We start from the raw sequence: 129,108 nt of genomic DNA on the forward strand, positions 1-129,108 counted from the left end.
AGTTGGTTATTTTCTAAGTCACTCTTCTTTTCAAACTTAAATACTTAAAGTACCAATCTGATACATATGTTGAAATACAATTCCATGGTTGTCTTTTTTACATTTCATACTAACAGTTAAGGATCTTTTCTCCTTTCAGCCAAGATTGTAATTGAAATTGTTGAATATTCTTGCTCAGTTTGGAAGTTTCCTTTGTCAAGGTTTTAGTGCACTAATCAATTTAACTCCAGGTGTATTTACTATGGTCTTAACTTCTAGAAAGGTTTGTTCAAAAAGTATTCCAACTTTTTTGTTTTGAATATTTAACCCTTAATTATTCTCTTTAGGGATTTTGGGTATAAAATTTAGCCTGTTTAATTAGTTCCAGGTCCCCAAATTTAAGACCTGGAACTAGAGAATTTCCCACATATGCACTCATTGCTTGCATGAAAAGAAAAAAAAATCAGTCATAACTAATATCCAGCATCTTTCCCAATACATGCACAGAGCCAAATAAACTAATTTATATTATTTTTGGGGAAAACCTCTACTAAGCCAATCAGTAAGACATCTATCTAATGCTCTATTTAGGCTACAGCAAGCCAGTCCTAATACCTTTTATACTGACCCTGTAAGTGCATTCACACCAAATATTCACCATTTTCCATAAAAAGAGTCTAAAGCCTTTTGTTTAAGTACAGCCTTATTATCATGCCATAGTTGTCAATGCTATTTTTTTATTAATTGTACAGATCCAAAATTTGCAGTTTCAGTATTTTCTTAGTTTTGTTTATAATTCCTTAATAATGCAATTTTTTCTTGTAAATAAAACAATAGTTTCAGAAATTGTCCTTTTTTAGAAATGGCTTACATTCTTAATTTTATATATCCAATTGCTAATTAGTTTCTAGTTTTTTTTGGAAAATAACCCCATAGTCCCTATCAAAGTCCCTGTGAGAAATAATTACCTTTTAAAAAGTTAGCACCTTAATATATTATATTTCATTTCTTGAATTCAAGAGTTAGGTCAGCCTGGAATTAGTTCAAATCTTTCCATAGTTCCTAATTTCATAATTGAACCAGAAAGCCAAATAATAATGTAACATGATGTCACAAAAAATCAAAAATATTATCCCTACTGTTGTAATATTTGTGTGATAAATATTATTGCAGCTAAAAGTTGGTTTAGTAGCTACTAAAATATTATTAATTCTAAGGTCCTAATGAGTTATTTTGGCATGGTTTAATATACACTGAGCTTGGTCACTTTAAGGTTGTAATTTTGCGAATTGGTCCTATATTTAATTCATTGCTAGGTGGTGAAGTTTTAAAAATATCAAGAAAAAGAATATTAAATCAAATGTAAATTATTCTTTAGAATTATTTTAGTACATGTAATTGAGTCAGAATCATCTGTCTATGATTAAAACCAGATCATACTCTTTAATTCTTATTTTTTATTAAAGTACAATTAATGCTGGCATTTGAAATAGTCATGACACAGCTGTGCCTAATAATTGATCTTGTAAAAAGCTAGCAAGCAGCTAGCAATAGCTGTTCAGCATAACTTTTTGTGACACTTAAATTTGGTAATAATAACTTGTTTCCTTATAGTTTTCTTTTAAACCCAAAGGAATTGTCACATATTATACACTGATACTTTTCTTTTGTTTAAAAGAAGCACCATAAAATTGGTTTTCTGACCAAATACCTTGAAAAAAAATTCTTTTCTAAGTGATAAATTCGTTTTTAAATCATTTTATTGACAGAAAAGTTAAAGTAGGGGTTTTATTTTCTTTCTTAAATTTCCTGTGTAAAATATATTTGTTGTTTAAAGTTTTAGCAATCTAAAGGACCACTAAAGGAAAAGTGATGCCAGAAAACGTGAAAGGTCTTTTTTAGATAAATTGTATCAAAATCATAAGTAAAAGTAACTTTTAGTGTACGGTATGTTTTAGTTGGAAATCAGGGATTGCCCAACTAATAGTAGTTTCACACAATGAAATAGAAGTAGTAAATAAATTAAGTATTGAACATAAATTATTTTAGGTGAATGAATTTATCACTCAATTGACCATTTTACCTGATTAGTAATTTGTCTATGAATGAATTTATAATTTTATTAATCAATAAAATATGTCATTCTCTTAGTCCCTTTCTTTTAATTTGTAATTTTGGTATTTTAACTTCTATTGTTGGACTTTGTGCTTTTGTTAAAAAAAGCCACACAGAGATAATTTCATTTAATTATCTATTCCTTTGGAAAAGAATTTACTTTCATTATACGTTTGTCTTTTCTCATATTCCATTCTTTTGAAAAAGGAAATATTCTTATTCCTTCTCAAAATTATTTTATAATTTTAATTTTCTTGGCATTTGTACATGCCAAGTAAACATTAGCCATCAGTTAAGTAAATTGTGCAATGGTCACAATTTTAATTGCTTGGCATTAAAAGTTTTAAATCATCATGAATGATGAAATAATTTTAATAGAACATGGAAATAATTCTTAAACATGATTTAAAACATCAGAGAATGCAGCAACAAGTATCTGTATTTAAGATTTATTTCAAATAGAACTTCAATGGATGATTTAATTGTAAAAACTCAAGGCAACAATTTCCTGGCCCATATCTTCTGAAAAACGTATTATAGAAGCTAAATAGTATTCTGCTTACCTTTTTATATTGAGTACAAATATTTTCAACAGACTTTCTAATAAAAAAAACTGAATACATTATTTGGGTCAGCATCAGATGATGACAGATGCTTTGTCCCTGGCCTTTTAGGTTAATTGAAGATTGCACTATGAATACTATCTGTAAGTACACAAGTAAGCACATGCCCTAGTACAATTTTACTTTAAGAGTAGTTTATGTACATAAATGTTTTAAATGTCATCTGGAGATAAAAAACTTGTTCATTGCAGGTATATAATTTTGCATTAATAAGATTCCTTTTCTTCAAATCTTTCAGATAATCACAAGAAACAAGATGGTGCAGGGAAGGATGCAGAAGGCATTTTATTGCATGCATGTCAAATTTGCTACAAGGAATTTGCACAAAGGGACCTTCTCAATGATCATGTCTTGGAGGTGCATGTTAGGAAGGCAACACAATTCAATTGTGACTCTTGCTCAAAGGCATTTGACAATAAAAATGACCTTGCAAGTCACATCAACTTGGTGCATGCTGTGAAAAAGAATTACCAATGTGAATTCTGCAACGACAACTTCCTTTTTTAAGTAAATTGAAAATTCACATGTCATCACATACTGCAGAAAGACCATTTAAATGTGCATTATGTTTGAAAGGTTTTGTTCGAAAGAAGTATATAAAGAGGGACATTTTGACACATACTGAAGAAAGACTATATAGATGTGAAATATGCTCAAGAGCATTTACTCAGAATGGTCATCTAAAAAGGCACTTGTTGACCCATACTGCTGAAAAGAGCCACAAGTGTGAGATATGCCCAAGATCATTTTCACTGAATGTTAATCTAAAGAGGCACTTGTTGACACACACTGGTACACCATACCAGTGCAGGATCTGTTCTAAAGGATTCACTCAGAATTGTGATCTAACAAGGCACACGTTGACACATACTGATGAGAAGCCGTATCAGTGCAGAATCTGTTCGAAAGGATTTACTCAGAACATCGATCTGAAAAGACACCTGTTGACACACACTGGTGAAAAGGGACACAAGTGCAAGATATGCTCAAGAGCATTTGCTCGGTACAGTCATCTAAAGATGCACTTGTTGACACATACCGGTGAGAAGCCGTACCATTGCAGGATCTGTTCAAATGAATTTCCTTGCAAAAATAATCTAAAAATTCACTTGTCAACACATACTGGTGAAAAGCGCCATAGGTGTCATATGTGCTAAAGAGCATTTGCCCGGAAAGGTAATAAAAAAGGGCATATGATGACACACACTGGAGAAAAAACAAAAACCACACGTCTGTTCTAAAGTATTCATTCAGAACAATAATCTCAAGTCACACATCAAGGCACACATTGCAAAATAATGAAGCAGTGTAACTTATATCCAAAATCATTCACTCATGCTCATAACTGGAGCCTTATTCTCAGCCACATACTTTAGAAAGCCCACATAAATGAGTTAAATGTTTGTCAGAATCTTAACAGCAAAGCATCATCATTGAATAAAGGAAGGCTTGGAAACAAGTAAAAAACTAAAGTGGTTGAATGAAACTAATCCCTCTCCCAAGAATTAGATGCAATGTATGAATGACATGCATAATTTAGTTATATGAGCATTATTTGCTGCTCATAAACTTCCAAATATTTACCACTACCAAGGATCATTAAAATACATTAATTTCAAGCTTGCCAAAATGTGACATCATTCTCCTGTTTTGTGTAATTTCGTTGAATAAAAATTAGCAGTTATGAAAAATTTCATCTACTGTCATTCATTTGCATGTTATCAAGTATAGTAATAATAAAAGGTTTGTTTCAATTTTCCACATTCAAAACTTTTTTTCAACCATGGTTTTGTAACACTATCATCTGATGATGAAAAGTACAAGATAAGGAATATATATAAATATCAAGCTCCAAGAAGGAAAGGCATGGGAGGAAAGAGCCAGGGAAGGGGAGGTTTGTCATGAAGAGAAAGGCAGGAAAACTCAATGGAATGCCCAAAGTGCAGGCAGCTCACTCTTTGTGGGGAGAAGGGGGGAAGGTGTTGACATAAAGGGCACTAAGGGGAATTAATGGACAAAAGTTTAAAAATTATAAAAACAAAGCATCATTGAAAACAGGAAGGCTTAGAAACAAGTAAAAAACTAAACATGTATAATTTGGATAATGACGATTATTTTATGATAATAAAGATCATTAAAATACAATAATTTCAATTTTGTGAAAATGTGACACCATTCTCCTGTGTTGTGTAATTTCTTTGAATAAAAATTACTAGCTATGAAATATTTCATTTGACCAAAATTCGTTTGAATATAATTAAGTATGGCAACAATGACTTAATGTTCCAATCATTTGATGACCTATGCATGAATCAACTGTGGTTAAATATTTATATATGTTTTTTATATGAAAGATAAATAGTGTAGGACATAATGAGAATATATTTTTTACTTTGGCTTATAAGTGAGGGTGGCTTTTTCATTCAGCGCGCTTTCAAGTGTTGCAGTTCATCAAGAACCCTGATTTGATGCAAGACAAAGTGTTGCATGACGTCATTGAAATTAAGAAGATACTATAGAGATCCATCTTCAATTGCACAGAATTAAATCAGTATTAAGTAGACATATCTCTATATCTGCCTTTATATGTCAATGCTGAAATGTTGCAAGGGTATTCCCAAGCTCTTGGTGAACATTATGAGGATTGTATTGCTGACATTGTCTAGTGGGGAGAGTAAATTAGGATTTAAGGAGTTAGGAGTATCTCTTTCTATACAAAAATAGAGATAAGAAGTTTACTACTTTCTGTGAAATGATCCTTCTGGATAAGGAGGTTTTGAGGTATATCAGTCCAAAGTACCTTAGTTTATGTATTTAGGTCAATTATGGGGTCAATAGTGAAAACGTTTCTCATCCAATCATTTCCAACTTGATTATTCGAAGTACTCCCGCTGCTGTTGAATAAATCTGATTCAATTAGGAATATAAATGAAGTTGTTTATTGTTTGGGTTTTAAATGTATTTTTTAGTTGTATTTCCACTTTGCCTAATCATATGTTGTCTTTTGGGCAAGTGGGTCAGGATGTTAGGATTTGTGAATAGATGTTTCTATATGAAAATAGATTAGAATGCAGGTACTTTCTGTGGAATTTGCCTTCTTGATAAGGAGGCTTTGATACATTTCAGTCCAAAGCATATGGTTTAAGGAGGAGGAGCAAAATAGGAGTCAATGAAGAAAGTTTCTATCGTTGAAACATTTAAAACTTGATTAACCCAAATACCCTGCTATTAAACCATAAGTGTTCACCATTGGTTTCTTTGGCACTAAAGCACCTGATAATGTATCGGTAACGTCTAGAATCTTTCAAAACATTGCTTGAGAAATTGCTTTAGAAGGGCTCTTAACAAATGCAGCACTCACCTTGCCCAGAGCTTACTCATCTATATTTCTTAGTGCAAGTTATTTTGCAACTTTTCTTTTGCTATCCTCATGGTCTTAGATATATCTTGCTCTTTCAATCGTCTAATGTTGTACATGTTATTTTATATCTATTTTGATATTTTTCATAAATATTAACATAATTTAACAATTCATTATATTAACATAAAAAGTAATAAAATTCAATTAATATCAGAGTAGAAAATTTCATCGGCCATTCTTTGAGAGTGCAACTTTGGACCAAACATTTTTACTTGCATATATTCAAGTTCCAAATTGTGTATATCCTCTTTGTGAGACTTCTATTTCATGGAAACTCTAAAAAAAGGTATTTAAAAAATTAGAATGAGTATCCTAATATCTTACGACTAGCATTGTAATTCCCTCAATTGCTCTGATTATGAAGGAAAATTTTTTTAAAGCTGTTTAGACCCGTGAATGTGTAAAAGTCATTTTTCTATGAAGGTAAGAATGTGGTATCATTATGAAATGCTCAAGGGTTTGTTACAGCCACATTTTTAAAAAATGAGGTTTTTTGAGACTCTAGTAGTCATGTCACAAAGTTATTTAAAACATAGTGTCTAAAAATTAAACTTTATTAACTGGTAAAAGTTTCTAATAAACTGAACTACTTATGAGTTTATTCTGTGTAGCTTTTCTTTTTTAAATCTCTTTAGGTGCCTTTTTAATTAGATACATGAGAATAGGTTATAAACTAATGCAAAAATGACCTTCAGGACCATTCCTTGGGCCATATCTGGAGGTAACCGTTTTTCTCATTATGCATGCAAAATGTTTTAGTCATTACATTCATACAGTATATTTTCAGGAGTATCTTTTACCAAAACATTCAATTACTATGGCAAAAAAATCTGAAACCTTGGGCTGCCATGAAACATCAGCGAATTAAAGATTTCATTTACTGGGGATGAAGTTTTTTCAATGATGGTGACTAGCAGTCTATATATACATGAACTACCAAACTTGAGGGCAGTCTGTATGAAAAAGCCACCTTTGCTTATAAGCCGAAGTAAAAAATATATTCTTATGATGCCCCACACTTCCACTTCCATATAAAAAAACATATTTGAATTTTTACACACCGTTATAAAACCCAAAAGTTTGATTCATGTATACGTCATCAAATTATTGGAACATAATAAGCCATTGTTGCTATACTTAAAAATATTCAAATGAATTATATAAGTAAGTAATTGGAATAGTTAGCTCCTTAATGACATTCAGTCACTCTCTTTGTCCATTAACTTCCCTTAGTGGCCTTTATGTCAATACCTTTCCCCCTTTTCCTTCCCACCATGAGAGAGCTGCCTGCACTATGGGCATTATATTGGTTTTTTCTGCCTTTCATGCTCCATGATGATTTTAATCCACTGCCTACTCTTCTTGGAGCTTGATATATATATATATATATATATATATATATATATATATAAACCATAAACACAGTAATCAACCTGAAGGCCTGTTTAGTAGGTGATGGTAGAGATCACCCAGTACTAAGCCCTATACAGCATGTGAAATTCAAACATCAGGGTAGGGGGGCCAGTTCCTTTTCCTGTGCCGGTTATGGTTCCCCAGGAAGACCTGGTACCCAAAAAATCACAAAGCTTGGGTGGAGCTGCAGGTGCCCAGAGTGCCTTGCCCGGGAATCGAACCCGGGACCCTCCGGTCAGCAGTCCAACGCTCTACCCACTGGACTACCGCGACCCTATATATATATATATATATATATATATATATATATATATATATATATATATATATATATTCCTTCCCCTTGTACTTTTCCTCACCTGATGATAGTGTATCAAAACCATGGTGGAAGAAGTTTTAAATTTGAAAAATTGCTATACTTAATAATATTCTAATGATAGATAGTCAAATGAAATTTTTCACAACTGGTAATTTTTATTCAAAGAAATTACACAAAACAGGAGGATGTGTCACATTTTTACATGCTTGAAATTAATGTATTCTAATGATCTTTGGTAGTCATGAATATTTGGAAGAGTTAGTGCACTTTAGTTTTTTACTTGTTTCTAAGCCTGCCTTTATTAAATGATGATGCTTTTGATGAACTCATTTATGTGGTCTTTCAAATGTATGTGGCGGTCAATCAGGATCCGGTTATGAGCATGAGTTAATTACTTTGAACGTAATTTACACTGCTCCCTGATCATTTTGTAGTGTGTGACTTCATGTGTGACTTGAGATATTTCTTTTGAATGAATGCTTTAGAACAAACATTGCACCTGTGTGGTTTGTTTCCAGTGTGTGTCATGATGTGATTCTTAAGACCATCTTTCCGAGCGAATGCCCTTAAGCATATGTTGCACTTTTGGCTCTTATCACCAGTGTGGGTCAACAAGTGCCTCTTTAGATTGCTATTCTGTGCAAATGCTTTTGAGCATATCTTGCACATGTGCTTCTTTTCACCGGTGTGTGTCAATAAGTGAATTTTTAGAATACTGTTTTGAGCAAATCCTTTAGAACAGATCGCACACTGGTATGGCTTCTCACCAGTATGTGTCAACAAGTGCACCTTTAGAAAACTATTCTGAGCAAATGCTTTTGAGCATATCTCACACTTGTGGCTCTTTTCATCTGTGTGTGTCAACAAGTGCCTTTTTAGATCACTATTCTGAGTAAATGCTCTTGAGCATATTTTACATTTGTGTTGCCTTTCTTTAGTATGCGTCAAAATGTGCCTCATTACATACTTCTTTTGAACAAAACCTTTCAAACATATTGCACATTTAAATGGTCTTTCTGCAGTATGTGATGATTTGTGGATTTTCTTTTTACTCAAAAATAGGAAGTTTTTGGTGTAGAATTCATGTTGGTACTTCCCTTTCATCACATGCACAGAGTTGATGTGCCTTCCAAGGCCATTTTTCCTCTCAAATGCCTCAGAGCAAAACTCACAGTTGAATTGTGTTTCCTTCCTAACATGCACATGCAAGACATGATCTTTGAGAAGGTCCCTTTGTGCAAATTCCTTGTAGCAAATTTGACATGCATGCAATAAAATGCCTCCTGTATCCTTCCCCGCACCATCTTCTTTCTTGTAATTATCTGAAATATTTGAAGAAAAGGAATCTTATCAATGAAAAATTATAACTGCAATGAACAAGTTTGTTATCTCCAGATGACATTTAAACATTTATGTATATAAATTACTCTCACAGTATAATTGTACTATGGGATGAGTGCTAACTAGAGATGGTATTCTTTGTGCAATCTTCAAGTAAGCTAAAATGCCAGGGGAAAAGCATCTGTCATCATCTGATGCAGACCCAAATAATGTAATTAGTTTCTTTCTAAGAGTCTGCTAAAAATATTTGAACTCAATACAAAAATTGAATACTATTTAGCTTCTATAATACCTTTTTCAGAAGAATTTGGCCAGGAAATTGTTGCCTTGAGTTTTTACAATCAAATCATCACTTGAAGTTCTATTTAAAATAAACAAATCTAAAATACAGATACTTGTAGCTCCATTCCCTAATTTTATAAAATCATGTTTAAGAATTATTTTCATGTTCCATTGAAATCATTTCATCTAATTGATGACTTAAAACTTTTAACACCAAGCAATTCAAATTATGACACTTGCACAAGAGTTCACCAATTTACTAAACTGATGGCTTGTTTCAACCAGCATGCACATTTCATGAGCACCTAAATGTTGACTTTAAAAAGTAAATTTTAACAGTATGAAACATTTGTATTGAATTCTGTCAAAAAAGCGGACTAAAAATTAATATACTATGTTACTTTTTAGTTAACTAAAATTTGGCTTTTCAGTGTTATTCATAAGCAAAGATTATGACACAAAGAGAATATACAAGGATTAAGAGGAGTACAAAGAGAAATGCAGTAAAATGAATATAGTTTTCTGGTGGTAAATTGACTTATACACATAAAAAGTTATCAAGAGGAAGGGTTCAATGCCATCATGCTTAACATTTCCACAAATGTTTACTTGGCATGTACAATTGCCTAAAAAATTAAACTTGCAAAAGGATTTTGAGAAGGAATAGGAATATTTCCTGTTTTAAAATAATGGAATAAGAGAAAAGACAAATGTATAAAGAAAGGAAATTCTTTTCCAAGGCAATAGATAACTAAATGAAATAAACTCCGTGTGGCTATTTTTTACAAAAAGCACAAAGTCCAAATGTAAAAGTTAAAATAACAAAATTACAAAATGTAAGATGGGGACTAGGAGAATGACAATATTCATTGATTAATAAAATCATCAATTCATTCATGGACAAATTACTAATCAGGTCAAATGGTCAATCTAGTGAGTGATAAAGTCATTCACCTCAAATAATTTATTTTTCCAACTAAATTTATTTATTACTTTTATTTAATTATGTGAAACTACTATTAGCATGTCAATCCCTGTTTTCCAACTGAGACATACCCTTAAAATTACTTTTAATAATAATTTTGATAAAATTTATCTAAAAAAGATTTCTAACATCTTCTGGCATAACTTATCCTATAGTGATCCTTTAGACAGTTAGAACTTTTAACAACAAATATATTTTACACAGGAAATTTAAGAAAGAAAATATAACCACTACTTTAACTTTTCTGTCAATAAAATGATTTAAAAACTTTTATCACTTAAAAAACACTTTTTTTCCAGGTATATGGTCAGAAAACAAACTTTATGGTGCTTCTTTTAAACAAAAGAAATGTATCAGTGTATAATATGTGACAATTCTTTTTGGTTTAAGAGAAAACTATAATGAAACAAGTTATTATTACCAAATTTAAGTGTCTCTAAAAGTTATGCTGAACAGCTATTACCAGCTGCTTGCTGGCTTTTGGCAAGATCAATTGTGAGGCACTTCTGTGTCATGACTATTTCAAATGCAAGCATTAATTGTGCTTTAATAAAAAATAAGAATTAAAGAATATGATCTTGTTTTAATCATGCGTGGATAAGTCTGACTCAATTACATTGGCTGCTAAAATAATTCTAAAGAAAAAATTACATTTACTGAAATATTCTTTTTCTTGATACTTTTTAAATTACATCACCTAGCAATAAAATAAATAAATGACCAATTGGCCAAATTACAGCATCAAAGTGACCAAGCTAAGTATATATTAAACAATGCCAAATTTACCCATTAGGATCTAAGAATTAATAATATGTTAGTAGCTACTAAACTTATTTTTAGCTGCAATAATATCTATCATGCAAACATTACCAGTAAGAATAATATTTTTGATTTTTTATGACTTCAAGTTATATTATTTTTTGGCTTTCTGGTTCAATTATGAAATTGGGAATTATAGAAACATTTGGACTAATTCCCCACAAAAATATCTCTCAAATATAGGAAATGAAATATAATATATTAAGGTGATAACTTTTCAAACGGTAATTATATCTCACAAGGACTAGGAATTTAATTTCTTAAAAAAGCTAGAAACTAAGTAAGCAAAGAGGATATATAAAATTAAGAATGTAAGCCATTTCTATAAAAGAATAATATCTGAAAATATTGTTTTATACATGAGAAAAAATTGCATTTTTAAGGAATTATAAAAATAAATAAGAAAATACTGTAACTGCAAATTTGGGATCTGTGCAATTAATAAATAAATGGAATTGACAACTAGGGCCTGATAATACAGCTCTTCTTAAACAAAAGGCTTCAGACTTTTTTTTTATGGAAAATGGTGGTTTTTGTGTGAAGGTAGTTATAGGGTCAGTATAATAGGTATCAGGACTGGCCTGCTGTAGCCTAAATAGAGCATTGGATAGGTAACTGACTGACTGACATGATAATAAGGCTCTTCTTAAACAAAAGGATTCAGCCGGTTTTTTATGGAAAATGGTGAATTTTTCTTGTGAATGCTTTTGCATGGTCAGTATATTAGGTATCAGGACTGGCTTTCTGTAGCCCAAATAGACCAGTGGATAGGTGTCTGACTTGTAGGCTTAGCAGAGAATATCCCCGAAAATAATAAATATTAGTTTAGTTGGCTCTGGGCATGTATTGAGAAAGATGGTGGATATTAGTTATGACTGGTTTTTTTTGTTCTCATGCAAGCAATGAGTGTGTATAAGAGCAATGCTCTGATGTTCAATTTAGCATTTAACTCAAGAAATTCATATTTGGAGACCTAGAACAAATTAAAAAGGCTTATGCAGATGATGTCTTAAGCCTGAGAAGTTTTTAAGTGTCAAAAAATGTTTTAGAAAGTGTGATAACTTGTTAGAGATAAGGGCCATTCTGGGGCATCAAAAATATAACTGTTTTTTACTCTGCTATGCATTTAATAACCGCCCTTATTAGGAAAGAATCCAGCCTTTTGGGTGGAATCAGCATTAACAAATTAATGAGGATCTTGTGTCAAGGGAGGTATGTGCAAAGTTGGTGGCAAAAGTGTTGAGTAAGGAATAAAAAAAGAAAGAAGCTTCTGGCATAATTTGCCATTTCAATGCTATTATAAGCCCTGACCTTGCTCTAGTGCCCCTTTCCTTGTATTTGAAATGAAAAAACAGATCAAAAGAGATCAATTAGACTCCAATCTAACAGTTCATGTTCTGATGACAAATGCTGAAATAATATTCTAGAAAATGATTTTCAGTGGATTTTTGACAAGTGTCAAATAAACCAATGAGGTATATTGATGCAGGATGAACATATTTTCAATTTATTTAGGTAGCTGTGAGGATAACATCATTGGCTTTTGATTTTTAGAGCCAACAATGATACGTATTGTATGGATCCTGATTAATTTGATACCCAAAATTGCTAAAGAGAATAGTTAAGGACCAAATATTTAAAACAAAAAAGTTGGTATACCTTTTGAACAAATTTTTCTACAAATTAAGACCATAGTAAATAAACATGGCGTTAAATTGATCAATGTACTAAAACCTTGACAAGTGAAACTTCTGAACTGAGCAAGAATATTTAACAATTTAAATTATAATCTTGGGCAAAAGGGGTAAAGATCCATAACTGTAAGCATGAAATGTAAAAAAGGATACCATGGAATATTTAAGGTTCAACATATGTATCAGATTGGTACTCAAATTATTAAAGTTTGAAAACAAGAGGGACTTAGAAAATAACAACCTAAGGCAGTAAAATGAAATCTATTATATGCAGTTTATTTTATTTATTTTTAGGATTTTTGCCCTGTCAATTCATAAAAGAGAGCATTTTATTTTGCAACATCTTCTGTTGCAGTTGTTCTTGGGATCAAAAACAGAAGCATAGAGAGTAAGGCAATCAATTCCTTCGAGGATGATCAGTTTGGGTATAGGAAGGGGGAAGGTACATGTGATGCCATTGCAGTAATGAGATTATAAATCAAAATATATATATATATATATAAATCAGAATATAGAACATACCCAGGAGTTATTTGCCTGTTTCTTAGATTTTGAAAGAGCGTTGGATAGAGTGAATTGGGAAAAAATAATGAGCATAATGCAGAAAATAGGATTAGATTGGAGGGAAACGGGGCTAATCTGAAACCTGTTCATGTCTCAGACTGCACAGGGGCAAGTAGGAAATGAGGAGTCCAGATGGACAGTGTTAGGAAGAGGTATAAGGCAGGGTTGCCCATTATCACCATTGCTGTACAATATGTATGCAGAGGAAATGAATAAAGAGGAAGGGGAAGAACTGGAGGTAGGAATGAAAGTAGAGAGGGAATTCATAAAATCAGTTAGGTTTACTGATGACCAAGCTTTAGTTAGTCAGTCAGCCAATGGGTTTCAAGCATTGCTTAGTGAATTGGCAATCCAGTACAACAGGTATGGGATAAGAATCAATATTGATAAAACAAAGGATATGCAATTTTCTAGAATGAAAAAGGCTAACCTTAACATTAAAATAGGATGGCAAAAACTAGAGCTAGAAAAACAGTTTAAGTATCTCAGTATTGCTTGGACCAACACAGCAAAAGTAATAGGGACATAAGCATAAGAATTGCGTTAGGCAAAGGGATGTTGAGGAAGGACATTATGAAAAGACTCTTTAGGAAACTTTGATATGGAGGACAGCTATATACAGTGCAGAAACGTGGTCATTGAAGGAGGATAGACATTGACAGAAGGATTTCTAAATGTGGGTTTGGATAAGAATGGAGGAGGTAAAATGGACAGAAAAGAAAACAAATGAGGAAGTACTTGGTATAATGGGCAAAGAAAGGTTTGCTGGGAGATATCTTATGGAGGGAGGAATGGTTTCTGAAGGGGGTATTGACTTGCAGCCGGATGTTGAAGACTAATAGAGGGTGGAATATTAGGCAAATGAGGAAAGTGAAGGAACAGAATAGGGATGATCGAATGGATGATAGGAGGAAGAAAGTACTCAGAGCTGAAGAGGGACCTGATATATTGTAGGATGTGTTTTTCTAGGGGTCACAAATTATTTAATTAGTATATATGTCTATTCATAAACCTATCTTGACTGGTAGATTACCTGATAATAATAATTCTGTTACAAGTTTATTCTGTTTTAAATATTAACCCATCAATTTTTGTAATTAGTCATAACATTGTATTTGACATTTTAGGTATTTCTAAAATATTCAAAACGCAAAAGTAAGACAACGGAGTCTCCAGCTCCCCTCACCTTGTGCCTTCAACCGTTGCAATGCATCCTCAACTCGTGTTGTCAACTGTTCCGATGTAACTCCACCCAACTCCTTCAAAGTATCGTCGTCACATTCTTTCTTATTTTCTTCTTCTTCATCAGAGGATAAATGCAATTCTAAATCTTCCAAATCATCCTGAAAAATACCAACATAACCAATGTAGGTTGCATCCATGTAAAACATTAATAAAATGCCCAAAAAACTTTCAAACCTAATCTATAAAATTACACAAGGTTTAAAATTATACATTTCGATTTAAATTAATAATTTTACCATGCATTTATACAGAACATTTGTCTTAATTTCTTCAAAAGCATTAACATCATTCATTGAACCTTCTAACATCAAATGATATTTCCAGTGTTTAAATTCGAGTTTAGAGAAGGTAAATTATAGGAGAGTTTACTGTTAAAATATAAGTAAACCTTTGATATCCATGGATTAAAAATATAAAATGAAAACATTTAAATACTGTTAACAAGAAAATGCCTCAACATTGTGAATAATAGTTTTGGCCCACCAATTTAATTAAATAACATATGAAATGCAGAGAATAGGTCTGGTGGCTTATTTTTCTCATAACAATAAGCTTCTTTAACAAACTATAAGAAGTCATCACATTGTCTAATTGGAATCATGATCTTCTTCAAGAATACAACCTGGTAATTTTGAACATTGACAGCCCCAATTTATCACCAAAGAACACTATCTAAAGCTCTCCTCATCTATCACGATACTAATGCCAAGGATATCCATTCTTATCTATTATGACAGATGGTCAAAATTTCAAAATAATTTAATCAAGAACATACATCTTGGGAGCTAATTTCTTCAAATTACTCTGGTACTTGAATAATTTTGTAGTCCTTCGTTTTCTTAAACACAGAACATTTGACAATGTTAATAGTTAAATTGCATGAAAGTGTTATTCAATACAGTTATTAAAGATTTTTTTATACCAGTCCTCATTTAAAGAAGGATTTAGCGATGCAAAACCACATGGAAGGCAATTTCATCTCATTACATTACCTAAGTTTAAAAAGCAATGCACTCAGAATATAACATAATGCATATTGTTATGAAAGAGCATTGGTAATGAAAGCAATGCATAAAAGCTTTCTTTCCTTACCTGAATCTCAACTTCGTCACAGTTATCATCATCCATCAAATTCACATTAGTGTTGGCTGAACAAATGTCCTCTTCCTCAATTGATGACTTTTGTACTGAATGGTTAATAGCTTTCATTGAACTTCTCAACACCATCAAATTTCTTCTTTTACCATTCACCAAATCAACATCATGATTCTCTGAATCCTTCTGAAGGCTTGGAAGCACACACAGCTCCTTAATAAACATAAATAATCATTATCAACACCAAGATGTTTGATAAGTAAATATAAAGTTCACCTAAAAATAAGCCCTATATAGGCATTACTTAAAATTATAATATTCATAGGCATATCATAGAGAGAAAAGATAATATACTTTCCCTAGGTTACATATTATTTCTGAATGAGAAATGTTATGCATCATTAATGTTTTCAGAGAAATAGCAAATTTTGAATGGTTCTTAGAAATTGTATGGCCATTTGTCAAATTATCTTAAAGGTTTTATATTAATCTATAACATTAATTAGAAGGGAATATAAGCTAAAATTGGATATTCAAAATGATTATACACATATACGAATTTTTTCCAACATGATTTATCAATAATATAACTTTCAGGTTGAGATATTCACATCTAGGGTAAGGTCACTGTTTTCCTTTCATCCTAATTTGTCAAGGCATAGAACTCATTTCCATGAGCATTCCTGCTGAATTCTGAACCAACAAAAACTGGTCAATTTGACCGTGGTTTATGTTAGTTGGCTAATATGACAGTGCACACATTTATTTAAAAAATTTACTCACATCAAAGACTGTAATAGTTTTATCTGGAATATTTTAAAGGTTAACATAAACAGAGTAAGGTCTGCAGCTATGGCCTTCTGCAACATTTAAAAGAAGATAACAGTTAAGAATGGCATTGAAAAACATTAAAATTAAGTAAAATAATTGAATATTCTTACAAATTTAAAAGGTCTCCATCAGGCAATTTAAGAGTGAAAGAAGTATCTGTAATTTTATTGTATGCTTACAATGTGGTAAATTAAAACTTTGTACCTGAGGAAGGAACTGCGTTTTATATTTTTTTACCTAAAAGTCCTAAACGGGCTAAGAAAAAGTGTCAACAAGTTTATTACGACCAACATAAAACGCATGAAATTATATTTAAAAAAAGATTTATGACACTTTATGACACCTCCAATTAGCCTTACCATGTCACCTATTACTGTTCCTTCAACATGAAAACTCTTAAACAGACATTTTAATAATTTTCTTTAATGCAAAACAAAAATCTGTTCTTTTTTGGGGTATTCACAAGTTGAAAAATGAAGCATTTACAATAACAGCACATATATCACTAAAATAATTTGGTTATTTTGGTGCCATTATGGTAAGAATGTTTCTTAAATACCTCAGAATTCACTTCTGGATTCTCCACATTGTTGTCCATATCCCTATGCCAAGCTGGAACAGTTTCCTGCTGTTCAATTGCTATTTTATCCATGTCTACAATTGTCTGCAAAGTTAGTTAAATGGTGAGAAAACAGTAAAAATATATGATTTTAGGTATAATTATAAGGTATATGAGTTTTCTTAGCATAAATGGAATTCAAATTTGATTAAAAGTGCTTTTTTCTAAAATATTATGCATTTGGTATTAAATTTTCAATATTTAACTAAAGCAATCATTTTTAGTATATAACATCACTAGATATCAGAGTAAAACCAATAAATGATGTAAACATATTTAAAATAAAAATATACTTCTTGTTATCTAATTGCAACATCTAAACTGAGAATTAAAGATGAGATTAGGTATTCATATCAGGCCTTTAGTTGACATGCATGAAAGATTCAGATAAATAATGGATACCATACAATCACTGAATAAGAGTTATTTTATATTATGGATTTCATCAGAATTATCATCAAAATTCCATCAGATGATTCCTGAAGATCAATGTATTTATTTTAGAATTTAAATGAGTAATTATATTACCTATACTATGAATGCCTTTTTCTTGCAATTTGCTTGCATTTCTTATAATGACTTGAAGATTAGAAATATCCTAATCACTATCATTTAAGCAAATTTCAACTCTCTTTACCTTAAACTTCCACCAATATAGTCTGATAACTTTTATACAAAACCTTCTTAATGCCATACCATAGCAATTGTCTCATTTATTATTTTACTTCTATATTTATTCCTAGATATACCTTCTTGCATTGCAATATACGTCCAAATCACATACAATTCAAACACATCCTCTGTATAATAAGCAATAATATAACATTATTGTCTTTTCGATTAGCAAGTAATTACACAGCTGGGTGGTCATGATAATCATTCAAGCCAAAAATAATTAGTGGTTTTCATAAATACCTATCTGTGCATGAAAGATTTAGTATAAAGTATTGTATTTAATAAGATGATATATGCAAATGTTTTCTACTGTAGGCATCCATGAGTAGAAAAAGGAAACATGAGCCATAACGGCACTAATATCACAGATTCAGTTTATTAATTATTTTCTGAGAAGTTCTTACCAGATTCTTAACATTTTGGTCCCCATCTCCCTGGCTAGCTAGAATTTCATTGGTCTCCTGCTCTTCTGCATCCATTTCCTCTGTCTTCACTATGATCTCCTAAGTTAATTGAATAATGACAAAACAGTGAAAATGTGGAACTTCAGATATTGTTTTAAAATTATATGTAGTTAAAGCTCTTAAATCAAGTAAAAATCAGTGACTTACGTATTTTAAAATAAAGATGAATATTTTTTATCTAAATTACCAAAGCTTTAGAAGAGCAAGGTTTTTTTGTTGATATCTGAAACTTATAGCTCAAAATATTGAAATGCCAACCTGTTACAATTTCTTCCCTACCTGAAGAGAATCTTCTTCATGATTATCCATAATATGGTACACATTTTTGTGCCTAGCTGTCATTTCAACAGTTTCCTGATCTTCATAATCTGAAGTTTCTCTTTTAACTGTGATCTGAACCTAATTGTTTAAAATATAAATATTGATCAATAAGTTAAAATTGATGATTAACATCTAAATGGAATTTTTAATTCTTGATAAACATTTTCCATTTCATTTCTATGCATGAATTCAATTCAAAAATTAATTAAAATTTATATTTTATTGATATGATGTGAAAGTATCAATGTTAACTTATGTGGGATAATTTATATCTGAAGCACAGCAGGATATAACAGCAAAAGCAATTATTAAAGGATATAATTTGAAAATGTAAAAGCACATCACCTGATAGCTGATTTCAGCATTAAAACTGAGAATTTTAAGAGATTAGATAAATAATATCAAACCATTATTGACCTGTTTGAAGGAATTAGATAAGTCTCAGTTTCTCTTTATTCACTGAATAAGAATTATTCAATTTAATGGATTTATTAGGAATTGTTATCAAACTTCATTTACTAAGAGGCCAGAGAATAAAGGTATCAATTTTAAAATTTCAGTGAGTACTTACATTATTTATACTGGGAATAAATCTTTCTCCTAATAAACTTGATGCTCTATTGACAACCCGCATATTGGGAATTCCCACATCACTATCATTGGAGGCATCATTTGACTCCCTCTCTACCTTTATATTACCTACCTAAAAACAATCAACAATTAAATTTATTAAAATTAATGTGACACGACTATTTGGAAATATATTTTCTCCAGTGGATATACCAGTAGTAACATCCTGGAAAAAATGATAAGCGAAATGCTGTAAAATGAAATTGAGCAGCCTACAATTATACAGCCTTTAGTAGACATTAATAACTATTTAAATAGGGCTATTGCAACTAAAGCTAATAAAAGCCTTAGTTTTTGAGCTTTAAAAATATTAAAGAACTGTTAACAAAAAATTGGCAGAAAAAAATTTCTTAATTACATAGGTTATCTATGAAAGTTGAAGATACCAATTGAAAAATTTATGTAAATGAATTAATAAAATATATCAAAAGGATCAATCTATTTCCCACATTCAACTCAACACTAGTTGGCCAAGTGCATCATATTAAAGTATTTTAATCTTTTTAAAACTATGATGACTAGATGATTAGGCTTCACAAAATAATTCCTACTAATTCTTGCAACATCAGTAAATAATCGGTATCAAAGTGTATACTGTGCTTATTATTAAATAGAGTTACAAATAATGGAGGCAATTTCATTAAAATTGAATAACTTAATAAAATTACGTATCAATAGAATATTCAAGGGAGTACTCCATGATCATATTTTTATACAAGCTGTCATTGTTTACATGGACATTCGCATATTATCATCTTTTTCGGTTTACTCACAATTTATGAAAAGTGATTGCATAAATGCATTCAATATTTTCACACTTTTAGTAAAATTCACTCTCAGCTCACTGTAACTTGAGATTTCTAATTAAATATAGAATAAAATTGCTTTAACTGTGACTAGGAGTGTAGTTAATCATAAATTTTTATATAAACGCCAGTTTTAGTCATTTGGTAATAAGACCTTAAGACTTACGTTCAAATGGGTGGACACTTATTAAAAATAAATATGTTCATTATTCAATTAAAGTTACTTCCGTTTACGCATAACGTTAACACAAACATTGCTCATAACATTACAAAATACCAACCATAGTTGGCCTCGACTCACCGTTGTGCGGCGGTTTTTTCTCTCCGAGTGTCTCTTTGTCCTTTGACTGTTCAATAGATGGTGGTTTTCATGGCACTGCTGCTTAAACATGTAGAAATCCGTCAGTAATTTAAAACATTTATAGCACAGCAACCACGGGTTGCTCCTTTCCCTGACTACCTATAAAAACATGATTATCAAAGTATTAAACCCTAAACTTTCGCTCTCAATGTGACTCGAATAATAATCCGAATAACGTATAGGCTATTTTAAGCTAAAATAGGGCACTATCGCACATTTCGTGGTAAATTTACTATAAAAGCATCATTATCAATAATACGTAAACATACAACGAATATCTTACTTTTAATTCCAATAACTCTTCTATTGCTTCCCGCACCAATTTCTCAGCATCGTTGTTTTCATAAAAAATATTTGTGTACCGTCCACCACGGCTAAGACATAATCTACACTTTAAACTTTCGTGTCGAGGCATCTTTGGAGCACTTCACACTTTCAACATTTACTACACCAAAACAGTAACTTTCAAAATGGCCGACAACATTTCAATGGGTCGTTGGTTCTGAATCGATTACTATGTGCGAGTTCGAGAATCGATTTCGTTTTATTTCGATGCTAAGTGATCGCCATATTTAAATATTTTTCTATATTTTAAAATTATTTAAACCTTCACTTTAATAGATTGTTGTTATTCATGTGAATTTATAACACTTCAAAAAAATTACTTCTTAATTGAAATCAGAGACATTAATTTCAACATTACCATATCTGTGTATATTTTATTACGTACCTAAATTAAAAATTGTAATCCTGTTAAATTGATTTTATGTTTACATAAATATGTTCTCGGGATAAATATTTCTAAGAAGAATAATGGCTGGAAGTTAAAATTGTCTAAGTACTTTTTTCTGCGTAAAATTTTAAAAATGAACCCTATGTGTTGATATACTAAATGCTTTGAGTATTATGAGAGGAACTCCGAAAATTGGACCTTCCACATTTTGATACGGGCATTAAAAGATTATTAATTCCAAATTACAGATTTTCTTTCAAACTATGACAATATAACTGGGACGCAGGGGGTGAATTTAAATATGCATGTTTTTCATAATGGTGGTCAAATTCACAAATGAATAATAAAATGATCAATGTTAACTTCAAACCATTCAATGATATATATATATATATATATATATATATATATATATATATATATATATATATATATATATATATATATATATATATATATATATATATATATATAATCACATTTCAAGGGTGAAGGATTAATTTTGACGTTTATTTAAAAAGGATGTCAATAGAAGCACATCATACTATAATTATAATATATTCTGACTACCCTATACCTACGAAAGGTAATCCATCCCAATATTTATGGTTTTTTTAATATTGACATCGTAAATAATACAGCAATGAATCTTTTGACCTGAATCTTCGAAACGAATGAACAGCACATTAACGATATCATATTTAGCTTTTTCTGGTGATCTTTCAACATGAAACGATTATTCTGGACAATGATAAAGGTGCAAGTTTTTTATGTGTCTTCTCAATAGCATTTTTTATCAATTTATTGGTCTATATTAACTATGGCTCCGTTGACAACTTCAATTAATATTTCGGCATACCTGAGTGTGCAATGATATTGTATGTAAAACATTCAGAGTTTTTCTTTCTGTATTATATAGTGCCAGGGCTTATCTAGGACTTAGCCTTCTAGAAAAGGTTTTTCAAATTAATGAATAGAAATTTAATGAAACATTATTAATGTGGATTTTATTTACTTTATGTATGTGGTGTAAAGGAATAATAATTAATGAATGAGGATCAAGGTCTCAAGTAGTAGAAATTGGGATTGCATACAGAGAAACCTGGTAATTGATTTTTTTCACACACATCTCTGGTCCCCCTTTACTAGTGACCTGAGCTGCCTGATCCTTAACAGGATACCAGATGTTGTTTTGGGGAACCAAAGGTGGGCACAGAAAAAGATCCAGAAAAAAGAACCGTGCTTACATCACATAATGCTGTGTGTGGCTGGTCATTTATTTTTGGCAGTTGCCCCCAACCCAGTTATTAGTACACTGATAGAGAAGATAGAAAACCTCTCTAAACAAGTGGCAGCGCACGCCAAAGACCATGGTATGCACTCACAGTCCCATTCCCTCAGCCAAGGCCGAACCTCCTACCTGGCTGTGCAACCATGTTTTTGTCAGTGGCACCTCGTCTGGTGTCAATTCTTAATGGATATTGGTGCTGATATCTGAATGGTCCTGGTCCTGACTGTTATAGTTCACCGAATGTTAACCCCCACATGTCATTATGTGAAATTCAGCCATTACAAGTATATTAATAATTAGGAGTAGATAAATTCATTCCCTGAGCCACCAATGGTTTTTCAGGATTACATCAGGTAACAAAATAAGATTGAAAATGCTGAAGTCCATGGTATAGAGTGACCATAGCGGTGTGTATACAAATCCGTTGGTTGGCAATTCAATATCTATCACCTGCCTACCACATCTCAATCTAACACTTATATTTCTCCTAAATCCCATTCTAAAAGAGAAGAAACATTCGGCCTTGATAACATTTAATAAAACCCTTTTCAATTCATTGGAAAAACATTTGGTAGGAGGGTATGTCTGTGATGGACAGTGGCACTACCAAATACAAAATCTAAATATCAATGTGGCAATAATGTTAAATGAAAAAGTCAACATAAACCTAATAAACATAGTCCTAGCAACAAATAGATTACCATTGGTAGAAGTACACAGAACTGACAGACTTGATAATTGATCAGGTCTTAATGCCTCTGAGCAATCATGAGGAATAAATTGACATAATATAGCATCAAATAGAAGACATAATAGGGTGTGTTTTACTGCAATGAAACCCTTGATAGTGACTGCAAAGAGATATGCAATACAGTGCAATGGAAGAGATGGTGATGAGGAGGAAAAGAAGAAAGACGGAAAAGATGGAAAAGAAGAGTGAGACTATGGTTTATGCGCAACTAATGCATGTAGGGAGAAAGAAATTGAGTTCTGCTGGAGAGAGACAGGGGATAGTCAACAACAAAACTTGGCGATGACTAACCAAAACCAAAAAAGGCATTCGAATACAAGGAAAAGTTATTCCAGGTGACTCAGAAGATTATCAGTAAGATTACTTATTATATTCAAGAAAACATTTCCAAATCCATTCCAGAGAATATGCAATAAAAGATTCCCTCTAGCTCAAAGCTGTATTCGTTTTTGATATTGTTCAATTTAATGCATTAATATTATAGAATACATGTCCGTTTTTTTAACTTTTTAAAACGAGGAAAGTTATCTCTTGTTACAAATTTTCCTAGAATATAAAATTTAGAAACTTTCATTTTACCCCTTTTTAGGATTGGGTATCTTCGCAACACTTAACAATAACTGGCATTGATCATGACCTTGGTGATGACAAAATTCTTTTCCCGCAGATTCGTTTTCGCAGAGGAATATAGTATTCGTTGTTGATACAGTTCAATTTAATAAATACAACTGACCTCCTCTCGATTGGTTATCCCCTCCTTCGTCTTAAAATTGCACCCCTTTTTCATGCGATCATAGAAAACAGACAAACACTCCCCACATAGACGCTTAAATAGCCGGTATTCAGTCAGTAACTCCATGCAGAAAGAACACACCAACCAGGGATGAATTTCATCCTGCACAACCTGATTAAATATTTCATAAACGGATATTCACCAAATAACGCACAAAATCTTCTGGTCTTAATGTCACCATTATTTTACGAAAGAGTGTACGCGACATACAAACGAACTTCTATCTCGTATAAGATTTTTTAAACACATAACATTCTAAGCACTGAACACAGACAACTAAATTACTTTGAAATCTATTAAATCTTCTATAGTCTTTCGCAGCATGATTTGTAATTTACTATTCTCGCCGAAAACATTGATCAACAGTCCACGACTGTTTCAACACAATCTGCACACTTCAAATTCGGCTTTATCGCACATTATGAAAGTTTTAGACTACTCCGAATGATTTACTTTACAATCTAACCCTAAATAATTCTGCAATATGTCACAGTTTACTTGAAATAGAACTAAAGTTTATTAAAACAGCCGAAAACTCAAAGTAAACAACTTAACAGCTGGACAATTGCATTCCGTACTTCATCTGTCACACTCTTCAATGGAATTGAGTGATATGGAAAAAAGAATCTTAATCCGATCAGATATATGTCTGGGTATTTCAATGTAATCTAGTAATTAAGGGGAGGAAAAATAATTCCGTTTTATATAATTTTATTAGTTAGTGAAGAATGACCGGCATTCTTTGGTATTATATACAAATCGAAAAAACTAAAAAGGTCTAATATGTTCCGATTATTCATTTGAAAGACCTGGATCAAAAGATTCAGATACGTTTTGCTTACGGTGGCTAAATGTAAGAATAACCCAGTATTTATACAAGCGAAACTTATTTTGCGTTGTAGAAATATAGTGTATTAAAAATATTACAAGGTCAATGTTACCGACTTTTCTTTCTAATCCTATCTGAATAAACATCAAAATAATTCTTCGACCCGTAGGAACGGGACTTTGACGAACTGAATATCTTTCTGGCTATGTGAATCGATGTCAAGTTAACATTAAACGTAGTTTGTTATGGTTAATCAGATAATTAAGATCTCAAAATAAGCTTAAGGTAATTTTAACTGTCAATGTTACGTGACACGTAAAATAATTCCCAAATATGTTCATATGTGCTGACCCAGATTAAGGTCGACTCTTCTCGTATCAATCCCTTGATTTACAAGAAATACCTTAAATAAAATGAACAGATGAAGATCGAAACGCAAGTGCCCAGCTGGGAAGATGTTTTATTTACTAAGATTGTTTTATCGATTTTGAACCCTAAGTCAAGTAAATTGTGAAAGAAAAACATCTATTCCGCCTTTTATTCACTCTCTTACTGGATTAGACGTGATTCACCGGTTGGGATTCGTCTACTTGTGTAATGTGCGGAATTGTGATCCTCTTCCTGCAAAGAGTCGGTCATTTTTATCGACCCTTTGGCTCTTGCACATGAACTGCTGTGTTGGAGAAAAAATAAGAAGAATGAAATGCCAATCGCAAGTTGTCGTAGCACTTGTGATGTTGTATTGTGTCAATAATTGAACTATTTCACGTAATTTTTGACAGATGTTTATATATTTAACGTTATATTGTCCGGTCAATCATCCGACGTAATCTTAAACGTTCATAATGTGTGATAAAATTGATTTTGTGGTATGCAGATTGTGTTTAAACAGTGGTGGGGTTCTGATAAACATTTTCGACAAGAATAATAAACCGGAATTTATGTTGGAAAACACTATAGAGGATTTGATAAATGTAAAAGTAAGTGAATTGTATGCATGATGCCTTTTCTAAAATATTTATTGAAGATCTTCGTTGTACTTAAAACCAATTAGTTCATGGAATACGTAAGGTATTGGGGAAAACTATAGTGATTAGTAGACAAGAGTAGATTTCAGCATTATAATGTCAAAATATTGTTTTGACGTATTTTATCAGGTTGTGGAGGATGCAAACTATCCCTGGTTGGTTTGTTCGACCTGCATGAAGAAGCTTACAGAATTCCGGCTATTTAAGAACCGATGTGCAGAGTGTCTGTTTGTTTACTACAATCGTATCCAAAAGGGGTTCAATCCTGGGACGGAAGGCTGGTTAACTAATCGACAAGAGGTCAGTTGCATCCATTAATTTGAAGGATGCAACAAAATGATATCTTGCGCCAAAAGAATATATTTCGTTGCATCTGTGTTGATTTATATACTGTACAATTCATTCACGTATCTCATAATGCCTGTGATTGATAACTTTGTTATCAATCACAGGCATTATCATTTGAGGTAAAAATGTGCACTATTTGAGTGTGTAAGCTTGGAAAAGCAATTTTGTTTAAATTACTGGTCATTTCAACACTCCTAAACCGACATATGCAAAAGCATCCTATCTTTTATTTCAATCATCTTTCATCTTCAATGACCATGTTTCCGCGCCGTACATAACTGCGTTCCCTGTCAAAGTAAATGGGATCATTTTTTGGACATTCTTTCTTTACGCCCTGTCATATCTATGTATAAAATAATTCAAATCATTCAAGAACCATTCTTATTTGACATTTTCACACTACCGAACAGTGGGGTTGGGTTCGATTCCCTTATACTTCGTAATGGAGTCCATGGTAAGTGGTGAATTTAACATACTGTCATGAAGGTCTTAGTATTGGGTGAATGCTACCATCACCTACCAAACCAACTAAGTTTGATTACTGTTTTTATTATTTTTAAGGAGATGAGTGATGTCCTGACCCAAGACAATAAGAATCCTGGAGAGCATATGGTTGATGGTACATCAGACAAAGTTTGGGCTTTAAGTAGTACCGTGGAATCTGCTGTACATACCGTGGGAACAGCATCAGCTGAGATGAAGAATCCATATTCACCAGTCCATGGAATGAATTTTATGGCCGTTAACAATTGCAATGAAGTGAATATTCAGGTGAGTTAATTGAGCTGTTATCCATTACAATCATAAACAATTCTATTTTACAATTAATATTGTAGTGTCTTGAAAGTTTAAGTTTTTTTTCTTAAGCATGAGGAAGAAGTGCATTAGGTTTCAAAGGATCTGGCCTTTCAAAAACCTACACTGAAATGGTGAACTATCATTTGATAATGTTTACTCCATTGAATGAATTGTATATGCATGCAATTTAAGCACCTGAAGTCATAATCATTAATCTTTTTCTAAAATAATGGATTCCAAAATTGTTTTCAAGCGATAATTACATGACCAAGTTTGGCAAAAAAAATCTTTTGCCCTGAATCACTTATTTTGAAATGTTCATCATATACAATTATTAAATCATATTGTTTATACGCTTTGAATTAGCTCCCTGGTGAGATCAAGAAAGAGATTGAAGACGAGACACTCGCCAGTGATGCTGTTGACGGCAGTGAGGTGGATGTGCAAGATGACATGATCATTGTCAAAGAAGAAATTGACACTACCAGTGGATGCCCTGTTCCTCTCAAAATTAGCACTGACTCATCAATACAGGAAGGTGACAGTCATTGGTCGGACAATGAAGATTCTAGTCATTTGGTGAGTGCATCTATTAATTTCAGGAGCATAATTATCAATCTACACTTTTGATCAAATTTTCTCTTCTGGCTCAAGGAAGTGTTATCATCGACAGATGTAATGAACATTTCAATTTTCTCAGACTGATTGAGCAAAGATCACTTAATATAAACCTTGTCTCCAAGATCTTGTATATGGGGTCAAATTTATAACCATTATACCCTCGGTCAATAAGACGCAGGATGGGTCTACTTTAAATGTTCTCCCATATATATACAGGGTGTATTCCAAAAGTGATGCCATCACATTTCCCATGCCACTCCTATTGAATGTAGTGAAATTGAGTCACTGTTGGTAAGTAGGAGGGACTCTAAGCTATGCTTGAAAACCAATTTCAGTGCTCTCTAAGTTTTGGAAACAGCAGGACATCAGTTATTGTGCGCCAACCAGCAATCTGTATTTACTGTAAATTTGCTGTAAATATCATGCTATTTACTAAATGGTATTAGTGTATATAAACAAGACCACTGCTTTTTGTTGTATAAGATGATTGCAATGGTCTGCATATGCAATTCCATTCAAATGAAAATTGCAAAAGCATTGAATTACTGCTCATGATAAAGGTGGTGTATTCAAATAGGTAAATGTAGTGATTTGTCAGTTTTTTAAGAAGAGATAAGATATGCCCAGGATTCTATTGCAAATTAAAGTGTAATTAAAGGATAGATAATGGCTATTATGTAGAATTACATGTATTAGGTTAGTGTGAAAGTTATGGCAGGATTTAATTTTCAGAACAGGAAATAGGCAGCTTGTGCAAAGTAATGACTGTTCAGGTAAGTCAGAATTGTGGTGATGCTGGGTGTTTGCTGGGATGACTTAGTTGTTCCCTTCTTTATTCTCTTTAGTACCTCTACGTAGAAATCATATTATTTGTTCTTTCCCTGAAACATGAATTTATTATTTGTAGCCAGGTATTTGATGCATTGGTTAGGCTGAAAGGCCTTTAATGACAGGAGCACTCATATATGTGCGATCTCTCAGATCTATCTGCCTTTTTTTTGACATTTTTTTTAAGGTTTTTAATCACCTTAACAGAGAAGTGGTCATCAAAAATTGGTAGTGGGAAGCAGGTTGATTAAGGATGGGATAAATAAGGATCATGATGGTTTTGGTAAAATTGTATTATTTATGTAGAAGAGGGAAAGGGTGATGTTTAATTGACTGACATACTGAGCAGGGCAGAAGTTACAGTAAAGGCTAAGTTCACAGATCGTTTAATTTTATGGTATTTGGACAAAGAAGTGATGATACAGTGAGGGCTTTTCAGGCAGTTTGGTTCAAAGAGAGAAGTGTATTGGGTTGAAGGTTTGAGAATTTTAGTATTCACCAGTTTTTCAGGGTAACCATTTTTTCTAAGACAATAAAGTAGCTGGTCTGTGTATTTTTATTTGGGCAGAAGTGTTCTTGTGGAAACAGAAGCCACAGACAGAGTCAGAAGGAGATGAAGGACTTTGCATGTGAACAGAGGCCACAGTTGAGATAAAGTTATTGTCGATAGTTGGTAAGTTTCGTTCAGACTGAGTTAAAATTATTTTTCAATGTGTGAATGTTGATTGGAAATTTATATTAGAGTCAGATATAGATGAATTGAAAGATACTGGAGAAGAAGAAGAAAAAGACATGACAGTACAGTTTGAGTGTTTCTTTGATGAGAAAACTTATGTTAAAGTTTACCCATAAATAGTTTGGCATATGCATTCACTGCATTTTATAATGACCCTTCAAAAATTGAGGTCTTGCAATATTTTTCTATGCTTAATGGTAATGGTGTTACTCTGCATGAGCTTCCCAGCACTCCTCCTACCCTTTCACAAAGGTCAAGTCACAGTACATATCATCAGAAGAGATTCCACTGTAAACTTTTGGGTGATTGAGTAAGTTTTGCAAGGGTTAAGGCATCTTTGCATACCTGAGCAAGTGAGTGATTGTTGGGCCACTGGCACAGAGGGAAACCTCTCGTAAGCCTTAATAGAGTATGATGGCTTGAGACTAGCAAGGATCGATGGTGCTTAATATACCCAAGCCAAATAATTTGTAATTATTTTGTTTTTATTATTATATTACTTGTGACTTATGGGCCACTGGTGCAGAGAGAATCTCTCATAAGCCCTGATCTAATGTGAGTGCTTGAGACAAGGAAGGATCACTGCAATATAGTACATCCAAGCTAGAGGGGGGGTAATTATTTTTCATTTTTTATAATTTTTAATTTCATTTCATTATATGTCATTAGTGAGTACATGCGACAAGCAACGATTGATGCTGATTAATACATTCATGCTATAGAGTTTGTAATTATTTTGCCTTAATAATTATATTATGTATGACTGATTAGCCACTGATGCAGAGGGAACCTCTTTTAAGCCCTGATTGAATGTAAGTGCTTAAGACTAGCAAGGATAAATGTGATATAGTACATCCAAGTTACAGAGTGGATGATTATTTTTCATTTATTATGTTTTTTAATTTTATTTCAAGATGAGTGATTAGTATGCCCGGATGCATAGGAAAACCTCTTGTAAGCCCTGATAGTATAAGTATATGTGGCAAGCAAGGATCAATGCTGCTAAGTACATCCAAGCTAGACAGTTTGTATTTTTTTTGTTTTTATTATTTGATAATAAATGACTTATAGGTCACTGGTAAAGAGGGAACTTCTTGTAAGCCCTGATTGAATGTGATTGCTTGGGAGTAGTAAGGATCAATGCTAAATAGCCTAAGCTAGATAGTACATGATTAATTTGCAGTCTGCTAATTAATTTTACTAACCATTTATGGTAATGATTTTTCTCAATTATTTTTAGTTTTTTATTTTTTTCTTATTGGTAATATTCAGTTATTTGTATATTTTAAAAGATTTACTGCTTATATCTTCTCTAATTTCTCTCATCCATCCTTTGCCCATTTATAAGAGTAAGGCTGGTGTTGACTCTTCACATTATTTTCAGAGATTATTGGTTTTCTGAATTTTTGTTAGCTTATAAAATAAGGGTTCTCAGGATTGTGCAAGTATATGGTAAGTTTACAGAAGATGGGAAACATTTAAGTACTATTCAGCAGGTTAAATCATTATCAGAAAGTAAGAAGGAAAGATCTATTCAAACAATCAGAGATAAATTCAGCATGATTATGGCTGACATAGAAAAGATCCAAGAGAATTGAAAGGAATTATGTGAAAAACCATTTGTTTCAGAACTTAGGCAAACATGGTAACACATTAAGAAAACTTGGCTTAGATAAAGAAATTTGGAAAGAATATGAAAAGAACTGAATGGTTAAGTCCTAAGGTAACCAAGTTTATACATGAAAAAGTAAGTATACAGTAAGGAAGATAGCTTAGGTCCAGGCATATCCAATGATGGCATAGAAGGGGCTTTAAAACCGATTAAGTTGAATAAGGTGGTAGGGGTAGACAATGTTTGCAGAATTACCAAAAGGTTTTGGAAAATATGTGAAAAAGTGTATATGGACAGATTAATAAATGTAAGGATGGAATCTGGCCAGAAAACGTTTTTTGATAAGTTTTAGCTCCTTTCCAAATAAGGTAAAGTTCACATTCACATATGAATACTACAGAACAATAAGTGTGAAATACTGTACATCAACAGTGGTCTTCTTTGGATTATAAACAAAAGGATAGAATCGAGCTAATAATTACTTAGGGGATTTTTTTCATGAACTATCAGCTAAAATATGTATTATGTTGCAAACATGTTAACAATTTTTTTCTTCATTTCAAAAAAAGCCATGTTTAGCAAAAATATTTTTCATGATATCCTGAAAATCTGTGATATTTTTTCTTTGATCTTGCAGGATCCTTTGGAAAATGCAGAAATAAATATATACCCTGAAGAAGAAGTTGATATTAAGGATGATGGTGATGCTGACATTCCTCAGATGGAAGTAAGACTGGGAGGGGAGGTTTTGCAGGAACAAGGTAAGGAGAGCTAAGGACTGTGCTGACACTTCACTTTTTCTACTGTCTGGTGTAGTATAACCATTGGAGATTAACTCTTGTAGTACTACTAAGGTTTTTTGGAAAAACTGGGTTAGTTTTTTAAAATTGTTTTTAAAATAACAGAAAGGCCATTTAAAATAGTTTGATAATTTGCAAAAAATATGTTAATATTATCATTGCTTTTAGAATTATTTATAAATGTATATTATATTATTTATTTAGCGACTCAGACTAGATCTTTTATTAATCTTGCTGTATTTTAAGCCTTTTCTTTTGTTTTGATTGAATATTTTTATTTTAGATTTTATCAGTTAGGAATGATAACTTAAATAACCCAAAACAACCATTTCCCCATTTCAATATCTGGTTTTCACCTTTCACCAAAGCATTTGTGAGAAATATTAAGCTTTTTAAAAAATTAACATGCATAATTTCATTATATATTTGTAAAGTCTACACAATGGATTTAATGAAACATTAAGATTGGATTAAGACTCTCCATCTCGGGATGTCCTCCTACAGGTTTTTTTTTTCTGACAACAGTTTTGCCTGTGTTTCAATGAGCATCTTCATGGCAAAGTTACCTGATCTGGTTTACTTAAACCTGAAGTTGCTCATTGAAACACAGGCTAAACTGTTGTCAGAGAAATATCCTGCATGGTGATATCCTGAGAATTAGAAGTCTTTCATCTGAATGCCACAAAAATCTATGATCCCAAGATGAGAGTTAGTTTAGTGCCTTTTAATTTTACCCTAAGGTCCTCATGGGATATTTTGGTATGGCAAAATAGACAATTGGCTTGGTTAGCTTGATTAAATTTTGCCAAAAGTTGATATTTTTTAATTAAGTCTGTAAAAGTGTACATAAGTCATTCAATGAAACCAAATCAAAAGAAGGGAAAATTAATTTTTTGAAATAACTGAATTTAAGAAGGTCATTACATAGCACTGCCTCACCATTGATCTTGTCAATAAGTTATCAAGATAAGCTAAGACATATACAGGATACATTTAGTGCTGCAAAAATTTAGTGTGAAAATTTGATTTATTAGTTTTTTCATGAATCTAAAAATAATTTGAATTAAATATCTTCTGAAAAATGCATATCGAGTTAATTATAATTTATCATAATAAGTTGCAAAAATAATTTGCCACTAAGTAATTCATTATATTTTAACCAAGAGAGATACAATTTATGTTCCTAACTCAATCATTAAATAGTTCAAATCATCTGGAAACCCTAAGATTTGTACGATAATTAAAACTAATTAATTGCACAACTTAATGTTAACTTACTTAATCTTTTTTCATAATTATGTCATATCCATTGTTATTGATTTATTTTCTTTATTATATTAAATGCAACAATATGAAATTTCCCTGATTTTAAAAATTCTTTTTAAAGAAAAAAATATATCACTCTTTAAATGATATATTTCCTTTCCTGTGTGCTATTAAATACTTCAGAAATGTTCTTTTTGATCTTTCTTGAAGTCCTTGCATAAAAAATAATGGTTTCGGTATCAGGGCAACACTAAGTACACCCATGTGGAACAGTGATGTGAGACAATCATGACCCCTTTAATTAGCTATTCTCTTTATTGGTTGTTTATTTGCAATAAAAAAAACTGAGTTCATTTTACTTAAAGACTATGCTATATTCCTTTTTTTGCTTAGCAATATCAGTTTAAATCTAATCAATAAAATATTACCAAGCAAAATAACCTAGTTTATATCTCATTTATTGGGCAGATATTGAAGATATTGTTAGTGACTTTTAGTACATACTTTATATACTTACAAAGGATAAGGTGCTTATTGATTAAGCATGATGGATGAAATAAGCAATTGACATAACATCAGAGAAGGTTATTTTTTGCAGATACACAAACGAGGACCCAAAGGTATCAGAAAATTGGATGCAGTTGTCAAAAAGAGCTGTTTCAGTGGAACAATTTTTTTTCATTTTGGCAGAAAACATGTTGGACTATTCAGAGTAAAATACTGCAGTATAATTTTATTTCCTGTTGGATGAATTACCAGTGCAACCATTAGTAATGCTCAAGACTTGTTATGCCAATCTCTTCTAAGGAAACCCAGAGTCTATGAATGATTTATACTTTTGAGAACCAATTCAATTCAAAAGACCAATCACAGTCAGGCTACCCTTCAACATCAGCAACTGATGAAAATATTGACAAAATCAATGCACTCATTGGTGAAGATCATCACAGAACCATTGATCAACTCTGTAAGATGTCTGGAATTTCCTTGAGTTTCTTTCTGGTGGATTTTTCCTGAAGATTTGCATATGAAAAGAAAGATTTTCATACCTTATTGCGGCCAAATTGGGCTCATACCCTTCTCTTTGTGATGCAGTTTTTGAAAAATAATAGCATGACATCATTTCTCCACTCCCCCTGCCCTGAGAAAAGCATATTGACTCTGAGGAAGGTAAAACAAAATGTGCTAGATGGCATAATTCCGAATGATCTGAGGCTTTCCTGGCGAATACTGTGGATGAAGGCTTCTCGGGTTTTGCACCAGGTCAGGTAGGGTAGCACCAATGTTTTGACAGCTAACTTCGCTATCGTCTTCAGGGTGAATTGGCATTGCCAGGAATGTGCCCGGGATTTATGTTTGCTCTTAAGTCTGCCGACTCGTGATTGCTTAAGATTCTTGTTCTCTCGATTCCGTGATCTTTTTGAGTACAGGTTTCCATGCATTACTAGTCTGGAATCCGTTGTCTCAATTTACCAGGTTCTTGTTCAATCTTATGTGGACTTCTTCTTTGACAATCCGTTCCCAGTATCCATTGGCCGGACAAAGGACCTTTGTCTTGGAGAATTCTATTCTATGTTTCTTTTCGATGCAATGTTCTTCAACTGCCAATTTCTTGGGGTAGCAGAGTTGGATACATCTCTTGTGTTCAATGAGTTGCTTTTCTACTCTTCTCCCGGTTTCCCCAATGTATGATTTCCCACACTCGCAGGGGATTTCGTAAACTCCAGCTCTTTTTAGATTCCAGTCGTCCTTCACGATGAGTAAGAAGGATTTCAACTTGCTCTGAGGTTTATGTATTGTCTCCACCTTATGTTTCTTAAGAATCCTGTCAATCTTTTTCAATATGATGCACACAAACGGGATGCAGGCTCTGGCAATCACAAGATAGCGGACTCCACGCTAAACATATAAATACTGGGCACAATCCCGGCAATGTCACCTCACCCTGAAGACGATGGCAGAATTAGCTGTCGAAACATTGGTGCTACCAAAACATGACCTGGTGCGAAACCAGAGAAGCCCTTATCCACAGGCATAATTCAGGTCAGCTTTAGTTAATGACAGATCAATGCAACAATTTCAGAGCGTAAAAATCATTCACCCTGACTGGGACTTGAAACCCGAGATCCCTCAATATCCGGTCGAGTGCTTTAGCCACTTAAGCTACCAATGCGTCCTCTTAAACTCTGAAATTTTGGGGCTTTGGGGCTGGGAACTAGATGTTATGACGAAATACCGTACATACAATGTCACAGTCTAGGCGAATGATTTTTATGCTCTGAAATTGTTGCATTGAAATGCACATTAGCGGATGACTCCGTTAAAAGTTACTTTTGCAACATCTCCCGCAGTTTCTTTGGAATTTCATGACAGATGCTTTGTTCCTGGGATTTCAGCCCAGCTGAAGTTGCTAACATACATACATAGACAAATGACTTTTTACAGGAAAAGATGTGTACATGCATACCTATAATAATTTATTTACACAAATACGTTTATCCAAACTGGTTTAAACAATTTTTTTCATTGCAGGCATATATAATTAAATGAACCTTACCTTATCCTTCAAATGTTTCAGATGATTACCAAAAACAAGATAATGCAGGAGAAAATGCTTCAGCTACTCAACTGAATGTGTATAAAATTTGCAACAAGGTATTTGAACAAAGGGACCTTCTCAAAGATCATGTAATGCATGTGCACCTTAACAAGGTGATGCAATTCAAATGTGATGTTTGTTTTGAGGTATTTAAGAGAAAAAAACACCTTGAAAGTCATATGAAATTGGTGCCTGCTCTTAAGAAGAAGCACCAATGTGAATTCTGCGCAAAGAACTTTCGAAATTTAAGTAGACTCAAAAGGCACATATTAACTCATAATGCGGAAAGGCCATTTCAATGTGCATTATGTTTAAAAGGTTTTGCTAAAAATATAAATTTACAGATGCACATGTTAACACACACTGGAGAAAGGCCACACCGGTGTGAAATATGTAGCAAAGGATTTGCTCTTAATAGTAGCTTAAAAAGGCACATGTTGACACATACTGATGGAAAGAGGTACAAATGTGATGTGTGTTTAAAAGCATTTGCTTATAAATGTTTTCTTAAGGATCACATATTGACACATACTGGTCAAAGGCCACACAAGTGCAACATCTGTTCAAAAGCATTCACTCAAAGAAGTCATCTGAAGTCACACATGATTACACACACTGGTGAAACACCACACAAGTGTCATATTTGTTCTAAACCATTTGCAACAAAAGGTTCTCTAAGGGGCCACATACTGACACACACTGGTGAAAAGCCACACAAGTGTGACATTTGTTCAAAAGATTTTACCCGGAGCAATAAACTAAAGTCACACATGCTGGCACACTCTGGTGAAAAGCCACACAAGTGTCTCATTTGTTTTAAAGCTTTCGCTATGGGTAATCTTCTAAAGAGACACATGAAGACACACACCGGTGAAAGGCCTCACAAGTGCAATGTCTGTTCAAAAGCATTCATACAGCGTTGTCGTCTAATCTCACACATGAAGACACACTCTGCAAAATGAACATAAAAATGTAAGATCCTAGGGCTTATTACACTCTATAGAACTGATTGTAAAACTTTAATTACAATTTTGTAACAAAGTGACATTATTATCCTGTTTTATGTAATTTCTTCAAATAAAAAAGGATTGATAAAATGCCAAATCTCAGCATAATTATGTATATCATGATAACAATAACTAACCCTCTTAGTGCGGCAGGGATTTCAGGGGTACTAGTGACAAATGCGAAGGGTAATTTAAGAAAATGTATCACCTTAGAAAAAAAATATGAAGTTATTTGTTCAGATATCCATATGCAGTTTTTTTATTTTCAAATATAATATTGTAGTTAATAATGATGTAATATATTTACATCATCTGAAAAACTAATGTAATTACTACATTATCATAAATTTGAAGAATATTTTTTTATTGATTATATTTCGATTTTTAGACACAAAACTTATGTTTTTTTTAAACATTTTTAAATTAAACTACGATATTTAAACATAATAAAGAATCAAAAAGATAATATTATAAATAAATAAAGAAAAACTAGTGAATTGCAAATTTTCTTGTCAGCCTCTGCATAGTTCGATTTTGTTGAAAAGGCTGATCGCACTGAGTCAAATTGGGACTTTTCCCCTTTTCTTGAGGCTGCGGCAATGTACTTACAATCAAAAGGCAGAAAAAACCACGTTCTAACTCACAGAGAACTGCTGACAATGTTGTCCATTACACAGGGCGCAATTGATTAGATAGGATGGACGGCAAGAGAAACAAAAATGATTACAAAGCAGTGTTCTCATTTTCATCATCTTAACAAAGTCTGTACAACTCTGGGGATTGTATTGCTGACTTCATCTTAAAGAAAGTGGGTTGGGATGTTTGGAGTTTGAAGTATCAGGCTCTGCACAAAAATAGGTTTGGATTGCTGTTACCTCTTGTGGAAGCAGCCTTCAGGATAAATAAGCATTGAAGTAATTTATTCATGAGGACCATCTCTTGATGGAAGAAAGGGAAAAAGGGGAGACTACCTAGAAGGTTCACTTATCTAGACATTTAGAACTTTAGGTTCCGGATGGGTTTGCATATTAAGGCACTTTGCCAAATTAGATGGTTCTACTTGAGTATCTTTGGCACTAAGATTCTGGCTTTCAAGGAAGGCTTTAATGGATATTTTGTTTCTTGCTGGTAGTGTTAGGAGCCATGTCTCATTAATTCTGATAATTCATAGCAAAAAATGGATCAGTTTCCTCTTGAATTGTTTGAAACATTGCTAAAAATTTGTTGAAAGATTTGTTGGTAAATGGCTTTCAGCAAATGCAGGATTCACCTTGCCCAGATATTTCCTATCCCTAATTCCTTGTAGAAGTATTTTGCCCCCCTTTGTTATAATTAATTCATGGCCATTTGTTATTTAATATGTTGCTTCAATTTATGGCCATTCTTCAGGTGGATCATTTCCAAGGGATATAAGATAATGTTTTAATTAAGCTTCCTAGTTTTTAATGGTTGATATTGAAGAACTAGAGTCCCTGTACATTTAGTTAACTTTGGATTAATTTCCTCAGAGAATAATGCATCCATAATGAAGAATTCTGAGGCTGCAAGAAATTCAAGTTAATTTATTTCAACAGAAGCAATATAAGGAGCCACCTGCCACTCCTTGCCTTCAAGAGAATCAATGGTAAATGAAAGTGATAAACAGGAATTAGTGATAAGTATATAAAACACAGTGGGAGATAGTGGACTTGATATGGACCCATACCAAGAGATAAGTGTAAAGCAATTGCCATTGCAACTCCGTATGCATGGAATGCATGACAATGACGAAGGCTTTGTTTCTCAGAGCCAGACGAGGAACGGGAGCCAAAGGAACAGCCACTGTCACCAGGACCAGAAGAAGAGGGAGGCTCTTCTTCCTTACCACAGGCATATACCCATATAGATTTGCATCCCAGTTAGACCATTGGTTGGGGTGCCAATGTACTTAGACCAGAAAGGAGAATCCTTTACCTTCCTGCCCACGTGGTCGACACCGGTGATCAATGCATATATGACAATGCTGGTCAACAGTGGGATCCTGACAATGGAAAACATGACGTGCACCTTTCCTTTTGTAGCAATCTGGAAAGCGGGAGGTGGCAAGAGGATCATTCAAGACCTGTCGCCATCTATCAAGTATATCTGAACTCCAAAGTTCACCCTCCACTCAGTCACACATGTGCTGGAGGTAATTCCCATCAATACCCAATTGATTAAATTGGATATAAAAGATGCCTTTTAACTTAGGAAAAATACTATCTTTGCTTTCTACAAAATAAACTTTATTGGTCGACTAGTTTCGTTACACTGTAACATCCTCAGGACTAGTGGTACAATATAGATTTATCTGAGTTACAAACTCGGTTGAGTAGAGGTAACAGATGGAAGATGGGGGAGTGTAATTAAGGAAAGGAGAGGTGTAAGAGGGAGGGGGAGAAGGGTTGGGAAGGGAGCGTGGGTTTGCGTCATGGGGATTTTTTGGGATGTAGAATAGGAATGTCCAGGAGGAGTGAGTGGAAAGGGAAGAGGTGGTCATTAGTTATCTTTTCCTTCTTCTTAACCATTTTTAGAATTTCTAACTGCTCACAGATATCCAGCTGCGTCCCTTTCTTCACTCTATGCAGTAATTCGGGGATGAAATCCACTCGTTGGCCTTCCTTTGAGAGATGAGTTGCAAATTGAGACATCCCAGTATTCTTTATGAAATCCCTCCGGTGTTTTTCCACTCAAACCATTGAGCTCCTCCCTGTCTGTTCAATATATATAGCACCACAGTCCGCACATTGCAATTGGTGAACCCCGCTCTGGAGAGTTCGTTTCATGGGGTCTTTGACTGCTGGTAGCAAACTCCTTAGGTTTTTATTATTGTAGAAGGCAGGTTTTATGTTCATATCACTGAGTACACGGCCTAATTTAAAGGAGGGTTTTCCTACATATTTAATGTGTTGCCACAAAGCTAGGTCTCTGGGTGGGGGTCAGTAAATTTCTCTGAATAAATTTTTTTTCCTTTTGTTATCGAACAAGTCATCAATCAATTTTTCTGTGTGCCCATTGGCCAAAGCCATTTTTTAAAAATTGGTTATTTCCTATGTGAAGGCTTAGGGATCTAAAGGGATAGCTAATGCCCTGTGTATCATGCTTTGAAAGGCTGCAAGTTTTTGGTGAAATGCATGTTTTGATGATGCATGGATGACCTGGTCTGTACAAGTGAGCTTGTGAAAAATAGAAAATTTGTGTTTTTCCTCTTTAATGGAAATAGCTAGATCCAGGACATTCAAATTATAACTCTCTTGGACCTTCTTGGTGAATTAAATCCTTGAGGTTAAAGAATTGATGAGCTTTAAAAAATTTCCCAATTTTCTCTGTGTATCTGTCCACAAACATAATACATCATTTATGTAACGGAACCAGTAGTGCATATTTTTGAGGAGAGGATTTTCACTTTTGAAAAGTTCCATTTCTAGGTTATTCAGAAATATTTCAGCCAGTAGAGGTGATAGGGGGGAGCCCATAGCTAGACCTTCCAATGGTTGATATAGGTTTCCATTAAACAAGAAATAATTCTAGGGTTGTGAAGTGCAAATTTGTAGAACATTCCTAATTTCATGGAAAATATAGCATTAAGAGCTCCATAGAACTGACAAACTCCTTAACACATATAACTCCACCAACGAATTCCATATTAGGGTCATTTGATGTTGTAAACTTATTCAAAAGTGTCCCAAGAGAAGAAGCAGTGCTCCTAGCAAAGGAAGTGCTACTCAATGCTAAAACACCAGAAATTATTTGAAATGAAGTCATATCTTTATTGAAATTTTACATAAATTGCATGTTGTCTGCAAATTTTATGCTGAAGAGAGTAAGGCTGTGAATGTCCGGAATGATGTGATCCCTGTCAATGAGGAGGTTGACACTTGTAGTGGTTGCTTTGTTGCTCCTGTAAAGAATGTAGAATTGCCAATGCTCAAATCAATGCAAGGTGACTAGTCCAGCAATGATGAAGCAGCAAATTTGGTGAGTGTTCATATTCAAGTTGTTTGCATAGTTAGCAATCTTTGCTTTGAAATCAGTTTTGTTCACAGTTTTACTTTGCTATGTGAATTTTCCCCTCCCCGGACTACAACCTTGACGTGGTGGAAGGGCTTGTGCGTTCCGATGACCCCTAGAGCTGTACTGGCGGGAGTAATAAAAATTGCTCCTGGTAGGGTCACCCATGCCAGATAGGTCGAAGGTTAGGAGCCAGACGAAAGGTAGTCCACGCAGCGTCTGTTCCTCAGTGAGGCGGCTGCAATGGCATCTGACCCCAAGGGGGCGGCCAGTAAGTGATGGTGTCACGTTAAAAACACTATTGAGGAAGGCAACAAAAAACCACCTCAATTATCATTCCCAAGAAAAATATGATGGACTATACAGATATTTTGAGTCCTGGCAACCACGGGGCTCGGCCCAGTCGGCCGTGTGTCGTGCCCGGCAGCGGGGGAGGCAAGGCTTCCGCGGTCGTCATCCCACAAAACCCTTACAAGGGAAAACCAGCAGCAGCAGCACAGAAGATGCAGGAGAAGAAGACCAAATTAGTTAGAATAGGAACGTGGAATGTTCGGACAATGATGAGGACGGGGAAATTGGAGAATGTTAAGCGAGAGATGGAAAGGGGAAATATAGATATTTTAGGTCTATGCAAGGTGAGATGGAAAGATAGCGGGGATTACTGGAGTGATAAGTATAGAATAATATACAGCAGTGGGGACGAGAGCCAACGAGGGGTTGCCATATTATTAAATGAAGAGGTAGGAAGAAGCGTAGTCAACATAGAGCAGGTAACGGATAGAATACTACTAGTGGAGATAAAATCAGAACCGACGAACTTAGTTATTATCCAGGTATACATGCCACCGAGCAACCATAAGGAAGAAGAGGTCGATAGGATAAACGATCAGTTAGAGGACATGATTGCATGTGTTCCTGCAGGGAAACATTTGATAGTGATGGGGGATTGGGATGCGACAGTAGGCGAAGGAAGAGATGGTAATGAGGTGGGGGACTACGGTTTAGGCACAAGGAATGACCGCGGAGAGAAAGCAGTTGAGTTCTGCAGGAGACAGGGCTTAGTTATCACCAACACTTGGTTCAGACACCACAAAAGATGCAGGTATACATGGAAAATGCCAGGTGACTCGGGAAGATATCAGCTAGATTATATCCTGGTTAGACAGGTTTAGGAACAGTGTGATAAATTCCATCAGCTTCCCGGGAGCGGATGCGGACTCAGACCACAATTTAGTTGTTATGAAATGTAGCGAACGTTTTAAAAGGATAAGGCAGGGGCGGCGAGTTAGAAAATGGAATGTAGAAGCATTAAATGGGTTGAAAAGAAAGGAATACAAACAGGCAGTAGAGAAAATCATGGAGGACGGTAAAGAGCTAAGTACTATTTAAGAAAAATGGGAATGGATCAAGAAAGGGTTGTCTAAAGCGGCAAAAGACACTATTGGAACTGTCAACGCTAAAAGGACTAGGAAACCATGGATCACGGATGAGATGATTGCAAAAATGGATGAGCGGCAAAAATGGAAGAATATAAATACAGAATTAGGCAAAATGAAGTACAAAGAATTGAAAAATAAATTGATGCGGGCAACAAATAAAGCAAAGGAAGCATGGTGGAAGACGCAGTGCAAGAATATGGAAAGTCTGCAGAGGAAGTGGGAAATCGGTGCACTTTAGAGCATAGTTAAATCTTTATCGGGAAGTAAGAAAGGGAGATCAACGATAGCAGTTAGAGATAAGGCCGGTAAGTTAATAGTTGACGTAGGAAAGATCCAAGAGAGAAGGAAGGAATATGTAGAAGAACTGTATTGTAAAAAGCTTAGACCAAAAAAGTTAGACATTGAAAAGGAACATGACGTAGAGAAAGATAGCTTAGGTCCAGGCATACTAGACAATGAGATAGAAAGGGCATTAAGGGAGATGAAACTAAATAAGTCCGTGGGGGTAGATAACATTCCCGTGGAACTTTTGAAATGCTTGGGAAAATGTGGGAGGAAGAGGCTATATGGGCTGATCCGTAGTATTTATGAGGAGGGAATCTGGCCGGAAGACTTTGTGATATCAGTTTTAGTTCCTATTCCGAAAAAGGTAAAGGCCACGTCATGTGAGGACTATAGGACAATTAGTTTGATATCCGACGCAGCTAAGGTTGTTCTCAGGATCATAAACAAAAGGATAGAGAGTAGGGCAAATGATTACTTAGGGGATGATCAGTTTGGGTTTAGGAAGGGGAGAGGTGCGCGTGATGCCATTGCAGTAATGAGATTATTAATCAAGAGGAATATAGAGCACAACCAGCAGGTATTTGCCTGTTTCGTAGATTTCAAAAAAGCGTTTGATAGAGTAAATTGGGAAAAACTAATGAGTATATTGCAGAAAATAGGAATAGATTGGAGGGAAAGGAGGCTAATCCGCAGCCTGTACATGTCTCAGACTGCTCAGGTGAGGGTGGGAAACGGGGAGTCAGGATGGGCAGTGTTAGGAAGGGGTGTAAGGCAGGGTTGCCCATTATAACCATTGCTGTTCAACCTGTACGCAGAAGAAATGATCAAAGAGGCCTGGGATGAACTTCAGGTAGGAATGAAAGTGAGCGGGGAATTCGTAAAATCAGTTAGGTTTGCTGATGACCAAGCTTTAGTTTGTCAGTCAGCCAAGGGGCTGCAAGCATTGCTGAGTGAATTGGAAATTCAGTGCGACAGGTATGGGATGAGAATCAATATTAATAAAACAAAGGTTATGCGATTTTCTAGAAAGAAAAAGGCCAAGCTTAACATTAAAATAGGAGGGCAAAAGCTAGAGCAGGTAGAACAGTTTACGTATCTCGGTAGTGTTTTGGACCAACATGGTCAAAGTAGTAGGGACGTAAGGAGAAGAATTGCGCTAGGCAAAGAAGCTTTCACAAGGAGGAGGGAGTTGATGACAGGGATTTTGAGTAAGGATGTTAAGAAAAGACTCGTAAAAACTTTGATATGGAGTGTAGCTATGTACGGCGGGGAAACATGGTCATTGAAGCAGGAGGATAGACGTAGACTGGAGGCTTTTGAAATGTGGGTGTGGAGAAGAATTGAGAAGGTGAAATGGACAGAGAAGAAAACAAATGAAGAAGTACTTGGTATGGTTGGCGAAGAGAGGGGTTTGTTGGGAGCAATCCTATGGAGGCAGGAAAAGTGGATGAAGGGGGTGTTGACCGGCAGTGGGATGTTGAAGACTATGATAGAGGGTAGAATGTTGGGCAAAAGAGGAAAGGGAAGGAACAGGATAGGGTTGTTGGACGGGATGAAGGGAGGAAGAAAGTACTCAGAGATGAAGAGGGACCTGATATAGAGTAGGATGATTGATTTTGTGTTTTGTTAGGAGTAAAAAAATATTTGTTTGGTATTTGTGTCTGTCCAAAAACCTACCTTAACCGGTAGATTACTCAAAAAAAAAATGTAAATTTTAATTATCTTCCCTCTTTACATGAATTTGCACTTTCCATTTTGTTATCATATCGCCTCACTTAAGTTATTGTGACCATCAATGACTGCAGTTTATGTTCCTCTGTTTGCAGTAGTGGTTAGGAGTATGTAAACAATTCTATGAGTCATTAAAACTATGGAAGTATGAAAACATCTTTGCATCTCTAATGCTTTTCTTTGATCTTGCAAGATCCTTCAAATAATGAATGATTCTGCTTGTCTTTAAATTAAGAATTGGAAATTAAGGATAAGTTTGTAATTAAGATTCCTAGGATGCCCTAGGATGGATAAAAGATTCAGTTGCTGGAACAAGATAAGAAGGTCTCGCCACTGTTATGGGTATACTTTTTCATCAGGAAAAATCTTTTCACTTCCTTCAAGGTCTCCTTTTTAGTTATTATGAACCATCAGTTGAGATGCATTTAGTATATGCAAAATCAAATTGCAAATAACTTGTTTCAGTTGGCAATTTATGATTGCCATTTCAATATCTTTGGCTAACATTTTATTCACTTTTTTTAGTGTTAATTTTGGTATTTAGGCTTTGTTAGGGTTTAGTCTGCAAACCATGCCATTTTGTAGGTGCTCTGGACTGAAAGCATTGGATTGACAAGAACTCTGATTTCATCATTTCTCCCTCCTTAAGATGTTTTTCAGCAGTTCCCTCTCAATCTACCAATAGCATTACTCATTTGTTTTCGGATCATCGGATTGACCAAAAGTTGGACTTCATCATTTCTCCCTCCTTAACCCTCTTAGTGCGGCGGGGATATCAGGGGTACTAGTGAGAAGTCTAATTTAACAAAATGTATCACCTTAGGAAAAATAACCTTATGAAGTTATTTGTTTAGATATCCATATGCAGTTTTTTTATTTTAAAATATAATATCTAATAAATAATATAAGTTTTAAAAAATAATTCACCAGTATCAATTACTCATTTGTTTTCCTTTTTGTCCACTTTACCTTCTCAAAACCCACATTTCAAAAGTATTTCAATGATCATGTATCTGAGCAACATGAAATCAAAGCTAAATGATCCAGTCACTAAAATTATCAAAGGCTTGTTATATGATGGGGTTCACTGTCTGAAGTGCCAACAATCCCCTGCCATCTATTTTGTACAATATACCACAACCCTTCATATTATATACAATAACTACTTCAAGACTCATTCTGGAATTCTTCCAATTGGATAATTCTAATCCTAAAAAAAAGCCCCAGACTACTATAGTTACTTTGATAAATACTATAATATCTCCATTTTAGTATCCTTCTCATTCTAAGACCCTCAATTTAAACATAAAATAATAGAGCTGACTTATTGATTCTTTAAATACCCAGGTGTTAATGCTAGTTACTTCAATCTTAACTTACTATATGTTCACCTTCTATCTGCAGAATGAATTAATGCAACTTTGGTAGGCATATGTAATTGTAAATAGATATTAAGTGAATATCAATTCATGAGTATATGGCAACCATTGAACATTCACTTCCATCTGGGACAAACAGTGCCTTGGCAGAATATTTATGGAAGACAATAGAATGCAGATGATTGACTGATACCTGGGCTCATGTCTGTTTGAACAACTTTACCTTTTTTACTGATGTAATCATTAAATTGATGTTAAAAACGTATTCATTTATTTATATTTACATGTCATTTTTAATGAAAAATTCTCTGTAATTTTGTGAAATAATGTCTTAACCGTGTAATTATTTTACACAAAAGCAAACTAATATGTGGATATTCATTGAATAAACATTTCATAGAGAATAGGTCTATTTTTATTAATATATCATAGGACAAGTGCTGTTACATTGAATTGTGAGGATAAGTATATTAAACTTTACTGTTTGCTTCCATAGCAAGTGTTTTCAACTTGCTTCCAAAGTTTTAGTTGATGGCTCATTTGCTTGTTTTGAGAGATTAAATGTTGGAACCTAAATGATCAGTAAGAAAAATGTGTCATTTGAGTTTGATTTCATTACGGATTATTTTAAATATTCTTATTTCAATTTCTTTTTTTTTCTTCGATAAATGTATTCCTTTGAAAAAGGGAAATGTCCTTCCTTTTCCTTTTTCCTGTTTTTAGATGGCATCCTCCATCATTTATTAAAAATGGAGGGTGAAACTGCATAACCACTGGAAGAAAATGAAAAAATATTGACAGAAATTGGAGGCTTTGAACAGTGCCTTTGCACGCAATGCAGCTTTGCAAGCCCGAGTGTAGGACCTGGAGGCTCAACTCCAGAGGAAGGTCGACACAAAAAGAAAACTACAAGAGAGAGTGAAGTATTTGTCTGAGAATTTAGAAAGGGAATGCCATCAGAATGAGTAGCTTGCCCTGGAGAACAAAGTGTTGAAGTGGAAAATTAATGAGAAAAGTAAGCTAATGGCATCCTACTCTGGGCAGTTGGACAAGTCGTCATCTATGACTTGCTCTATGATGGCATCCTCCAGTCCCAGCAGCGGACGTCGTGGTATTCCCACCAAGGCAATTGTGCTTGGAAGCCCTGATTAACCATCTAACTTCATGTCTCTAAGGTTTTCACCATGACTATCACCAAAATCCTCATTTTCTGACATAAGCTGGACAATTGAGCTAGAGAAAGAAGAGAAAGATAAGGAGGACGATGAAGAGGAGGAGGAAGAGACAAAGGTGAGGAGAGGTAGGGAAGACAAAGATGATGAAGATGACAGCAAACTGAGCATCAAACTGACACCAATCACTCCAAAGGTCCGTAACCTGGTGGAGAAGAATGTGTCTATTTCATGGCTAGTGGAGGTGGATGAGGTCATCCCCACCACTTATCGCAAATGCAGGCTGGGGCCATCTGCCGTCTCCCGCACTCCACCTCCCTCAATCTCCTCCCAGAGCTGACTTCCCTAGCCAACTCTACCTCTCCTACCTTGCCCACATCCTCCAACCCCAGCAGCAGCATGTTCCACAAAAGGGATCCTGCCTTTATCCCTGTAAGAAGCCACCACCCGATGGGCCTCCAGCCAGAAGACTTGACCCAAGAGGGGTAAGCTGGCTGGTCATGGGATAGTCTACACCTTGACCCCTACACCGGACGCTGTCACCTGGTGGCCTCATCAAGGGGGTTGCATCTACACTTCCATAAGCACCAGCTGAGGTACATGACTTGCCCATCTGACTTACACATCTGCTCTGCCAGGTACATGCTCCATGTCCACAGACTGAGTCACTTGATGCAGAAGAGACAGCTGGTGCCTGTCTTGCCAAGCTTAAGAAAGACCTTGAGGGGTACCAGGGTGCTGGTTCCCCTCAAGGTGCATGCCCAGGAGGGAGTGCCCCAGCCAAGGAAGGTGGCCGACAGGGGTCAAGTGGGAGAGATGGAGGAAGGTCAGGATAGGGACACAGGCTGCTCTCACCTCTCTGAGGAAGATCCACCAGCCCTGCTATCCAAGCCACCCATGCCCTTGAAGAACAAGAGCGGTTTGCCCTTCTGTGAGTTAAGTGATGACTTTTCCGACTAATTGCCTTCTACGGCAAGTTCCAGATGAACAGCATGAGTCTCAACTGCTCTAGCATGGAGATCTTGCTGGAGGTACTGAAAAAGACCCCAGGGTCACCGCCCTCAATCAGCCAGGGCTTATCCAAGGGTGGGCCAGGGGATGGAATGGCCAGCACAGCTGAGATGCATCACTACAAGCTGAGGTATGTGCTCTCCTCCCTGTATACCCACCTGCACCTCTCCATCAAGGAGTCAGCCAAAAAGGCAATGATCTCCGAGGAGATCTCTGATGACACACAGGGCAAGTCAGAGGAAGAGGAGGAGGAAAAGAGGGGAAATGGGAAATTGCTAGAGGTCAGTGAGGCTAGTTTGGAGGTGATGGGAATGGTTTCATCAACTCCATACCAGTAGTGCTGGCAGGATCCCCAGCAGTGAAACAGCTTCATCTGCTGAGGCAGCAGTCAGGTAGGAGGTTATTCATGTTGAGGAGCCAAGGTGCAATGGGAATAATGAGATGGCACCCCAGGAAGAACTGATCCCTGGCACCAACTTGCTCAAGTTGGGTCAGGAGCAGCTCCTGTCTTCTTCTACACTGGACTCTAGCCACTTGGTCCACACGGACTCCTCCGTAATGGAACTCAGCTGGTCTGAGGAGCATGAACTCATGTCTTTAGAGTCAGAGGTGTGATATAGACAGGCAGAAGTGTGCCCTGGCATTTGAAGGTGGAGTGGATTCTTAAAACAATAAGGTTGAAATCAAAGAAAAGAACAAATGAAATATGATCCATTCGAAGAAGTTGTATTTCAAAATTTTGTTTGGGGGTGAAGGGGGGGGGAAGTAGATGGAGGGGGTGATTTTCCTCCCTAAAGTAAATCCAAGCATCTTCCCACACCCCTGCCTCTACCTTCCTCAAACCGAGGCTTTCCAGTAATTAATCTTATTTTCTAGGTCAATATTTGCTACATTTTCTTCCTTTGAATCACATGCATAAGGTGAACAAATATTCCATATAAATAACATGTCATCAAACTTGTAATCATTTATTTCAAATCCTGTGTGGCTATGTCTTAGATGGACCCGGGCATTACAAAATAATGAGCCCTGAAATCCTGATATTCGTGATATATTATTTAAGAATGATTAAAATGGTGAATGAAAATGCATAGTTATCATAGACCTATCAACTGATAAATTATTATTGGTAGAAGTGCACATATGATTGACACCCTTGGTCATCATTCTGTTCTACATACAAAGCAATCATACAGGATTTTTTTAAAAATTGTTGTTATGTTTGCCTTTTTCCAGTCATTAGGCAAGGCATTATTATTTAAAGTTACATTGAATAGATGACTCTGGTATAGAGTTATTACGGTATCTCCTAGTTTAGGAATTTCAATTAATATACCTGTAAGCAGAAAGTAATTAATATGATTTACCACCTTTACAGGACAAAATAAATAATGAATTCATGCCGGAAAATAGGGCAGCATCTGTAACATATGATAGTGACTTAAGATTGGAATAAGATGTAAGGAAAAGAATAGATGGTGATTAGTTCGGAGAATCACTGCATGAAGAAAGGAATTGAGTTCTGCAGGTTAAAGATGAGGATTAGCCATTACTTTCTCCATGTTTTGACACTAAAAGAAATAGGTTTGCATGAAAAATACCAGGTGAATCAAATAGGCATTAGTTTGATAATTAATACTGAGATTTAAGTAGAGCTAAGCATTAAATATTAAATTAACACAAATGAAAATAGTGCAAAAAGAATTGCAAAAAGGCTGTCAGAGGCTATTAAAAGTCTAAAAAGTAAGTGAGAAATTGGTACACTGTACAGTAATGCAGACTGATTGTCATTTGCCTAATGTCATTGGCGTGCTGCTCCTATTATATTTCAGGGAGAGAGTACTCGGAAGGGAGAGGGGGTGAATAATTGAATCAATTTGTGCAAGTGCATTTAATAATAAATTTATTTCCACAAGAGTGTGCATTTTTTTATGCTGGAATATGTACGATCAGTTACCATATTATCTGCCTCTTCATTGTCTGACCAATGACTGCTACCTTCCTCTATTGATGCAACAATTGATGAATGAATATCCCCTACTGGAGAAGTAGGTCATCCAATGGCAATGTCAACCTCCTCTTTGACAATGATCATGTCATCTGGGATGCCACAGCCCTCTTGTCAATAGCATCACTGTCAATCAAGTCGTCAGAATACTCTTTCTTGGTTTCAACAGGAATGTATTGCAAAGCATTAAAATGCCATAATTCATTAACATCCTATGGTCAACATTTGAAAATTACACTATCAGTGCAATTAATCCTTATGTCAAATCTCTTTCATATATTTCTAATGAGAATCATGTGGGACTCACTCATTTACGAAAAAACTAACAATTTTACCCAAAGGCAATTAAATTGCTGACATCAACTATTCATAATAGAGATTACATATAACTGCATGGTGGACTACAATTTAAATGTAAGTTTTGGTAAGGACACCAAAATAGAAATCTGATGCATTTTATTAATCTTGCCAAAGAAATACAACAGCAGACTATGTAATTGGTTAAATAATAAACAGAGGTTAAGCATTTTTAGAAAAAAAGGAATCATTGTGGAGATATGTTGTGAGGATATGGACACAACCTAATAGACTATGCCATTAACATGTATTAACACCAGAATGCACGTAACTCCTCTCGCCTATACTTATATATACATTTAGACAACAGTGTACGGAATATATAAACCAAATACCAATTCATTTAAGATATCTAACGAACAAAATTTTTAAAACACTTAGCAAGACAACTGAACTTACTTTGGCATCTGTTAAATCCTCTATCGTATTTTCCAAATTTATTTGGAATTTAGTATTCTAGCCGAAAACATTGATCAAAAGACCGCGACTGTTGATCAATGATACGCCGAATGATTTACTGGACAATCTAACGTCAGAGAAATAATGCAATTTGTCAAAATGTATTGAACTAGTATTAAAAGTTATTAACACAACCGAAAGAATTAAGTAAACAACGTTATAGCAGGGCATTTGCATCTCGTTTTTCATTTGATACCCTGAATTGAGTTGTGATGCTATGGACTTAAAAGGAAATAAATGATTTTAATCCGATCCTAATATTTGGGGCTATTTCCATGTAATCTACTAATAAGGTTAATTAAAAAATCTATCCTTTAATACATGTTTATTAGGCGATGAGGTATGATAGGCATTCTTTGATATAAAGTGGAAAACGAAAAAACTAATTACTTGGTAAATGTTCTGTTCATTCTTTCGACAGATCTGGGAAATATCTTAAACACATAATTTAAAGAGCTAGCAAAATATTCTTTTGAACTTACTTTAACATCTATTAAATCGTCTATTTTCTTTTCCAGCATGAAGTGTAAATTAGTCTTCTCTCCGAAACATCGATAAAAACTGCACGACTGTTTAAAACCATCTGCAGAGTTAAAATACGGCTTTAGCGGATATTCTAATCGTTTTCAAGTCTACAGAAGAATTGAACTAAAAACCAACTATAGAAGTACACGGCCGTTTTTCACACATTACTTCACGCAGCATTTAAAGTTTTAAATATTGCAATAACATATAAAATACGTAGCTCGTCTGCTGGCCACTTGCATTTCGTTCTTCATTTGTTAGGAAGTTGTTTGAATGCAAAAGGAATGGGCTGGTGTAAAAAGAGAGGATCTTATTCCAGATCACACATATGAAAACCTTTCTCGCGATTACTCAGATTTCATTCAATGCGGAGTCTTGTAAAATCGGAATCCGCCTTTCCTAAGATATTTTTGATCTTTTGTAGTATCAATGAAATCATAGAATTGGCGAATAAATAAATGAATGAAAACATTGCTGTTCCGTTCTTTCATTTCAAGACCCGTGTCAAAAGGTTTACAATAACCATTGTTTACGAGGCAAACATTCAAGATTAACCAAAAATAAAGGCATCTATCAGCCGTCGTAATTCTAGAGTAATGAAATTAAATTATAAGTTCTACTGTACCATTTTATCACTAGGCTTCTTTAAGAATACTCGTCAAAATAATTATTCGATAGAATTTGATGAACTGCTCTAATTGTTAAAAACTAGTAATGGGCCTAGGAAAATCTGGGAGGCAGAGTATCTTAGGGATTATATCATAGAGCCAAAATACTATTACTATCTTGAGCTAATGGAAAAGTCTGATCGTTTGAACTACCATAATAACGAACAACTAGCTTTGATTATACGAATATGGGTGGGAATAGTATCTAAGGGATACATCACAGATAGGAAAGGAAGCTATTCCACATACTGTCCATGTCTGAAACTGCTATCAGGTGCGCATGGGGAAAGAAGATTTAGTATGAGCAGCTTTAGGAGTATGACTATGGCATGCCGTCTCTTCTATTGTCACCTGTCCTGCTAAATGTATAATAGGCGTTCATTGGAGCCTTATGTATTATGTGTGTGGAGAAAAATGTAGGAGGTTAAGCAGACATGACTGAAAACGGATAAATATGGGCAAATGAGGGAGGAGTTTGGGGATTGTTTGGGAGAAATCCAAAGGATGGATCATTATTGAATTTTAATGATGCATGAAATCGTTAATTCACTATTCATTCAAAATAAACGGAATTTTATTTTAATATTTACACAGAACTGCCATTAAAACTTTGATTTACAGCAAGTTTTTTCTGGAGTAAACAGGTCAAGAAAAATCTAAATATTAATATTGTAGCTTTTGCTAAAAAGGTATGAGTAGTAATTAACACATGACTTTGGATTTGCCTCTTTATAATAAACGAAAACCCGGATTTAATCATTTCACATTACAAACGTCATTTATTTTGAAAATTACTGAGCAGAAGAATATCAGCAAATACTTAGGAAAATAACTATCAATTTATATGGTCTAATTAAAAACAACAGAGCAATTCAAACTTTACTTTTATAATTATTTCAAATCATTTGCCTTTTGTCTAACAGTCGTTGTATGTTTAAGAATCCATGCCATGGTTTTGTTTCAACTTCCGATGTTAAAATTTATTAACTCCAAAAAAATGACGTATTAAGTAATTTGTGCTTGGTTCATTAACACATTAAAAAGGTAACTTATGCCATAAATGATTTCATGAATAATTTTTTCACTCTGAATAGTGACGCTTTCTGAAAAATGTTTTATCCGAAAACTCAGCTTATCACAACATCACTTTAAAAGGATTAAACTTGGGGGTTAACGTATAAATAATAAATAAGGTTAACTCTAATACTACGGAATTGTAATATTATTTTTAAATTGTCCTTTTTAGGTAACCATATACTATTTTAAACTCTTGCTATTTGAAGAGTTTTATTTGTTGATAAGAATGATTACACTCAATTAAGTGAGAGATTAAATAATTATAAGATGCGGAAATTTATTTCAATTTGGTGATCACTTGGAGCCAAAATATAACCAGATCGACTCTACACCTCGCACTTAGTAATCGATTCAGAACGAACGACCCATCGATATGTAGTCGGCCATCTTGGAATCTATTGCTTACGAGTTTTTAATGTTGCCGTTTTAAGTGCTACGAAGATGTCTCGACAAGAAAGTTTAAAGTGTAGATTATGTCTTGGCCGTGGTGGTCGGTTGACAAATATTTTTAGTGAAAACGACGATGCTGAGCAGTTGGTACGGGAAGCAATAGAAGAGTTATTGGAATTGAAAGTAAGCTAGCCATGAATGTTTACGTTTTCACCATGACGCTTTTGTGGTAATTTTACCACAAATTTGTCGGTATTTCCCTGTTTTTGGTCAATAAAAAGCCTTTGCATCACTATGTTAATAATAAGAGTCCTTTTGAGAGAAGATGTGTGGGGTTTATTAGCATGATAATCTTGTTTTCGTAGGTAGTGGAGGATAGAAGCCACCCGTGGTTTATTTGCTATCAGTGCTTTAAAATACTGACCGATTTCTATATGTTTAAGCAGCAATGCTACGAAAACAATCTTACGTTGGAGAGGCAAACGGAATACAAACAGGAAGAGGGAAATATTTGCCGCGAACAGGTGAGTTGTCTCCAAGTTATGTTTTTATTTTATAATGTCCGTGGTAACAATATCCGTTACGAATTTAGTCATATTGTTTAATAAACGTGTTTATATTAAATAGATTTCATTCCAAGTGTACAAATGCCTAAATGGCTAATAACCAAATGGCAAATACGGGCATTTACTTAAACATTGCGAATATTGTTCGCATTAACGATGTTCGTGAGAAAAATTTGAATACTTGTATGTTTATTAGAAGAGCATGCATGAGAGTACTTAAACTGCCTTCTTTTAAAAAATTAAAGAAATTAGTTCATAAAAAAAGGTAATTACGCTTCATAAATTGTAAAAAAGCGGGAAAGATTACGAGATAGATTACTAATGGCATAGTCGGAAACACTTGTTTTTAATTTTTTAAACGTTATTAATATTTTGTTACAACGTAATTTAAGCTTCTTATTACATTTTATAATAATTTTCCAAAGATAAGAACGTTATCCACCCATGCTAATATATAAGCTGGACATTTTATAGAAAAAAACAGGCAATTTATGAGGTATATGCTCATAATTTATTCATCAAATGTGGCATTGGTGCATCAAGGAGAGCTTATATCTTACCAATCCATCTTGTTTTATTATGAAATTAAATAATTGAGTTTGCAATTCCACATACTTCTGTCGACCGTTGACTTGGAAGAGTGGTAGGCCTGGGAGTGGGGAGTGAGAGGGATACAAAATTTCATTGCCAAAGATATCTTTGCAACAGATGCATTTCAAAATCTGCAACTGCTCAAAGCAGCAAGCCTTTGACATTTATATGCAAAATAAATAATTTAAGTCAAAGTAATATCAGTGGACACTTTTGATGAGTTTCTTTGCAAAGAGGAATGTTAAGCTCTTATTTCTTACAAATTTGGTGTTCTTTAATTCTTTCCTTAAATTTTCCATCCTGTAGTTTTTCAGTTCATTTTGGAAACAAATTTATCTAGAGAATGACTAGCATATTTTCTTATTTATATAAATTATTGGTTTCAATTGTTTAACACTTATAGTTTTGAATGATTCCACAATTTAGAATAATTCTCATTCAGTCATTGGAGAATGTCTGAGATTTTTATTTTTACTTTATATATATCAAATGATAACCTAATACAATTCATTTTTTTAAGATAGTATCTGTTCAAAATTTCTAATCCTTAAATGTTGAAATTAGCAAACGTAATGTCTTTCTGTATTTTAGAATTTTTTAGATTATAAATTGGTTTTGCTATGATACCTAGCCCCACTATTCGTAAATACAAATAATCTTCTCTCGGATTAAAATGAAAATATGTTATGCCATAAGCATAAGATATTAGGACAAAAGCCCTGCTGTTTAATTTCAAATTGCAATTATCACAATCAATTTCATTCAATAAAAATTGTTGATTTTGCACTCTACTTTAATTTATAGGTTGCTAGTCATATTTTTTTATTATTTTCAACATTTTTAACAATTATGTACAGATCACAATGAAAAGAGAGATGATGGATGTTGGAAAGTCGGAGGATATTGAAATTCCAGCAAGCCAGGATGAAGTGAACCATTATATTCAAATTCAGGAAGAGACTTCTGTTGAGGTAAGGGAAAATTAAGAATAATTAAGAGTGTTTCATCCCTAATGTAGAAATGCCTAAAGGTCTAAGGACCAAATGGCAAATACGGGAAATGACTTAAAAATTGTGAATATTTTATACATAAGATGTGTACATAGGAAGAAATTGAATAATGATTTGTTTATTAAAGAGCATGCGTAAGAGTACTTAGCCTGGCTTTCTTTGACGTGTTTTATTCTGATTACAAGGTGTACTTATTATGGTGTTTTTCATCATTATATCTTAGCATTCATTTTTTATGCTTTGTATACATAAATAGTTATGGAAACAATTATTTCCATAGCATTACCAGAGTAATTCCTCTGTATTTTGGTATGTTTACTACTCTGTTAGATTAATTAATGTATTCATTTTTATTAGATGTACTTTTATGTGGAAATATTTCGTTCATATAAACATTGGACCAATGGTAGTTTTTCATTTAATCTTGGGGAAACATACAAATTGCCAAGAAAATGACTAGCATCTAATCCTTATATAGTTAAAGTTATAGGGTCATATGTTCAAAACATACAATTTTGAATGATTCCTGATAAAAGAAGAATTCTCAATTTGTCATTGTGTAATGTCTGATATTTACATTTCACTTCATATATGACCAATGATAACCTAACATAAATCATTTTTGTTACACAATACCTTTCCAAAATTCTCGTACCTAAATGGTGAAACTGGCAAAGCTAGTCATATTTTTTTATTATTGTTCATCATTTTTAACAAATATATGCAGATCACTGTGAAAAGGGAGAAGGTGGATATTGAAGAGTCGGAGGTTATTGAAATTCCAGCTAGCAAGGAGGAAGTGGACTACAATATTCAAATTCAGGAAAGGACTTCTCTTGAGGTAAGGGAAAAATAAGAGCGTTTGTGTCATAATCACAAATGCTTAATTTTTCAAGTCATGATAACCATGAGAGGAACAGATGTTTACTTTTTATGCTGCAAATGTTATGCTATTTATTTAATTATACTATATTAGTCTTTCTGACTTATGTTTTTGGCCACATAGTTTTATCGTAGTTCCTCTCCAATGAAAAAGGCAAAAGCATTGAATTACTGCTCATGATATTGGTGGTGTATTCAAATAGGTGAATATAGTGATTTGTCAGTGTTTTAAGAGGAGATAAGGTATGCCCAGGATTCCATAGCAAATTGAAGTGTTAAGATAGATAATGGCTATTATGTGGCATGACATGTATTAGATTTGTGTGAAAATTGTGGCAGGATTTAATTTTAAGAACAGGAAATAGACAGCTTGTGCCAAGTAAGGAGATATGTCAGAATTGTAAAGATGCTGTTTTTAATAAGGTGTTCTGTTACTATTCAGCTGATAGGGCTGGATAAAATGTTCTGATACAACTTCAAATTCCTGTTTTTTACTGGGATAACTTAGTTTATCCTTTATTTATTCTTTTTAATACGTCTACGTACAAATCATATTATTTGTTATTTCCCTGACACATGAATTTATTATTCGTAGCCAGGTATTTGATGCATTCAGTGGGCTTGGTTAGGCTGGAATGCCTTTAATGACAGGAGCACTCAGATATGCACCATCTCTCATTTCTTAACTATCTGCTACTTGCAGGTTTTGAAAGGTTTTCAATCACCTAAACAGAGAAGTGGTCATCAAAGATTGGTATTGGGAGGCAGGGTGATTAAGGATGGGATAGTTAAAGATCATGATGGTTTTGGTAGAATAGTATTGGTTAAGATGAAGAGGGAAATGGTGGTGTTTCATTGACTGATGTACTAGGCAGGGCAGAAGTTACAGTAAAGGCTAAGTTCACAGATTGTTTAATTTTATGGTATTTGGATAAAGAAGTGATGATAAGGTAACGGCTTTTCAGGCAGTTTGGTTCAAAAAGAGGAGTTTATTTGGATGAAGGTTTGAGAATGTTACTCTTCAGCAGTTTTTCAGGTTTCCCACTTTTTCTGAGACAATGAAGTAGCTGGTCGATGTATTTTTATTGGGGAGGAGTGTTCTTGTAGAAACAAAAGCCACTGACAAAGTGAGAAGGGGATGAAGGATTTTGTATGTCATGGTTGGCCACAGTTGAAATAAATTTATTGTTGATATTTGGTAAGTTTCGTTCAAACTGTTAAAATTATTTTTCTAGGTGTGAATGTTGATAGCTAGGAAATTTATATTCGAGTCAGATGTAGATTAATTGAAAGATACTGTGAAAAAGAAGAAGAAAAAGACATGACAGTATGGTTTGAGTATTACTTTGATGAGAGAAATTATGTTCAAGTTTATCCATTATTAGATTGTCATATGCATGAGCTATAGTCATTCACATTCACTGCATTTTTCAAAGACCCTTCAAAAAGTAAGGTCTTGCATTATTTTTAATGGAAAAACAAATTTATTCTCACCTTTGTATAAACCTTAAGAAAACCTGAAGATTTAAAGTTGCCTTGACAATCAATCAATCATGTTTTATATCCTTGTAAACAGCTTTATAATACTTGAGTCATACCTTTCTCATGCCACATCATAAAGCCAACTAACTCCTGCTTTTTGCACTTCCTTGTCTGACTTGAATATGTCCTCCAAGGTGTTATTATGCAAGAGCCTCTGGGCACTCCCCTTACCTTTTCACTAAGTACCAGTCACAGTATAAATGTCACAAGAGATTCCACGGTCGACCTGTGAGTGAGTTTTGGAAGGATTAAGGCATCTTCGCATAACCAAGCAAGTGAATGATTGGCAGGCCTCTAGTGCAGAGAGAAACCTCTCGTAAGCCCTGATAGTGGGAGTGCATGTGATAAGCAGGGATCAATGCTGCTTAGTATATCCAAGCTAGAGAGTGTGTGATTATTTTGCTTTTATTATTGTAATACTATGTGTGACTGATAGGCCAGTGGTGCAGAGGGAACCTCTTATAAGCCCTGATTGAATGCTATATATTACATCAAAGCTAGAGGGTAGGTGATTATATTTTATTTGTTATAATTTTTGATTTTATTCCACTACGTGTGATTAGTGAGCCCCTGATGCAGAGAGAAAAGTCTCATAACACCTTATAAAGCGTGAGTGCATGTGACCAGCAAGTATCAATGCTATATAGTCCAAGATAGATAGTGCGTGATTTATTTACAGTCTTCCATTTCATCGTTTTAACTGTTTACTGTTTCCAATAATTTCAATTATTTTTAGTTTTTTATTGTATTTCTTATTGGTTTATATTCTGTTATTTATTTTTATAATATTTATTACTTTACTACTACTTCTAATTTCCCTCACCTATCCTTTGCCCATTCATAAGAGTACGGCTGGGGTTGACTCTACTCATTATATTTGGAGGTAATTGGTGCTCTGAATTATTGGTAGCATATGAAATGAGGGTTCTCAGGATTATACAAGAATATGATAAGTCCGTAGAAGGAAGAATAAATTAAAGTACTGTTTAAGAAGGTTAAATCATTATCAGAAAGTAAGAAGGAAAGATCTATTCTAGGAGTTAAAGATAAGTTGAGTGAGATTATAGCCGACATAGAAAAGATCCAAGAGAATTGAAAGGAATAATGTGAAAAACTGTCTGTTAAAGAACTTAGGCCAGCATGGTAACACAGTGTTAGAACTTGACTCAGATAAAAAAAGCTAAGACAAAGAAAATATCCAAGAAACTTGGAAAGAATATACAAAGACCTGAATGGTTAAGAACTAAGGTCACCAAGCTTAAGCATAGAGAAGTCTTTCTGTTCAATCGAGTTAAAAAACCATTACGGGGAACGCGTTTTAGCAGCCGAGAGGAAGTAATGGAAAAATCGCAGGAAGCACTGATGGACATACTGAAAACCGAATATAAAAAATGTTTCGAGGATTGGATCAAGCACTGGCATAAGTGTGTTGCAGTCGATGGGGATTACATTGAAGGGGGCAATATAGATTTAGATGAATAAACTTGTATTTTTAATTTTCTGAATAAATTCCGGGAAATTTTTGATCAAGGTAGTATATCAATCATATCTTCCTAATCAATGCAAGGCAATGGTTTGACGAAAAAAACTTTTTTGAAGAGGTATCAGCTAAAATACTATTTTATTATATTAATTTAATGTATACAAGTTAACAATTTTTTAATCTTAATTTTTAAAATAACATGTTTTTAAAACATTGTTCATGCATATCCTGAAAATCTGTAATATTTTTTCCTTGATCTTGCAGGATCATTTGGCAGATGCAGAAGTAAATATGCCCTCTGAGGAGGAAGTGGAGATTAAGGATGATTTTGATTCTGATATACCTCAGATGAAAGTAAGACTGGGAGGGGAGGTGTTGCAGGAACAAGGTAAGGAAAGCTAAGGACTGTGTTATCAGCAAAATGTTTTAAAAATAACTGAAAGGCCACTTAAAATATTATAATAAATTGCACAAAAGATGATAATCTAATCATCATTTTTGCAATTATTTATTAATATATTTAGTATTATTTATATAGCTAAGCAGACTAGATCTTTAATTAATCTTGCTATGTTTTCAAGCCATTTTTTAATTTTGCTTGATTATTCTGATTTTAGATATTATCTGTTTAGAATTTTAAATAATATAACCAAAAACAACCATATTACCTTTCAATATCTTATGTTTTATCCTAAGTAAGATATAAATATCATGTGAAATTTGTCAATGCCATTCATTTGTTGTGTTTACATGTCCATTGTTTACAGTTAAACTGTTTTCTTTGATTTTCCATGTCTATTATTTCTTAGTTACATATTTGTTGCTTTTGTTTGAAACAATAGCAACTTGGACACTGATGAAGGTAAAAGAAAAAGTGCTAAAAGGTCTAATTCAGGTCAGCAGTAGGTGATGACATGCTTTTTTCCTGGGATTTTATTGCAACTGACATTGCTAACATACATATTTAGACTGATGAGTATGTACAGGCAAGAGAAGATGTATGATTGTATAAACGTATGCACCTTTTTAATGAATATCTACTTATACTTCAAATCTTTCAGATAAACACCAAAAACAGGATGATGCCGGAGAAGATGCTTCATCCACTCAACTGCATGTGTGTGAAATTTGCTCCAAGGTATTTGAACAAAGGGACCTTCTCAAAGATCATGTAATGTATGTGCACCTTAGCAAGGTGATGCTATTCAGATGTGATGTTTGTGTGGAAGTATTTAAGAGAAAAGATGACCTTGCAAGTCATATCAAATTAGTGCATGCTCTTAAGAAGACGCACCAATGTGAATTCTGCTCCAAAAACTTTCTAAATTTCAGTAAACTCAAAATTCACATGTCAACGCACACTGAGGAAAGGCCATTCCAATGTTCATTGTGTTTAAAAGTATTAGCTGGAAAGATACTTTTACAGAGGCACATGCTGACACATACTGTAGAAAGGCCACACAGATGTGAGATCTGTTCCAAAACATTTATTACCAAGAGTCACTTAAAAAGGCACATGCTAACACACACTGGTGAAAAACACCACAAGTGTAATATCTGTTCCAAACCATTTGCGAGGAATAGTTGTCTAAAGCATCATATGTTGACGCATACTGGTGAAAAGCCACACAAATGCACCATCTGTCTAAAACCATTCACTCTGAGAAGTAATCTAAAGACACACATGATGACACACACTGCTGAAAAACCACACCAGTGTCATATTTGTTCTACAGCATTTGCAGCAAGAAGTTCTCTAAAGTCACACATGATGACACACACTGGCGAAAAGCCACACAAGTGCCGGGTATGTTCAAAATCATTCAAAAGGCATAGTTATCTAATTTCCCACATGATGATACACACTGGTGAAAAGGCACACAAGTGCAAAGTCTGTTCAAAAGCATTCACTTCCAGAGGTAATCTAAAGTTACACATGATTACACACACTGGTGAAAAACCATACAAGTGTCGTATTTGTTCTAAAGCCTTTGCTTCTAGAAGTAACCGAATTAAGCACACACTGACACACACTGGTGAAAAGCCACACACGTGCAACCTGTGTTCAAAAGCATTCATTCAGAGTAATCACCTAAAAAGGCACATGAAGACACATGCTGGTGAAAAGCCACACAAGTGTGACATCTGTCCGAAAGCATTCACCCGGAGTGGCGAACTAAAGGCACACATGATGACGCACACTGGTGAAAGCCTCACAAGTGCAGATATGTTTAAAAGCCTTCATTCTTAGTAGTCATCTAAAGAGGCACGTGTTGACACACACTGGGGAAAAGACAAAGGTGCAACATGTGTTCAAAGGCATTCGTTCAGCATAGTCATCTAATATCGCACATGATGACACACTCTACAAAATGATCATAAAAATGTAAGATATTTCAATAATCATTCATTATCTAGAGCATTGTGAACAGAAGAGTGCTTAGGCTACATAAAATTGAAGTGCATTAGACTGCTGAGGATTATTTGTTATTCCTTAACTCTTCCCAAATATTCCCTTCCAATCTGAAGAAACCAATTGTAAAACATAAACTCTTTAACAGTGACATTGTCCTGTTTTATATAATTTTTTAAATAAAAAATAATTGATAAAGCTGAAAATCTCTGCATGATTATGTACACCATGATAGCATTAATCTAAACAGAAATATTTTCAACCTGTAAGAATAAAAATTTCATAATTTTTTACATGTTAATCTTCTAATTCATCATTAACTCAAACACCTATCATTTTTTCAATTTTTGGATCTTCTTAACGTTAAATCAATTTTAAGGCTTTTGTCCATCCATCATGCTAGGATTGTTATTAATAAGTTCATTTCTCTACTATCTACTAAGTTCAGTTTATACAAGGCAAAACACTTGCCTCATGCCTTTTTGCCTGGAAATATACCTGCTTTTACTTTCCTTGAGGAATAAAATGATGAGATAAAGATAATGCAAAGTTGCTTGTGCAAGAGAAAAAAGAAATTGTATTGTTCACAGGACATTGGAGTGTATATGTTCTCTCTTTAGAGTAAGTGTGGAAAGTCTAAGATGGACAGGGGTTAAATGTTAAGACTGTTGCTGAAGAAAAAATATGCAAAGTTGGGCATGGTTTGTTGACGAATGTTTATTGGTGGAGAATGAATTATTCCATAATGCCTATGAAAGTAAGATGAAACAAGGCATCTGTCTATATCACACAGCATTTGGTTAGGAAGAAGTAAAGGTATATTTACATAGATGCCACTATGTTAATACTGGATTGCTGTGAAGGTTCCCTGGTTCTTGGTGGATGATCTTGGGGATTGCATTGCAGATGTCATCTTTAGGATTTTAAGAGTTAGGAGTACCTGGTTATGCACAAAAATAGTGATTAAAACCCAGTTACATTCTGCTGAAGCTTCATTCAGAGTAATGAGAAGTTGATGTATTTCAGTCCGGAACACCCTGTATTTATTGAAGAGCTGGGGAGGTGTATGAAAAAATTTCACCTATCCAGACATTTTGAGCTAGATTACCTCATATTTCTCCTGAAACTTCTTTTGCTTAATGGAGAAAAGTGTTCCATGGAGAATATTGTTATGTCCCGGGTTAAATTCCCCGACGTGGCTCATTCCTCTTTCGCGAGGAGGTCTATTCGTGTGCTGCGCAATTCGCATATTGGAATTTTTCCAATGCTTACCTGTCACTCATATGCTTGCGTCGCCCTCGAGGGAGGAGGGGGCAAGCATGCGAATATGACTGAATATGGGAATAAAGCGCAGTAAAATGCTGAATCCGGGGCGCGACCGGATGCCGCAATCAAATAAAAACCCCGCGGAGCCTTCGTTCCATGTCTTTCGTCGAGGGGCTGTGTACGTGTCGGGAGGGGGAGCCGAGAGCCGTGGGAGCGGAGACTCGCCGATTGACCCGGGGTTCGCCGCAGGACGAGATACTCGCGCCGGAGTCAGTCTTGTTTAAATACAAACTCCTAGCGAAAGACCCCGTCTCTTTTATTTCACCGTACCAACTCGCCAATTGGACCACCTTCGTCGTCCGGAAATTCCTCAGCGTTAGTCAAGATCCTTTTCTGAGACGTCCCTTGTCGCGCTGTCCTCGAGGGGACACGACAATATTATAGAAATTATTCATAATAAGGGTTTGAATAACTGGGTTTTGATATGAATTCCCTTTGCCAAACTAGAAGCATTTGACTTTGGTTTCTTTACTGCTAAACCACAGGCTTCCAAAACCTGCTTTATCTGCTGTTTTGATGCATGTTGTCCTGGACCAATACCTCATTAATGGCATTAAATTGTAGCACAAAATAGATTTGCTTCCTCTTGAATCAGTTGAAATTTTGCAACAAAAATGTTTTGCACTTAACTGATATCCATCTTTAGTCACACAGCATTTAGTTGGGAAGAAATTAAGGTGTATTAATGCTATGTAAGTTCTATTGTATGTCAAGAATCAAACACTGCAATTGCATTCCCCAGTTTTCTGTGCAACTCTGGGGATTGTATAACTGACTTCATCATAAAGAAAGTGGGTTGGGATGTTAGGACTAAAGGATATGGTTCTGCACCAAAATAGGCATTGGAACACTGTTACCTTCTGTGGAAGTTGCCTTCAGGATAAAGTGACATTGTAGTATTTCTGTCATGAGTACCATCTCTTGATGGAGGAAGGGGAAATAGGGGGGACTACCTAGAAGGTTCACTTATCTAGACATTCAGAATTTTGGGTTCCAGATGGGTTTGCATATAAAGGCGCTTTGCCAAACCTGATTTTTCTACTTGGGTATCTTTGGCACTAAAACTCTGGCTTTCATCCAATGCTTTGATGGATGTTTTGTTTCTTGTTTGTAATGTTGCTAGCCATTTCTCATATATTGTGATAATTCATAGGGAAAAATGGGTCAGTTTTCTCTTGAATTGATTGAAGCATTCTGCTAAATATGTTTGAACATTTTCTTGTATATGGCTTTCGGCAAATGCCGTACTCACCTTGCCCAGAGATTTCTCATCCCTAATTCCTTGCAGAATTTTTTTGCAACTTTTCTTTTAATATACTCATGGCCATTCAATGTGTTGCTTCGCCTTATAGCCATCCTTCAGGTGGATCATTTCCAAGGGATATAAGATCATATTTTAGTTCTGCTTCCTACTTTAAAATGGTTTATATTGAAGGAGTAGAGTCCTTGTACATTTAGTTAACTTTGGATAAATTTCCTCAGTGAAAAATGAATCCATATTGAGGAATTCTAGGGCTGCAAGAAATTTTAGTTTATTTATTTCAACAGGAAACATATAAGCAATGTACTGCAACTATAGGTCTAAGCAAACTACTTTTAAAGATTAAGTTGAAACTGGTCTGAGGACATATCCAGACAGAAATCCTAAATTTTTCTCATTTAGGAATATGAACTATGGGCCTGGCACAGTGCATTTACCTTACCCACTTGTATCATTCCATTTCATACTGTTAGAAGTTTCTTTATCTTAATGAGGTTTTTCCTCATTAAAGCAGCCATATTCCTACAACCTCAGTGAAGTAACAGCTCATACCTAATTAAGAAATTATATGCATCACTTAAATTCCATAGCAGAACCCTGTTTAACTTCTATTGCTAAAGCACTAATACAGGTCCAAATATTTGCATTTCTTAAAATATACTGAACAAATGAAATCACCTCAAACCTACAAATGAGAGATGAGGAGGTATGTCACCAGGACTGTTTCTGAAGTTTATTCCCTCTGTTCCACAATGATATATTTGCATTAGTTATCAGCCTACCCTTTTTATATCTAATTACACATACATTTCAACAGATTTAATTAGCTTCCTAGAGACAAGTGATGAGCAGAAAAGCTCTTAAAAATGTGACCCAATAAATAGTTTTAAATTTGGCAAACTTATATACAATAAATCTTTATAGGAATAATGGGTACTGGAAATCTATCATAAATATTTTTAGAATGTTCAAATTATATACTTGAGGACCATCTCATTCAAGATGCATTGCTATCTTCATAGATTAATGACATCGATTCGAGTTGACAGTTGAAATCAGCTTTAAATAAAATTTCTTTTGAAAACAATACGACTGATAAAATTTATATGATAGGGGTCTCCAATTACCATTATAATGCTTATTAAGAAAGAGGTCTTGATCAAACATGGCAACCGGGATTTAGGAACCCAATAGAGAGTATGCATACAACTTTGATGTTATATAAATAGGAATTGAAGAGTTTTGTGCAAAATTTCTCCCTCATAAAATGGCAATTCTGATTTTATATACTCATTTGACTTGAGTTGTATTACTTTTATGTTATGTCAACAGTCATTAAAATATGGACTTAAGTTTGTTTCGGCAAGCAATTGTTTCAGAGAGCTGTAATACCAGCCAGGCATGTACTTAGGGTACTTATTCTCATTAACAGTAAAGCCTTGATTAAATGAGGTAAGTGTAAAAGAGGATCCATAAAAAAAAGTCTACATAGAATTTTAAATTGAATAAATAGCAATTGAAAAGTTCTGTGCAAAATTGCCCTCTTCAAAAATGGCTGGTGGAATTTTATATCCTGATATTTTTTGAATTGTATTACTTATTATAATATTTACACATAACCAGGCATTAAAGTATGGACTACAGTTTATTTCAGAAATTTCATGGTTACAATATAGCTGTAATATAAGGCAATGTTTTCCCAAGGCAATATAATCAGCATTTTCTCTCAAATCTCTTAACTATCAAAGAGATAACAACATTGTCTTTAGAATAAAATGATTAAAAATTTTAGGGTAGATGGGAAATACTAAAATTTACAAAAATTAGTATCAAAAATATAGTAACAGATGAGATTATATACATATATATGCACAACAAAACTACCGAAAACATACCTCTATGTGGCTGAAAGCACATAATAACATGCATAAACTTACACGCATAAGATGGCACATATCTGGGTGCTCCAGTCATTTAAACCTCCAGGATTGAATCATGTCAAATTTCAGTCACCACTTAGAAATCCCCTCTGACCACTTTGTCAATTTCCTATTGGACACACAGATCTTCTCCACTCACAATTCCCCTACCAAAGCTGTCTTCATTATCCCCCAATGACTACTTTCTGATGGCTACCATCAAAATTACACACGTAAATATCCTTTCTTTTATCTTGTAATATCTTGATCCATATTTTTATACATTTATGCATGGTCATGGAGCATTGTGTTCCAAAGATAATTATATAAGTATGTATATAGATGTATATATATGAAAATACACATAAATATAAACATATATATATGTATGTATATAAGTGGGTTGCTGTAGTCCAGTGGGTAAAGCATTGGACTGCTGAATGGAGAGTCCTGGGTTTCAATGCCAGGCAAGGCATTCACGGCACCTACAGCTCCACTAAAGCTGAAGTCATTTTTGGTCACCAGGTCTTCCAGGGAAACCATAACTGGAACAGAGAAAGGAACTGGCATCCATATCCTGATAATTCCCTGATAAGGCCTGAAATTGTGTCTGCAGGGCTAGAGCCCATGTGGGTGGCTCCTGCTCCCTAATGCTCAAGGTTTATGATAGAGGCTACTGAATCTGATTAGCCTCAGATTTGGGAGCCAGTGGATATATAGGTGAGACAAGGCCTGAGTTGGTCAAAAAGGTTCAGAGAGACAGAGTGCCTACAGATCTCTTCATTGTTAGTGATGGGTACCCCATCGCGCACATGTCAAATCAATTGACCCCACTGGTCTTCAGTCTGAGACATATCTGGCGACAAGCAAAACATCCAGAAGTTGGGCATACATCCCATTCACAGCCAAGCATGTCTTGCCCATCTCCTGACCCAAGGAATGTTACCAATGCTGAGCGTGGGGCAGCAGGATCTACCGCATGGGCTCCAGCCCTGCAGACACAATTTCAGGCCTTATCTGAAGAGATGAGGACCACTAGGCAATTGCAAATCCAGCCCGGTAAGTCAGAAAGACTGATAATACTGCTATCACCAGCACCAATTATTGCACTGGAGAGGATGTTTGTGACACTACGCTCTGCATGCCTGGCCACATGGACCACCCTACTAGAGGACAATGATGAGGTCCTCACCTTGTGCCATCAAGTTAAGGATGGCAGGAATTCATCTAAGCTGACCTGGCATGACCTCCACAAGTTTGATGTAACGGTAGCCACTTTGGCCGATTGAATGGTATTCCTGGACCTGGTAAAACATGTAGTATACAAAAGAATCTGGGTACATGCTATCGTCCAGGCACATGGCTGGGAAACAGCCAGGTGATTTCAAGAACCATTGGGAAATGCCCTGCTGCGGCTGCCCTCAAATACTATCCAGCTGCAGCCCACCATTATAGAACAAGCATCACAACATCAATGATATCAGCCATCAGGACAGCCTAGCAGAAAAGCAGGAGCCAAGAATGCCTATACTCAGTAACCCAGGCAGCTCTTTTGGGGCAAAAGACGGTGCTGAAACACCGTGTTCCCTCACTGCCAGGTTTGACAACTGAGCAAATGCCTGTGCCCAAGCCATCACTCCCTGTGGTGCCAAGCCATCTTAACAAGATGGCTAATGAACCTGGGGTCCTTGTTGAGTTCCTCAGAGGTTCCAGAGACTCCAGACACCAAGTAGTGGGAGACAGACTTCTCATCTTCAGGAGAATCAATGGTAAGTGAAAGTGATAAACAGGAAATAGTGACAAGTATGTCAAACACATTGGGAAATAGTGGACTTGATATGGACCCATACAAAGAGACAAGTGTGTAGCAATTGCCACCGCAACTTGCTACGCATGAAACGCATGACAATAACAAAGGCCAGAATTATAACTCGGAGCCAGACAAGGAACGGGAGCCAAGGGAGCAGCCACTGTTACCAGGAAAGCAAGAATAAGAAGGAAAAAGTACTCCCTACCTCAGGCAGATACCAATATAGATGCGCATCCTTCAGGCAGACCATCAGTTGGGATGCCAATGTACCAGGACCAGAAGGAATTTAGACAAGACTCCCAATGGATCTTCAATTGGTACCCAGCCTTATGCAAGAGTGGGTGCAGGCAGTTAGTAGTGAACTGTGCAAGAAATTCCAGGTAGTCCTGAAAGCATATCTGGACAATTGGCTAATCCTGTTGAATACAGACCAAACAACGTTGGTGCAACAAATAGTCCAGTTCATACAAGTAGAGCTAGGATTAATGGTCAATCTTGAAAAGAGCTTGTTAATTCCATCAGTGAGAATAAAATATCTGGGGATACATGTAGACACCGCTTTAATGTAGCTCAGCTTGACAAAGTACACATTAAAGCAGATCAGATACATGATTGATGTGGTCCAGAGAATTCAACAAAAGGATATACCCAAGGCAGCAGCATATATTGCCTGGATAACCTACATTTTGAAACTCCACCTATTCATAGTCCAGGACACGGCAAGTTGCAACATCACGTGGCTGGAGTGCCTATGGGATGACAATAAATGGCAGGGACCAAGAGTGTATTCCAATGATAAGTACATTTTAGATGTGTTCAGTTACAACACCCTATTCCAGGTAGCTTGGGTGATCCCGATGCTTTCAACTACTGAAATATGGGCCATAGAGCATTAGAGACCAATTATGGAGGCTTTGGTGGCCTAAATGGAGACCCATCATGCATTCAGCATTGCAGACCCCGATACGAATGTAATAATTTATCCTGATGATCATGCTGTAATTTCATCCCTGACTAGGGGAACATGTGTTATATTTATGTGTCATGATATCTTGTATCTATTATGAGCTTAATTAAAGAATGGTCACAGAATGTGACCTGGGGGTACATTCCCTCAGAATAGAATCTGGCTGACCATCCTTCTTGGACTGTCCTGCCTCCCTATGCCTACTTAGCCTCAGATTTGGGAGTCAGGTGGATATATAGGTGAGTTGAGGCCTGAGTTGGTCAGTTGGTAAAAAACGGTCAGAGAGGGAGTGCCTTCAGATCACATCCAGTCCTGTATACCTCTGATCATCCTCTGCCATTCACCCGACCTGACTTATCCTTAAAAGGTAACAGATATCACCCTTGAAAACTATTTTCCCGCCCTTTCCATCAAGGAGTCAGCTGGAGAGACATTCATCTCGGAGGAGATCTCTGAAGACCTGCAGGGCGAGTTGGAGGAAGAGGAGGAGAGGAGAAATGGGAAGTTGCTGGAGAACAGTATGGTGGTGGTGGGAATCATCTCAGTGACTCCATACCGGATCAATGCCGGCTGGATCCCCAGCAGTGCTGCAGCACCATCTGACTAGGCAGCAGTCAGGTAGGACGTCATTGATGTTAAGGAGCCAAGGTGCAATGGAAATAATGAGATGGCATCCTGGGATGAATTGACCCCCGGCACCAACTCGCTCAATTTGGGTCAGCAGCTGATCCTGTCTTAATCCACGCCGCTTACTTAGTGACTTAAGCCACTTGGCTAACAGGTACTCTTCCGTGATGGAAGTCAGCTTGTCTGAGGAGCATGAACTCATGCCTTCAGAGTCAGAGGTGTGATGGACAAGGGCAGAAGTGTGCCCTGCCCTTTGCGGTTGGAGTGGATTCTTGAAACAATAGGGCTAAAATCAAAGAAAAGAAGAAATGAAATACAATCCATTTAAAGAAGTTGTATTTCCAAATTGTTTGTGTAGAAGAAGGGGGAAGGAGCTGGATTTCCTCCCAAAAGTATTTTCCCACATCTTTCCACCCCCTTGCCTCTACCTTCTTCAAACCTGGGCTTTCCAGTAAATAATCTTATTTTCTAGCTCAATATTTCTTAAATAATCTTATTTTCTTCCTTTGAATCAATAAATATTCTATATAAATAACATGTCATTAAACTTGCAATCATTTATTTCAAAACCTTTATGGCTATGTCTTAGGTGAACCCTGGCATTATATAATAATGAGCCCTGAAACCCTGATATTCATGATATTATATTTAAGGATGGACAAAATAGTGAATGAAAATGTTGATAAAAGCAAAGTATTCATAAACCTATCAAATGATAATTTATTATTGGTAGAAGTGCACATGGAATCTACGCCCTTGATCATCATCTACATACCAAGCAATCATAAGCAGAAATTAATTGATAGGATTTATCAAATTTACAGGACATAATAAATAATGAGTTCATGCAGGTAAAGGCAGCATTTGTAGCATACGATAGTGGTTAAAGATTGGAATAAGATGTAAGGCAAATTAGAGATGGGAATTAGGTCCGAGACTACAGTTTGTGCACAAGAATTCACCACATAGAGAAAGACATTGAGATCTGCAGGTTAAAATGAGGATTAGCCATTATTTATTCCTTGTTTGGACACTAAAAGACATAGGTATGCATGAAAAACGCCAGGTAACTCAGATAGGCATTAGTTAGATAATTAATACTAAGATTTAGGTACAAATAAGCATAAGGATAAATAATAAATTAACCTAAATTATACTAGTATAAAAAGAATTGTATAAATGTTGTCTGAGGCTGTGGAAAGTGTACAGAGTAAGGGTGGAATTGGTGCACTATACAGTAATGCAGACTAATTGTCATTTGTTCAATGCCATTGGCTTGCTGCTTGTATTATAATTTCAGGGAGAGAGTACTAGGAAGGGAGAGATTGTGAAGAATTGGATGAATTTGTAAAAGTGCATTAAATAATAAATAATGCAAGTAAGCAATAATGCAATACAAAGAATTTATCTTGTCTTAATGCTGGAATGTGTATGATCAGTTACCATATTACTTGCCTCATCATTGTCTGACCACTTCCCATTCGACAAACATCTCCCCTCAGAATTTCCCTATCAAAACTGTCTTTATTCTTCCCCCAATGACTACTTTCTGATGACTACCATCAAAATTACTCATTAAAGTTCCCGGAATAACCACCGTGTGGCGCTCCCATCGTTCCGATTTGAGTTCTGTTTTTTTGTTAAATTGGCACATCTGTTGTTGATATTCCCTTTAAATCTTAGTGTCATAACTTGACATTTGCAAAGGTTACGTAGCCAAGAGTACATCTATCTCTGTGTGTGTTGGCGATTTTTTACAAATGCAGAAATGGATTTAAATTTGCAACAACGAACTTGTATTAAATTTTTCGTAAAAAACGGATTTAGTGGCGCCCGGACGTTGGAAATGTTGGAAAAGTGTTTCGGCAACGATTCTCTAAAAAAACGGTCGTTTACCAGTAGCACGAGCGGTTCAGAAGTGGTCGTGAGTCAATCGAAGATGATGAACGCAGTGGCAGATCATCGACATCGAAAGTCGGTGAAAAAATTGATAAAGTAAAAGAAATGTTGGTCAATAACCGCAAATTAACCATCAGAGAAATAGCGGAGGACTTGAACATTGCCTATGGATCCGCCCAAGACATTGTGGTTAATGATTTGGGTTTCCGTCGTGTAGCAGCAAAAGAAGAGACCGTGTTGACGTCGCAAAAGACATGATTTGCGAGGCTGAATCCGATCCCACATTCATCAAAAGGATCATTACTGGAGACGAGACGTGGGTTTATGATTACGACACGCAATCCAGACATCAGGCAAGTGAATGGCGTTCACCAAATGAGCCGAGACCAAAAAAACCACGTCGTTTTCAGTCAAAAAAGAAGGCAATGCTGACTTTTTTCATGGATTACAACGGTGTAGTGCATCATGAATTTTTGCCAGAAGGCCAGACAGTAAACAAAGAGTATTATTTGGGCGTTATGAGACGTTTGCGTGAAGCAATTCGCCAAAAGAGACCAGAAATGTGGGCAGAAAACTCGTGGATTTTGCACCATGATAACGCACCGTCGCACAGTGCTATCATTTATCGTAATTTTTTGACGAAAAATGCAACAAATACCATCCAACATCCACCGAATTCACCTGATTTGGCTCCCTGTGACTTCTTTCTGTTCAATCGAGTTAAAAAACCATTACGGGGAACGCGTTTTAGCAGCCGAGAGGAAGTAATGGAAAAATCGCAGGAAGCACTGATGGACATACCGAAAACCGAATATAAAAAATGTTTCGAGGATTGGATCAAGCGCTGGCATAAGTGTGTTGCAGTCGATGGGGATTACTTTGAAGGGGACAATATAGATTTAGATGAATAAACTTGTATTTTTAATTTGCTGAATAAATTCCGGGAACTTTTTGATCAAGGTAGTATATATATATATATATATATATATATATATATATATATATATATATATATATATATATATATATATATATATATATATATATATATATATATATATATATATATATATATATATATATATATATATATATATATATATATATATATATATATATATATATATATATATATATTTATATATATATATATATATATACATGAAAATACACATAAATATATACATATATATATAAATGTATATATATATATATATGTATGTATATGTGGGTTGCTGTAATCCAGTAGGTAGAGCATTGGACTGCTGACCGGAGGGTCCCTGGCTCAATTCCCAGGCAAAGCACTCTGGGCACCTGCAGCTTCACTAAATCTAAAGTGATTTTTAGGTACCAGGCTTTCCTGATAAAGCTTAACCGGAACAGAAAGGAACTGGCCCCCAATACCCTGATGAGGCCTGATATTGAATCTCCAGGGCTAGGGCCTTTACGGGTGGCTCCTGCTCCCTAATGCTCAGCAGTAATGATGACGGCTCCCAAATCCGGTCCGCTCAGCTTCAGATTCAGGAGTTGGGTGGATAGATAGGTGGGACAAGGCCTTAGTTGGTCAGTTGGTGGAAAAGATTCAGAGAGGGAGAGTGCCTAGGAATCTCTCCATTGTTCATGATGGTTACCCCATCATGTACATGTCAAACCAGTTGACCTCACCCATCTTCAGTCTGAGACACACCCAACAACAAACAAAGCATCCAAAAGTTGGACACCCATCTCGACCACAGCCAAGTCTCTCTCTGCCATCTCCTGGAACAAGGAGCATGTAGATAATGCTGAGCATGAGGGAGCAGGAGCCATGCGCATGGGCTGCAGCCCTGGAGACATAATTTGAGTCCTTATCCCAAGAGATGCAGACCATTAGGACATTGCAAATCTATCCCGGTTAGTCAGCAAGACCAGTAACACTTCTATCACCAGCACCAAGGCCGACACTGGGGAAGATGTTCGTGGCACTATGCTCTGCAAGCCTGGCCGCGTGGATCATCCCACCAGAGGACAATGATGAGGTCCTCACCCTGGGCCATCAAGATAAGTATGGCAGGAATTCATCTAAGCTGGCCCGGCATGACCTGCACGAGTTTGACTTAATGGTAGCCATTATGGCCAATTGAATGATACCCCCAGGCCCAGTAAAACATGTAGTATACAATAGAATCTGGGTACTTGCTTTCATCCAAGCACATGACTGTGAAGTAGCCATGCAATTTCAAGAAATATTGGGTAACATCCTGCTGGGGCTGCCTTCAAATACTATCCAGCTGCAGCCCACCATTATAGTACAAGCACCACCGCAATAGCTATATAAGCCAGTAGGGCAGCCCAGCAGATAAGCAAGAGCATAGAATGCTTATACCCAGAATACTGCAGATTCTGGGATAGCCCTTTCAGGGTTGACAACTGAGCAAATGCCTGTGCCTGCACCATTACTCAGTGTGGTGCTAAACCATCTGAACAAGTTGGCTAATGAACCTGGGGTCCTTGTTGAGTTTCTCAAATTTCAGATCCCTTAGACCCCAAGGAGTAGGAAACAGACTCGTCGTCTTCAAGAGAATCAATGGTAAGTGAAAGTGGGAAACAGGTAATAGTGACAAGTGCATAAAAAACAGGAGGAGATACAGGACTTGATACAGACCCGTATGAAGAGAAGAAAAGCAGGAGCCAAAAACAGAGTGAGAAGGAGATTACCGATTTTGATTGTGATGGGTGACTACAGTTGAAATTAATTTACTGTTGATAGTTGACAAGTTTCATTCAGACTTTGTTCAAGATATTTTTCTAGGTGTGAATGTTGATAGCAAGGAAAGTTATATTTAAGCCAGATGTAGATGAATTGTAAGATACTGTGGAAAGGAAGAAGAAAAATATATGACAGTACAGTTTGAGTGTCTCTTTCATGAAAGAACTTATGTTTAAGTTTATCCATCAATAGTTTGGCATATGCAGGAGCTATAGGAATGCACGTTTACTGCATTTTACAAAGACCCTTCAAAAACTAAGGTATTGCATTGTTCTTCATGGAAAAACTAATTTATTCTCAACTTTGTATAAACCTTAAGAAAGCCTGAGAATTTAAAGTTGCCTTGACTATTATTGTATCATGTTTTTATCCTTGTAAGCAGCTTCATAATACTTGAGTCATACCTTTCTCATGCCGTGTCATAAAGCCAACTGGCTACTGCTCCTTGCACTTCCTCTTCTGACTCGAATATCTGTCCTCCAAGGTATTATTATGCAAGAGCTTCTGAACCCTCCCCTTACCCTTCCACAAAGTGAAAGTCACAGTACTAATGTCAGAAGATATTCCACAACAAATCTGTGGAAGAATATTGTAAGGGCTATGGCATCTTTGCATATCAAGGCATGTGAGTGATTTGTAGGCCACTGGCTCAGAGAGAAACTAGTAAGCCTTGAGAGAGTATGAGTGTATGTGACTAGCAAGGATCAATGCTGCTTTGTACATCCAAGCTAGAGAGTTTGTTATTATTTTGCTTTTATACTTATATGACGTGTGACTGATGTGTAACTGGTGCAAAGGGAACCTCTTTTAAGCCCTAATTGAATATGAGTGCTTGAGACTATCAAGGATCATTGCAATATAGTACATCCAAGCTAGATAGTAGGTGATAATTTTTCATATATTTTAATTTTAAATAACTATATATAATTAGTGAGCCCCTGGTGCAGAGTGAAACCTCTTGTAAGCTCTGAAAGAGAGGGAGAGCATACAACTAAAAATAATCAATTCTGTATTGTACATCAAAGCTAAGGAGTATGAATAATTTTCATTTATTATTATACCACTTTTAATTTTATTAATTGTGTTTGAGTGCCTGAGACTAGCAAGGATCTATACTATATTACTGAAGCTAGATAGTAAATTATTTATTTTCTATCTTCAATTTCATTTTTCTAACCATTTGTGGTATCTAATTATTTCATTTATTTGTAATTTTACTTATTATTATTGGCTTTATTTTCTGTTATTTATTTATTTTTATAATTTTAATAGATTTATTGCTTATATCTTCTCTAATATCTCTCTTTGCATATTTAAAAGAGTATGGCATAACCAATTCAATATCAACAGCTGAAAAAATGTTGACAAAATAAATGTGAAGATCCTCAGAGAAACATTTATCACCTCTATGAGATGTCTGGAGAGTCCTTGATTTTCTTTTCAGACAATTTTTCTTAATGGTATAAAGCCAGCATTCAGCTAATTTGTTTAAATACAATACATATAAAAGTGACAATATTATAGTGTATAGGACAAGCTTTACCGGGAAAATTGCAATGTTTTTTTAAAGAAAATTAGTAAAATTTAGATTTTTATGCAATTGATGTATTTGCATCTCCAGATAGATACCATTAATACTTTAATAAGCAAATAATTCCCAAACCTGAAAACACTATTAGGTTTAATATATGACCAAAAGAGGGATATATAACCATATTGTATGAACAAATATGCATGATAATAGTGTAAAAAATAAAAATTTTGCTCCTTTCAAGCCTTAATAAATACTTCTAGAGAATTGAGAGAATTTTTGGAGGGCCATTTGAAAAATAAGGATGCATAATGGGCAAATTTCCCAATTACTTACTGAACTTTAGTCTGTAACTCAGTGACTGATGTTGAGAAAATAACATAAAAGGTAATAAAATTCAATTAATATCAGAGTAGAAAAGTTCTGCCATTTTTGGAGAAAGCAACTTTGGACCAAACATTTTAACATCTATATATATAAGTTCAAAATTGTGTATATGCTCTTTGTAAGGCTCCTATTGCATGGATACCCAATAAAAAAAGAGGAATTTTTAAAAATGAGAATGAGTATTGTAATATCTTACCGCTAGCATTAGAATTTCCTCAATTGCTCTGATTGAATTTTAAAACCTTTCATGTTATTTGCTCAACCCCAGTAACTGAATAATTGATTAAAGTTCAGCAAGTAATTAGGAATTTTGCCCATTATGCATCTCTGTTTTTCAAATGGCACTCCATAAATTCCCTCATAACCTCAAATTAAGGTGCATTTTTAATTAGATACATGCGAATAGTTTATAAACTAATGCATACATGTTTGTAGACCATATTCAAAATGACCTTGAGGACCATTCCTTGGGCCATATCTGGAGGTAACCTATTTTCTTATTATGCATGCAAATTTTTTAGTCATTATATTCATACAGTATATTTCCAGGAGTATCTTTTACAAAAACATTCAATTATTATAGCAAGATAATCTAAAACTTTTATTATCAAGTTTCAGTGAACTAGAGAGTTAATGAATTGGGGATTAAGTTTTTTCAATGATGGTAACATAATCCAGTTGCTTTCCTAAGGAAAATCCTCATTCTCCTGAGAGTATGAAAAGGCATGATAATAAGGGATGAGTATAAAAGTTCTCAACTTGACACAGGAATGCAATTTCAATCAGAGATATATTTATGATTCCTTCCTGAATGCATGTCTGTTTAGTTTGAAAGGCAAGTTCCAAATTTTTCTCTCAAATAGTTTTTTAAACATATTGTAAGAGTACTATAGTCTTTTGTGTTTCTGATTAAAATTGAAAAACTTGAATTTCTTGCAGAAGTGAAATTCTTCTTTTTAAATGAATTAATTCCTTAGGAAATTCACTTGAAGTTTATGAAAGTATAGGGGGACTAATTCAATTTCAGCTGATAAAAACTGAGATGCTGAAATTTAACAGGATTCTAATATCCCTTTGAGATGACCCACAAGATGGAGAGCCATCAAGGGCTACAGTACAGAAAAATATCAAAATATATACAAAATAGTACAACATTAGACGATTAAAGGGGCATGAGATACGTAAGACCTTAAGGATAGCAAAGGAAAAGTTGCAAAATAACTTGCCTAAGAAATTTGGATGGGTAAGCTCAAGGCAAGGTGAGTGCTGCATTCGTTAAAAGCCCTTTAAAAGCAATTTCCCAAACAATGTTTTGGCAGATTCCAGACGTTACCAATACATTATCAGGTGGCTTAGTGCCAAAGAAACCAATGGTGAACACATATGGTTACATAGCAGGAGTATTTGGGTAAATAAATTTTTAAATGTTTCGATGATAAAAACTTCCTTCATTAACCCCATGTGGTTTGGACTGAAATATATCAAAGCCTCTTTATCAAGAAAGCAAATTCCACAGAAATACCTGCATTATAATCTATTTTCATATAGAAACATATATTCACAAATCCTAACATCCTGACCCACTTGCCCAAAGACAACATATGATAAGGCAAAGTGGAAGTACAACTAAAAAATACATTTGAAACCCAAGGTATAAAAAACTTCATTTATATTCCCAATTGAGTCATATTTCTTCAATAGCAGTGGGAGCATTAAGGATAATCAAGTTGGAAATGTTTGGATGAGGAAAGCTTTCACTATTGATCCCTTAATTGACCGAAATAGATAAAAATAAGGTACTTTGGACTGATTTACCTCAACACCTCCTTATCCAGAAGGATCATTACACAGAAAGTAGTGAACTTCTTATCTCTATTTTTGTGTAGAAAGAGATACTCCTAACTCCTAATTTACTCTCCCCACCAGACAATGTCAGCAATACAATCCTCATAATGTTCAGCAAGAGCTGGGGAATACCCTTGCAGCATTTCAGCATTGATATATAATGGCACGTCTATAGATGTCTACTTAATCCTAATTAAATGCTGTGCATTTGAAGATGGATCTCTTTAGTATCTTCTTACTTTAAATGAAGTCATGCAACAATACGTTTTGCAACACATCAGGGTTGTTGATGAACTGCCAAACTTAACAGCACTCTTAATGAAAAATCCACCTTCACTGAAAAGCGTAAGGAAAAAATATATTCTCATAATGTCCTACACTATTCCTCTTTCATATCAACAACCTATCTAAATATTTACACGCAGTTGATTCATGCATAGGTCATCAAATGATTGGAACATTAAGTCATTGTAGCTACACTTAATTATATTCAAATGAATGATAGTCAAACGAAATTTTTCATAACTGTTAATTTTTATTCAAAGAAGTTTCACAAAACAGAAGAATGATGTCACAGTTTTACAAACTTGAGATTTATGTATTATAATGATCTTTGGTAGTGATAAAATAATTTGGAAGTTTTTTATCATTAAATAAACGTCATTATCTAAATTATGCATGTCATTCATACATTGCCTCTGTACTTCTTGGGAGAAGGATTTTTTTAATTCGAGCACTACAGCTTTTTCCTTGTTTCTAAGCCTGCCTTTATTCAATGGTAAAGGTTGTTTTTAAAATTCTCATGAACATATCAACCTCATTTCTGCTTTCAAATGTATGTGGCCTTCAATAAGGCTCCGGTTATGAGCATGAGTGAATGAAATTGAATATAATTTACATTGCTCCCTGATCATTTTGCAGTGTGTGACTTGAGATTTCTTTTCCGAATGAATGCTTTAGAACAGATGTGGCACCTATGTGGTCTTTCTCCAGTGTGTGTCATCATATGCCTTTTAAGATCCCTTTTCCAAGCAAATGCTCTTGAGCATATCTCACACTTGAGACTTTTTTCTCCGGTGTGCATCAACAAATGCCTTTTAACATCATTATTCTGAGTAAATCCTTTAGAACAGATCTTGCACTGGTATGGCTTGACACCAGTATGTCTCAACAAGTGTATCTTTAGATGACTATTCCGAGCAAATAATCTTGAGCATATCTCACACTTGTGTCTCTTTTCACCAGTATGTGTCAACACGTGCCTTTTAAGACCACCGTTCTGAGTAAATCCTTTGGAACAGATTGTGCACTGGTATGGCTTTTCACCAGTATGAATCAACAAGTGCGACTTTAGAGTACTATTCAGTGCAAATGCTCTTGAGCATATCTCACACTTGTGCCTCTTTTCATTCGTGTGTGTCAACATGTGCCTTTTTAGATAATAATAATGAGTAAATGCTCTTGAGCATATTTCACAACTATGTGGGTTTTCTTCAGTATGTGTCAAAATGTGCCTCATTAAATACTGCTTTTGAACATAACCTTTCAAACATATAGCACATTTAAATGGTCTTTCTGCATTATGTGATGACTCTTTGAGCACAGGTAAAGTTTTGATGAAGTTTTGGGTGCAGAATTCACGTTGGAACTTCCTTTTCCCAGCATGCACCAAGTTGATGTGCCTTGCAAGGTCATTTTTTCTGTCAAATGCCTTTGAGCAAGAGTCACAATAGAATTTTGTTGCATTCCAAACATGCACATGCAAGACATGATCTTTGAGAAGGTCCCTTTGTGCAAATTCCTTGTAGCAGATTTGACAAGCATGCAATAAAATGCCTCCTGCATCTTTCCCTGCAACATCTTGTTTCTTACAATTATCTGAAAGATTTAAAGAAAAGTAATCTTAACAATGAAAAATTTTAGCTGCAATGAACAAGTTTTTTATCTCCAGATGACATTTAAACATTTATGTACATAAATTACTCCTATAATATAATTGTACTATGGCATGTGGGCTCATTTCAGATGATTTTCATTATGCCATCTTCAATAAAGCTAAAAGGCCAGGGACAAAGCACGTCATTATCTGATGCTGACCCAATAATGTATTCAGTTTTTTTCTCAGAAAGTCTGTTGAAAATATTTGTACTCAACACAAAAAGGTTAGCAGAATACCATTTAGCTTCTATAATACCTTTTTCAGAAGATATGGGCCAGGAAATTGTTTCCATGAGTTGTTACAATCAAGTCATCCATTGAAGTTCTATTTGAAACAAACAAATTAAAACACATATACTTGTTGCTCCATTCCCTGATTTTATAAAATAATGTTTAAGAATTATTTTCATGTTCCATTAAAAGTATTTAATCTAAATGATGATTGAAAATTTTTAATGTCAAGAAATTAAATTATGACCCTTGCACAAGAGTTCACCAATTTACATAACTGATGGCTTGTTTCAACCAGCTTGCACATTCCATGAGCACCTAATCGTTGACTTTAAACATACAAGTACAAAGAGATACGCAGTAAAATGAATATAGTTTTCTGGTGGTAAATTGACTTACATACATAAAAAAATATCACGAAAAGGGTTCAATGCCATCACACATTACATTTCCACAATTGTTTACTTGGCATGAAAAAATGCCTAGAAAATTAAATTTGTAAAATGATTTTGAGAAGAAATAAGAATATTTCCTGTTTTAAATGAATGGAATCAGAGAGAAGACTGGTGTATAAAAAAGGGAAATTCATTTCCTAGGGAATAGATAATTAATTGAAATTAACTGTGTGGCTGTTTTTTACCCAAAGCACAAAGTCCAACAATAGAAGTTAAAATACCAAAATGACAATATTTAAGATGGGGACTAGGAGAATGAAAATCTTTATTGATTAATAAAATCCTCAATTCATTCATGGACAAATTACTAATCAGGTAAAATGGTCATTTTAGTAAGTGATAAAGTCATTTTCCTCAAATAATTTATGTTTCATACTAAATTTATTTATAACATCTATTTATTATGTGAAAATACTATTAGTATGGCAATCCCTGATTTCCAACTGAGACATATGATTCCCTTAAAATTACTTTTATACATAATTTTGATAAAATTTATCCAAAAAAGACGTTTCACATTTCCTGGCATAACTTTTCATATAGTTGTCCTTTAGATTGCTAGAACTTTCTGCAGCAAATAAATTTTTTACAAGAAATTTAAGAAAGAAAATAAAACCCCCACTTTAAAGTTCTGTAAATAAAACGATTTAAAAACATATTTATTGCTTAAAAAGGAAATTTATTTTTAGGTTTATAGTCTGAAAACAAAGTTTATGGTGGTTTCTTTAAACAAAAAAAAGTATCAGTGTATAATATGTGACAAATCTGTTGGGTTTAAAAGAAAATTATAATGAAACAAGTTATTATTACGAAATGTAAGTGTCATAAAAAGTTATGCTGAGCAGCTATTGCTAGCTGCTTGCTGGCTTTTGGCAAGATCTATTGTGAGGCACTTCTCTGTCATGACTATTTCAAATGCCAGCATTAATTGTGCTTTAATAAAAAAAGAATTAAAGAGTATGACCTTGTTTCAATCATGGGCAGATAATTCTGACTCAATTACATGGGCTATTAATTTAATTCTAAAGAATAAAATACATTAACTATAATATTCTTTTTCTTGATATATTTAAAATTTCACTACCTAGCAATGAAATAAATATAGGACCAATTGGCGAAATTATAACCTCAAAGTGACCAAGATAAGTGTATATTAACCCTCTTAGTGTGGCTGGGATTTCAGGGGTATTAATGAGAAGTGCGAAGTTTAATTTAAGAAAATGTGTCGCCTTAGAAAAAAAAACATTATGAAGTTATTTGTTTAGATATCCATATGCAGTTTTTTTAATTTAAAATATAATGATAAAGTTAATAATGATGTAGTGCATTTACATTCTCTGAATAAAGAATGTAATTATTAGATTATCATAAATTTGAAGAATATTTTTTGAGCAATAATATTTTGATTTTTAGACACAAAAGAAATTTTTTTAAAGACATTTTGCAATTAAACTATGATATTTATATATAATAAAGAATCGAAAAGACGTGTAGAAAATATTATATATAATTAAAGAGAAACCAGTGAATTGCAAATTTTTTTGTCAGCCTCTGCATAGTTTGATTTTGTTGAAAAGGCTTACCTTACTGTTGTCAAAATGGGACTTTTACCCTTTCCTTGAGACTGCGGCAATGTGCTTACAATCTAAAGGCAGGAAAAAACCAAGTTCTAACTCACAGAGAACTGTTGACAATGTAATCCATTAAACAGGGCACAATTGATTAGATACGATGGACGGCAAGAGAAACCAAAATGAATACAAAGCAGTGGCCTCATTTCTACCGTCTCAATAAAGTCTTAATAAGCAGGTACATATCAATACGACCACTCAACAACACATTCAAGAGATTACAGATGAAAACAGATTCGTAGCCTTTCAGTGGCAATTCATAGTGGAAAGACCACTCAGAAAAAAAAAACAGGCAAACAATTAGGCAGAGCTTCCCGACATGTACAAAACTGAACGAAAAATTATAATAGGAATTATAGTATTTTAAAAGCATTTAAAATTGCTAATAAAAAATTAAAAAATTGGTTATGCAGTTCTAGCAAATTCAACCTATTGATAGCACAAAAACGATAAATTATTAAAGAAAAAACCATAAGTTACAATTATTTAAACAAAAGCCTACGCAAGAGCCAATATATCGGCCTGCCGCAATTTTCACCAGGGATACAAAAGCTGATATATCAGCCCACTGCACTAAGATGAGCATGGCAAAATAACTCATTAGGACCTTAGAATTAAAAATATGTTAGTAGCTACTAAACTTACTTTTAGCTGCAATAATATCTATAACAGTAGGGATAATATTTTTAATTTTTTGTGACTTCATGTTACATCATTATTTGGCGCTCTGGTTCAATTATGAAATTAGGAACTATGAAAAGATATGGCATAATTCCAGGCTAAAATATCTCTTGAGTACAGGATGTGAAATATAATATATTAAGGTGCTAACTTTTTAAAAGGTAATTATTTCTCACAAGGACTTTGCTAAGGACTAAGATGTTAATTCCCAAAAAAAAAAACTAGAAACTAAATAAGCAAAGAGGATATATAAAATTAAGAATGTAAGCCATTTCTATAAAAGGACAATATCTCAAACTATTGTTTTATACATTTGAAAAAATTACATCATTAAGGAATTATAAACAAAGCTAAAAAAATTCTGAAACCGCAAATTTTGGATCTGCACAACTAATAAATAATTGGCATTGACAACTATGGCATGATAATAAGGCTCTTCTTAAACAAAAGGATTCAGACTTCTTTTATGGAAAACGGTGGATTTTTTGTGTGAATGCACTTACAGGGTCAGTAAAATAGGTATCAGGACTGCCTTGCTGTAGTCCAAATACAGCAGTGGATAGGTGTGTGACTTGTAGGCTTAGTAGAGGATATCCCCAAAAATAATAAATATTAGTTTAATTGGCTCTGTGCATGTATTGAGAAAGATGGTGGATATTAGTTATGACTGATTTTTTTTTGTTTTCATGAAAGAAATTAGTGTATATGGGAGCAATGCTCTAGTTCCAGGTCTTAAATTTGGAGTCCTGGAACTAATTAAAGAGGCTTATGCAAATGATGTCTTAAGCCTGAGAAGTTTTTAAGTAGCAAAAAATGTATAAGAAAGCGTGACAACTTAATAAAGATAAAGGCCAGGTAAGTTACCTCATGACCACTGCAACTGATTCTGAGCTGTCAAAAATGAAACTATTTCTCACTCTGCTATGCATTTAATAACCTCCCTAGTTAGTAAAGAATCCAGCCTTTTGGGCGGAACCAACATTAATAATTAATGAAGATCTTGTGTTAAGGGAGGTATGGGCAAAGGTGGTTGCAAGAGTCTTGAGCAAGGAACAAAAATAGAAAGAAACTGCTGACATAATTTGCCATTGCAATGCTCTTATAAGCCCTGAAATGGCTCTACTGTCCCTTTTCTTGTATTTGAAACAAAAAGGCAGATAAAAATATAACTATTATACTCCAATCTAACAGTTCAAGTACTGATGACAAATGCTGAAACAATATTCTAGAAAATGATTTTCAGTGGACTTTTGACGAGTGGAAGATAAACCAACATGTATAGGTACATTGATGCAGGATTAACAAATTTTCAATTTTTTTAGGTACCTGTAAGGATAACATCATTGGCTTCTGATTTTTAGAGGCAACGATGATACTTATTATGTATGGATCCTACTTAATTTTATACCCAAAATCCCTAAAGAGAATAATTAAAGGTTAAATATTCAAAACAAAAAAATTGGAATGCCTTTTAAAAAACGTTTCTACAAATTAAGACCATAGTAAATAAACCTGGAGTTAAATTGATCAGTGTACTAAAACCTTGACAAGGGAAACTTCAACACTGAGGAAGAATATTCAACAATTTCATTTATAATCATGGCCAAAAGGGATAAAGATCCTTAACTGTTAGTATAAAATGTAAAAAAGGCAACCATGGAATATTTGTGGTTCAACATATGTATCAGATTGGTACTTAAATTATTAAAGTTTGAAAACAAGAGGGACTTAGAAAATAACAACCTGAGGCAGTGAAATGAAATCTATTATGAAATATCCTATATTTATTATCTATCAGGCGGACAATGTGATTACATTATCATTTAAGGGCACCATTGCCTCTCCCAGCAAAGGTAATGTGTAAGTAATCTCTGGCGCCTCCAATTATTCTCGCTTTATGGCCAAATTACCTGAGATTAAAAATCAATCAGGAGCTTCTGGGTGAGTCAAGCACTTCATGGTTGATTTTAAAGAGACCATCCCTGGCCCTCTGGTTTCATCTTGGCCCCACCATCTCACAACAGATCAGCTTGCCTTTGCAAATTAAGACTTTTAGCTGATGCTTCAGATGGGTTCTGCACCAAGGTCATCTAGCTCTTGGTCATCTGCCTTACACCTGGTGCCAAAGAAGAACACCAAGTGGTGCCTGTGTGGCAACTACCACTTGCTGAATTCCAGAACCATGCCTGGTCATTACCCAGTACTGCATATCATGGATTTTGCACAGGGGTTATGTGGCTTTATCATTTTTCAAAAATTGATTTAGTTTGTGCATTCCACGAATACCTTTCATCCCTGCAGATATTCCCAAAACTGCAACAATAATGCCTTTTGGCCTTTTTGAGTTTCCATTTATGACACTTGGCCTTCAACATACTGTGCAGACCTTTCAGAGAGAGTTTATAGATGACATGTTAAAGGGATTCCCTTATGCTAATGCATACATAGATGATATCCTTGTTGCATCACGTAATTCTTTGGAGCATGAGCAGAATCTGCGGAATATATTTGGCCACTTGAGGGATCATGGCATGGTTATTAATCCCTCAAAGTCTGTTTTCAGCGTGAATGAGATACAGTTTCTAGGATGTATGGTAATGGAGGAAGGAACTTAACCACTCACCGAGAAGGTTAATTTCTATGCATGATTTTCCCCTACCAGCTAGCATACACCAGCTGTGGCAATTTTTAGGGATAGTAAATTGTTACCACCTTTTTATCCCTTATACCACAAATAGCCAGGAGCCCTTAGAAACCTTCTGGCAGGTAAGGTAAACAGCAAGGACTCAATCAGCTGGATATCAGCATTAGAGACTTCATTCCTAGCCTGCAAAGAGGCTCTGTGCAATAATGCTGTTTTAGCTCATCCAAACGTGTCTTTACCCCTGGCCCTTTTCGGAGACACTTTGGAGTTTTTGGTTGGTGCACTCCTTCAACAAGTCACTTCCATAAGATATCAGCCTCTTGGTTTCTGGACCAAGAAACTGAGTGATGCTGAAAGGCCTTAAAGGGATTATTACAGGGAACTTTTAGCTTATATAAGGCAGTGATCCAGTTCCAGCATATGGTGGAAAGACAAACCTTCACCAACCCTGAACCCCTTTCTTTTACATTTTCTCAGAGGCATGAAAAGTGTTCCTCCCAGCAGTGTAGGCATTCAGACTTAATAAGGCTATTTACCACAGACATCATTTATGTAGCAGGTAAAGATTATATTATAGCAGGCACCATGTGTAGGATTCATAGCATTTCTGCCCTCATAGATTACTCTGCACTAGCTGCCTCTCCAGAGTCTGATCATGACCTTGTGAATTCCCTTCAGAATTCCTCATTAATTCTGAAAAAAGTTGCTTTTCCTGGTTTATCAAATCCTCTTATATGTGATATGTCCACTTCCTCAGCCATACCAGTGTTCACCGAGCCTTTCCATAAACAAGTATTCCTCAGCATGCATTGATTATCACACCCTGGCATTTGACAGACAGCCCACCTAGTAGCTGAGCACTTTGTTTGGCCTTTCATGAGGAGATACTGCCATGAACGCTCATGTTTACAAAGGAGTAAAATCATGAGATATCTTTTGTCCCCCACTGTTGTTTTTCTCATTGCCAGTGCCAAATTTATGCACATTCGCCTAGATTTTGTTGGGCCTCTTCCATGCAGCCATGGTCTTTGCTACATAATGACATGTATTGACCACTTCAGCCAGTGGCCTGAAGCTTTCCCAATTTGAGACATCACTGCAGAAACAGCCATAAGGACCCTTTTCCAGGAGTGGATTTTATGTTTTGGAACTCCCATTTGCATCACCACGGACCAGGGGTAGCAATTTCAGAGTAACTTGTTCTAGCAGCTGATTCAGTTGACTTGGACAAAGCACCTGCAGATATCAGCCCATCAACCTGCAGCCAATAAGATGGTGGAATGACTTCACCACCAGTTGAAGGCAGCTATCCATTGCTATGGTGGTAACCGATGGAACAATGCCCTGCCCATAGTTCTCATGGGTCTGAGGTCCACATTTAAAGAAGATATTCAGGCAATGCTTGCAGAGGTCATTTATGGCCAAACACTTTGGCTTCCTGGAGAATTCTTTTCCCCTTCCTTTAGTGCCATTACTGTTACTGCAGATTATGTCACCATCCTGTGGTAGGACCTCTGGCAACTCTAGCCGCAGCCAGTCTCTTGACATGAAGCCTGCAACATTTTCATGTTTAATGACCTGGAAGCTGTTTACCATGTATTTTTGAGAAATTATAGGCTCCATCCATCGTTAATCCTCCTTATGATGGGCCATTTCCAGTAATCCAGCATGATTCCAAGACATTCAAGCTGAAAATCCAGGGCAGGGAGGTATCTGTTGCAATTGACCATGTCAAACCAGCATATGTTGTAAATGATGACCTTTCTTGTGTCCAGTATAATCAAACTCCATGATTACTGCCATATTGCCCTGCTGTTACCATACCTAGGGCGACTAAACCTACCATTCCTCAGCAGTCTCCTGTATTACCACAACCTAGACAATCACAGAGAAGTATGCATTTTCCCAAACATTTAGTCGACTTTGGGACCTAGGGGCATTTCTATTTCTTCCCTCTCCTGTATGTTATCTGATGTTACTTTGTATTTGCTGCTGAGTTATTGCATCACAGTATTTTTTTTTGTGTGGTATTATATACCTGGCATTTTTAATTATTTTTTTTGTGCATTTTACAATCACTTTGTGAAGTGCCAATTACAATGTCTCTCTCTTTGCAAATGTATCCTTTGCATTTACCAAGGAAGGTGATGTGGTGGTTCATTTGTTTGTGCAATTCAGCGGTGTGCTATCACCCTAGGCACAATCTACAAGGAGGCACTTCGACCCACATGGACCCAGTCACATCTCAACCCCAGCTAAGCATTCATCCCTCTTGTGCACATTGCACCCATGGCATATATCTTACCGTGTTGACCTTGGTCTTTTATTGAAAGAACTTTAATTAAATCTGCTTTTCATTCAAACTCTTTATATGTGCTTTATTAACATTTCTTAGCACCACCTGTAATAAAATAATTTCCAGCACTCCAAACACTGTGTAAGGCTTGGTAATGGTTTAACTCTAACATTAATTGCTTAGCCAATCTCCCTTTGCCTTACTGCATTATAAGGATTTTAAGGAGGAGAGCTATGTGTTTAGCCAAGAAACAAGGGTAGAGAAAGGCAAGGAAGGCATACGGTTGATGGTACCTAATGCAAGGTTAGGCATTCAGTAGTTCTCTGGAATCTGTTAAACATATGGATTAACCAGCAACACCTGAGAGGAATGACAGCTGTACTGTGACCACATAAATGAGTTTATCATTGGCCTTTATTGAATTCTAAAGTGTGTATGTTTTGCATTTGTTTTCAACGGAGTTCAAGAAAGACTGACAAGGAATGAATTGTTCCAAAAATTATTAACAGCAGTGCTGTGAATGCTGGACATTGCTTGATCATTGTCGATGACCAAATTGACCCTTCTAGATAATCCTTTGATGCTTCATTAAAATGTGTAGATTAGTCAGAGGTCAAATCAATTCCAAAAGTTGACCTTACTTTGTTTGGCCATAAGGAAATTATAAATTTAAGGAGTGTGCATTTTTATGTTTGCTTAGAAGCCATCTGTGCTTTGAAACCAAAGCTTCTTAAGGTTTCAATTTGCTATTTAAATTTGAAACATCTCCCTAAACCTATCTTTTATTAAAACCTCTTATTTATTTTCCTTTAAAACCTCTTATTAATTTTTTACTTTAGCCACAAGAAAATCCCTTTCACTGCCCTCAGTGATTTGGTGATTTAGAACTGTTTTTGGACATGCAATCAGTATATGCAAAAACGAAAATATTAATATCTTATATTTGTAGGTACTCTGTTAATGTTATTTCAATGCGTTTCCCTAATATTTAATCCACTTTTGTGAACATTAGTTATACTACAAGGACAATCAATAGTTTATGGTTTATTCTGCGAGCATGCTATTTTGCAGGTGTTTTGCACTGATAACATTTGATTCTGGAAAACCCTGAAATATTCATTCGTTCCTACTTAAGGATTTTCCCAGCAGTTCCTCCCTCCTGACTGACTTGACTTTTTTTCCCTTCTGTCAACTTCATTTTCTCCAAAGCCACCATCAAAAAGCAACCAATTCAGGTCTCTCACCTTGCTTCAATGACCATGTTTCTGAATCACAAAAAAGCTGATATATCCAGTTCTTAAGGCCAACTGAGGTACCAGGAAAAGATAAGTCTAGATAGATCAATCTTAATAAGATCATTTGCTATTGTCAAAACACAATTCATCTCTAACCTTTTCCCCAAATGCACCTTCATAGCTTTCAAATGCCCGATTAACTTCTGCTTCAAATCAAGCAATCCACTCCTAAAATCACCAACCCATCCTTGTAACACTCATCCGTCCCAGGATCTTTGAGAAGAAATTAGCATTGGAGCAACATGAGGAGGCAAGAAGAGGTTGTGGAAAGAGAGGTTTAGATCTACTAAGCTGACATGTATTTATTGAGGTTGGTTGTAAGTAGAGAAAATATGAGGACATTTATTAGGGAGGGAGTAGGCAAACAGATTGCTTGATCTCACAAGGCTTTTTAATTGGTAGGTCATCTATGGATAGGACAGGGACAAGGGGGCTGTAAAAATGAAGTACTATCATTGCCACATTAAATAGGCAACAGGTCTTTAAAAAAGGATTTCGGTCCGTGGGATCCCAGGAAAAAGGTGATACAATGGTTGAATCCCATATCAAATGTGTGGCTTTTTTCTGTAAATTGTGATGCTGGGTGAAATGGTTTATTTTATTTCCTTTGAGATTTTTTTGTATATCTTTTTGTGAAATACATTGTCTAGATTATGGGGTATTTGCTGAGGGTGACTGTGATGTTTTAAATTGGAGGTCTGCAGAAAATGAGAGACCAAAACTTTTGTGATTGTCAAGAACTTGTTGTCATGCTCTTCATTTTATGCAAGAGAATGCATTACCAACTGATTAAATCAAATAAACAATCTCTCTCACCCCTGTAATTCCACCTTACTCTTTTTTTCCAATCTTTTTACAACCAAACAACCATTTCTTGGACCAGTGATCTTCTATAACCATCCTAGATTCCCAATTGAGCCAACAGTATAGAGGTAAGGACTCATGAAGCTTTGTTTATATTAGATTACATATCGTTCTAAAAAAGGTAAAAGAATTTCATGATAAATGACACCTTAAGTATCATTATTTGACCCTTGCTGGGGATAAACTTTACAAATACAAAAAATTTTTTAGGATTAATATCTGAAAAGAGCAATATATGGAATGTCATATGTATATCAATACTGGGGCAAAGCCTGCACAATTGTGAGGTATTCGGTTGTTAGCAGTACCTAAAAGGGCACATTTCCAACCACAAAGAAAAATCCCAGCAACGAGATATTTCTTAATTGAAGAAAATATTGCCAAAGGTGGTTCAATAAGTATCTGTGTTTCATGACAAAGAGTATTCCTGAGGGAAGTGTACGTTATCATCATGTGCAGCCATCAATCAAATAATGGTTTAACAGATTTAAAGGCTTGGATTTCATTGACATTTGAGTGAGACATGTTTCCTGATTTTTTCTAAGATGGACAAAGAGCAATATCTTCAGTAATTTGCTTTTTTTGAAATGCAAAGAAATGCAATGAGATACAAGTAAATTTGGATGCTGCTTATGGTGACACTTTCTCATCTCTGGCAACAGAAAGATATTGGTTGAACAAATTGAAGTGTGGGAAGACATCTGTTTTTCATGAGAAGCTACCTGGACACCTGTCAGATATGATTACCCAGGAAATCATTCAAGAAGTCCATGCCATGATTCTAACTGATCATCAATTGAAAGTGTGCAAAGTAGCAGGGGTCATGGATGTGTCGACCGGAATGGCAAATAATAATGTACATAATAAGTTGGTGAAGAAAATATTTGTCACCCAAATGGGTGCTGCAATTGCTCATATTGGACAATAAGCTGATTCCACTATCAACTTAGAAACATTCTTTGCAGCAATTTAGGCTAGATCCAAAGGTGTTTTTGTGTTGAATTATCAATTTTGATGAAAACTGGATTCATCCGGATGGTTTTTGGGATGAAAAAGGCATCAACCTCGTGGATTATTTAGAAATAGGAAGAATGACTACTGGGAAATACTACAGTGAGTAATAGGACTGCTTTTAAAAAAAAATTGGAGACATGGCTACATTTGGCAAAGAAGAAGGTGATTTTACACGCCAATAATGCACAAACACAGTCATCTGGAAATGTTACCACCCAACTGCATGAACTACATTATGAATTGATACCATGACCCCTGTATTTACCTGGAAAAAATTTAGCTCAAACAAGGAAGACCGAGACAGAGGTATATTTACCGAGACAGAGGTATATTTTGGAGAGTTAGGCTAATCTTATTTTTCAGAGGGTTAGAAAAAATGGCAAGATTGGCGTGAGGACTGTTTATTTCTAAAATATGACTATATTGAAAAATAAAATAAATGTTTTTTGAAAAAATAGTTTCCTTATTTCTAACAGTGTACCTAATAGACCACCCTCTTAGATGCAGCCGTGAAAGTAGACTTAAATGTTAACCTGATACCAGTAAATGATTTAAGGATCACCATTTAAAAAATGCATTTAAAGTCAGTGGAATTAGAATCATTTTGCCATGTTTGCTGTCACATTACAAGGCAATTTAATTAGGTGATTGTGTAAATTAAGCCAAGTTTTAAAATAAAATCATATTAGATATCATATAGCTGTAATTTGGCTGCACAATTATCCATTTTCACCTAATGCTTAGTGCAAAAACTTAAAGTGAATTTTAACTTGAGGCATAAGTCTAATTAAGGTTAGTGGAAATAATTTTCTGCTTCTAAATCTTATTGTCAATGAGTAAAATTAAAGTAATATAATGAGTTAAAAGTGAATTTATTTAAAATCGGCTTTGGGCAAAGTTAGTTCAACCTCTACTTTATCAATTCTTTAGTAATACTTTATAAATTTATTATGGCCTGCTGTAGTTGGCGGCGTGTCTCGTCCATGCCTTGAGACCACTCGCTTATCTTGTTAGCGATAGCGAGTGCCCATTGTGGCGGCTCCGTTTCGCCCATGCTCAGGATTGGGGATGGGTTGCGCGTGGGGGATGACGGTGGAGAGGGTGCTCGTGCACATGATTTTTGAGGCTGCTTATTCTTTGCTCTGGTGTGGTGCTGGCCGAAAACCGGGAGGTGGATCGAGATGACATACTGTGGCGTGGCATCCGCCGGTATGAGGCCAGAGAGATCTGGAGGCACATCCACTCTGACTCTGAATTCTCGATCGACTCAGGCTTCGCCCCACCTATATACCAGCCCGGACCCCGAATCCGAGGCCGAGCGGGCATAGGGAGGTAGGACGGTCCGGGACAGACGGTCGGCCGGATTCTGGTCCGAGGGGATGTACCTCCAGGTCACGTTTTGTGACAAATCCTTTATTAGTAACATGTACAATTTTACAATGTCGGGGCAGGACAACAGAACATCCCTGCCTTTGGTTAGGGAATATATCACTGACAAGTTATCTGAATATACATTTATAAGCGTGTCAGGTTCTGCCACGCTGATGGCATGGTGCGCGGCCATTAGGGCTGCTAGCCCTTCTGCCTCGAGGATGGGTCACTCTTCTTCTAGTACCCAAATTTCCGTAGTTTTGAGTAACAGAATGGTCCATGCCACTTGCCATGGTGTGGCATCTGCATACGTGTCCATAATATAGCGGAAGTTAGTGAATTCTCTTGGGGCGTGCCACACTCTGTCATCCCATAGACGGGCCAACCACGTGATATCGCGTTGCGCCGTCTGGGTAATCAGGAACAGCAGAAGGCGAAGGACATACACATACCATGAGATGAATCCCGCTGCTTTTGGGATGTCGCGGGTTCTAATGCGCTTAATCACTTTAATAATGTATTCGATTCGTTGCAGGGAGTATTTGGTGAGACTGAGGGTCATGGCTAAGGTATCAATTTTTACTCCCAGATATTTAGTCCTGGTTGCTGGGATTAAGCGGCTTTTCTTATCGTTAATCTTAATTTGTAGCTCCTCGCGTAGGAAGTCTACGATGTCTAATATCAAATGATCGGTAGTGTTGTCAAACAACAGCAACCAGTCATCTAAGTATGCAATCATGATGATGTTAAACTTCCGGTGGATTTCGTTTATCATTGCATGCGCCCACCTCTGCATGATTGCAGGCGCTAGCGCGTGACCCACGGGCAAACGTGTCCAAACGTATGTTGTACCCCGGTGATAAACGCCGTAGTTGTGCCGATGAGTCGGTTCGATCGGCACCTGCCAAAAGGCGTCCTTTAAGTCAATCTTTATCAAAAGGGAACCCGGGGGGATTGACTCTAGCGCTTGGGCCTCAGATTTTAATGTGAAGCGTGGTGTGCGGATGAACCTCGTCCAAGCCGATAGGTCCTGGATTACCCTGACTATTATTTACTTATCGCTGAAATAAGGAGAATTTCTTGGTGGTAATGATCAATTCTTGTCACTTACATTGCTTATACATATAGAAAAAGACTATAAGAGAGAAAATGCTCCTATAAACAATAGCAATATAAGATTACCAAGTACTATTTTACCATTACACAGGGGCTAGATTCACACCATACCTAGGTCTCTACACTTCATCCATAATGATTCAATATTTTTAATATAAGAATGAGTATTCTAATGGCAAACTCCTAGCTATGGATTTTCCTCAATTGTTCTGATTTTTCAGGAAAACCTTTTATAAAGCTGGTTATATCTGGGAATATTTGTTTGTCTTTAATCTATAAAGATAGAAATGCTGGTTTAAGCAAGAAAATGCTCAAGGATTTGTAATGGGAACATTTAAAAATAAAAGGGATTTTTTAGAGCTGAATAGTCATGCAAAATGGTTTTTTGTTTTCATTATATTTTTAAAATTAGATTAAAATGGGTGAACCTTTCTAATTAGCTGACTAACTCATGAGTTTACTCTAGGCAGCTATTGTAGGCAGATAAGTGTAGGCTGAAAACTAATGTACACATGCCTGTAGATCACAAATAAAATGACCTTAGGAAACAATCCTTTTGATTTGTGAAAGTAACCTTGCAGTATGCATGCCCTCCTCAGTATGCATGCGCTGCTACCAGATTTTTACCTTTGTCCAGCATATTTTAAGATTTATATTTTATAAAGATCTGTTCTTGTGCTATTGCAACAAAATATAAACAGTTTCCTGTTGTCAAATTTGATTTCAATAGTTTATTGATAAGGGAAGAGTTATTTTCAATGATGAAAGAGGAATACAGTCACTTTCATTAACAAAATCGACAATAAAACAAAAAATCTCTTAAGTGTATGAAGTGGCATGATATAAGGAGGTAAGTAAAATAGTTCTCAGCCTGACATACAGATGGTATTCAAATCAGAGAAACATTAATGATTCCTGCCTGGGTATACTTGTCTTTACTTATAAGCCAAGTTTCAAATTGTTTTCTCTAATAGCTTGTTTACAAATATTGTTTGAGTACATGTTATTCATGTTTCTGGTAAAAATAGAAAATCTTCAATTTCTTCTACCAGTAAATTTCTTTGACTTGAATGTATCTATTCTTAAGTAAATTCACTCAAAGTTTTCAAAAGTGAATAAGGACTATGCTCCTTTTATTTCAGCTGCTAAATAGGGGACTGCTGATTTTAAACACGGTCCAATTCACTTGGAAATAACCGATGACAAAGATGGCTGCAAAATGATACCACAACATAAAGCATCAAAGAGGTGCAAAATATCGAGTTTGATGCTAGGCAATTGGAGATGTATCAGATAGCTAAGACAGTGATGATATTCAAGGAAAAGGTGCAAAATGACTTGTACAGAGAATTAGGGATGGGAAAACTCTGGGCAAGGTGAATACTATAATGGTTAAAAGCCTTTTTCAAGCAATTTTCTCAGCAATATTTTGACCAATTCCAAAGGAAACCAACGCAATTTGTGCTATGATTTATGACCAAGGATGAGACATGGGTAGCAAACTATAGGCCAGCAACTAAAAGGCAGTCAAAGCAGTGCATAGAAGCTGGGGACTAAGTACCAAAGAAACAAAACTGGAATATATCTGGTTTTGCAAAGTGCCTTTATATCCAAACCTATGCATTTCAAACCCCAAGTACAAACAACTTCATTGATATTCCCAACTAACTAACATTTCTTGACCCAGATGTTGGTAATGATGAAGAAAGCAAGGCTGGGAGCATTGTCATGGAGCTTGACTGCATCTTGGCATTATTTACAAAGTAGAAAAACACTTCACTTGGAGGCATATCTTTAGACTCAGGCTGTTATAAATGGAAACACATGCTTCAGGTAGAGGCACGCCTAATCACTCAGACTGCTTAGAGCAAACTGAAAGGAATTTGAGTTGGATGGGCTGATATCTCCTTCACATTTCCCAAGGAGTTCTGCCTCATTTTCATTGATAATCATCTCACAATAATAAAATGTTTATAACTTTCACGATAGATGTTGTATATGGAACATATTCAAGTAAAATTTGTTGTCTTAATGGAAATTGCATAATATATTGAAATGAAATGAAATAATTGACATTGTAGTTCCACACACTTTATTTTAAAAAACATAACACAGATTTGAGGGTTGAAAGTCATTATCAGGCTTTGAACGTCATTGTCATTCTGATGATGATCTTCAATGTCAAAACTGGGATCTTGTTTCATTAAATAAAGTGTGTGGAATTACAGTCAATTATTAAATTTCAGTATCCAGGTAATTTTCGGACAGACCTTATGAAGGCAGTAGCAGAAATAAGTTTTACTACTTTGGTAAACCAGTTATTGACACTTTCACATTTCATAAGACCTCAGTTTAGCATAATATCAGTTTAGAACTCAGCCAGAAAATAGATATTGGTAATATATTTACTAACAATTATTAGTTAATACCCTCTTTGTTTAATCACTTACCTTACTGCTTGAGGATTCCTCTTCTGTTACAGCTATGATATCATCCAAACTATCTAACCCTTTTTAAACAATGTTGGTCGCATAACATAGTCTGTTCAGAAATTATTCATTTTACTTATAATTTGTGCATCTATATCCAGGATGGAAATAATTTTTCAGATGTCAAATAGCTGAGGTCATTAGCAAAATAGGGAGGTGTAGCAATGATGGAGGTAAACCTAGTACTAACTACCTAACTGTTAATGATGAAAGGAATCAATGGGTAACGTAGGTTAACTTCCCATCTGATGGACAGTGTAATCACTCAGATTACCTTCTACAAAGAACTTCTTGTGCCTATCAAAAAGTAAATAAAACTACTTGCTATCTCATAGATTGAAACCTGGGCCCTTTGAATTATAAGGCAATACATAACCAATGATATTATCTGAAACCACAAAGATATTTCAATTTTTCTTAGTAGTTAGGATTTGACAGCTAGAGAGAAAGTCATTAACCATATAATTTTTGAATTTAATCTTTGAACATTTTGATATACCTGGCACACTCTAAAAAAGAATGAAGATTAGAAGCTAAAGTTGGCCAATGAATTAGTATAATAATTTTTTTGTTTAAGAGAAATATCCAGTTCAAACATTCAGTGATAAATAAATCGATGCCTAGGAAAAACATAGATTAGAAATTTGTGGCCTTATTTTAGTTTTCAATTCAAAGAAATAATATATTTTATTAAAATAGGTATTTGATATTTTCATTCTAACATTTTTTTATTATCCATTCGGTATATATTGACAGTGATAGAGTCATATTCTTGCTCAAAGACAACATTAGGTGCTTATTGTGCAACAGAAAGCCATATGCAAATACATTTTAATAATTTCATATGACACATCAAGATTTCATTTGAATATCAAACATCTTTAGCGATTCCTTTGTAAAGTTCAACATTGGCCAAAGCTATGTTTTGTCAGGATAAACAATTGGTTTAGGTAACCATGTTGAACATGTTCTGGCATTAAATAGATATTTTGATTTTCTTTTATTGTAATTATACAATATCCCTGTCTTAATTTTGTTTAAAAGTACAAAAAATAAAATTTCCGCCATTATTTAAAACAATTATTGTATAGCTTTATTTATCAAAGTATACAACAACCCTAGTTAAAATATATCTATTATCTTGGCCCTTTAACTATCAATCAGGCATTCATTACCATAGAAAATATGAAATTAAAGAATATTTTATCCATATCGATTAAAGTAAACATAATTCAACAATTTCAATTGCAACTGTACATAATATGAAAAGTATAGCATATACAAGGTCAACTATAAAAGTAATGCCCTTTCTCTGGGAAAAAAACACATGTATTGATAAACATACTTGTACAAATGTTAAAAATTCTTCCATAAATACCTCTTTCCGCCCTGTATTAGCAATATTCTTGTAGGCAAGTGTCTACCATATTCTTGATGGCTTTCTAAAAACCTTAATGGGAATTCCTCTCTCAGGAATGATGTGACATGCTTTTGAGTGATTAATCCATTAATTTTTTTTAATGCTTCCTTCCTATCTTCATTTGAAGAAACAAGTCAGTTGTGGATTCTAACAAGAGTTGAAGAAGATAGTAAGATAAAGTAGAGAATGAATAATTTAAGATTAGAGATTATTCAAATGGATAAGGAAGTTTTGGAGAATAAATTGTTAAGGGCATGTTTTTAGAAAGGATGATATGTTTAAGGCTATGTTTGAGAGAATATTAAGACCCAGTATTAAGCTTATTGTCAAGCGTAAATCAAAACATTGGTAGGATTTTTATAAAAGGGGCCATTTTCTTGATACCATGTGATAATTATGGATTCTTAAGAAGCTAGTATCCTCTTAAGTAGCAGATTTAACTCCAAAGAGGCTTTTTTCTTTCAAAAACCACATTAGGAAGTTACAAGTTACATGCGAATAGTGATTGAATGATATCTCCTGCCCTGCTCCTATTAATTGAAATTGAATCAAACTTCTTGAAAGAGGGAGGGGGCTGAGCTTTCCCTCAAAACCAGACTTAATGCTCTTTAAATAATTGAAGCAGCAAGAAGTTATTATAAACCCCTACTTGCTGACCAAGTCATGAATGACCAACTGAGCAGATATTTAAAGTAAACCTTCGCAACATATCAAATATGACCCTGATAATTTGGACTATTTTATCAAAGATCATAAAACCGGTTTTTTTAGTAAGACCCAAAACATAAATACCAAAGCTCTCCAAGTGGTACACCTAACTAGTCCCGTAAGCCAAAAAATGCAATAAAAAGCAAATCAAAAGTGAAATAATGCTCATCGTGTTTTTTGATGGCTAAGAAAGGGTCCATAATGAGCTTGTTCTACAAAGACAGGCAGTTGAGGCTACCTTATATGTCAATATGCTGAAACGACTTCAAAAAAGTGTAATCAGAATGAAAAACACATCTATGCTACCTGGGAAGTGTATGCAGATAACTAATGTACACATGCCTGTAGATCACAAACAAAATGACCTTAGGAAGCACTCCCTTTTATATGTGAAAGTAACCATTCCCCCCAGTATGCATGCGCTGCTACGAGACTTTTACCTTTATCCAGTGTATTTTAAGATTTATATTTTATAAAGATGTATTCTTGTGCTATTGCAACATAATATAAACAGTTTCCTCTCATCGAATTTGATTTAAATATTTAACTGATAAGGGAAGAGTTATTTTCAATGATGATAGAGGAATCCAGTCACTTTCATTGACAAAATCGACAATAAAACAAAAAATCTTTTAAAACTATGAAGTGGCATGATGTAAGGAGGTAAGTAAAATAGTTCTCAACCTGACATACAGATGGTATTCAAATCAGAGAAACATTAATGTTTCCTGCCCATGTACACTTGTCTTTACCTATAAGCCAAGTTTCAAATTGTTTTCTCCAATTGTTTGTTTACAAATATTGTTTGAGTACAGTGAATTTCTTTCATTTGAATATATCTACTCTCAAGTAAATTCACTCAAAGTTAACAAAAGTGAATATGGATGTTCCCTGTTCCTTTTATTTCAGCTGCTAAATAGGGGGCTGCAAATTTTAAACACGGTCCAATTCACTTGGATATAACCGATGAGAAGGATGGATATGAAATGATACCATAACATAAGACATCAAAAGGCTGCTAAATATTGAGTTTGATGTTAGGCAATTGGAGGTGTATCAGATAGCTAAGGCAGTGATGATACTCAAGGAAAAGGTGCAAAATGACTTGCACAGAGAATAGGCAGATGGGAAAACTCTGGACAAGGTGAGTACTATAATGGTTAAAAGCCTTTTTCAAGCAATTTTCCCAGCAATGTTTTGACTAATTCTAGAGGAAACCAACACAATTTGTGCAATGATTTACGTCCAAGGATGACACATGGGTAGCAAACTATAGGCCAGCAACTAAAAGGCAGTCAAAGCAGTGCATAGAAGCTGTGGACTCAGTACCAAACAAATAAAAGTGGAATATATCTGGTTTTGCCAAGTCCCTTCATATCCAAACCTATCCATTTCAAAGCCAAAGTACAAACAACTTCATTAATATTCCCAATTAAGTAACATTTCTTGACCCAGATGTTGGTAATGATGAAGAAAGCAAGGGTAAGAGAATTGCCATGGTGGCAAACCTATGCATTTCAAACCCTCATGGAGTCATGGAGCTTGACTGCACCTTGGCATTGTTACAAAGTAGAAAAACACATCACTTGGAGGCATATCTTTAGACTCAGGCTGTTATAAATGGAAACACATGCTTCAGGTAGAAGCACGCCACGCGTTGCAACTCACATAGCGTCTGTGATTTGGTTCGCTCCCTAAAAAACCACGGTATTCCTTCATTTTTCGTCTTTTTAATGAAATCATGTTTTTTTTCTCAATTTCTTTTTTTTTATTTTAACCAGCTTGTTTCACCATTCGTTGTACTATTCGTCTTACAATACGACGCGATAATTCACGTCTTTTACGTGTTAAGGTTTGTTCTTGAAAAATATATCTTTTTAATTCATTTAGCGTTTTCCAATGAAATCAAGAATTGTTACATAATGATTTCCAGGTAAATAGGCTGTCCATCTTTATTCCCCATACGTCTAGTGTTTTATCGCAAAAAATTGCGTCGCAATTCAAATAGCGTTTGTGATTAATTCGCTCTCTAAAAACGACTGTTTTTTTCATTTTTCGTGTTTTCATTGAAATCGCGATTTTTTTCTCAATTTTTTACCATATTAAATTTTAACCAGCTTGTTTCAACATTCGTTGAGTTATTCGTGTAAGACACGACGCAATGACCTTCTAAGTTTTTAAGGTTTGCTCTTGTAAAATGGATCTTTAAATTTATTTTTCGTGTTTCCAATAAATAAGGCATTCTTACTTAATATTTTCAATACAAGTAGTCTGTCCACTTTTTTTCCCAATTCCGTGAGTTTTTCATAAAAAAATATAGCGTTGCCATTCATATCGCTTCTATGAATTGGTTCGTTCCCAAATAACAACCGTTTTCCTTTATTTTTAGCGTTTTTGACCGTTTTCCGTTTTCCGTCTCTAAATACCACGTAATATTTCAACCTTCTTTATGGTCTCGTATTTTTACTTTTATTTTTTATGAAAGTTACTTGGCCACTTGTGTTCCCCGTTCGTTGAGTTTTTCATCGAAAAATATGGCGTTGCATCAAATTCGCGTCTGTGAATTGGTTTGCCCGACAAAAAACACCAGTTTTTCTTCATTTTTTGTGTTTTCTGTTGAAATCGTGAATTTTTTTATATTTTTTCCATCATATTTATTTGGCCCCCTCTTTTCACCATTCATTGATTTTTTCGTGTTTAAATACGACGCCGTAATTCCAAACTTCTACGTGTTAAGATTTCTTCTTGAAAAAAGGATCTTTGTAATTTATTTTTGGTGTATCGAATGAAATCACGTATTTCTACATAATGATTTCGGGGTAAGTAGGTTGTTACACTTTGTTCTCCATTCGTTGAGGTTTCCTTCGCAAATTATGGCGTTGCAACATAAATCGCGTGTAAAATTTAGTTTGTTCTCCGACCGTGTTTCCTTATTTTTAGTTTTTTTCAAAGTTTTCGCGTATTTCTTCTTAAATTCTTTCCTTTTAAACTTTTTAAACAGCTAATTTCACCATTCCTAGAGTAATTTGTCCAAAAATACGACTTAATAATTCCAATCTGGTACATTTTAAAAATTTGGACTTCCAAAATTGATGATTTTAAAGAATTTTTCGTGTTCCCAATAAAATCATGAACTTTTACTTAATATTTTCCATGCAAGTAGTTTGTCCTCATTTGACCCCATGCGTTTAGTTTTTCATGGAAATTATGGCGTTGCTATTCCAATCGCGTCAGTGGTATTGGTTCACACTTTGAAAAAATACCGTTGTCCTTCATTATTGTGTTTTCGATGAAATCGCGTATTTTTTCTGAATTTTGTTTCTTTTAAAATATCAACCAACTTGTTCCACCATTCGGTGAGTTATTCGTTCAAAAGTACGACGTAATATTTCACATTTGCTACGTTCTTAAGGTTTGTTTTTGAAAAATATATTTTTTTTAAATTCGATTTTCGTGTTTCCATTAATTCACGTATTTTTTCTCGATAATTTCCAAGCAAATAGTTTGTCCACCTATTTTCCCAATTCGCTGAATTGTTAATCGAAAAATATTGCGTAGCAATTCAAATCGCGGTCGTGGTTTAGTTTATTCTCTAAAAAACGATCGTTTTCCTTCATTTTTCTGGTTTTAATTGAAATCTCATATTTTTTCTCTGGTTCTTTCCTTTTGAAATTTTTACCAGCTTGTTTCTAAATTCGTTGAACAATTCGTCTTACAATACGACGCGATAATTCACGCCTTTAACGTGTTACGATTTTCTTTTGAAAAATACGTTTAATTATCCATTTCTCATATCCTAATGACATCACGTATTTTTACTCACATATTTTTCATAACAGTAGTTTCGCAACTTATGTTCCCCATTCGTTGAGTCTTTCATCGAAAAATATGGCGTTGCATTAAACTCGCGTCTGTGAATTAGTTTGCCCGCTAAAAAACACCAGTTTTTCTTCATTTTGAGTGTTTTCCGCTGGAATTGCAAATATTTTCTCAATTTTTTCCATCATAATTATTTGACCCCCTCTTTTCACTATTCTTGATTTTTTCGTGTTTTAATATGACGCCCCGATTCCTAACTTCTACGTGTTAAAATTTGTTCTTGAAAAATGGATCTTTGTAATTTATTGATCGTGTATCGAATGAAATCACGTACTACTACATAATAATTTCGGGGTAAGTAGGTTGTTATTTTATGCTCTCCATTTGTTGAGGTTTTCTTCGCAAATTTGTTTAGGTTTTCTTCGCGTTGCAATACAATTCGCGTCTAAAATTGGTTTTTTTTTCTAAAAAACGACCGTGTTTCTTTTTTTTAGTGTTTTCAATGAATTCGCGTATTTCTTCACAAATTCTTTCCTTTTAAACTTATAACCACCTTGTTTTACCATTCGCAGAGTTATTCGTCCAAAAATACGACGCAATAATTCCAATCTGGTATATTTTAAAAATTTATGCTTCAAAAATTGATCTTTTTAATGTAGTTTTTGTGTTCCCAATTAAATCTAGTATTTTAAGTTAATATTTTCAATGTTGGTAGTTTGTCCTCATTTTTTCCCCATTCGTTTTGTTTTTCATGGCAAATTATGGCGTTGCTATTCAATTCGCGTCAGTGGTATTGGTTCGCACTTTAAGAAAATACCCTTTTTCTCTCATTGTTAGTGTTCTTCAATAATTCGTGTATTTTTTCTGAATTTTTTTTCCTTTCAAGGTTTTTGAACCCCTCTTTTCACCATTCGTTGATTTTTTCGTGTTAATATACGACACAATAATTCAACCCTTCCACTTTTTTCAGGTTTGGTCTTGAAAAATAGATCTAATTTACCCATTTTTCGTGTTTACAAAAAATTATGTATTTTCACTTAATTTTTTCCAATTAAATTGGTAAGCCATATTTGCTCCCCATTCCCTGAGTTTTATTTTCCCAAAATAAGGCGTTGTCACTCAAATAGCGTCTGCGAAATAATTAGACTCTAAAAAACGATCGATTAACTTTATTTCTCTAGTTTTCAATGATTTCGCGTATTATTTCTCAGTTTCTTTCCTTTTAAATATTTCACCTGATTGTTTCACCATATCTTGAGCTATTCGTCTTTAAATACTACGCGGTTATTAACGCCTTTTACGTGTTATGGTATGGTCTTGAAAAATAGGTCTCATTTATCCTTTTTCGTGCTTCCAATGACATCACGTATTTTTACTTAATGTTTTTCATGAAAGTCGTTTGGACACTTATGTTCACCATTTGTTGAGTTTTTCATCGAAAATTATGGCATTGCAATGAATTCGCGTCTGTGAATTGGTTAGCCCGCAAAAAAAAACGTTTTTCATGTTTAGTTTTTCCGATGAAATCGCGTATTTTTTCTCGATTTGTTTCCTTTTAAAATTTTAACCAACTTGTTTCACCATTCGTTGCGTTGCAATTCAAATCGGGGTTGTGAATTTTTTGTTCTCTGAAAAACGACCGTTTTCATTCATTTTTCTGGTTTTAATTGAAATCTCATATTTTTTCTCTAGTTATTTCCTTTTGAAATTTTAACCAGCTTGTTTTAACATTTGTTGAGCTATTCGTCTTATAATACGACGCGATAATTCCCACCTGTTACGTGCTAAGGTTTGGTCTTGAAAAATAGATCTTATTTATACATTTTCCCTGTGTCCAATAAAATAACGTTTTTTTACTTCATATTTTTCATTAAAGTCGTTAATCCACTTATATTCCCCTTTCGTTGAGTTTTTAATCGAAAAATATGGCGATGCATTAAATTCGCGTTTGCGAATTGGTTCGCTCGTTAATAAACAACCGTTTTCCGATGAAATCGCGAATTTATTCTCAATTGTTTTCTCCTATAGTTATTTGACCCCCTCTTTTCACCATTCGTTAACTTTGTCGTGCTTCAATACCACGCGTTAGTTCCACATTTCTACGTGTTAAGATTTGTTCTTGAAAAATATATTTTTGTAATTTATTTTTCGTGTTTCCAATGAAATCACGTATTTCTACATAATGATTTCCTAGGTTAGTAGGTTGTTCACTTTTAATCTCCATTTGTTGAGGTATCCTTCGCAAAAAATGGCGTTGCAAACGATTCGCGTATAAAAATTTTGTTTTTCTCTAAAAAAATGACGGTGTTTTTTTTCTTTGTTTTCATTAAATTCGCGTTTTTTTCTCAAGTTCTTCACTTTAAAAATTTAAACGAGCTTGTTTCACCATCGTTGAGTTATTAGTCCAAAAATACGACGTTCTAATTCACATCTGGTACGTTTTTAACATTTTGATTTCAAAAATTAATCATTTCAATTTATTTTTCGTGTTTCTAATGAAATCACGTATTTCTACGTAATGATTTCCAGTTCGGTAGGTTGTCACCCTTGGTTCTCCAATCGTCTAGGTGTCCTTCGCAAATTATGCCGTTGCAATTCAATTCGTGTCTATGAATTGGTTTGTTCTCTAAAAAACGACGGTGTTACTTTTTTTAGTGTTTTCAATGAATTAGAGTACTTTTTCTCTGGTTCTTTCCTTTTAAAATATTTACCAGCTTATTTCACCATGTTTTAGTTAAGTAGTAATTCCAATAGGTCTTATATAGGTAAATTCGCGTCTGAGAATTGGTTTGACCGCTTAAAAACACCAGTTTTACTTCATTTTCATTGTTTTCCGATGGAATCGCGAATTTTTTCCACCATATTTATTTTGCCCCCTCTTTTCACCATTCGTTGATTTTTTCGTGTTAATACACGACGCAATATTACGCACTACGTTTTTAAGGTTTTTTCTTGAAAAATATATCTTTTCAATTCATTTTTCGTGTTTCCAATAAATCACGTATTTTTACTAGATATTTTCCATGCAAATAGTTTGTCAACCTAGGTTCCCCATTCGCTGAGTTTTTCATGAAAAAATATTGCGTTGCTATTCAATTTGCGGTTGTGAATTAGTTTGTTCCTTAAAAACGATCGTTTTCCTTCATTTGGCTGGTTTTAATTAAAATCTCGTATTTCTTCTCTAGTTCTTTCCTTTTGAAATTTTAACCATCTTGTTTCAACATTCGTTTAACGATTCGTCTTACAATACGACGCGATAATTCACGCCTTTTACGTTTTAAGGTTTGGTTTTGAAAAATAGGACTTATTTATCCATTTTTTGTGTTTCAAATGAAATACAGTATTTTTACTTAAAATTTTTGCTGAAAGTAGTTTGGCCACTTATGTTCCCAATTCGTTGAGTTTTTCATCGAAAAATATGGCGTTGCTTTAAATTCGCGTCTGAGAATTGGTTTGCCCGCTTAAAAATACCAGTATTTCTTCATTTTGAGTGTTTTCCGATGGAATCGCAAATTCTTTCTCAATTTTTTTCCATCATATATATTTTGCCCCCTCTATTCACCATTTGTTGATTTTTTCGTGTAAATATACGATGCAATAATTCACCCCTTCTACGTTTTTCTGGTTTGGTCTTGAAAAATATATCTTATTTATCCATTTTTCGTGTTTACAAAAAGATTATGTATTTTCACATAATTTTTTTCATTTATATGGGTAAGCCATAGTTGTTCCCCATTCCATGAGTTTTTTATCCCAAAATACAGCGTTGTCATTCGTGTGCTTATGTGCCTTTGTTGCTCTCGGAAAAACGACCGTGTCCCTTTATATTTAGTGTTTTCAATGAATTCGCGTATCTTTCACAATTTCTATCCCTTTAAAATTTTAACCAACTTGTTTTACCATTCGTTTAGTTTTTCGTCCAAAATTACGACGTGATAATTCCAATCTTCTTAGTTTTTACGGTTTGGTTTTGAAAAATAGGTCTTATTTATCCATTTTTCGTGTGTCTAATGACATCACGTAATTTTACTTACTATTTTTCATGAAAGCAGTTCGGCTACTTATGTTTCCTATTAGTTGTGTTTTTCATCGAAAAATATGGCGTTACATTAATTTCGCGCCTGAGAATTGGTTTGCCCGATGAAAAACACGTGTTTATCTTCATTTTGAGTGTTTTCCGATGAAATCGTGAAATTTTTCTCGATTTTATATACAGAGTTGGAAGTAACCCTATTATTATAAGTTGGATTTCATTTACAGAGAAACTCCGGAGAACCAGAGAACAGTATTTTATATAATTTTAGCATTTCAGGATACTCATTGTAATGTTGGGACAAATACAAGTGTTGATTATAATCCTCTATCAGTAAGAAATTTCCGAAATTTGCTATTTAAAAATCCACCACCCCTATTCCTTTGAATTTTCAATGGTTGATGTTCACAAAAAAATTTTTAAATGCTTCAGTTACCTCCTCTGGCCACTTTTGGATTGTACAGTTCTCGCTAAGGCAATCCTCGAAATTAAATTAACAGCCATTCATATGCAAGCATTAGCATGATTAAATTCTTTCAAACTGTACATATCGTTCAAGTTGCATTGCTAGCCTTCATCAATATTAGACTTTTCACAGCTATTTCTCTGAAATTGTCTCCTCAAGGTTTTATGAGGTATATATGCCTCTTGACCTTCCAACCACCCATGACTGAATTCTTTCAAATGCCCCATATCGTTGCCAGCCTTCATCAATGGTTCACTTTTCTCAGCTATTTCTCTAAAATTTTCTTCTCAAAGTTTTGTGAGGTATATATATATACCTCTTGACACTCCAAGGATCCCTGCATAATTGAAATTTCCATTCCCGCAGCTTCCCGATACGGTTAATTAAATAAAGGGCTGCAGAGTTTAAACATGGCCATGGAAACCTCATGGTTAATTTATTGTTAAGTATACAAAAAACATGAAAATTTACTTCTTGAGACAATGATATTAAATTGAAAGAAAGCTAATTTGATGATCATGAAATTTTAATTTAAATGTATGAAAGAGTTCTGTAATAAATTGATGTAATCATAAAAGAAAAGTATAAAGTGAAATATTATATCTGATTTTATTAAGAAAATCACAACGCAACAGGATAGTATGTACACAATAACATTTTTATTCTGATATTAGTGATTATAATGGCATCTAGTTTATTTGAGGGAATTGATGCAAGAACCTTTTTAAATTTTCTACAGTACTCAGTGTTCTATTGCACTTCAAATATTAGTTCTCATTTTGGTTCTCTTTAAGGGATAGATGTGTGTGATATAAGGGCATTTTAGTCAGTGTTTCCTTTTCCATGCAACTTCATATGCTTCCTAAGGTTACTTTTATTATTAAATAATTTCAAACATATTGCACACTTATAAGGCTTTTCAGCAGAATGAGTCAGAAGATGATTATCCTGGTAATCTTTGTGATTGAATGATTTCGGACAAAACTTACACTTGTGAGATCTCTCATCAGCATGTGACAACCAGTGCTTCTTCAGATTACTGTTTAGAGCAAATGATTTCGAGCACATATTACACTTGTATTTCCTCTCGCCAGTGTTTCAATATGTCTCCTTAGATCTCTATTTTCAGGAAATGCCCTTGAGCAAATTTTGCATCTATGGAGCCTTTCATTAGTGTGTCTCAACATGTGACCCTTTAGATTTCTAAGGTGAGTAAATTCCTTTGAGCATATATCACACTTGTATGGTCTTACATCAGAGTGCGTCTTCATATGTGCCTTCAGCTTACCATTGAGTGAAAATTCTTTAGAACATATATTACATTTGTGCCTCATTTCAGCAGCGTGTGTCAGGATGTGTTGTCTTAGGGATCCTTTGATTGAGAATACTCTTGAACATATATCACACTTATGCTGCCTTTCATCTGAATGTGTCAGCACTTGATTCCCAAGGAGACGATTCTCCTTAAAAGATTTCGCACACACCTTACATTTGTGAAGACTCTCCTTAGAATGTGTGAACAGGTGTCTCTTTAAGATCCACCTTCGAGAAAAACTTTTCAAACATGTTCCACATTTAAATGGCCTTTCTTCAGCATGTGTTAACATGTGGCTTTTGAGTTGACTCAATCTTAAGAAGTTTCTGGTGCACTGTTGGCATTGATGATATTTCTCCAGAGTGTGCATCACTTTGATATGTCTTGCAATGTCATTTTTACAGTTATATACATCTGAGCAAATATCACATATGAATTCTATCCTTTTCTTAAGGTGCTCACCAAATTGACAAGTGTTCAGAAGGTTACCTACAGCATCTTTCCCTGCATCATACTGCTTCTGGACATTCTCTAAATAATTTAAGGAAAATAAGATAATCAATAACTAGTAATAAACAAGTTTTTCATCTCAAGTGAGGATATTCATATTTCTGTACATAATTCATAATATTTAAACATACTCGTATACATACTTATTGTATTAATGAATGTAGGTTTACAATCAAATGTTTAAAAGTCTTCCTTCATACAAATTCATCTGGCTGCCTGTGTATCCTATCAACTGCAATAATACTAAAATTTCAGGAAAAAGGCAGCTGTCATCAGATAATGCTGACCTTAATAGTTACTTTAATGAGTTTTTCCCAGAATTTCCGCTGAAAATACTTGTACTCACAACAAAAAGATAGGCTAAATACTTCTTAGCCTTTACACATATCTTTTTACGAAGTATATTGTCAGGAAATGGAATGACATTTGTGACAATTTATGTGAACAGATACTTTTTCCTCAATTCTATGGTTTTATAAAGACATATCAAAGAGTAATTTTTAAATACTTTTGCAATTATTTTCTCTCGTTGATAATTTAAAACTTTAACTGCCATTGAATGAAAACTATGACCCTTGTGGAAAATCTCAACCTATTGTTGACTATGTCAATGAACTATTTAACCCAACATACACCTTTTTGTTGACTTAAAACAAGTAGGCATTAAAAGTCAAGAAGGGATAGGGTTGATTAAAGTTGAGAGGGGATAACTATATTTCCCATGATTAAAGAAAAGCAAGCAGGAAAAGAAAATTGCACATAGAGAAGGAAATTTAACATAAAGAACAGAAAATTAAATTAAAAACATAACATTATACTTCTTTCAACAAATGGAACAAAGTAAAACAACAGTCACTGAAAAGGCTAAACTAAAAAAAGTAAAATGGGATATATTGAAATGACAATACTTAGCGATGAAATAAAATAAAAAGTTTAATCATGCCCAATTAATAATGAAAAAAATGGTCAATTTAGTTAGTGATGGTTTAATTCACCTAACACCAATCCTTATATTTAATTATATGAACCTAATTATTAGCGCAGTATTATTAAGGGGTCATATCCTTATCCTGTGCTACATGATTTCCCAATGAAACATATGGGACACTTATTATATTGATTACTTTTTGTTTAGCAAAAAATGATGAAAGGGAATTATTTAAAAAAAGGGGTTTCCATGTTGTCTTGCATAAATTTTCTAAAAGTTTTAATTTTATAGGATATTTTTTTTTCAAGAAAATATATTTTTGACAGGAACTTAAGGAAGGATAAAAGAGCCATCCCTGAACTTTTAAAAAATAAGGAGAACAATGAAAAAATAATAATTAGGAAAGGAATTGTTCCAAAGGTCAAAGTACAACTTTCATGCTGCTGCTATTAATCAAAAGCAAAAAATAAATCAATAACCATTGATATGGCAATGAACATATGTCAGTGTACTTAGGGTTATGCCATTCACTAGTTTTGGCAATGGCATATTTTATGGAGCATACAGATTGTTTTTTCTATTAAATAACTGTAATTTTGTCTTGGCTTGCCAAGTCTTTTCTCTGGAACAGGGATAGGGACTGGCTCCCTTACCCTGATGTGTGAATTTCAGTCAGGCTTAGTACTGGGTGAGCCCTACTGCTACCTAGCGAACCAACTTTCATGTTCATTACAGTTAACAAATTAACCTCTTAACCACTTACCTGCATGTTTATATATGTTATATATATGTATGTATACTGTATATATATATATATATATATATATATATATATATATATATATATATATATATACACAGTATACATACATATATATAACATATATAAACATGCAGGTAAAATATGTATGTATTTTATGATTAACCACATACATAAAGGTACACATCTATATCTATCCTGAATGAGGGCAGTTCAATAAGTACCGGTGTTTAATAACGAATGGCCTTTCTGAAGGAAGTATATGTCTTCATTGTGTGCTGCCATCTATCAAATGATAGGAAAATGAATTTCAGACTGATTTAAAGGTTAGTTTGAATTTGGCAGCCATTTGAGAAAGACTTGTTTTGTGATTTTTGCTGAGATGGAAAAAGAGCAGTATTACTCAATAGTTCACTTTGTGTATTTGAATGGATAGAAATGCAAGGAGATAAAAGCAAAGTTGGTTGCTGTTTATGGGGAAATTTTACCAACCATGATCACAGTTAAATATCGGTTGAATGAATTTTAATGTGGACAAACATCTGTTTTGATGAAGAGTGACCAGGACACCCAGCAGGCATGGCCACCCAGAAAATCATTCAAAAAGTCTACACCATGGTTCCTCATGGTGCACAAAATAGCAGGCGTCATGGGTGTGTCAACCAGAATGGCAATACTTCACATGATAAGAAGGGGATGAAAAAATTGTTGGCCCAATGGTTGCTGCAATTGCCCATTGTGGACAACAAGCTGATCTGGAGTTGTCCCCACCAAACTGCATGAGCTACATTATGAACTCCTGGCAAATCCCTCCTATTCACCTGATCTGGCTACATGTGCCTTCTTTATATTTCTTAACATGAAGAAATGCCTTGAGAGAGAAAAATTCAGCTCAAATGAGAAAGTTATTGCTGAGACATAGGCATATTTTGGAGATGTTGACAAATCCTACTTTTTTGGAGGGGTTAAAAAAATTGCCGCAATGTTGGAAGATGTGTATATTTCTAAAAGGGGACTATGGTGAAAAATAAAAAAATGTTTTTGAAATGTGGTGTCTTCATTTTTAACATGGTTTATTGAACTGCCCTTCTACGTGAAGAGAAGTTGCAAGAAACTTTTTTAAGGAAGGGATGGAAGGAATTAAGGAAATCATTTTAACAGAAGGGTCTGAGGATGCTGGATGGAAGGGATAGGTATGGTGAGAGATGCAAAAGGAAAAATTGGATAGTGGATTTCTGGAAGGGTGGGAATAACATGTAAGGTGTTGGGAGTGGAGGGGATTATCATGTGTGAAGGATCTGCAAAATTGAGAAAAAAACCACCATTAAACATTTGTCTCCAGAAGTAATGATTGTATATGGAATATTTATTATTCTGTATAAATCTGAGGATTTGGTGGAGAGAGGTCCTTTTGAAAAGGGCAAAGCATAGATTTGAAAGGAAACTATCTAAATGGTCAGGGTAATTACATATTATTTATCATTATCTTTTTTTTGATAGGTAATAAGGAATGGACCATTTGGTTTGATATGGATAGAACTGTTACAATGTAAGTATTGATCTTTGTTGTTCAGCTTTATGTGTATAGAAGGGTAAAATCTTGGTTTGGGAACATCCCAATCAGTGTAAATACCTTGCATGAGGCCGGACATGATTATTAAGTCTAATATTGAGGGATGTGACTAACTGTCCAAAATTAGAGCGAATGGCAAAGTTGGTGAATGTTGGCATTACATATCACAAACAATATCCTGTCCTAGCCTTTATACACCTTTGTTGTCATTGCCCCGGACATCACCTTCCTCATTATAAAATATTAACACAGCAATCAATGGGAACCTCCATTTGGCAGTTAATGTTATAGTTCTACAAATTTTTACCCATACATGTGACAATACACCCATTTGTAGTGTATTAATAATTGGGAGTAAATAAATTCTTTCCCTGTGCCACCAATGGTTTTTCAGGATTACATCAGGTATCAAAATAAGATTGAAAATGCTCATGTCCATGGTATAGAATGACCATAGTGGTGTGTATACAAATCCACTTCAAGTCTCCCAGTTGGCAATTCAATATCTATCACCTGCCTACCAAACCTTAATTCACCACTTATATTTCTTATTAATCCCATTCAAAAAGAGAAGAAACATTCTGCCTTGATAACATTTAATTAAACCCTTTTTAATTCATTGGAAAAACATTTGGAATGGGGGTATGTCCTTGATGGACAGTGGCTCTAATAAATACACAAAACTAAATATCAAGGTGGCAACAATTGGAAATTAAAAAGTCAATGTAAACCTAGTAAACATAGACCTAGCGACAGTTAGAATACCATTGGTAGTAGTACACAGAACTGAAAAAACTTGATTAATGATCAGGTCTTAATGCCTCTGACCAATTATAAGGAGGAATAAATTGACATAATACTCCATCACAAAGAAGACATCATAAGATGTGTTATACTAAAGGGAAACCCTTGATAGTGACTGCAGAGAGAAATGTGAAAAAAAGCAATGGAAGAGATGGTGATGAGGAGGGAGACTATGGTTTATGCACAACTAATGCCTGTACAGAGAAAGAAATTTGAGTTCTGCTGGAGAGAGACAGGGGATAGTCATCACAAACCTTAGCGATTACTAACCAAAAACAAAAAAGGCATTCGAATACAAGGAAAAGTTATTCCAGGTGACTCAGAAGGTTATCAGTAAGATTACTTATTATATTCAAGAAAACACTGCAAAATCCATTCCAGAGAAGTTGCAATGAAAGATTCCCTCTAGCTCAAAGCTGTATTCGTTGTTGATATTGTTCAATTTAATGCATTAATTTTATAGAATACATTTACGTTTTTTGTAACTTTTTAAAACGAGGAAAGTTATCTCCTGTGACAAATTTTCCTAGAATATAAAATTTAGAAACTTTCATTTTACCCCTTTCTAGGATTGGGTATCTTAGCAACACTTAATAATAACTGGCTTTGATCATGACCTTGGTGATGACAAAATTCTTTTCCCGCAGATTCGTTTTCGCAGAGGAATATATTATTCGTTGTTGATATACTTCAATTTAATAAATACAACTGACCTCTTCTCGATTGGTTATCAAGTCCTTCGTCGTTAAATTGAACCCCTTTTTCATGCGATCATAGAAAACAGACAAACACTCGCGACATCGACGCATAAATAGCCGGTATTCAGTCAGTAACTCCATGCAGGAAGAAAACACCAACCAGGGATGAATTTCATCCTGCACAACCTGATTAAATATTTCATAAACAGATATTCACCGAATAACGCACAATATCTTCTGGTCTTAATATCACCATTATTTTACAAAAGAGTATATGCGACATACAAACGAACTTCTATCTCATATATGATTTTTTACTCACATAACATTCTAAGCACTGAACACAGACAACTATACGTACTTTGAAATCTATTAAATCTTCTATAGTCTTTTGCAGCATGATTTGTAATTTAATATTCTCGCCGAAAACATTGATCAACAGTCCACGACTGTTTAAACACAATCTGCACACTTCAAATTCGGCTTTATCGCACATTATGAAAGTTTTAGACTATTCCGAATAATTTACTTTACAATGTTACCCAAAATAATTCTGCAATATGTCACAGTTTACTTGAAATAGAACTAAAGTTTACTAAAACAGCCGAAAACTCAAATTAACAACTCAACAGCTGGACACTTGCATTCCGTTCTTCATCTGTCACACTCTTCAATGGAATTGAGTGATATGGAAAAAAGAATCTTAATCCGATCAGATATATGTCTGGGTATTTCAATGTAATCTAGTAATTAAGGGGAGGAAAAATAATTCCTTTTTATATAATTTTATTAGTTAGTGAAGAATGACCGGCATTCTTTGGTATTATATACAAGTCGAAAAAACTAAAAAGGTCTAATATGTTCCGATCATTCATTTGAAAGACCTGGATCAAAAGATTCAGATACGTTTTGCTGATGATTGCTAAATGTAAGAATAACCCACTATTAATACAAGCGAAAGTTATTGTGCGTTGTAGACATATAGTGTATTAAAAATATTACAAGTTCCATGTAACCGTCTCTTCATTCTGTTCCTACCTGAATACACATCAAAATAAATCTTCGACCCGTAGGAACGGGACTTTGACGAACTGAATCTTTTTCTGACGATTTGAATCAATGTCAAGTTAACATTGAACGTTGTTTGTCATGGTTAATCAGATAATGAAGATCTCAAAATAATCTTTATGTAATTTTAACTGTCAATGTTTCGTGATACGTCTAATAATTCCGAAATATGTTCATATGTTCTGACCCAGATTCAGATCGACTCTACTCGTATCATTGCTTTGATTTACAAGAAATACCGCAGAAATAAAATGAACAGATGAAGAACCAAACGCAAGTGCCCAGCTGGGGAGTTTTTTTTGTTTACTAAGGTTTTTTATCAATTTTGAACAGTAATTCAAGTAAATTGGGAACGATGTTATCATATATTTACCGTTAGGTACTTCAGTTAATCCGTGTCCGACACCTGTGACACTCCATTCTGCTCAAATCTATTTACACACACACTTACTCCGCCTTAAATTTACTTTGTTACTGGATTAGACGTGAATCACCGAGTGGGATTCGTCTACTTGTGTAATATGCGGAATTGTGATCCTCTTCCTCCAAAGAGTCGGTCATTTTTATCGACCCTTTTGCTCTTGCACATGAACTGCTGTGTTGGAGAAAAAATAAGAAGAATGAAATGCCAATCTCAAGTTGTCGAAGCATTTCTGATGTTGTATTGTGTGAATAATCGAAATATTTCACGTAATTTTTGACAGATGTTTATATATTTAACGTTATATTCTCCGGTCAATCATCCGACGTAATCTAAAACGTTCATAATGTGTGATAAAATTGATTTTGTGGTATGCAGATTGTGTTTAAACAGTGGTGGGGTTCTGATAAACATTTTCGATAAGAATAATAAATCGGAATTTATGTTGGAAAACACTATAGAGGATTTGATAAATGTAAAAGTAAGTGAATTGTGTGTGTGATGTCCTTTCTAAAATATTTTTTGAAGATCTTCGTTGTACTTAAAAGCAATTAGTTCATGGAATACGTAAGGTATTGGGGAAAACTATAGTGATTAGTAGACTAGAGTAGATTTCAGCATTATAATGTCAAAATAATGTTTTGATGTATTTTATCAGGTTGTGGAGGATGCAAATTATCCCTGGTTGATTTGTTCGAACTGCATCGAGAAGCTTACGGAATTCCGGCTATTTAAGCATCGATGTGAAGAGTGTCTGTTTGTTTACTACAATCGTATCCAAAAGGGGTTCAATCCTGTGACGGAAGGCTGGTTAACTAATCGACAAGAGGTCAGTTGCATCCGTTAATTTGAACGATGTAACAAAATCATATCTTGCCCCAAAAGAATATATTTCGTCGCATCTGTGTTGATTTATATGCTGTACAATTCATTCCCGTATCTCATAATGCCTGTGATTGATAACTTTGTCATCAATCACAGGCATTATCATTTGTGGCAAAAATGTGCACTATTTGAGCACGTAAGCTTGGTAAAGTAAGTAAAAAAGTAAATAAGTAAATATGTTGAAATTACTGTTCATTTCACCACTCCCAAATCGACATATGCAAATCATCCTATCTTTTATTTCAATCATCTTGCATCTTCAATGACCATGTTCCCGCACTGTTCATAACTGCGCTCCATGTCAAAGTAAATGCGATCATTTTTTTGAACATCCTTTCATTACGCCCTGTCATATCTATGTATAAAATAATTCAAATCATTCAAGAACCATTCTTATTTGACAATTTCACACTACCGAACAGTGGGATTGGGTTCGATTCCCTTATACTTCTTAATGGGGTCCACGGTAATAGGTGAATTTAACATAATGCCATGAAGGACTTAGTATTGGGTGAATGCTACCATCACCTACCAAACCGACTGAATTTGATTACTGTTTTTATTGTTTATAAGGAGGTGAGTGATGTCCTGACCCAAGACAATAATAATCCTAGAGAGCATATGGTTCATGGTACATCAGACAAAGTGTGGGCTTTAAGTAGTACTGTGGAATCTGCTGTACATTCCGTGGGTACAGCATCAGTTGAGATGAAGAACCCATATTCACCAGTCCATGGAATGAATTTTATGGCCATGAATGATTGCAATGAAGTGAATATTCAGGTGAGTGAATTGAGCAGTTATCCATTGCAATCATAACCAATTCTATTTCACAATTAATATTATAGTGTCTTGGAAGTTTAAGTTCTTTTTTCTTAAGCATGGAGAAGAAGTGCAATAGGTTTCAATGGCTCTGGCCTTTCAAAAACCTGCACTGAAATGGTGAACCATCATAATGTTTATTCCATTGAATGAGTTGTATATGCATTCAATTTAAGCACCTGAAGTCATAATTGTTAATTGTTTTGCAAAATAATGGATTCCAAAATTATTTTCGAGCAAGACATACATAACAAAGTTTGGCCAAAAAGATTTTTTGCCCTGAATCACTTACTTTGAAATGTTTAACATATACAATTATAATACCATATTAGATCATAAAACCATAAATCATCATTAAACCATATTAATTCATATTGTTGATATGCTTTGAATTAGCTCCCTGGTGAGATCAAGAAAGAGATTGAAGACGTGACCATTGCCAGTGATGCTGTCGACAGCAGTGAAGTGGATGTGCAAGATGACATGATCATTGTCAAAGAAGAAATTGACACTACCAGTGGATGCTCTGTTCCTTTGAAAATTGATACTGGCTCATCAGTGCATGAAGATGATAGTCATTGGTTGGACAATGAAGATTCAAGTCATTTGGTGAGTGCATTTCGGGAGCATAATTATCAATCTATACTTTTGATCCAATTTTCCTTTCTGGCTTAAAGCAGTGTTATCATCAAAAGATGTGATGAACATTTCAATTTTTTAAGACTAATTGGGCAAAGATCAATTAATATAAACCTTGTCTCCCAGATCTTATATATGAGGTCAAATTTATAACCATAATGCCCTCATTCGATAAGATGCAGGATGAGTCTCTCTTTAAATGTTCTCCCATATATATACACAGTGTATTCCAAAAGTAATGCAATCACATATCCCATGCCACTCCTATTGAAAGGATTGGAATTGAGTCACTGTTGGTAAGTAGGAGGGACTCTAAGCTATGCTTCAAAACCAGTTACAGTGCTCTCCAAGTTGCAGAAACAGCAGGACATCAGTTATTGTGCGCCAACCAGCAATCTGTATTTACTGTAAATTTGCTGTAAATATCATGCAATTTACTTGATGGTATTAGTGTTTATAAACAAGATTACTGGTTTTTCTGAATAGCATTATTGCAATTGTCTGCATATGCAATTCTATTCAAATGAAAATGGCAAAAGTATTGAATTACTGCTCATGATAAAGGTGGTGTATTCAAACAAGTTAATGTAGTGATTTGTCAGTTTTTTAAGAGGAGATAAGATATTCCCAGGATTCTATAGAAAATCAAAGTGTTAGGATAGATAATGGCTATTATGTAGCATGACATGTATTAGGTTTGTGTGAAAATTATTGCAGGATTTAATTATCAGAACAGGAAATAGACATCTTGTGCAAAGTAAAGACTGTTCAGGTAAGCCAGAATTGTGGGCATGCTAGGTGTTTGCTAGGATGACTTAGTTGTTCCTCCTCTTTATTCTTTTTAGTATCTCTACATAGAAAACATATTATTTGTTCTTTCCCTGAAACATGAATTTATTATTTGTAGCCAGGTATTTGATGCATTCAGTGGGCTTGGCTAGGCTGGAAGGCCTTAAATGACAGGAGCACTCAGATATGCGCCATCTCTCAGTTCTTACCTGTCTGCTACTTGCCAGTTTTGAAAGGGTTTTCAATCACCTTATCAGAGAAGTGGTCATCAGAAGATTGGTTGTGGGAAGCAAGATTATTAAGGATAGGATAATTAAGGATCATGATGGTTTTGGTAGAATGGTATTGGTTATGATGAAGAGGGAAAGGGTTGTGTTTAATTGACTGACATACTGGGCAAGGCAGAAATTACAATAAAGGCTAACTTTACAGATTGTTTATTTTTATGGTATTTGGAAAAAGAAGTGATGATAAGGTAAGGGCTTTTCAGGCAGTGTGGTTCAATGAGAGGAGTATATCGGGTTCAAGGTTTGAGAATTTTACTCTTCAGCAGTATTTGAGGGTAACCATTTTTTATGTGACAGTAAAGTAGCTGGTCCATGTATTTTTATCTAAGGGGAAGTGTTCTTGTAGAAACAGAAGCCACAGACAGAGCGAGAAGAAGATGAAAGATTTTGTATATGATGGGAGGCCACAGTTGAAATCAATTCATTGTTGATAGTTGGTAAGATTCGTTCAGACTGAGTTAAAATTATTTTTCAATGTGTGAATGTTGATAGCTCGGAAAGTTATATCAGAGTCAGATATAGATAAATTGAAAGATACTGGAAAAGATGAAGAAAAAGACATGACAGTGGGGTTTGAGTGTTTCTATGATGGGAGAACTTATGTTTAATTGTACCCATAAATAGATTGGCATATGTAGGCGCTATAGGCATGCACATTCACTGCATTTTACAAAGACCCTTCAAAAATTGAGGTCTTGCAATATTTTTCTATGCTTAATGGTAATGGTGTTACTCTGCAAGAGCTTCCCGGCACTCCTCTTACCCTTTCACAAAGGTCAAGTCACAGTACATAACATCAGAAGAGATTCCTTGTGTAGACCTGTGGGTGATTGAGTAAGTTTTGCAAGGGTTAAAGCATCTTCGCATACCCAAGCAAGTGAGTGATTGGTGGGCCACTGGCGCAGAGGGAAACCTGTCCTCAGCCTTAATAAAGTATGATTGCTTGAGACTAGCAAGGATCGATGGTGCTTAATATATCCAAGCCAAATAATTTGTAGTTATTGTTTTTATTATTATATTACTTATGACTTATGGGCCACTGGTACAGAGAGAAGCTCTCGTAAGCGCTGATTGAGTGTAAGTGCTTGAGACAAGCAAGGATGAGTGCAATATAGTACATCCAAGCTAGAAGGGAGGTGATTATTTTTCATTTATTATAATTTTTAATTTTATTTCATTTTATGTGATTAATGAGCCCCTGATGCAGACGGAAATCTCTCGTAAGCCATGATAGAGTGTGAGTACATGCAACAAGCAAGGATCAATGCTGCTTAATACATTCATGCTATAGAGTTTGTAATTATTTTCTTTTTATTTTTATATTACGTGTGACTGACGGGCCACTAGCGCAGAGGGAATCTCTCATTAGCCCTGATTGAATATGATTGCTGGGTTCTAGCAAGAATCAATGCTATATAGTTTATCCAAGCTAGAGGGTTCATAATTATTTTTCATTTGTTGTAATTTTTATTTTTATGTCCCCATGTATAGTCCCCCATGTATAGTCCCCTGATAGTGTGAGTGTATGTGACAAGCAAGGATCAATGCTGCTGAGTACATCCAAGCTAGACAGTTTGTATTTTTTTATGTTTTTATTATTTAATTATGTGTTACTTTTGGGCCACTGGTGCAGAGGGAACTTCTTGTAAGCCCTGATTGAATGTGGTTGCTTGGGAGTAGCAAGGGTCAATGCTATATTGTCCAAGGTAGATACTACATGATTTATTTGCATTTGCCATTTCATTGTTCTTGTCATTTATGGTATCTAATTATTTCAATTATTTTTAATTTTTTTTATTTTATTTCTTATTGGTTTTATACTCATTTATTAAGTTTTTATAGATTTACTGCTTATATCTTCTCTTTTTTCCCTCATCCATCCTTTGCCCATTTATAAGAGTACGGCTGGTATTGACTCTGCACATTACATTTTGGAGGTTATTGGTTTTCTGAATTTTTGGTAGCATATAAAATAAGGGCTCTCAGGATTATGCAAGTACACATTAATTCTTCAGAAGATGGGCAAAATTTGAGTACTATTTAGCGAGGTTAAATCATCATCAAAAAGTAAGAAGGAAAGATCTATTCAAATAATCAGAGATAAATTGAGTCAGAAAATTGAGATAGAAAAGATCCAAGGGAATTGAAAGGATTAATATGAAAAACTGTCTGTTAAAGAACTTTCATTACACAGTAAGAGAACTTGGGTCAGATAAAGAATGCTCAGACAGAAAATATCCAAGAAACTTGGGAAGAATATAAAAAGAACTGAATGGTTAAGAACTTAGGTAACCAAGTTTATACATGAAAAAGTAAGCTTACAGTGAGGAAGATAGCTAAGGTCCAGTCATATCCGATGATGACATAGAAAGGGCTTTAAAGCAGATTAAGTTAAATAATGTGTTAGGCATAAACAATGTTGGCAGAATTACCAAAAGGTTTTAGTATGGTTAACTACAATTAAATTGGAATGGTTAATAGTAGCTGTGAGAATGGAATCTGGCATGAAAAATTTCTGTGATAAGTTTTAATTACTTTCCAAATAAGGTAAATATTAGAACAATTAGTATGAAATACGGTACCTCTACAGTGGTCTTCTTTGGATTGTCAACAAAATGATACAATCGAGCAAATAATTACTTAGGGGATTTTAATTCAAGACCTATCAGCTAAAATATTTATTATGTTAATATAATGCATACAAGTTAACAATTTTTTTTCTTCATTTCAAAAAAACCATGTTTAGCAAAAATATTTTTCATGATATCCTGAAAATCTGTGATATTTTTTCTTTGATCTTGCAGGATCCTTTGGAATATGCAGAAATATATATGCCCCCTGAAGAAGAAGTTCATATTAAGGAAGATTGTGATGCTGACATTCCTCAGATGGAAGTAAGACTGGGAGGGAATATGTTGCAGGAAAAAGGTAAGGAAAGCTAAGGACTCTGCTGACACTAGTGGGATTGAAGGGTTAATCACCAATAGTTTTAATACAACTATCGGTGATTTACCCCTGCAGTACTACTAAGGTATTTTGGAAAATCTGAGTTACTTTTTGAAAATTGTTTTCAAAATAACTGAAAGGCCATTTAAAATAGTATGATAAATTGCAAAAAAATGGTAATATTATCATTGTATTTAGAATTATTTATTAATATATTTAATATTATTTATTAAGCTACTCAAATAAGATCTTTTATTAACCTTTCTGTATTTTTAAGCCTTTTCTTTTGATTGAATATTCTTATTTTAGATTTTATCAGTTAGGAATGATAACTTAAATAACCCAAAACAACCATTCCCCATTTCAATATCTGGTTTTAACCTTTCACCAAAGCATTTGTGAGAAATATTAAGCTTTATAAAAAATTGACATGCAAAATTTTTTGATGTATTTGTAATGTCTGCACAATTCTTTTAATGAAAAATTAAGATGGGATTAAGACTCCATCTCGGGATGTCCTCCTACAGGTTTTTTTTCTGAAAACAGTTGTGCCTGTGTTTCAATGAGCATCTTCATGGCAAAGTTACCTGATCTGGTGTACTTAAACCTGAAGTTGCTCATTGAAACACAGGCTAAACTGCTGTCAGAGAAAGAACCTGCATGGTGATATCCTGAGAAGGAGAAGTCTTTCATCTGAATGCCACAAAAATCTATGATCCTAAGATGTGAGTTAGTTTAGTGCCTTTTAATTTTACCCTAAGGTCCTCATGGGATAATTTGGTATGGCAAAATAGACAATTTGCTTTAGTAACTTGATTAAATTTTGCCGAAAGTTGATATTTTTTAATTAAGTCTGTGAAAGTGTACATAAGTCATTCAATGAAACCAAATCAAAACTAAGGAAAATAATTTTTTGAAATAATTGAATTTAAGAAGGTCATTACACAGCACCACCTCACCATTGATCTTGTCAATAAGTTATCAAGATAAGCTAATACATATACAAGATACCTTTAATGCTGCAAAAATTTGGTGTGAAAATGTGATTAATTAGTTTTTTTAATGCAACTAAAAATAATTTTAATTAAATATCTTCTGAAAAATATATAAAGAGTTAATTATAATTCATCATAATAAGTTGCAAAAACAATTTGCCACTAAGTAATTCATTATATTTTAGCTAAGAAAGATGTTCAATTTATGTTCCCAACACAATTATTGAATATTTCAAATCATCTGGAAACCCTGAGATATGTATGATAATTAAAACTAATTAATTGCCCAACTTAATGTTAATTGCTGCATACTCACATTTTCTTAGTCTAAATCTTATTTTTTTCTTAATTATGTCATATCCATTGTTATTGATTTATTTTCTTCCTTACATTAAATGCAGCAATATGAATTTTCCCTGATTTTAAACATTCTCTTCACAGAGAAAAATATATCATTCTTTAAATAAATATATTTCCTTTCCTGTGTGCTATTAAATACTTCTGAAATGTTCTTCTTGATCTTTCTTGAAGTCCTTGTATAAAAAATAACGGTTTTAATATCAGGGTAACACTAAGTAAACCCATGTGGAACAGTGATGCGAGACAATTATAAACCCTTTTATTAGCTATTTTCCTTTATTGGTTGTTTATTTGCAATAAAAAACCCGAGTTCATTTTACTTCAAGGCCATGCTTTATTCCTTTTTTGCTCAGCAATATCAGTTTAAATCTTATCAATAAAATATTACCAAGGTAAATAACCTAGTTTTTATCTCTCATTTATTGGGGAGATATTGAAGATATTGTGAGTGACTCATAGTACATACTTTATGTACTTAGAAAGGATAAGGTGCTTCTTGATTAAGCATGATGGATGAAGTAAGCAATTGACGTAACAACAGAAAGGGTAAAATTTTGAGATACACAAACAAGGACCCAAAGGTAACAGAAATTGGCATGAAGTAGTCAATAAGAGCTGTTTCAGTGGAACAATTTTTTTTCATTTTGGCAGAAAACATGATGATGGACTATTCAGAGTAAAATACAGCAGTATAATTTTATTTCATGTTGGATGAAATACCAGTGCAACCATTAGTAATGCTCAAGACTTGATATGCCAATCTCTTCTAAGGAAACCCGGAGTCTATGAATGATTTATACTTTTGAGAACCAATTCAATTCAAAAGACCAACCCAATTCAGGCTACACTTCAACATCAGTAGCTGATGAAAATATTGACAAAATCAATACACTCTTTGGTGAAGATCATCACAGAACCATTGATCAACTCTGTTAAATGTCTGGAATTTCCTTGCGTTTCTTTTTGGTGGATTTTTTCTGAAGATTTGCATATGAAAAGAAAGATTTTCCTACCTTATTGCGGCCAAATTGGGCTTATACCCTTCTCTTTATGATGCAGTTTTTGAAAAATAATAGCATGACATCATTTCTCCACTTCCCCTACCCTGAGAAAAGCATATTGACTCTGACGAAGGTAAAACAAAATGTGCTAGAAGGCATGATTCCGAATGATCTGAGGCTTTCCTGGCGAATACTGTGGATGAAGGCTTCTCGGGTTTTGCACCAGGTTAGGTTGGGTAGCACCAACATTTCGACACCTAACTTTGCCATCGTCTTCAGGGTGAATTGACATTACCACGAATGTGCCCAGTATTTATGTTTGCTCTTGAGTCTGCCCACTCGTGATTGCTTAAGATGCTTGTTCTCTCGATTCCGTGATCTTTTTGAGTACAGGTTTCAATGCATTACTAATCTGGAATCCATTGTCTCAAGTTACCAGGTTCTTGTTCAATCTTATGTGGACTCTTTCATTGACAATCCGGTCCCAGTATCCATTGGCCGGACAAAGGACCTTTATCTTGGAGAATTCTATTCTATGTTCCAATTCGATGCAATGTTCTTCCACCACCAATTTCTTGGGGTAGCAGAGTTGGATATTTCTCTTGTGTTCAATGAGTTGCTTTTCCACTGTTCTCCCAGTTTCCCCAATGTATGATCTCCCACACTCGCAGGGTGTTTTGTAAACTCCAGCTCTTTTTAGATTCCGGTCATCCTTCACGGTGGATACGAAGGATTTCAACTTGCTCTGAGGTTTATGTATTGTCTCCACCTTATGTTTCTTAAGGATTCTGCCAATCTTTTTCAATATGGTGCACACAAACAGGATGCAGGCTCTGGCAATCACAAGATAGCGGACTCCACGCTAAACATATAAATACTGGGCACAATCCCGGCAATGTCACTTCACCCTGAAGACAATGGCGAAATTAGCTGTCGAAATGTTGGTGCTACCCAACCTGACCTGGTGCGAAACCAGAGAAGCCCTTATACACAGGCATAATTCAGGTCAGCTTTAGTTAATGACAGATGCTTTGTTCCTAGGATTTCAGCACAGCTGAAGTTACTAACATACATACAATGACTTTTTACAGGAAATGATGTGTACATGAATACCTATAATAATTTATTTACATTAATACGTTTATCCAAACTGGTTTAAATAATTCTTTAATTGCAGGAATATATTATTAAATGAATATCAACCTTACCTTATCCTTCAAATGTTTCAGATGATTACCAAAAACAAGATAATGCAGGAGAAAATGCTTCAGCCACTCAACCGAATGTGTGTAAAATTTGCAACAAGGTATTTGAACAAAAGGACCTTCTCAAAGATCATGTAATGCATGTGCACCATAACAAGGTGATGCAATTCAAATGTGATGTTTGTTTGGAGGTATTTAAGAGAAAAGAACACCTTAAAAGTCATATCAAATTGGTGCATGCTCTTAAGAAGAAGCACCAATGTGAATTCTGCTCCAAAAACTTTCCATATTTAAGTAAACTCAAAATCCACATGTCAACACATACTGGGGAAAGGCCATTCCAATGTGCATTGTGTTTAAAAGGTTTTGCTGGAAAGATACATTTACAGAGGCACATTTTGACACACACTGGAGAAAAGCCACACATGTGTGAAATATTTAGCAAAGGATTTGCTCTTAATAGTAGCCTTAAGAGGCACATGTTGACACATACTGATGGAAAGAGATACAAATGTGATGTATGCTTAAAAGCATTTGCTAGTAAATGTTTTCTTAAGGATCACATATTGAAACATACTGATCTAAGGCCACACAAGTGCAACATCTGTTCAAAAGCATTCACTCAGAGAAGTCATCTGAAGTCACACATGATTACACACTCTGGTGAAAAGCCACACAAGTGTGTCATTTGTTTTAAAGCTTTTGCTCTGACTCATCATCTGAAGAGTCACATGAAGACACACACTGGTGAAAGGCCTCACAAGTGCAATGTCTGTTCAAAAGCATTCATTCAGCATTGTCATCTAATCTCACACATGAAGACACACTCTGCAAAATTATCATAAAAATGTAAGATCCTAGAGCTTATTTCACTCTAAGGAAAGGATTGTAAAACTTTAATTTCAACTTTGTAACAAAGTGACATTATTATCCTTTTTATGTAATTTCTTTAATTAAAAAATTATTGATAAAGTGACAAATCTCAGCATAATTATGTATATCATGATAACAATAATTAACCCTCTTAGTGCAGCGGGGATCTCAGGGGTGCTAGTGAGAAATGCGAAGGGTAATTTGAGAAAATGTATCACCTTAGAAAAAAAACCATTATGAAGTTATTTGTTAAGATATCCATATGCAGTTTTTTTATTTTTAAATATAATATTGTATTTAATAATGATGTAATATATTTACATCATCTGAAAAATTAATGTAATTACGACAGCATCATGAATTTGAAGAATACTTTTTTAGCAATTATATTACGATTTTTAGACACAAAACTAAGGTTTTTTTAAAACTTTTTTCATTTACAGTACGATATTTAAACATAATAAAGAATCAAAAAGACATGCAGAAAATATTATAAATAAATAAAGAAAAAACCAGTGAACTGCGAATTTTTTTGTCAGCCTCTGCATAGTTCGATTTTGTTGAAAAGGATGATATCACTGAGTCAAATTGGGACTTTTCCCCTTTCCATCCATCATGTATATCCAAACTCCAAAGTTCACCCTCCACTCAGCAGCACAGAATCTAGAGGCAATTCCCAACAATATCCAATTGATTAAATTGGATATAAAAGATGCCTTTTGGCAGATACCCAACAGCACCGCCATTTTTAGGGGGTTTATCACCAGGGAATCCTTTACATTTGGATGAGACTCCCAATGGGTCTTACATTGACACCCGCCATTATGCAATGGAAGGTGCAGGCAATTAGAAGTGAACTGTAGGAGAAACTCCAGGTAGTCATGATAGCATATCTGGATGATTGGCTAATCCTGTTGCGTAGTGACCAAACAACATTGGTGAAACAAATACTTCAGTTCATAAAGTGGACCTAGGAATATTGCTTGATCTTGAAAAGAGCTCGTTAAAGCCATCAGTGAGAATAAAATATCAGGAGGTTCATATGGACACTACATTAATGTTGCCCAGCTTGACAAAATACGTGTTAAAGTGGATCAGATACATTATTGATGTGGTCCAGTGAATCTAACAAAAGGATATATCCAAGGCAGCGGCATATATTGCCTGGATAACCTACAATTTGAAACTCCACCCTATTCTTAGTCCAGGACACGGTAAGGGAGTAAGTCCATCACGTGGCTGGAGTGCCTATGGGATGATAATTAATGGCAGGGATCCAGAGTGCATTCCAATTATAAGTACATTTTAGATGTGTTCAGTGACGCCACCCCATTCCAGGTGGCATGGATGATCCCGATGTTTTAAACTACCGAAATATGGGCCATAGCGCATTAGAGACCAATTATGGAGACAGAGACATTATTGGCCTTATTTGCAGCCCATAATAAAATCAGCATTGCGGACCCCGATACAAATGTAATAATTTATTACAATAATCAAGCTGTAATTGCATCCCTGACTAGGGGAAAAGGTTGTTATACTTATGTGTCATGATATGTTTTATCCACTTATGAGCTTAATAAAAGAATGGTCACAGAATGTGACCTGGAGGTACATTCCCTGGTATATAATCCAGGCGATTATCCTTCTTGGACTATCCTGCCTCCCTATGCTCACGTTGCCTCAGATTAGGGAGTCAGGTGGATATATAGGTGGGACAAGGTCTGAGTTAGTCGGTTGGTCAATAAGGGTCAGAGAGGAAGAGTGCCTTCAGATCATGTCCACTCATGTATACCTCTGGACAACGTCTGCCATTCACCTGCCCTGTCTTATCCTTAAAAGGTACCAGATGTCCCCCTTGAAAACTATTTTTGGAATGACAAGAAAATTTGACTCTCTTCCCTTTTTAATACCTTGCTAATAGGTGAATTTCACATAATTCAGGGTATGGCTTAATATTTGTTAACTCTCATTGACTACAAAATCAACCTTTCCTGTTGGTGGTTTGTAAGGAGCAGAGTTATATCCTCAGCCAATGCAACAAAGGTTTGGAAGGGCCAGGAGGGGACATGGTTTATTTTGCTTCATGCAAAATATGGATGTTGAGTAGTGCCATGGCATTTATTAATCATATGCTTCAAATAACAGCATTTGAGACAAATGACAGTTATACAGTAGGCACATGAAGATATGGCATGGTCAATATTAATGACAACAAAGTGAAGATTTAGTTGAAAGAATACAACAATTATGTATTGCAGTCTTAACAAATATTATTTCCCAAAGTTAATTATTTAAGTCTCTGATATTAATTAGGTTTTCTACTGCTGCTCATTTTTCTATTATCTCAAAAGGTTTGTCGGTGTGATATTCTTTTTTTGAAATTTTTATCATCTGCCATTTTTATATTGACTTAGTTTTCTGGTAAGGTTTAAAAAAGATTGCTGATGATACAACTACCAATGATGCTGAAGAGAATATGGCTGTGAATGTCCGGAATGATATGATCCTTGTCAAAGAGGAGGTTGACACTTGTAGCAGTTGCTCTACTGCTCCAGAAAAGGATATAGAATTGCCAATCAAATCAATGCAAGGTGACAGGTCCAGCAATGATAAAGCAGAGAATTTGGTGAGTGTTTATATTGATGTTGCTTGCATAGTTAGCAATCTGTGCTTTGAAATCAGTATTGTTCACATTTGAACTTTGCTATTTGAATTTTAATTATTTTCCCTCTTAATATGTATTTTCACTTTCTATTTTGTTATCCCATCACCTTACTTGAGTTATTGTCACCATTGATGACTACAGTTTATGTACCTCTGTTTGCAGTAGTGGTTAGGAGAATGTAAAGAATTCTATCAGTGGTTATAACTATGGAATTATAAAACCATCTTTGCAGCAGTAATGCTTTTCTTTGATCTTGCAAGATCCTTCAAAAAATGGAAAATTCTATTTGTCTGTAAATTAAGAATTAAAAATTAAGGATGAGTGTGTAATTAAGATTCCTTGGGATGAAGGATGCCTGGGAAAAGAATTAGTTGCTGAAACAAGATAAGATGGTCTCACTACTGTTATGGGTAGACTTTTTCATCAGGAACAGCCTTTTGACATCCCTCAGTGTCTCCTTTTTAGTTATTATGAACCATCAGTTGAGATGTACCAAGTATATGTAAAATCAATATCCAAATTACTTGTTTCAGTTGGGAATTTATAAACGCCATTTCAATATCCTTGGCTAGCATTTTATTCACTTTTTTGAGCGTTCATTTTGGTAAAAAGGCAGTTTCTTTGTTAGAGTTTAGTCTGCAAACCATAACATTTTGTTGGTGCTTTGGGCTGAAACCATTAGATTGACCTGAACTCTGACTTTATCATTTCTTCCTCCTTAAAATGTTTTGCAGCGTTTCCCTCTCAATCTACCAATAGCATATACTCGTTTGTTTTCCTTTCTGTCCGCTTTACCTTCTAAAAACCCACATTTCAAAAGTATTTCAATGATTATATTTCTGAGCAACATGAAATCAAAGCTGAATTATCCAGTCACTAAAATTATTAAAGGCCTGTTATGTCATGAGGTTCACTGCCTGAAGTGCCAGCAATGCCCTGCCTTCTATATTGCACATTATACCACAACCCTTAATATTAGAATCAATAATTACATCTTGACTCAGTCTAGAATTTTTCTCATTGGGATACTTTCAATCACAAAAAAAGCTCCAGAACACTCTAATTCCTTTGATGAATGCTATAAAAAACCATAAACACAGAAATCAACCC

The 129,108-nt window shown here is 34.8% G+C and overlaps 4 protein-coding genes across 4 annotated transcripts; 3 read left to right on the forward strand and 1 right to left on the reverse strand.

Moving 5' to 3' along the window:
- Window positions 1-8,028: 8,028 nt before the first annotated feature.
- On the reverse strand, window positions 8,029-19,489 carry LOC139691735 (zinc finger protein 670-like). The gene is made up of 7 exons (XM_071589587.1): window positions 19,377-19,489; window positions 18,764-18,883; window positions 18,425-18,523; window positions 17,286-17,390; window positions 15,893-16,108; window positions 14,742-14,898; window positions 8,029-9,192 (listed from the first exon to the last, which is right to left on the reverse strand). The coding sequence occupies exons 1-7, from the start codon at window positions 19,437-19,439 to the stop codon at window positions 8,294-8,296; spliced, it is 1,659 nt and encodes a 552-aa protein (XP_071445688.1). The 5' UTR covers window positions 19,440-19,489; the 3' UTR covers window positions 8,029-8,293.
- Window positions 19,490-25,763: 6,274 nt separating this feature from the next.
- On the forward strand, window positions 25,764-46,657 carry LOC139691669 (zinc finger protein 25-like). Its single transcript, XM_071589513.1, has 7 exons — window positions 25,764-25,979; window positions 26,157-26,327; window positions 26,937-27,146; window positions 27,540-27,752; window positions 35,692-36,588; window positions 40,456-40,563; window positions 46,550-46,657. Exons 1-7 carry the CDS (start codon window positions 25,845-25,847, stop codon window positions 46,655-46,657), a joined length of 1,842 nt encoding a protein of 613 aa, XP_071445614.1. The 5' UTR covers window positions 25,764-25,844.
- A 6,896-nt stretch (window positions 46,658-53,553) lies between these two features.
- LOC139691744 (uncharacterized) lies at window positions 53,554-59,679 on the forward strand. The gene is made up of 4 exons (XM_071589599.1): window positions 53,554-53,696; window positions 55,187-55,300; window positions 56,067-56,180; window positions 59,511-59,679. The coding sequence occupies exons 1-4, from the start codon at window positions 53,607-53,609 to the stop codon at window positions 59,646-59,648; spliced, it is 456 nt and encodes a 151-aa protein (XP_071445700.1). The 5' UTR covers window positions 53,554-53,606; the 3' UTR covers window positions 59,649-59,679.
- A 1,167-nt stretch (window positions 59,680-60,846) lies between these two features.
- Window positions 60,847-61,521, forward strand: LOC139691736 (zinc finger protein 431-like). The gene has a single exon (XM_071589588.1). It carries the CDS (start codon window positions 60,847-60,849, stop codon window positions 61,495-61,497), a length of 651 nt encoding a protein of 216 aa, XP_071445689.1. The 3' UTR covers window positions 61,498-61,521.
- Window positions 61,522-129,108: the final 67,587 nt, after the last annotated feature.

This window comes from Hetaerina americana, unplaced genomic scaffold, assembly GCF_022747635.1.
Source record: "Hetaerina americana unplaced genomic scaffold, ioHetAmer1.1.p SCAF_39, whole genome shotgun sequence".
NCBI lineage: Eukaryota > Metazoa > Arthropoda > Insecta > Odonata > Calopterygidae > Hetaerina > Hetaerina americana.

What these genes read in the sequence shown, in the direction of transcription:
- LOC139691735 (XM_071589587.1), bottom strand. Translation starts at nt 19,439, where the DNA reads ATGCGGGTTGTCAATAGAGCATCAAGTTTATTAGGAGAAAGATTTATT. An exon ending in ATCCAGAAGTGAATTCTGAG is followed by an intron (nt 16,109 to 17,285) that starts GTATTTAAGAAA and finishes ATGTTTATTAAG; the next exon opens with GAGCTGTGTGTGCTTCCAAG. An exon ending in GCAACGGTTGAAGGCACAAG is followed by an intron (nt 9,193 to 14,741) that starts GTGAGGGGAGCT and finishes CAAATATTTCAG; the next exon opens with ATAATTACAAGAAAGAAGAT.
- LOC139691669 (XM_071589513.1), top strand. Translation starts at nt 25,845, where the DNA reads ATGTGTGATAAAATTGATTTTGTGGTATGCAGATTGTGTTTAAACAGT. An exon ending in ATGAAGATTCTAGTCATTTG is followed by an intron (nt 27,753 to 35,691) that starts GTGAGTGCATCT and finishes ATTTGCAACAAG; the next exon opens with GTATTTGAACAAAGGGACCT. An exon ending in GTGGTTGCTTTGTTGCTCCT is followed by an intron (nt 40,564 to 46,549) that starts GTAAAGAATGTA and finishes TACTCTGGGCAG; the next exon opens with TTGGACAAGTCGTCATCTAT.
- LOC139691736 (XM_071589588.1), top strand. Translation starts at nt 60,847, where the DNA reads ATGTTGACGCATACTGGTGAAAAGCCACACAAATGCACCATCTGTCTA.
- LOC139691744 (XM_071589599.1), top strand. Translation starts at nt 53,607, where the DNA reads ATGTTTAAGCAGCAATGCTACGAAAACAATCTTACGTTGGAGAGGCAA. An exon ending in AGGAAGAGACTTCTGTTGAG is followed by an intron (nt 55,301 to 56,066) that starts GTAAGGGAAAAT and finishes AAATATATGCAG; the next exon opens with ATCACTGTGAAAAGGGAGAA. An exon ending in AGGAAAGGACTTCTCTTGAG is followed by an intron (nt 56,181 to 59,510) that starts GTAAGGGAAAAA and finishes TTGATCTTGCAG; the next exon opens with GATCATTTGGCAGATGCAGA.